The 143,548-nt window shown below is 46.9% G+C and overlaps 5 protein-coding genes across 8 annotated transcripts; 1 reads left to right on the top strand and 4 right to left on the bottom strand.

The window, feature by feature from the left end:
* Positions 1 to 28,704: 28,704 nt before the first annotated feature.
* On the top strand, positions 28,705 to 79,904 carry LOC125726389 (lutropin-choriogonadotropic hormone receptor-like). Its single transcript, XM_049002718.1, has 12 exons — positions 28,705 to 28,773; positions 58,745 to 58,948; positions 59,182 to 59,253; positions 67,777 to 67,851; positions 68,360 to 68,434; positions 69,140 to 69,214; positions 70,600 to 70,677; positions 70,898 to 70,966; positions 71,715 to 71,789; positions 75,769 to 75,957; positions 76,044 to 76,115; positions 78,734 to 79,904. The coding sequence occupies exons 2-12, from the start codon at positions 58,779 to 58,781 to the stop codon at positions 79,902 to 79,904; spliced, it is 2,121 nt and encodes a 706-aa protein (XP_048858675.1). The 5' UTR covers positions 28,705 to 28,773; positions 58,745 to 58,778.
* Positions 79,905 to 80,624: 720 nt separating this feature from the next.
* gtf2a1l (general transcription factor IIA, 1-like) lies at positions 80,625 to 89,191 on the bottom strand. Its single transcript, XM_049002745.1, has 9 exons — positions 88,940 to 89,191; positions 88,298 to 88,399; positions 87,670 to 87,793; positions 87,432 to 87,484; positions 86,194 to 86,287; positions 84,573 to 85,159; positions 83,948 to 84,196; positions 82,899 to 82,988; positions 80,625 to 81,385 (listed from the first exon to the last, which is right to left on the bottom strand). The coding sequence occupies exons 1-9, from the start codon at positions 88,961 to 88,963 to the stop codon at positions 81,278 to 81,280; spliced, it is 1,431 nt and encodes a 476-aa protein (XP_048858702.1). The 5' UTR covers positions 88,964 to 89,191; the 3' UTR covers positions 80,625 to 81,277.
* A 150-nt stretch (positions 89,192 to 89,341) lies between these two features.
* On the bottom strand, positions 89,342 to 100,488 carry LOC125726407 (stonin-1). 2 transcript variants are annotated; one of them, XM_049002743.1, is made up of 4 exons: positions 100,174 to 100,488; positions 91,539 to 93,490; positions 90,875 to 91,077; positions 89,342 to 90,590 (listed from the first exon to the last, which is right to left on the bottom strand). In XM_049002743.1, exons 2-4 carry the CDS (start codon positions 93,418 to 93,420, stop codon positions 90,525 to 90,527), a joined length of 2,151 nt encoding a protein of 716 aa, XP_048858700.1. In that variant the 5' UTR covers positions 93,421 to 93,490; positions 100,174 to 100,488; the 3' UTR covers positions 89,342 to 90,524. The 2 variants fall into 2 exon arrangements, with proteins under 2 accessions (XP_048858700.1, XP_048858701.1); XM_049002744.1 differs by having other exon boundaries at positions 91,539 to 93,487.
* A 2,811-nt stretch (positions 100,489 to 103,299) lies between these two features.
* On the bottom strand, positions 103,300 to 118,347 carry ppp1r21 (protein phosphatase 1, regulatory subunit 21). The gene is made up of 22 exons (XM_049002742.1): positions 117,824 to 118,347; positions 116,991 to 117,059; positions 116,399 to 116,545; positions 116,188 to 116,289; positions 115,619 to 115,783; positions 114,606 to 114,664; positions 114,363 to 114,457; positions 113,702 to 113,754; positions 113,000 to 113,149; positions 112,759 to 112,860; positions 112,462 to 112,550; positions 112,167 to 112,303; positions 111,185 to 111,277; positions 110,428 to 110,555; positions 109,998 to 110,150; positions 109,337 to 109,429; positions 108,990 to 109,250; positions 107,806 to 107,841; positions 107,389 to 107,505; positions 106,087 to 106,185; positions 105,879 to 106,007; positions 103,300 to 105,117 (listed from the first exon to the last, which is right to left on the bottom strand). Exons 1-22 carry the CDS (start codon positions 117,875 to 117,877, stop codon positions 105,088 to 105,090), a joined length of 2,361 nt encoding a protein of 786 aa, XP_048858699.1. The 5' UTR covers positions 117,878 to 118,347; the 3' UTR covers positions 103,300 to 105,087.
* A 2,107-nt stretch (positions 118,348 to 120,454) lies between these two features.
* Positions 120,455 to 141,338, bottom strand: foxn2a (forkhead box N2a). Of its 3 annotated transcripts, none has more exons than XM_049002747.1 (6): positions 141,261 to 141,338; positions 128,007 to 128,620; positions 125,876 to 126,000; positions 125,683 to 125,738; positions 125,111 to 125,179; positions 120,455 to 124,279 (listed from the first exon to the last, which is right to left on the bottom strand). In XM_049002747.1, the coding sequence occupies exons 2-6, from the start codon at positions 128,604 to 128,606 to the stop codon at positions 123,822 to 123,824; spliced, it is 1,308 nt and encodes a 435-aa protein (XP_048858704.1). In that variant the 5' UTR covers positions 128,607 to 128,620; positions 141,261 to 141,338; the 3' UTR covers positions 120,455 to 123,821. The 3 variants fall into 3 exon arrangements, with proteins under 3 accessions (XP_048858704.1, XP_048858703.1, XP_048858705.1); XM_049002746.1 differs by lacking the exon at positions 141,261 to 141,338 and adding an exon at positions 141,054 to 141,254; XM_049002748.1 differs by lacking the exon at positions 141,261 to 141,338 and adding an exon at positions 128,909 to 129,113.
* Between the last annotated feature and the right edge of the window lie 2,210 nt (positions 141,339 to 143,548).

The raw sequence follows: 143,548 nt of genomic DNA, 5'->3' as shown, positions 1-143,548 counted from the left end.
GACACAAAAGGGAAAAACCAGAAAACAAAGGAATCATGGGAAGTAAAAATAAAGCAGGTAGAAAAACATTAACTCAACATATGGGGAAAAGGTAGAATAGAAGGCAATCAAGACACATAGGAACCAGAAGCAAAGCAGGCTGTGAACCAGCAACTAACCCAAACAAACTCAATGATCAACTAAAGACTAAAGAATGGGCAGGCACTAATATACACAGATAATTAGGTTCAACTAGAGATCGATGGGGGCAGTTAAGCATTAGAAACAAAGAACAGTGAGGAACAGGTGTGGGCAATCAGGGACCAATGGCTCAAACACCAAGAGAAACTAGAACAACAAGGGTAACCAAGCATTATTACAAACAGGGAAGCGACAAAAGAACAAAACAAGGAACAGTACAGAAATACACCAAAACCAAAATAAACCAAGAACAAAAAAGGTGAAACGCTAAATGTGATTGAGGCCAGGTTCAAACCCACAATGACATGGCAGCCTGGATGACACAGTCACCCGCTTAGTCCATTAAGCCACACAGCAGCGAGCAAAAAGGTAGAACACAGTAGGAGCTAAGAAAAATTGAGATGGCCAATGACACCTGCTGGCCAAATGGGGAACTGACATACAGTATGGAAGGGGCAGGAAAGGGACCAACCCAAAACCATTTGTGATATGAAAAAGCAGATTTTTTTTGTGAGTTTTGTGTGATTCCATTACCTGTTTACATTCAGCCGTGACTTGCTTGTGATGTCCTGGTGTGTCAAGTGAAATGTTCCCATCGGTGAATTTGACACGGTGACCCTTCACAAATGATGCCGGCGTTTCCGTAGCCACTCAATCACACAGCGCCGGGAAGCGTCAGCAGGCATGGCGGCTCAGCGTTCTAATCGCTTTACGGCCTTCTGTTTCTGTTTTGTTACAGCACTCGTCTCATCATCTGTCAAGCGCGTCTCATTACAGGGCCCTTTCTTCACTCATCACGTGTCAAGTTCATTGCAGGCATTTTCCTTTCATTTGCAGCCAGCCTTCCTCTGTGAAGATGACACTAATAAACTGAGATATGGAGCTAATATGGTTGATCTGCCTGAAGGTGCAGGAAATGGGCTGCAAAAAAGAGGAAGTGGCATTACCTGGTCTGCTCCCATTTCCTGTTTTTCGAATGTGGGGACAAACCACCTACATCTTTAGCATATTATAATTGTGAGAGACCGTGTGTGTGTGTGTGTGTGTGTGTGTGTTTGTGTGTGACGTTTGCTTGTGTGTTCATATTAAAACAGAAGGAAAAACATAAGGAAAAGTTTTGGCGTTTGTTCTTTCCGGCACAGAATTTATTGCTATGCTTCTTATGAATTATGCGTTTCTAATTTTTCATACTCAGTCATCAATTGGATGTAGTGTCTTCAAAAAAATGAATAGGTGAATAAATAATTGAATAATGTTGTTGAGAGGAAAGGATGAAGGGCATCCCCCACAGGTCTGGCGAAAGTGAATGGCAGAGCGAATGATTAGATTTAAATGCGAGTTTTAATGCAACCAGCAGCCTCGTTATCTGTAGAAGGCCAACATGGTCTTGGCAGATGATTCTCAATCAGAGGCTCATGGAGAGAATTTGAAGGGGACTTTATAATTGGGGCAAGATTTCAATAAACTTCGGTCTGATACACTGAACAGTATCCGTTTAACCACCAACTTCCTGCTGTTTGTTTGCTTAGCGTGTAAATAAATCAGCAATTGTTAGTGATGACTATGAGGTACAGTAACAGACAGAGGAGCATATCATGGAATGAGGGTAGATCTGTTGCATGTACATATAGTGGCATTGTGTGACAACCTGTGCAAATCAAAAACTGAAAAGACTGTATCTGGTCACTTGAATTGGTTAAACCATTCATAAGAAACTTGTCAAAGAAAGCTCAAAATATGGAATTCTACCTCCTTACTACTTAAAGATCATTCTAATCACTTCTAAGTTAATTAATTTAAATCCAGTAATCTTATTCTTAATTAACAAGAAACAGACAACAGATAAGACTTGTCTGCAAATACATTTGAAATGATTATAACAATAGGGGGTCGTTTTAACACAATACAGCCGACACCCACTCTTCTTAATTTCATCCACTGAAGTTCCATTTAAAATGTCTTATGAGTTTGCTGCTCACACATTTTTAAATGGAGACCTTGTATGTGGTGAAAACAGGTACAAATTCTAAGTATTATATAAAGTCTATAGTATTTTTTCAAATATATATACAATATTGAAATTCTGGTTGCCCTGATAGCAGTGTGAACATTGCTTTACAATTAAATTAATTTGTATTCTACTAAAATTTTAATCTATAGTAAATGTGCTGCATATTTAAACCTCTAATCCATTGTGGATTCTTAAACCTGGCAACCTAGTTAAATATATTTTGTTGTTTTTGCTCTGAGAACTTGATGGCAATTCCTGGTATTTTCACCTGCTATGCAGCCAGTTTAATTAGGAAAACAGAGCCAGCGAATAACATCCTTTGGTTGTGAGCCGCCGTTGCGTAATCAGCGCTAGAGTGTCAACACTGCTTCAGCCTGTGGCGATGTCTTTGTTACCTCGCGCTTGTGCATCACCCGGAAACCAGGGAGCCCTTTCATCCAGCGCCAGGCCCTGTCGACACCTTCAGTTTGCGACGCAGTGCGTCGAATTACACAGTAAATTAACAAAGTCACAGAAAAACAAAGCAACATAAACAAAGGGTGCTTTATAGATCGGTCCCTTGATCAACATTCGCTGTACGGGATTAAACCTGCTCACCCAAGTGGCCCCTGTTCCACTGACAGCAGAGACGGTGGCAGGGGACGGGCATGCCGATACCGTGGTAACGAGGAAACGTCTAGCGTGAGGGAATGGAGACGCACACGGATGGCCGGCACACGGCAAGGGATTGGAACGCCACGTTACTGCCAAGTGTGACATGTGTCCTGTTTCTGTGGCTTTCAGCCACAGGCAGAGAGCAGGGGGGTATCCCCAAGTTTTACGGTGACTAAATGTAAGCGAAGTGCCAATGTGCCCCCCCCCCCCCCCCCCGCCCGAAAATCTGCCGCAATAAGATGCTGCGTCACTACGCTTTCAATTCGCTGCAGAGGTTGGAGTTTTTATTTTTTTTTCCCTCCCCATCTGTCTACCTGGTTATTCATGCCACCTTTTGATTTCCCCCAACCCCCCCCCCCCCCATACGTGTGCTATTTCCATCGACCCTGGTGCCACCTACCCTCAGCTAGCTAGTTTTTTTTTGTGACGAGGGGCTTTGTAAAGAGAAGGAGAGAGCGGAAGAATGAGGCTTGGCCGGGCGATCCAGCAATCAGCAAATCCTCCCTGCTGCAGCAGCTGCCTCGTCAGCGGCGTTTCCTGCGCACGTTGCATCAGAGCCATGCAAATGGGAGATAAGAGGTCCCCCGTCACCCACCCTCTTCCAAGTCCCGATCTGTTTTTGTTTGGCTCAAGCAAAGAAAAAAAAAACATGCAGGCAAAAGAACGATTTCACCAGTGACCATATGATTGTGGTGCTTCGGGAGTGTTGGGACCTCAGGCCGGGGGGGGCATGTTGGGGCAGGGGGTCCATACCTTGGCTGCGCATTAAGGCTGCTCTGTCGAATGATGTAATTCCCCTCGGGCTGCTGGGTGTTCCCTCACAGCTGGATTTAAGCAATTTTATCGAACTCATAAAGATGTGAAATTGCTGAAAGCGCCTGATCTGCCCCCACAGGTCAACAGTGGAATGACCAGGTAATAGATGAATAGCAAAGTGCAATGCGTACCAAACGCAGCACCGTGCACAGAAAAACACAGACCATTTGTCAGAGATAACTACTTTTACAAACAAACGATTTCTCTTTCTGAGAGACACACGTAATTTGCGGCTACCTAGTAATTCCCTTCACTGGGTGAATGTTGCACTGATATTTCAGTATCTTGATATCTTGATTTGTTTAGCCACAAATTCATTTTTTGTCACCGTTCTGGTTTCCAGCACTGAAATGACTGTATTATCATTGAAAATGTGGTTATATGTTTATGGTTGATAACAACATGTTTGCATGTATAAATGACGCAGCTTAAGAATCCCTCTATTTCGCATCTTATTTACAGCTTCTGACAAACACCCTAGGTCTCTCCACTCATCTTGTGGGGGAAGACGGTTTATTTACTCAAATCTTAAGTGGGAGGGAAACTACCAGGGTGTATAATCTCGTTTTCCAGTGTTGGGGAGGCTTGGGGTGATGGGAATGCGTACTGGAGGAGTTTACGTGAGCGTGTTTCTGTGTGGAAGGTACAGCAGCCAAAAGCAGCCAATGCCCCCCGACGGGGCGGTCATGCTTTTCACCTACACCTCTTACTCGGTTGGGTTAGGTAAAGCTGTCCTTCATTTCAAAGCGTCGCCCCATTAAATCGGCCACATGCTTGATGACACTCTGCAGGTTTTTCCTTCAGAAAGTGTGTCTCTTAAGTGCCTCGCTGAATGATACGCGTTGGCCTTGACTGGTCCCTGTGTGTCACGCAGAGTGCTCTCTGCTCCAGGCTTTCCTTCATTTTACTCTTTAGCCTGTTAGCTGTGCCACTTGACTCATCCCTTCCTCTGCTTCCTGTGGGGTCGTTTCCCTCGCGTCTCCCACAGAAACGCTGATATATATAAGGAAGCCGGTTCCCGCATCGTCCACGTGCTCCTCCATCCGTCGCCATCGACTCCTGTGCATTGTGTGCACGTGTACATTGCTTTAATACACCTATGAATTATTTAATTCCGGAAAATCTCGTTAGAATATGAAAACTCAGAAAATCTATAGATCAAGTGTATGTCTACAGTATGTCCCCTTGTAGCCACATTTAATAAGTGTCCTAATATTTCAATCCTGTCCGTGTACCTCTGTTGATATTTTTCTATTTCTTTGTCTGCTTGCCCATTCTATGGCATAATGTAAAGTTTCTCAGAAGCCTGTGACTCGCCCTTCAGCTGCTGGGACTCCCGTCATGTGATGTTGTTTGCATGCCAGAGTCACAGAGGCTCAGGGGATGGGATGCATGCTCCTTGGGAGCAGGTCCAGCCTTCTAGCGGAGGTCTGCTCTGTTTCCAGTGCTCTCAGGGGCTCTGAAAACCATTAGAAACCCCTTTGACCATTAGGCTCCTAGATAGCAGGGAAATGCAAAGGTCTCTCTTTGGCTGTCTTACTAATAGTTATCCCACAGGGTGAAAAATTGAGTAAAATATCTATTTATAAGAACATGGTGGATTTGGAGTGGAGTTGGAATGCATATAATTTAATAACAGCTTGGTTTTTAAACCAAGGTTGTTTTTTAAAAAACCTGTTTTCATTTTAAAGCATGGTAGCAGAGTTTCAAGTAATGTTTTATTTACTCTCTGCTCTGGCAGAAGGTCGGCCTTTTTGTGTCATATTTTAAGATTATTTTAGGTTTCGTTGTGCTTATTTGGCAAACCTTAAATAAAAAAGGACGTTTTTGTAAATACTGTACAGTTAGCAGTTGTGTCCCAATTGATTCTGGATGCTTCCTCTTCATAAATCGCGGAAAAGTCGTAGATCAAAGACGGCGGACTTGGACTGGTGGATCCCTGATTTAATGGCTAGCCAGCTGGCCGTAGCAAAGTCGGCCGATGCTCTGGAGGAGTGGGGGGGGGGGGGAGGGGTGGGTGTTTACGTGATGAACGACTCCCACCTTTCGATGAAGACGCACAGTCCCGTGCTCATCTCACTAAACTGGAAGCCTGTCGCTGTGATTAACATTCCCTAATCTTCAGACTGACCCACAGTCCTGGCAAAAAAACGGAATCAATCAGCCGCCAGGAGCAATCGCTCTCCCCAAAGAGGTACAGGAACAGCCGCACACACATCTCTCCAAATGGTTTAATAGATGGATGTAAGGGGCTGCTTTGAGCGCACACGACGAGGGTCTGCCAGATACTCACACGCTCAGAAATGCCATTCTGCTGGCACTTTGCATCGGCAGGAAAGGTCCACTTCGTAGCAGATAAGAAAAAAGATTTTCAGAAGTACAAGGGGCAGGAGTTGGGGAGGGTTACTTACGCATTAGCTGCAGGTGTGTTACTTTTACTGCTGGAGTACTTTGTCATGTGCCGGCCTCTGGGGGGGTCATTGGTGCGGGGAGGTGGGAGGCGACTGATGGAGGATTCAGAAAGTGTCCTGAAGGTTTACCGTGGGGATCCTCTACAGGACCACAGCCGGACAGTTAACATTTTTCAAGCGTAATGGCAAATTGGGTCGTGTATCTTGTGTGAGACTTTCACCAGGTGTGTGAGTCATGTGGGTCTGCGCATATGCTGGTAGGCAACGCAGAACTACCTGATTTTTGGAAAGGGCTGCATGCATGCCCTCTAGCTTCCCAGAGGAGTGTAGTAACATGGAGCACAAGGCTTAAGATGAGGGGGGGGGGGGTGCAGGTAGGACACGTTGAGCAGCTCACAGGAGGCTGCAAGGGTTAAGAATAACATCCTGCAACATTGGCGAAAACGCCGAAATGTTCAGCGGCAACTTCTGACTAACAGTGTAGGATGCGTCTACTGGAGAGGAGCATCTGCTTTTTTCACAGATCCAATAAGAAGAGGACGGTCTTCCCTCCGAACTGTCAGAACTGGTCTTCAGCACAGAGCCGTTTTAGGGAAGAGGTCAAGCCGGATGGGGCACTCACTGTCCTTGGAGCAAGCGGCGGGTGAAAGGGCCCCGATCGATTGACAGACTGCGGCCCAGAAACTGGCCTCGCGTCAGAGCTGCTCCACGAAGATGGGGCTCATGGGAAAGAGAGGGAAAAAAACAGCTGTTGGAGGTAAAAGAAGAGCCAGAGATTTATCAGGAAGATGGAGAGAGTGGAGGGAGGTTAGTTTAATGTGTAACATGGACTGATATAGAGAGGAGAGAAATTACTATTGATCGTGGGTGTTTTTAATGAAGTCCAAAGGCTCAGCTGAAACCTCTGCCGACTTCATTATTCATTTTCTCATGATGCTACAAATGTTTTCATATATTTATTTTTCCTGGAGAAATACTAGTTCGGAGGGACACAAATAGAAAACAAGGGGGCTGGTTTTAATCCGGTCAGGAGATTCTCTGGTGGCGATAAATCATGTCTGGCATGGAAACTCGGTCTAGGCCAGTGGACTACAACTCTTTCACTCGGCTGTTGAGGTTGATCAGAATATTGCAGGACCTCTGCAGTGACTCCCCCTCCACACACACAAACACCCGTTCATCAGCTGCAATGCTCTCATATTGCCTGCTAAATACTCGCTTAATTTTAGCTGCACTGTGCAATATCTGAGTATAAATCGCACCTGCTGTGCACCAACATGTTATTAAAAATTATAAAGGTATTTATTAAAAAAAAACTCTGCTGTGTGATTTTTTATCTACCCAAGAATTCTTCAGCCCTTTACAGTTTCTAAAGTTCCCGAGTCCTTTTTCAGGGGAAGGAAATCAAAGTTCAAAAAGTTGTGTAAATCGCACATTGGAAGCAGCTGACGTGAATGATTTAACACATGGTAATAACGTCCATTCTGCTTACGTGGCCGGCTCGGGCTAGCAGAAGGCTCGTAAAAAGAAGATAAATCTGGGCACAGTGATGGTTTCCTTAAAGGTTTGTCCTTAAACGATTTTGCTCCCTGTATGATAACACAATGTGCCGTGGCTTGGCAGACGTATCGCAGCATTGCGATAGTGTCAGCCATCTATATGTCCTGTGATAAGGTCGTTGAAAATGTACTCGTGAAACAATAGCTCTGAATGTCCCTTATCACCATCTCAGAAGCACCCGGAGCTTTTACTCCTGTCCCTAATGAACGTCTTTCTGTCTTATTTTTCCGGTATATTTTAGTCTTTCTTAACAGTGTCATGGCTTGACATTTTTAAAATCCAGTTTTCGAGTTTTAAACTGGAAATGGGGGAACAACAGCACCTTCAGATGCGTTCCTCTGGAGATTGCATGTGCTGATCTCACCCTCCAAACCTCTGTCAACCTCCTGAATTTAATTAAAGAGGATTTTTGAGGCCACAAATGGTTCAAATATACATTGCTCAGAGAAAGTCTTGGAATACTTGCTTTATTCAGTGAAAATATTGCAAATATATTGGTTTTATAATAAAAATCATTATTTTACTCCAAGGGAGTCTTTAGACCTATTTTAGGAGGATTTTACCCCTCCTCCCCCCAAGTAAAGACCCATTTCCATTCATCTTTAGCTGCACCCCCTTATTAATTTTTTTTACAAAAAAAAGGCTATATATTCAAGTAGCAATAAATTGAAACCCAAACTATGCTTCTAAAAGAGCTGTTCTGAGTTAAAAAGTCCATTGACAAGCAGTCTCATTGGGGGTTTTTTAATTAGTAACACCTTTGCACTAACATAAAACACCAAACATTTGTTTTTAGTATCCCTTTGGGAGCCAGTAACTATAACGGCAATAAAGCAAAATAGCAAGAACAGAACAGGATGAGTCAGTTAAAAAATGATGACACCATAGTCAAGAAAAGAAGATGGGAAATACAGCTACTCATGAAGTGGCAGCCCCCAAGGAGCAGGTCCAAGGAGCTCCCAGAGTCGAAATTGGGGGCCTAAAGACATGGCTGTGCTCCCTCCTCGGACTATGTGAGTTCAACACAACATGGGTCATCTACTGAAAAGCAAGAAAGACTCTAATGATCATGTCAAGATGAACAAAGTCATGCTGAAGGCATTCCAAGAGCTGGAGGAATCACCATGCAAAGCTCCTGCCTTTCGTCTTGATTGTTCACGAGAAGAACTAACACAAGTTCTAACACAAGATCATGGTGACCTTCAGCAACCTGTAGGCTATTCGGCGAAATTGGAGAACGTGGCACTCAGATCGGGACCATGCCTGAGAGACGTCCGGGCAGCATACATAACAGTCATCACTGTGTCCAGCCAGGTATTGGCTCGAACTCTAGTGCTGAGATGCCTACGCAGTGCCCACACTTTCCTGACATTAAACACAGCATCACAAGTCGTAATTTGGTCTTTTGCTACCTTTTGCAAAGTACCTCACATGGTTTTATAAACCTACAATAGATTCAAGGCTTTGTGCTGAATATATTATTCACAATGGCTGAATATGTTTTGTTTTCCACAGAATCAGAGGAGAGACCCCTGGTCAGGAGTCTCTACAAAGACCATAGATAAAGGGCCTGCTTCCCTCAGTGGGGTCAGAGATGGACACAGACAGACACTGAACCGGCCGTGTGACAACATTCTGTCTTAATAAACTACTTAAGCTTAAGGAACCTGCCTCATCATTCGACTCAGGAAGAAGCAGAGGTTTCACTGAAGAAATCTATCATTAATAAAAAACAACATGTCTGTGTGGAAAACACATGCAGAAATATTAAACATTGCTTATCAATGGACATTTGTTAGGCAACCAAGAAATTGGCAATATTGTCATAAAATTAAGCAAGACTTTCTGTGCCCACTGTATATTTGGAAAAAAAAATATGTAAAGATAAAAAATGAAAGTAGTAATGATATGATCTGTAATACTTAATATAAAAATGTAATGTAGTATTAGAAAATCATACTGGATCTGGACGGATACGTGCTGTGAAATTACTTAATCAGCATCAGTAAGCCAGAGATACATGAAATTTGCCCGCTGGTCCTGCCTAGATCAGAATGGAGTAAAGTTTGAGGAAGATGGTAAGTCCTGTATCCCTCAGGCCTTTTCAGTCTTCGTGTTCCCACTTACTCAAAGATGTCTTCGCAGATGACAGTAAAACAGCACTGATAAGATGGCGACTCTGCGGGTAGCACAGGTGGTACGGTGACTCTGCGGGTGGCATAGGTGATACAGTGACTCTGCGGGTAGCGTAGGTGATACGGTGACTCTGCAGGTAGCATGGGTGATACGGTGACTCTGCGGGAAGCATAGGTGGTACGGTGACTCTGCGGGTAGCATAGGTGATACGGTGACTCTGCGGGTAGCATAGGTGATACGGTGACTCTGCGGGTAGCATAGGTGGTACGGTGACTCTGCGGGTAGCATAGGTGGTACGGTGACTCTGCGGGTAGCATAGGTGGTACGGTGACTCTGCGGGTAGCATAGGTGATACGGTGACTCTGCGGGTAGCATAGGTGGTACGGTGACTCTACGGGTAGCATAGGTGGTACGGTGACTCTGCGGGTAGCATAGGTGGTACGGTGACTCTGCGGGTAGCATAGGTGGTACGGTGACTCTGCGGGTAGTATAGGTGGTACAGTGACTCTGCGGGTAGCATAGGTGGTATGGTGAATCTACTGGTAGCACAGGTGGTACAGTGACTCTGCGGGTAGCATAGGTGGTATGGTGACTCTGCGGGTAGTATAGGTGGTACAGTGACTCTGCGGGTAGTATAGGTGGTATGGTGACTCTGCAGGTAGCATAGGTGGTTTGGTGACTCTGCGGGTAGTATAGGTGGTATGGTGACTCTGCAGGTAGCATAGGTGGTATGGTGACTCTGCGGGTAGTATAGGTGGTATGGTGACTCTGCAGGTAGCATAGGTGGTATGGTGACTCTGCGGGTAGTATAGGTGGTATGGTGACTCTGCAGGTAGCATAGGTGGTATGGTTACTCAATGGGTAGCATAGGTGGTACAATGGCTCCATGGGTAGCACAGGCGGTATGGGAACTCTGTGCATGGGAAATGCATGTCCTCCTCTTTTGTCCATGTGTGTTTCCCCAGGGTTCTCCTTGTGTCAAGGTCTGCCCTACCAGGGACTAACATCCCACCCAGGCTGTCTCTGCCTTCTTTATTGTATAAACACAGAATGTGTGACCTGTGGTTTTCTTTACTGTTTAGTTAATGAACTGTACAGTTTAAATCACATTAAACCAAAAGCAACTCATTACAATTGCATATTGAACTTGATTTAATTATGGGACACTTTTAATATTTCTGTTTTTGCCTTTTAAACGAATCATTTGTGTTTACTGTTTAGAGTAATCAATGATTTCTAATGCATCAAATCAGTTATAGCAAAAGCATAACCTCTGTGATTCATATCTGACTGAGGGGAGCAGTTTAATTTGGACCTTAAACACTCATTGAGTACAAGAACTGAGCCGGGCTGATCGCACAGCCAGAGGATTTCGATCTGAATCATGGCTCTGTGTCTTATCCAACGCAGTCAGTCAAGGCTGATTAATCTGGAAGTCTATCAAACCCTCCACGTGCAGGGGGCTGCCAGCATGGAAACTGGAGACTGAGGTTTTGGGGGGGGGGGGGGTGAATTTTCTAGCCAAACGTAGTAGTCTTACAAGGAGAGGACTGAGGATGGGTATGGGCTGTAGTCGCCGGTTTTGCAGTGGAGTTGCAGTGTTTGCAGTGTTTCAGTACCCTCAACGGAGGTGCTTCAGCAAAAATATGCCACCATTTAAATCAAATCTTGGAATCAAAGCAGGGCAGCCAAATGACCCAATGACATGACTAAACCCGGCAGGAGACAAACACCGTCGATCCACCACGGAGCGCAGAGAAATGGCTTCTGTTCCTCCCCCATCGCGGAATGGCACCCGTGAGCGATGCCCAGAAGGGCAGCTGACTGTGCTTAGCCGTCAAGTGCAATGAGATATCGGCACGAGCCTGTCGTCGGTGTCTGTCATGCCGGCAGCATAGAGCTGTGCAAGCGGGCGGCGTTTAATTTAATGCGTTTGGTCAGCGGATGGGAAAATCGCCTCAAGTGAATGATTTCATTTCAGGACAGGATCAGAAGGATACAGTAAAATGGCTTATTAAGAGATTTAAAGTAACAGGAATGCGCTTGTAAGTGGCAAAATAGAATGTTTCTGTGTCAAGTTTCACTTCGGAGCGTTTTTTCACTAGTATAAGGGGGATGCTGGTTGCTGGTTTTTTATGCAGGCAGCGTGATCCCAGCAGGCCTCAGACACAGAGAAAAGCAAACCCTGTAGGGTAATTGTGTCTTTCCTCAGCTTTCAGTCTGTGCACTGACAGCAGAAATGTTTGTTTCTTTTTGCTTCCTGTGGAACAACGTAATAAATATGGTGATAAACGGGCTCCTGAAAATGACCCCTGAGCCGATCATAGGGGCCACGGTGAAAATGGGCAGAGGATTGTGCGCACGCCCCAGCACAGTGAACAGAGAGATCACACAGGCAGAAATCCAGGCTACCAGAGTCCCAAGCTGTGGACTCAACTGCCATTTATCCACCAAGCAGCAGCGACAGGGACAAGACAAGCGTAAGGACTCTTAAATGGGCAATGCAGATGTGTGCGAAGTGTCGAGTGACACATGGAGGGGAAATGGCCCAGTCAGGTTGATTGGAGATGAAATGTCAGTTGATGAAGGCTTCAGAAAAGCATATTTTTGGCACTGGGGGGTTTCTCACCGCAGGAGGCGGATCTAACAGGAGACGGAACCATGGCCTGGGGTCACCGACCCTCTTAAACGAAGGGGGAGAGTGTCTCTCAGACCACATTTCTCTCTGATCGATTCTCAAACACACCTGCCAAAGAGACTCTGCCTTTTGTGTGAAGAGGATTCAATCTCCTCTCCTCCCCTCCAAAGCTTTCCATCCCTTTTCAAATAAGCATCTTTACGTCACCGAGGAGCAGCGCCCAGGCCCGAAGGAATGGAACTGGCTCCTTTTTCTAATTATCTTTATAACCAACAGCCGTCTCTGCCTCGGTGGAGTCCTGTGCGATGAGCGAGCGGGGCCTGACCACAGCCTTTCCAAGGTCAAAGGTCAAACCTTAGTGTCTCCAATGATGTACCAGTCATATGTTTTTCAAACGGCAGCATATTTTCCATTTGAAATCTGGAGTCTGCAGAGACCTGAGCGCTTAGCTGTCAGATCATTTATTAAATAAACAGGCAACCCGAGAAACAATTTAAAATGTCCTGCACACCATAGACCACAAACCCTACAGGTAACTCCCAAATAGTCCCATTGTGCAACTAAGACCCTCGTTTAATCGGCATTCAGAAAATCTCAATGTCCCAGACTAAACGGAGCAGACCATTCCCAGCATGAATCGAGCGACCCCCCCCCCTGAAGGACAGCCTTACTGAGTAGGGGGTCACAGCACACAGGCATGTTGTACAGCTTTGTCAATATGCCCTGGAGCAGCACGCTTGCTGTGATTGTAACAGCTTCAAAGCCGTTACACACACCCTTTATTGATTTATTTTTGAATAATATAATAAAATTAACTTGTGAAATTACTGAACCAGTGATTTAGGGTGAAAATAATATCTGAACAAAAAAGGCAGGAGAATTCACATAGGCACAGGTATCGCCAATGCCTGAGGCAAACCCGCCTGATTCAGGCACGCTGGAATAAAGCGTCACAGAGCTGTCATGGCCGCTCACATTGTGGCATCTCATGTTTTTCCCACTAAATGTCCTCCGGGGACATTAAGGTAGATCCTGGGTTCAAAAATCGGACGCGGTTTTCCGAGACGTAAGTGACGGATTCTGAGGGTTTTTCTCTTTACTTTTCGCATCTCCAGCATCACCGCAAAGAGCTTGCGGTGCCCGAATCACCCCATATTTTATAAATATTATCTCATTCCATGGCATGTATTCCTCCAGTTTATCTCATTTTCATTGATTTGTTTTGTGTGTTGTGAACGTTATATAACACATTCAAAGTTTGAAGCCAGAAGTAATCTCTAAAAAAGTATTCTTCAGTTTCACTGTAAAAATAGATCTAAGGGAAGAGTTTTTTTTTTTTTTTTGCAAGCCAGAATTCACAATAAAGGACTCTCGCTTTTTCTGTGACATCACCCTATTCCTTAGAAAGTAGAGCAGAAGAAATGTGGATCTGAGGCTGATTCGGGGAGGGGGGGGTTAAACCGTGCACGCCGCAGAGTGGGCCAGACAGAGGGGCAGGGGGGGGTCATAAGAAAAGAGCAAGGGTCAGGATTTTTACTCTGCTCCTCTTGCGTGCCGCCCTCTTTGTGGCATGACGTTCAGGCTTTTCCTGTCGCCCCCGACGCCTCCAGTCCTCACTGCTCCAACACACGGACCATCAGGGAGGGTGAGCGCCAGCCATTAGCGCTGCACGATCAACACCATAATTACAGCGACAACACAATTGCATGTATTTAGCATCTGTTTCTTTGTTTATCAGTTGTCTCCCCCACCCCAACTACACCCCCCACTCCCCCCGTTAACCCCGCAGCCCAGACACCCGGATCCCGTGCAGTCGAGCCAAGCTGCTCGCACCCCGCATGTTGCCATGGAAACGCCTTCGCATAAAAATAGACCAGGATGATGAAGCGTGAGGGACACTTCATCTGGCAGTGGCAAGTCGCACTTACGGTTGTGACCAGTAGGGGACAGCGATTGGCAGAGGTGTAAAGAGTTCAATTCTGGTAACCCCCCCCCCCCCCTTCCGAAGTAGCACATCCTGCCATTTCCTATCCAATTATAATTGAATGACAGGAGGAGAACGGCAGGCATTAGTTGGAAGCGAGCCTGAGGGCTGCAACGGCATTCCGCTTGTGACGGAGGATGCTTGTCGTTCTCCTGTAATCAAGTGGAGGTGAAGCCTGCAGGGGGTCCTTAACCAGAGAGTGCCCCACGGAGCACACGCCTGCACCAGAAGAGCCTAACATGATGGAGTTGGAAGTTTATCACTGTCCTTATACTCATTTGGAATTTACTGAACATAGCTATTGTTCAGAAACATCTGCATTGTCCCATTCCACCCTCATTTTCCAACTCAGTCAGCCTTTGAATTTCCCAGATTTTGGCTTTTTTGCCTGGATGAGGCAAAATACAACATATTTATCGACGAGGACCTTAATTATCCGCCCCCTTCCCCCCTTGATCTTCTCTCTCCTCGCTTCATGCAGCTGTGAGGCTCGAGAGGGATGTCCTGGCTCACAGTTCCGCTTGCTGTGTTTTCCCCAGCAGTTTGGGAAAGAGCGCTTCGTCAATAAAGTCGATCAAGTCTGATAGAAACGCACATCATGCCGTCTTAATGATGGATCACATGACCTTGCGTGTAATCTGTCGGCAACATAAAAATGGAGCGGCCCTCATTTGTAAAGGGATCGATCGACAGCACACTGGGCTACGGGGCTCAGGGGGCAGAGGCTTTCCCCGACATCTCACGCACCCCTGGTGACGGCAGGACCGTAGCCATGTGCTGCTTCTGGTCTTTTGCTGAGGGTTGGGGGTTCGAGGCAAAGGGTGGGACAACAGGGTTTACCTAAACAGGTTTTGATCATGAGAATAATTAAAGCCAAAGAGGGTCCAGTTTAAGAGAAGCCAACTGACCCTAATTTCCCTAAAACTCAAAGGAACAGGAAAACCCAGAAGTCCCACAGAACCTTCCTTTGTGCCCCCCTCCGCAGATCTCCACATGCACTCATCTCCACCCCTCCCCTCCAGCTGACCCTAAAACACCCAAACCAGGTAATTAGCATACCCAGAGGCAGCTGGGTTGTGTTAATTGGGGTTACCTCTTGGTATGGACCGAATGATCAGTCATGTTGGAAATGCCAGAGATCACCGGAACGAGGCCCCGGTTCCATCGCCATGCTAACCCTGCGCCGCCCGGCCACTTGCACTGCCGACGGTGTCCTTCCCCTGCAGGTGTGCACCACTGCCTTTCACCACATCTCCAGAGGCTCATAAAATAGTGAAGCAGATGAGACTATGGCTGTTTGTTAGACCCGGCCAATCTCAAATCTCAGTCTCAAAGCTGGGAGATTCCAGTGAAATCAGTGCAGACTGATAGGCATCGTGGAGAGAAACGGCAGCTCACTGAAACTCCCAGCCAGTTAGAATAGAATAGAATCAGGTGATCAGCGTTGAAACACCACAGCACACAACAACAAAATGTGTCCTCTGCATTTAACCCATATGTGACATCGTGCCATAGCAGGGGGCAGCTAATTCAGCACCGGGGAGCAGTGCTTGAGGGCGGCACCTTGCTCAGGGTACCTCAGTGGTGCCTTGCTGGTCGGGGATTCTGCAATCTTTCAATTACAAGTGCGCTTCCCTAACTATTAAGCCACCACTGCTCACCAGTTTGGGGCCACATGTGCAGTTGACGGCCCTGACACTGCTGCAGCTCACCAGTGGTGTAGTCAACATGACCATCTGACCCAAAGGTAGCCAGGTTAGGCCGGAGGGAAGGCTTGTGCTAAACGGGGACCATCTGTACACATCCAGCTCCCTGTCCCTCTCTTTCCAACTCTGGGCTATTGTCCAAGGCACCACATACCCACTGGTGTCCTGGGCCACCACCGGTAAACTGTCTATTGACAGTGTTTCGACCAGGGACAAATGACAATCTCCTTTTTTAGAACAGCTAATCGCGGTTAAATGCGGTCAAATGTGGTCAACCTCCCACAGGATTGCGTCCTAGCACCCGGGAGGTTGTGGGAAAGAGGGAAAACATGTGAGGGGCGGCCGGCGTCAGATACAATGCCCAGGCTAACAGACATTTCCGAATGCGTGTGATTTACACCTCCATAATGCAATAACGCCAGAGCAGAAGCAAGCAGCGTGGCCAGAGTTGTGCGGGAGACGGGTCTGTTTCTCCATTGTACATGAAAGCTGAATGATAGAACAGTGCCCCAGATTTAAGCCTTGTTTTCTATGGGGGGGCATGTGAGTCTGGCAGACAAGACTGAAATGGAAAAACCTCATCACACTCCAGCTTTGGCTAATTGACGTATATATTCATATATATAGCGCCTTTCCCAGAGTGCTTGGGCCATGGAGTGGATGGTGCATCACTCCCCCTAAGGAATGATCATATACTCTACTTACTAGTTTTGGGATCCCAGGTCTCACTTTTTTTGGGGGGGGGGGGTGATTCTGATAGCCATACCGTCGCTGTTCAAACGTTTCCCTTGGCATTCAATAGCATTAAGTGGGAAAAAAACAAATTACTTGTTGACTTTAGCTATTTGTTCATGCAAAGGCAGCACTGTCGCCCCCCCCCCCCCACCCCCCACCCCTGAGACTCCACACTCTGAATAAATAGGCCAACAGCTTGGAATTCTGGTCTACTTTGCAATACAACACATCACCCCCCCGCTCCCCCCATCTTCCCCCATCTCTTCCTCAAGGTGCGCCCGCAGGTCGTTAGTATTATTTTGACATTTTTTTTTTCATAAAGTGATTTTCGATATTGAGGAATGTAAACAGCAGCAAGCTTCTCCGGAGGAATTCAGGTCAGCCACCTCCCTCATCCACCACTCTCAGGGAACCGTGACCTTCGTGTGACATCATGAAACGCCACGCCCCCCTGCTGGCTTGTGTAGGGGTAGGTCAAGGCCTCTACAGGGGTCCATGCGCACGTTTGATGGGGACATAGATGGCGCAACATGGATCGGCATCAGGTGCAACAAGTGCGTCGGTGGGGGGAGTCGGGGTCCATCGCCCAGGTCTCTGTCATCACAGGGATTACCCCACCCTCTTCCCATGATGCACCTGGATCTATAGCTCTCCACAGGTATTCTTGTGAAATATACATAATGTATATTGCATGTATTGTACATTGCTCAGAATGACTGATGCTAATGAATAAGCAATGGTTTGCTTAGGAGGCATGTTTGAATATTCGGGCCTTATTATTTATTAATGAGGCGAGCCCTGCTAGCCGTGCCGGCCTGCTGATTAAATGCATCCTCCATTCGGGTCCTGTCACTGGTGTATTCTTCAACACCCCCCCCCCCACATATGCACGCCCTTTTCTTCTCACTTCCAGCTACAATGAACAGCCTTTTCCTTTCTTCCTGTCTTTCTCTCTCCCTTCCTCCTTCCGTCCTTCTGCCATATAAATGCCCAAAGAGTTGAGCCAATGGAGTCCCCCCCCCTCCATGCTGATGTGCATGTCTGGAGTTTCTCTGACAGCCCACATAAAGCCCCACATGCAGGCAGCTGCTGCTGGCTCTGTAACAGGCCGCTGCTTCTAGCCACCCTGCACAATGCTAAAGCTTTTCCTTTTGGTCACCTTGAGGTGCCTCCCAGTCACCAGGATCCACATGAATGACACCCCACCGTCTCCCTATCCCTTAAACAGTGTGCGATTTATTACCTCGAACTGGCCGGGTTTGGAGTGCCGTGCAGCTATAGCAAACCGGTTCCGCGTGCCTCAGCCCGTTTGGACATTATACATCCCAGGTTTGCCAGCTCTCCAGCGGTTTGGGACTAGGCACGTCCCGGAACCACAGCCCACGAGCCTCGGCTCGACACGATGGGTCGCTCTCGCGCCATTTTGCAGAGCGACAATAACCTTGAGCACTGGATCTCCTCACCCACCCCACCCCCCCCCCCCTACTCACCCCACCCCCCCAACAGGAAAGCGGCATGAAAGCTGTTTGCCCTCTGAAAGCCTCCTCAGGGGCACACGATACGCTGCTCCAAAATTCAGGAGGGGGGGGGGGGGGGGGGGGGGGGGCGGACAAAGAGAGAGGGGAAAGCAGGCAGCCGGTTCAAAAGGATGTGAAAGTTCTGGAAGATTCTGAAAACGAAAAGAAAAGTTTTATTCCCTCAATACAGTCTCTAGTTTTTGTTTTTTTTAATTAGGAGGAAAAGGCGTTTCTAGTCTCGAGTTGTTTTTTCTGTCTAGGAAATATTTTAGGATATAATTCCTGTGGCTATTAGACATTGTCATCAGAGATGTTTTTGAAACCTGACCTCTTTCCTGTAGCAGCATCTGACATGTTCACGGAAGCCCTCGGTGACACTTTGGGGAGGGGAGTGCCACCTCCGGCTCCCGGGACAGGGGGGAGTGGCATCCTGCGAGGGTGCCGAGGTGGAAAAAGCGATCCGCTCTCCCACATTGCCGCGAAGTGCGGTTTATTTGGCCACTGTTAATTAGCGGGGTCAATCGATGCGGTAAAGAGCAGCGGCTCGTGAAAGAATTCTCGCATGTCGATATTTACGGGCCTCTGGCACTCACGGCCGAGGATCCCGCAGAACCAGCACCACGCAAATCCACGCTCTAGGGCTGCGGCGCCTCCCTGATTAAATTTCACGAGAGTTTGTAGAACGAAATAACAAATGTCTGCAACATTTTCGTCAGACGAAGGAGGAAACGGGAAAATGGTTTACCGTGCTTCGGAGGGGCTGGATGTCTTTGATGGCCGCAGTCAGGCCGTCAGAGACTTCAAAGGCACATTTTTTTACCCCGTGGAAAAAAAAAACATGACAAGTACAGAGTTAAAGGTCAGGCATTGTTTCCACAAGCAGAATTCATGAATACTACCCCAGCTCTTTGAACTGCATTTTGTGTCAGCGGCTTACACATCTCGTTGCCAGGAATCAGGCGCGGTTATGGGGTCTACGGATTGCCGCTGGCGGAGACTGACAGCCCGGCACGTCGTGGTCGACACAGAAATCCGGCCCGATCCCAGGCTCGGAAGATCCGGGGCGAATTGCGGTCAGAACATCTCCTCCTCTGTCATGACGGAATGATGTACAATAGCACAGGGTCTCTGGGTCTCTGCCGGAGTGCAGAGTGCAGCATCTTCAGTGGCACTCGGGTCACTAATGAAGGCCAAAAGCAGGCCAGCTTGCTATTAATTTTGTCGAGTTTTATTCATTGCTACGTACATGACTTTCAGCCGGAAAGTGTTTATTTAAATGGCTCCTGGCTCTTTAAAGAGGAGAGCCCTCACTTTGTACTTTGTAACTTAAACGCTCAATTTGCAGGTGTTATCCCCCACAGATGCATTGTGGGATACATCTACCTGCCGTCAGCTTCCTGAAAAAACTCCTGATTTTCGTACCTCTGACGAGTGAGTTGCGGATCACGAGACACGGGTGTAATTATAAAGGCCTCATCGTTAAGTGCGCACACATTGGATTACCGCTGTATCTGTGCCCTGTCTACCGACCTTTGTCATCCTTTAGTGCCTGGCTGCGTGTGAGTGCGTCTCCCACTGGAATCCCCTCCCTTTGCGCCGTTTCCCCATATCCAGTTTTAAAGCTCCTTTCCCGCTCCACGTGCGATTTTCCTCGCGAGCGTTCCAGCGACAGAGACACCTCTGCTAATTCAGCTGAAGGTTTAATATTTCCCCTTCCGGCATATGTCGACGCAGTGCCGAGCGGCCTCCTCGGCGAGGGGCCTGTGCCGTCAACGTCCCGGCCCCCGCCTGAGGGAATTTAGCTGCGCTTCACTCACCAAACATATGGCACCACAGTGCTGGAGGTTTCGCAAACTGTAAAAGTTTACGGGAATCTGTCGTGAAAGCCAGCTCTTTAAAAAGCGCATCGACGTGCGGGGCTCCCGTCTCTGCCGTAATCGCTCCTACGTACCATAAAATGGACGATTTGTGCTGTTTTCTTAGGAAGGGTCTAAAGGTTACGAGGCTCGTTAAAATAGCAAGAAAAGCCATTTCCAGAATACTGTTTCCCTGTGAAAAATGTATAATATATATAGCTGTAAATACAACTTCATTTACATTGCAAACTTTTGGGAAAACTGCAGTAGCTGTATTTCTAAAGACATAGTTAATATTCATTATTCTGGCCTTATTCCTATATTCACTGTTGCTGCTGCTCACTTAGGCAGAGTAAGCACAAACTTAAGTCTGTATTATCAGGCATATAACATGAAAGGCGTGCTTGCTGGGGACACAGAGCGACCTGCCCCTCTACTTCAGAGTGATGTCACACGAAGCCGGCGTTGTTATAATGTTCCACAAAAAGGCAGCGCGGTAGCTTTTTAAGATTCGAAGTGAAAGGTTAACAGTATGTGATGTTTTTCCGTCTCTATAGGCGCGTGTACAGTATAACTACTGCGGACTTCGGGGTTTGATTTGCCCCTTGGAGGATGGAGAACTCTGTCAGATGAAACCATCCAGCAAAGCGACTGGCGTTATGTGAAGCGCCGAGTTCAGAACTGAATATTCTCTGTGAAGTTAGCGGCAGGTCGTCCGGAATATCTCTCCCCATTAAATCTAACGATTGCCGCTCCTACACAGGAGACGTTTCCTCTGGAAGAAAGGAGAGAGCGCAGCTGGGAAGGAGGCCGCACCGGGCTCTGAAGGGAGGTCCTTGGAACAAGGAGCCTTGGTGCCGTCAGCCAATCAGCTTCCAGCCTGCGTGATAGCGTGCTATTCACCTGCGGGTGCGTGTCACATTACCGAGCGCGATGAGGCTCCTTTCCAACTATCGCCGCTTTTAGCGTATAGGGCTAATGGCCTGTTTTACCCAGAAACAGTGGCTTTCAGACTCTCACGCTGATGCAAGAAATCTTACGGCAAATATATATTATTCCATTACGAACCTAAAATCAGCTACATAAAAAACGTTGGGGTAGTTTGCAAACCCAAGCAAAGTATTTACCAGGTAATAAAACGGTTACATGCATGCAAATGAGTGTGCAGACCTGTCAAGATTAGAAAATCTAATGCCAGCCAGCTGATCAAAGTTGGTGACGCTGGAACGGGTACAGCACATGGCAAGATGCAAACAAATATCACACTGCGGATTTAAGCAGGGGGGGATGCATCCGGGAAAGGCGGCAGCCACCGAATGACCATGGGAGAGGGTGCAGAAACACCCTGGGGTGCAGATAGCTGGCTAGACAGTGACTGGCTGGGGGGGAGGCAGGATTCAGCAAGACCTGCAAACCCAACTCCTCCCACACGCACAGGTTTATAATTATAACTTTGTGGGGACTCCCTGTTCATTTCCAACATGATGACCTTAACCCCCACCCAGCCCTAACCTGAGCTGTAACTAACCAAACAAAATATGAGACTTTTACAATTTTTACTTTTTTGATTGCATTCATAGCATAGATCTTCGTGGGGACCTGAAAAATGATCCCCGGAACATCAAAATAACCGGTTTTTATTACATTTCATGTCCCCAGAGTGTAACACAGACATACTTTCTCTCACACACACACACACACAGAACAGCAGTAGTTTGCATATGCGTAGCTGGGCACCTTCTCTAACTGTCTAAACTGCCCCGTCAGTGTTTAGCTCGGTCCTCCTCTCTGACAGCTTCCTGATAGCAGCAGCCGCTGTCGGCCTCAATCATCGTCGCTGTTTCTGCCAGCGTGACTCCAGTTTAACTCATCAACATGTGCGTACCTTCCGTACACTTGCATATTTTACACTTTAATGCTGCTGGGTGTGTTTACTGAAGCAGTAATGTTACCAAGTACTGAATCTAAATAATCATTGCAAAATATTTTTATCGCAAAGTAAATAGGATCCCAGCTGATACATAGTCAATATCACATTCAACGTCTTGAATGGCAAAGTAATGATAATTACTTACTAAGCTGTCACATTGTGTAATAAACATGCGGATGTATTTAATTTGAGGAATAACTTCAGTTATGTAAGCACAGTATTTTTCCAGGGCATAAGTTCTATCGATATCGACCTGAAAATGACAACATACATTTGCGTTGGTGTTTCGTTATGCATATTGATCCAAAGTGTCTTAACCTCTGTCTCCCTGCAAATCGGGGGGGGGGGGGGATGTTCTCTAAAGCTACTGGCCAATACTTTCTCTGCTCTCTTTGTCCTCCAGTGACCCAGCAGTAGAAAACATGAACAGCAGCTCCTTCGGCGGATATTTAAAGCCACTTAACTTATATATAGCACATTATCCTTCTGAGTAACTTGTTTATGCCATTTTCCTGGTCCCTGGTTTTCTCACACAGATGTAAATGAAGCTAATTTTGGCTAAGGAAGGCTGCTCCTGGACAGCAGCCCGTCCACACGTGGCTGAATTAGCCTCAGTACACAGAAGAGGCCTTTCACCAGACCCCAACATGATTTGATGCTGTAGTCTGTTATTCTGATTCTCATCCGGCCGTCTTGCATGCATCTCTGATATGGGGTCATGAGCAGTGCAGAGCACAAGGCAGGGGAGACCCCAGATGCATGCTAGTCTACATGTCTTTGGACTGCAGGAGGAAGCCTGTGTGACATGGGGGGAGAACATACAAGCACTCGCAACACACACACAAACACACACAGAGCTGAAGTGGGATCTGAACCCACAACCTACTGAGCCACCTCACTGCTTGTTTTTGCTGTTCTTGCACCCTTGTTTGTTCTACGTTAAACACTCTTTGGTCCTTGCCTGCCCTCTGATGTGGCATTGGTTGCTAGCACTGAATCCGCCTCAGCATTGGCTGCCCTGAGTGTCTGTTCCCGCCCTACTTGCCCTTTTCGGTTTGTGATTGTCTCTCATCGTATCCCAGTGGTCCTCTCACGGCATTGACTTGTAGCTATGGATTCAAGTAGCGGTGTTGTATCGGGGAGTGAACACCTTTGGGTTTTTGGTCTCTTATATATGCACTCCGCTTGGAAAGACGTTCCGCGAGGCGGTGCCCATTCACTCACATTCCCGTTGCTGTTAATGTTGTTTTTTGCCAGCGAATTCCTCATTGAAGAGCAGCTAACTCACGGAGCAGGGAAAAAAGCGATAAAAAAACACAAACGCTTCCTTTGAACGCGAGCTACGTTCCGAACATCTGAGAAATCCCAAACCCAGGTTTCAATCACAGAAGGAACCGTGGATGAGGCAGGAGGAGGAGCGGCGGAGAGGATGCGATACTTCTGACTGCATTTCACTTCTCAAACGGTGTCAGTATCTCCATGAAAAATTGTTCCTGCTGATGCAATGAAACCATGTTAAAAAAAGAAAAACAACACACTTTTTAGACTGTTATTCCAGTTGTTAGAGACTCAGTTTCTTTACAGCCTGGATGGCACTGGTACAGGAGACAGGCGGCTGTGTTTCCTCGCGGTGGCTGGAGTTTTAGTGCCCGTTTTGATGTTGCCTGGTAGCTATCTTCAGGTGGGTCGCAGGGGCGTTTTGTTGAGCTGGCGCTTAGCAACGGGGCGCGCATGCTGACACTGAGAAACTGTCAGGAGAGTCAATGGTGCACTTTGAGAAGCAACGCGCTGGGTCCGCGTTGATCTTGGAGACTGCAGAGCCATTCTGAGCAGGAGTTCAGTCGCCTGATGTTTCATTTTCAGGTCTTCGAGATCACGTTGTCCATGTCATCGGAGTTTTGATACTGGACGGGTAGTTTTGTGATTTTGGTGGGTGGTTCTTGTCTTGACTGCTCTTCCCTGGGATAAACATCGCTTTTATGCCAGAAAGGGTCACACTTTGACTTGGGTGGACAAATGCCTTTTAGCTGTAATTTCTGACATTTACTTCAGCTTCCAAGTTAATTGATGGTCACAGATGATTTCAACTAAGAAACATGTAGCTAAGCTCCAAACCATCGAGCAAAACATCTATATCCATTTACATTTTTTTATAACTTTCATTTACTTTCATTTAGCAGACGCTTTTGCCCAAAGCGACATACAAGTGAGTCAAATAGCACAATACAAACATATGGCTGTTGATGTTCCAACTAAGTATATATGCAACTGAGCTGAGCTGCCGATCAATGTCCAGGTACAACTGGCAGCAGGTTTGGAGCAGGGACTACACACCAGCTTCTAACAAAGCAAGAACCTTGAAGGACTAGAAGTGCAACATAAGAATATTCAAGGTTAGTAACCAGACAAACACCGAAACGTTCCTGACGAGCGGACAGAGATTAATTGGTCAGAAAAATTTGAGCCGCTGGTTACTCAGGTAACCGACCGAATGAGTTCATGTTAATCAGAAATTACGAAGCACGCCTCAATCTTTCACCTCGGCCAGTCGCCTGGTTAAGCCTCCTGTCAGGTACATAAACGAAAATGAAGCGTGATTTTCCTGGAGTATGAGATGCATTTGTGTTGCCCCTAAATTTGAGATCCGCAAAAGAGTTAACAGGGAGTTGAGGATTTAGCAGAGGTGTCTTGGGTAATGATGGCAAGTCTGATAGTTTACATAACATGTGTGTTTCATGGGGGGAGCGACACGGGTGATTCGGAGCTGACAGCTGGCTTACACATGCTCATCCTCATCCTCAGTGATCTGTGCTCCAGCCTTTATCACAAACACCACAGGGTGGTTTAGATAACCCCTCAGGGTGGCTGCAGTAATGGGGGAGTTATTGCCCTTTTTGCTATGTGGGGGGTATTGCCTTCTTTGCTATATGGATCTACCGTATTGACACTAATAGCAGGTCAGTGCAATTCCATTTTCTGAAATGAACTTCATTTGCCTCTTGCATCAAATGGCTTCAGGGGGCCCAGATGGCCTCTCAATGACCTTCTCTCTCTCTCTCTCTCCCTCTCTCTCCCTCTATTTTTCTCGCATTTCCCGACACGCAGATTGTTACTTGCCTGTCCATCCCAATCAGTTCCACGATACACATATGATCCTTCAGGCCATGAAAAATTCCTCTGTCATCCTTAGCCATCCTTCATGAAACGGCACCAGAACCAACGGCACCTCATTTGGCCCAAAACCCAGCACCTGCTCCTCACCGCGAGACCTCCTTCGGCGAAGCCGGTGGCCAGTGTCCTCCTTATTATATAAACAGTCCATGTCCAAGGAGTCACAGAAACATGCTTCTTAGACATATACAGAAAACTAGCAGTAGAACGTGCCCACAGTATGTGTTCCCCCCTGAGGACTGGCGTTCCATCCATGGCAGCTCTTCCTGGCAGAGGTTCCGGGTTCATCATGTCACTGTACCCGATAAAATATTATAAATGCTGTCATTAGTTTCATTAGCAATTTATTGCCAGCATCAGAGACATTATTAACGTTAATATATAGGCAGCAGCCTTCCCCAGCGTCCGCATCCCCACAGGACTCTCAGCCGCAGTGTAAGGCCCGGTGAACATACATCGCCCTGACCGGGACAGGTGCTCTCTCTGAATAATGGAAAATAATGCCCCTCCCTGCAGTGGACAGCACTAGATTAATGACGGGAGGGGGAGACACGCTTGGCTTGGCGGCCTGCGTGTAATTAACACCAAACTGTCAGGTCCACCGCCACTGCCGCCCCAGACTCGCGCGCGCGCACTCCAAAGATTGGCGAATCACCGAGCCCAGGCAGCGTAATTAAAATTTAGCCTTAAACCGATCGCTTCTGACGGAGATTTAATCCAGACCCCCATGACTGAGGGGGCTCCCCGCTCCTTCTGGCCCGGAGAACTGGCTGTCGCTCTGAGGAAGATTCACGCCTCAGCTCATCACCTATTGAGCGTGCATTTCACCTACAGAATGGCTTCCAGCCTTAATTAGCCCCTCCTATTTGCCTATCTGTGTAGGTTATTGAAACCTACACCTGATGGTATGACAGGAAGGTGAGGATATGTGAATCAATCATCGGTCCTTCTGCCCCCCTCCCAGAGCGACTCCCCCTCCCCCCCCCCCCCCCCCCCACCCACATACAATGAACTGAGGCTTAGCCTTTCTCGCTAATTAGCAGACTCCACACAAAGCCGCTTCTGGTTCCTCTAACGTGTCACAGAGGACACTGTGGCACCTTATTCTGGGTAACATTTCCATCTCTGACCTGTTTGTCTCTGTAAATCTCCTATTCAAGCAGAGCCAGAAACCCGGGAGGTGACTCATTACGCCCCACCTCCACCCCCCATGCATGGACTGTACCTCCCACGCCACGTCGCATCTGTAAATCCGCTTTCCCTGTTTTCACTCCCCCTGCTGGACTGGTTCCGTTCAGCCCATAGGGTCCACCTTTTGGCGCCAGTTCTGTTGCATCATGTCATGCGAGTATTTTTGTGGTACAGCTCGGTTTGTGCGCCCTGCAGGGGAGAAGACCCTTACTGCTCCCCTCACGCACTGATAACACCAAGATCCTTTCTCCGGCTGCCTATCCTCTCTGGGTCTTGCGGTCACCAGTCGGGAGTCTTGCTTCGATCGCCGGTGCTGCATCTCATGCCGGCGGGCTGGAGGAGAGCTATCACTGCGTGCAGTGCATTGTGGGTATGTACACGCGCACTGTCTAGGTAAAGTGAGCCCATCAAAGAGAATCCTTTATTTGCCTGCAACAAATGCAGATGGATGACAGAAGGCGTTAAAACGTAGATGGCTTGCGAGGAAAACGCTGAGTAATTAAAACGGGGAGCGAGTGCTCTGTCTCGTGCAGCATGTGGCGATCCTTTGGGATCCCTACATTTTGCTGCCCTGCCTCTCTGTCCTGCAGCAGCGACTTTAAAGGGCCATGCTCACGTTTGGGAACACGGGGATGCAATCAGGGCTCCACAAACCCCAGTCACATCCCATTCACTCCTGGGTCTTACCATATTCCAGAGCTTCATTGCCATGGTAACTGAGGACAGTGATATGTCTGTGTGTTTTTTTTTTTTTTTTGCCAAAATAGCACACCTCCCACCACACACACATACACACACACACACACGCACACACCTCTCCCTGTATCCGATCAGGTTTATATAGAAAGACCTGTTGCTTTTCTGGAATGAGAGTGAGAGATCTGGTAGGGTAATTGAGATGCATGGAGCCACAGTAAAGAAGAGGGACAGGTGATGAAGTTTAACCTGGGGGCATTTACCTCTCTCGCTGTGTCTCTGGACATGTGGGTGCTTGCATGTGGGGGCTGGGATGCTGAGCTCACGAATACCACTCCAACACATGATCTGGGAGGGACCAGAGATGGGGGGGGTGGGTTTAATATCCCTCTCTCATAATTTGGGCAGGTACGCCTGAATGTCCACGCACACACCTCTGCACGTGTCTGTGTGTACGGCATGGAGATTTTCCGATGAGGCAAGAGGCATCAAAGGAAACGCGTCCAACACCTTGCGTTTCAAACAGTCTGCGAAGCAGCGCAACGAGAGCGAGATCGTGCCTCCGCGTTGTGTAATCATCCTCTCGAAAAAGTGTGCCTGGACCAGCAGAGCACGTCTGACCCCTGCTGGTCATCTAGTGCTGGTGCAGCCGCAGGAGAGGTATAGCCGTCGCTTGGGGTCCGGTGAGGTCACCTATTTATTCCGGAGCTAGTCGATGCATGTGATGGGCAATGCATGTGCCAGAGTTTGGTGCACCTTTACAACACAACGGAGCTCTCACGTCGAGGTGCTGAGGGACTGGACCGGCGACTGTGCTTCTACTTGTACTCCATCCCGCAAAATAAATAAATAAAAACCGCTGTCAGGGAAGTTGACGACGAGCGATGTTTTTTTTCCTGCTTATTTATTTATTTATTTATTTATTTATTTGTCAGGTAGAGCGGCATGGGGGAGGATCAGATTATAAATAGCAACAGGACACATTCTTTACTGTGACCCATACCTTCCCCCCCTCCCCCCCCGCACCCTCAGATCTCCAGGCCTTCCCATGCTGCCTCCGAAATAAATTAAAATACACATGTTAAAAACGATAGGTTAACAAAGGGAGCGAGCAATGAGCAGGATATAGCAGCGGCGGTACGGAGGAACAGTGGTCAGCAGCAGGCAGGAGAAGAAACGTACCTGAAAGGAGGGGCCTTAAGGGGGGGGCATCCTGAGGCTTTATTTTCAGGGGCGGAGTCAGTTTGGCTTGAAGAGATTTTGAATCCAGCTCTCGCTCCCTCCTTTTCATTCCCCTCCCACTCCAGACAAAAGCAACGTAATTTCTCTAGCCCCTCCTGTGTGACGGCAGCCAGGTAATCCAGTGCCTGGGACAGCGGGGGTGGGGGAGTGGGTAAGGATATTGTAAAAATGCAGAATGAATCAGAGAAGGCTCAGATGTGCCATCGTCACTGGATTATAACCACGCATGAGCAAAGTGTTTCTTTAAAATTAATTAACGTTCAGTTAAATGGCTATACGTGGACATGATGACAAAGACGTACATGAAGAGAGGTCCGCAGGGCAACAATGGAATTTTCTGTAAGTGTTAAGAAAACTCTACCCATGTACTGGCCGAGACTCCATTCATGCTCACGAATTGAACCTTGATTGAAAGGTTTATTATTAAGAGACTCAGACAAGGTTTTGCCAAAGGAGGAGCTGAGATCACGAAAGTCTAATAATAGGGGTTGTGAATGGAATTAATTTAGCGTCAGGTGGGTGGGGAAGAGACAAGAGAAGGAGGTATGTTTTTGAAAAGGGTTAGTAGGGGAGCGAGGCAGGTTTCGTTACTGAAAGTGACACCTCCACTGCAGGTAGCTGAGGTTTGGTCCCCCCCCGCCCACGCAAGCACGCCGATTCTGCCCCTTCCCTGTCGCACACAGGGTCGCTTAAAGAAAAACATCCACGGCTGGGGGGTGGGCTGCTGATGAATTGATAGGTATTGCTGTCATGTGAGATGGCACAGCACACTCCGCCATCCCATAATTTGGGTCACATCCGTTAGATGGCGGTGGGGGGGGGGGGGGGGGGAGCAACTCGTGACAGCTGGATGCCAAATTGCATTTCCAGCTGCTACGTGTCAGGCAGACACGCCGGAAAGCAGTGAGGTGACCGCCCCAGCGTGTTTCTACCACATGCCTCACACACCCCCCCCCCAGCCCCCCAACTCAGTGCACCTGACTAAGGAGATGACGCACTGAAACCAAGGCCTGAGGCATCCTCTAATGCACACCGCCGTCTCAGTCCTACGCACCAGCTTCCTGGTGGCTGTGCGCAAACCGAGGCTATAAGAATCGCTTCGCCCGCAGCCCCCCGGAAACGCCGCTCTCTCCGAATGAGAGTTCGGTTAGGTAGCTTGGAGGCTGCGTTTCCTCCTGTATCATTTCCTGCACTGGGTAATGTTGGATCAGCAGAGCTCGCTTTATAGAATTTATGGCATTTGTTTGGGGCTGGTTGTGTGATAAATCAAACAAATGAAAACGGACCTCATGGGGAGCAGTGGAACTGCTTCCCCCCCTCCCCACAAGAACTTCTTCATGTGGTTCTGGGGACAATAAGGGCGGGCAGAGCTTCACAGATGCCACTGGGGACAACTGGCATGTCCAATAACAGGTTATATAATCCATCCATGTCCAGCTGCAAGTGAAGGCAGCCTCCCCATTCTTTACAGATGTTTCTTTATGTTTATGCCAACAGCCCGGCCGAGCAGACCATGCCCTCGCTTGGTCCCGAGTCAGCCGCAGTAAGATGTGTGGTGAGTGGCCGGGGGTACCTCCCATCTTTTACCCTCACTCCACTCGGAGCACAGTCCTGGCACCCTTTTGTAAGGATTTGTGTCCAGAATGCCAGATGGGATTTGCAGTTTGTAGATGAGCCTCGAGTCGTGAACCTCGAAGTCGGGAACTTCACCCGGCCCACCAGAGGGGAAGGGGCATGGAAACCAGGGACAGCCTGTCCCCCAACCCACGTGGGGTGTGATCAGAGTGGGCTGGCTTAGATGGGACTGGGGGGGTTGTTACATTCCAGGTCTCGATGTCCCCACAACTTCATGGCAGAAGCAGAGCGGCAGGCTGAATCATGCTGAATCCTCACCCTAGACAGCGTGGCAGCCCGGATGTCTGCGAGCTCCAGGGGCCCAGATGGCACTGCAGTTAGTGTCATTCCCAGGATCCGGGTGGCTGCTGTCGGCGCTTTAGCTTGGAGGCAGCGCGAAAGGGCCAGAAATGGACGTGAAACATTTTCGCAAAAGAAAAAGAAAGAAAAATCACAAGAGCAGGAGAGTAACTGAGTGCTTCACAGGAAGCCTGCTTTCACAGAGCAGATCCTCCCTGCATGGGCCAAACCCGTGTGCCTACCAGGGGGGCTCCACTGCTTCCTTGAGGAATAATGACTTCCTGTAGCAGGACAGCTACTCTTTCCCATTGCAGGGGCACATTTAAACCTTTACATTTCACGTAATGGCCATTACTGGGAGAATGACCGAGATGTTAACCCGGGGGCCAGATGTCATTACTGAACAGCACAGCGACATGAGGAGCTGAACAGCTACACAGCGCAGAGATCCACAGACTGACCAAAGAGCTTTAGACCAGAAGGAATTCCAATCAGAGTGCAGTACTGTCCCGGTCAGCCGCTTTCGTCTTAGATCGCAGCGCTACGCTGGAGTGTCGTTAAAGACGTGACGTGTGACACGGGCTGTGAAACAGAGCAACGCCCCTGACCCCCGCCCACTCAGACGCCGTACGTGCGCCGCTGAATTTAGAGCTTTGGAGGAGACCAGAGGAAGTGGGGGACATCAAGCCACCAGGGCCGCCCCAGTGGTTTAATCCGTCTTATCTGAGACAGCGGTCCTCTCTCAGGGAGCCTACAATCGATGGCGTTGGACCGCTCCGGACGCCCCTAACGCCATCCCCCATCCCATCTGCCCTCTGAGCACAATCGATGCGGCAAGCCCAAGATTCCATGCAGGGGGGGGGGGGGGGGGGGGAGTGGGGCATCCAATACCCCTCATCTTCATTAATACTAAGAATTATGGGGCCACTCATTAACAGGTCTGGTGGCTGGGGTGGCCAACACATCAAGATCTCTGTCGGTCCCAACCGGTCTCCTGCACACCGAAAAGCCGAATTGTCTCTGTTAAGCACCCAGACAGATATTAGGAAATATTACAAAATGAATATGATATAATTAATGTGTTAGAGTGAGAGCAGTTATCCTATTAGCCTGCCTCTGGCTGTAATGTCTGCTCTGGTGCATTGTGGGAAATTTTCTTTTTGGTAGGAAGCTGGTGGTATTCTGCCCCATTGCTCCCTTTAAGTGCGGCTGAGCTCCCCAGTCGAGAAGGAGCCATTCTGGTTCTGCCTTGTTTCCATGCTCCAGTTCGCCCAGACCCCTCGAGGCTGTGATTCTGTAACAGAAACCGCGGTGTTGTCTGTAAATCAGAACATGAGCCTTCTTCAAAGCCCGGCCTGTCACATGGGCATCCCCCGACTTTATATCCACGTCAGTGTTTTACTCATAGCTGAAACAGGCGACTTGCTGGGCAAACAATGACTTAAATGTATCTCCTGAGGCTTGAGGTTGAATGAATGTCAGAACCTCGACAGAAAATCTCTATGGGATAGGAACTGCAGATGGATGCAGGTCTATCATGGGAACTCATGGCCAAGCACATAGATCCCATGTAAAATGGCAGCTGTGAGATAAATTTTTCAGTTATGTAGCATGATTAAGGCATTAGACCAGACTCTTGGTGTGACACGTCTTCCTTTGTCTGCCGATCGACTGCCAGCGGCTACGATGTGCTCAGTGTTCATCATCGAAGGAGAAATCAATATGCCCCACCAATTAAGCCTCCGTGTATTCACTCCCGGTAATCGTTTCATGGAAGCCAACCGTGCCAGAATCCATGTCCGATCGATCGCCCGGGGGGCAAGTCGCTATCTCCCCCCCCCGCCACCTTTTACCCAGAGCTTTCTTAACCACCCACTCTGCTATGTTTATTCTTCCTGTATATTCCCAGGCATTTACTTGATATTACCTCTGGATGATATGATAGACATATGACAATGGAATTTGCCCCCCCTGTTTGTCTGTTTTCATTATTATTCATTTTAAATGGCATGTGCATGGGCCAATTTTCTCCTGCGGAGTTTTTCTGGCGAGGGGAGAGATCTGTTTTGTTACGTACCCACAACTTTTCTGCATCATTACCAATGCATTAATTACAGTTAGGAAGCCTTGAGCTGTCGGAGGGCTGAGATGGGCAGCGAGCCAGACAGCTGCATCAGGAACTTTTCTGCATAGTACGTGTGTCTGTCTGCATGTGTGTCTGTCTGTCTGCATCTCTGTATATTTCTATGTGTGTGAATGTGTTTGTGTGTCTTTTTGTCAGTGTACAGCAATTATTATCTTTGTGAGGACACACAAAAAAAAAACCTTTTCTCGCATTTTGTAACAAAAGAAATTCTTTGATGTCCACTTCTTAATTCAGCGTTGCAGTAGTCCGGTGATATGGGAGTCAGCATGAAACCACAAACTGTGTGTGTTTGTGTGTGTGTGTGGTCCTGGTATACCAGACCAAATGTCCTCATAACATGATGAATACCCTTTTTTTTTCCTTATGGGGACCAGTTTCCTGGGGCTGGCCGGCTGTGGACGGTTACTTATGATTATGGTTAGGGTTTGGGCTGGTTTACTGAACTTTACTGGTTTACTTAGAGGTTAAGGTTATCATAGTTAGCATTAGCATTTTTCCCATAGAAATTATTGAGTGGCCCTAAAAAAGATATGTTTACCCGACATGTGTGTGCATGCATGTGTGTGCGTGCATGTTCGTGTGTGTATGCATTTGCGGGTGTGCGTGTGTGTGAGTGTGTGTGCGTGCATGTTCGTGTGTGTATGCATTTGCGGGTGTGTGTGAGTGTGTGTGTGTGCGTGCGCCTTTCTGTGCCTAATTTCCTCCACATGCCCGTTACCGCCGGGAGTAGCTATGAGCTGCTAAGTACAGCCCAGCTGCTTAAGGAGAAGCCGACTTACAGAGCTTCTCTGTTCCTGGCCGTTACCTCCAACAGCAGCAATGTGCCTCATTAATGCCCCGGGGCTGCTGAGCGCCGGCACCCGTGCAGCACCATCGCATGTGACGTCCTGCTTCAGGCCGGGGACTCAAAAGTCGTGACCATTTGCACACATACCTCCAGAAGTATCGCCCCCCTCTCTGCTTCTCTGGACCAGAACCTCCAGTCACGGGCAAGGATAATTAAGCGAATTGTATGCAAACGGCCCGGCATAATTATCTTCTCACAGTAGGAACCAACGGGAGATCCAGTAAACAGTGAGGGCTCCGCTTTGACGGTGTGGGATCAAAGTTAATGGTGTTTAATGCGCAAACGTTACTTTTCAATTTCATCCCATTATGGTATGCCTGGGGGAATCGCCAGTTTTTTCTCGCATCTATTACACAAACAAACAATTTCTTCTGAAACAAAGGCTATTTTTTTAAGATCTGCAATTCGATTTCTGTTCTTAGGCACAGGAGTTTGGGGGGCAAGGAGACATCCTCTTGTATCGACACTTCTTTGGTTTCTTTTTCATAATGGAAAGCAGAACAATGGCATCATGGGTAATCTGCTAATTTCGTGCCCCAGTTCCGGTTTGTGAATAGGCACCCTGACCCCCCTCAGCTCATTGGCTGCCTCGGGCCGCACACTCAGTGGTGCATTTAGATTCACACCCAGAGCCTGTGAGCATTATGCTCCCCAGCATCGCCATGACGACACTGCGGCGCTGCTCTGACCGCCTGGCGCGGCTCTCTGCTTCTGCTCCAGTTCCAGAGGTTATCATTTTCTCGAACCACCTTTTCACGGTACCTCCCAAGCTGCCGAGGGTCTAAGGGGAGGGAATCCTGGGGTCAGCTTGCTAGCACCCCTCCCAAGGTTCCACACCCCCACCCGGCAACCCCCAATACCCCCACCATACCACCACCGAAAAAAAGAGGACTGCTGACACTGTTGCTTTAAGAGGTTGTAACTAGGCAACCACCTCAGCTCCCCAACAAGGCGGGGGGAGGCAAGACAACCGCTAACCACAGCGGAGTTACACAGCAGCCAGAACAACTGCAGCTCATCTCACTGCCATGTGACTTGCGATGCTCCATGTTCAGTACTGGCCCCTTGAGAGCTTCATGAGCAAACCAGCTCACAGACTGGCCTTCATTCTGAACTGGGGACATGAAATCCAATAACGGCACCCGCTCATCACCCCTGCTCTGTAATCTGACCGTGTTGGTGCCCCCCGGAGCTGCCATGGCAACTAACACCATGTAATGACGTGTCCCCTGGGCCCGTGGGTGGGGTTGCCACTCATTTGCACTCACACACAAAAATATACTGTGTACATATACACTGAGACGCTAAGCACGAGAGCTGCCAGTGAATTTATTAGCCTTTACTGCTAAGTTTAACCTATAGCTGAAATAGGGTTCAATAGGGGGTGGGGACTATTTTACGAACGTCGTGACAGCAGCCTCCACTCGCTGGGGTCCAACAGCACAGAACTGCGCCTGACTTGTCAGTCAAAGTCCGTCTGCAGCGTGTCCGGGATTGGCAGAGATTAACCCCCCCCCCCCCCCCCGATGCTGTCAGAAGACAAGGTGACTCTCAGGTGATAACGGGCATGCCTGACAGGCCAATCAGGAGGCCTAACCTGTCCAATTTGGGATTAGGGGAGACGGGGATGGAGCGCTTTAAGCGTTGAGAGATTGGAGATCAGAGCACTGCTATTTCCGCTGGCTCTCCACGTTATCGCTTGAGTCAGCAGAGTTGGGGTCTGGCTGGAGAAAGGGGGGCCACGTCGTGTGGCCACCAGAGAATCATGCACTCAGAGGAAACGGGCAGCCTCACATCTCCAGGTGGGGGCCCGCAAAATGAGAGGATTGCTCTGCTAATGTTCCCTTCGTCAGCGAAGGCACTTCCTGGCCGCCATACGAGCCACGGTTGATTAAGCTTGTTTATTTTAGCACGTCGTTTAAGAGATTAATTTTTATGCTCCTCATAAGGGCAGGCCAGCACCCCTCACTGCAGGAAGCCTGGTAGGCAGCATACAGTGAGCCAGTGGGGGGGGGGGTCCACTTGACATTTAGTTTCACCATTACATTCATTATGCTCATCTTAGATCCAGTTACACAGTTGTAATTGTATCTAATTACACCTGCAATTACAGCATCAGGGTCTTCTGAAGCTGCCTGCCAGTTTAAGTGAGCACACTGACCTACCAGGTGCCACCACATGCTCTTAGATGGTGGTCATTTAGTAGGGTCATGGAGTCATAGGGGTGGTGCATACAGGAGGTGTAGTCTCCTTGAACAGCTTGCAGACGTCTAGCTGAGGATGACTTCCGCCTATGGCTGAAGCTGTCTGGTGATGCAGTGGAGAAGAAGCCAATAGCAACAGGGACATCCCCATCAGTAATGGTTGGTTAATGGAGAGTACATGGAGGATGCTCTGTAGCACAAGAGCTGTAGGGCTGAGTTCCATGGTCCTTGACCTGAACCTCTTCAGTAGAACATCTTTCAATTTGTTTGTTTTCGGGGTTCAGTAGAAAAATAGCAATGATTGACCATTTGTGCTCCACCCTCAAACGAATATTTAGTCTAGCGTTTCGGTTTATTTTAGTGGCACCATTTGCAGTAGGTGTCCTGATGTAACATGGGGGCAATTAAGTGCAATAAGGGACTTTCACAGAAAGCAGGACCTCGCTTCAGCTAGCTGCCCCTCACAGGCATAGATCCTGGGTCTTTAGGAGCCTCGCTTTCACATCTGTGTCTCCTACATGCTTTCAGGATGTCTGACGTGGCTTGGCTGCAGTGAAAAAAAAAAAAAACATCAGTCAAAGAGTTTTGGGAGGCAAGACGTCGCTCAAAGCTGCGTCACTTTAATCCTGTGCCAGTTGTTGGGCCGTCGCAGGTTTTTGGAAGAAACCGTGCAGCAAGAAAGGCGGGGAGATGGGTACAGGGCGCTTTCTGCCTTCAGGAGGGCTTCTCACGCAGTCTGCAGCTGCAGAGGTTTTCTTGCCCCGCTGAGCTGGGGATGCGAGTGACATGTACCCCCCCCCCCCACCCCTCCCCACCACGGATTTCCCTAGCAGCCCTCAGGGTGTGGGGGTGATTTACGAGCTCCTACTCCCAATCTCTGACAAGCACGAGCCCCCTCCGCCTCAGTGATAAACCGGCACCTAAATTGAATTCTTTCATTCGATATAATCGCAGGCTTGCTCCCCTCCCCCCGCCGTCAGCGGGCATCTCTCGAAACACATATATTCTCTGCGTTCGGGGGAAGCAGGACCTCATTTGCAGGTTTCCTTCAATCGATGGTCCAGCTGCCAGGGCTAAGGAAGGCACAGGTCTGAGGCATGGGGGTAATTAATATTTTACCAGCCTTGGTGCAGCGTGGCATGTAAGGGGGCTGTCCCCGTGACTGGCGGGCGAGATGTATCTCCTTATGTCTCGCTCAATTACATGCAAAGGTGAGAAGAAGCATGAGTCACGCGTGTAGGGAAAGGTAGCTGGAGGGACTACAGTGCTGAGAGTTTGTAGCGGAATAGGCTCTCAGGCGACGACCTGACCGCCCCCTTTGCTCATCTCCCTTGGCATGCGAGAGCAGCGCGATGATGGAGGAGCCCGTGGCTATCTGGCCCACATTGGCGCCCTGCATCCTGTACCCCATCATTCATCACGCACAGGGGTCAGGCAAGGTGCCCCCCCCCACCGCGCTCACCACCACCCTCCTTGTCAGTCTCTGCGTCTCACCTCACCGCTCTCCACCGCTCCCTCTTTTTCCCTCCTCTGACTTCCTTCCATCTCCTCTGCGCCCCCTCCCTATCTCCTTCCCCATTAAAACGTGCAAACAGATCTTTATAAGACGCTGCTAAACACTCACTGACTGCGTCGTTGACGCGTAATGATTTTCACACTTATTATATTGTTTCCAACCAATGGAGCATTGAAGTCAACATAAAGAGGAAGTGACTTAACAAAGGGTCAGTGGGGAGGGGCTTTTCGCATGAAAACTGAAAGTTTGGCACCCAATTATAACACGTTCATGCTTGTTGTGTTGAATACTTATTCTTTACTCTGCCCCCTCGCCCTTGTGATTCTGTCCTTATGACAGCTTTATAAGTAAAGGCATTAGGAATGAAATATTTGCCAAATATGCATTCGGTGCATGGTGTGACTGCCCTGAATTGTAACCATGAATGAGTAAAAGTCGTTAGCATGGCTGAATATCTCCTGCAATGGCCACATAACCACACGTGCTACAACTAATAATATCAGCATTTATTCTAGCTGTTATTTACAGATCTATTATAGAAAGCTGCCAACAGCCAAGAAGAGGTCCCCAGCAGTGTTCCGGAAATTTCTTTATTTGTTTCCATACTGTCAGTAGACACGTCTTTATGGTTATCACTACAGCGATATGTAATTGAGCTCGCTTATGAATGAGTTTCCTGGCTAACATGACGGCAGGGTGAGGGTGTCTGTCTGAAATCTTATTCTCCCTGATGGCGGGCGGATTTGAGAGGAGCGTGTGTGCAGAGCATGCAGAGAGCTAATCAGTTAAAAAACCAACGTATAGCGCTTACCATTCAAGGCAAATCCAGGGATCAATTAGGATTAAATGGAATTGCAGCATGCTTCAGTAACTTGAGTTATTGAGCTAATGTTGTTGTGTGGCAGTATGCTTTAAGAGTATGCTCAAAAACAATTCACTTTTCTCCAAGAGCCAATCCAAGATCAGGAAAGAATTCCCTGTTTTATTCCAATTTTTATTTCCCTCCATCATCCACCATCCATAGTTATGGGGAGCAATCAGGCTTGGGACACCCTGGATAGGATGCTGGTCTATCATAGGGTATTCAGTCACGATGAGAAAGGCAAAGGGGAGACAAGGGATGGTTCATATGTATGTATCTATGACATCATTAGTATTGTATGACATCATTTGTATTGTATGACATCATTAGTATTGTTTGGCAATGATATTTGCCACCCCGCCTATCCAAACAGAGGTGTGAGGGAGAGCCTTGTTTTTTGTAGATCTGAGCCAAGAACATGCACATGACTGGTCTTAGAGCATCTGGGCGCAGATGTGTGAGTGATGAACCGAGAAGAGTGCATCATCCCTCTTGCGGGTAATAACTTAAACAATCACAGCTATGCAATGGAGCAGTACCTTCCAGGGGGCAATTATTCGGTATGAATTCTGGGCTTCGTGTTGTCTAATCATCCGGAAAAGCAAAAATAATTCTAAACTATTGTGTTTTTTTTTAATATACGTGAAAGGTCAGTGGAGCTGTACATTTGTATAGATCTGAAAGCCGATAGCGAGTATCGTGACCCCTCTGAGTACAGATAACTTCCAGGTTATGAATGAAATCCGTTCCCTAAGCCTGTTGTTAAGTAGTAAAATAAGAATACAGTACATAATAATAATAATAATAATAATAATAAAAATAACAATTATACATTGAAAATGAAAGTACCTACATACAGCACCATACTGTATCCTGAGCTGACAAACTGCTGAAGCCACATGATGTTTTCATCAGCATCACAAAGCAGTATATGCGTTTATTACAAACCATTGTATTTAACCCAAATTTTTAACATGATGGGCTTTATGCTGGTCCATTCATAAGTACGAGTTGTCTGTAAGTCAGATGTTCCTAACCTGGAGACTGCCTGTACTCGGTTTATTGATCATAATATGAAACATATAACATCATAAATATGACAGAGGGGCAAAAATTTGCATTTAGCTTCACATCAGAAACGGTTAATCAGAACGATGGTGGCAGTGCAGGGTAATTAATGCACTGGTGAGTGAGCCCTTTCATCATTACGGAATCTACAGTCATACAGACAATGAACCCATTTGTTCTTGCTCATCTCCCAATTCGAGCAACTTGTCAGTGATATAAAGATACATTTATAGTTTAAAACGCACTTTTGTGCATTTTTAGAGGAAGCCGTGGTGTGAAGCACCTTGCTGGAAAGTGCCACAGCATCTCACTCGAGAAATCAACAGCAAAAATATATGCATTATAATTTGTATGCATGATAGGCAAGGAAAAAAAAATGAAATATTATTTTGGTGTCGATATAGAATAATGCTGGGCGTGCTGTGCTGAGCTCGGCGGCCGCGATTCATCACAGCCCTTCTGGTCTCTGGTGCATTTGGAGTGACCAGGCCATGGGAGGGGTCCTCTGTGAGGGAAGAAAATTGGTCCCACAGGCAGCAATAATGATCATTTTTCAGTGGAATGTACGTAATTAGTTTTATATCTTGTGTACCGGCAATTGTATTCTGATAACTATACACCAGAAATACTATTAAAGAATAATAGGCTCCATTCGGCAGGGTAAAAGCAAGGCTTTGGAAACAGGGCTCCTGTGACGACGTCCGTCTGTCAGTCCTGTGAAGATCTGGCTGTCCGCAATCCCACTCTGACTAATACACTGCGACATAAATACTGCGGGACTTCAGCACAACTTTCCTATTTTGCCTCCCTGTCCAATAGGGCTTTGCAAAAAAAAGCGCCATAGAAGGCGAGCGAGACGTCTCCCCACCCTCGGTTCATCTGGCCCTCGTGGACAGCAGTCTTCTTGGAGATGGAGTGTAGCATTTGCTCCTAAAGTTCGGCTGTGCCTAATAAAATCACTGTGATGGCGATGATGCTCCGAGTCAGGACCAAAGCAGCTGAATGCGAAGCTGGCCATTTGGAGAGGGTTTGTGTCTGTAACTGATGAGGAGATTTATGTTCCTTCAGTGTTCATAGTGTAACACGGTATAAATGTGAGCACAGTAGAGAAGATCTTCACAGCCAACCACACTTTAGAGGAAATGCAAATTTCCAACTATCCAGCACAAGGACAAGGGATACCCTGGAAAGCCAGCACTTCATCCCGTCCTAAGGGCAAAACTGGGGCAGCGGTTCAGCCCAGTGTATGAATTTGGACTTCAGATGGAAGCCAGAGAACCTGGGAAAGACCCATATAAAAACACCAATACAATGCAAACTCCACGTGTTGTTTCCAGAGGTGAGATTCCAACCGTCATTTTGTCAACCTCCTGCCTACCTGAGAGAATTACTACAAGTTTACAGGCCGCATAGTCCACTCAGATCACAGAATGCAGGTTTTCTTGTCATTCCGCACATAAATAAAGTGTGAGTGGGCATTCTGCTACAGGGCCCCTTATATTGTGGGATGGTTTACCAGCCTGTGCTCGGGATGCAGATTTGGTCTCGGTCTTTAAATTTCAACTGAAGGTCTATTATTCAGTTTACCTGCAACCTAACACACCGTAACTGCTGGTGCTGCTGAACACGCCATTTTTATCTACTATGCTTGTCCATTTATGTGTCAATGCACGTTATGATCATCCACGCTGTGCCTTCCCATATGTCCGGGTGGTATCCTAGGTGGGCACCATCTGAGCTGGAGTCCAGGTTCAGCCCCATGGAGGGGTGACATCACAGATGGTGCCTACGAACTGTATGATTGTGGGTGCAGCCTTCAGTGCCACCCGACACAGGCCAGCGTGGAGAACAGACTTATTGATAGACCTTGGCCACCCTACACAGGCCAACGTGGATAACGGACTCATTGATGGACTTCGTCTTGATCCTTAATCACAGCTTATTTCACTTACCTTTTAGCAAGCAAGTCCACTCTCTTCTGTTTTCATTAATGTCATTACGCCCAGGGAGGCTGGGTAGCCAGTTGACCCCCAGAGGTTCTGTTTCTCCTTACTAGACAGTTTTTGGTTCCTCTCCTCCGTTGTCATCTGTTTTTCTTTATTTAATTTCTTTCCTTCCTTTTTCCCATTCAGTATTACTCTCCCTAATGATACATCACAACAAATCCATGTAAAGCACCTTGGGACAACTATATAAAAGGCGCTATATAAAAATAAATTGAATTGAATTGAACTGAATTGAACAAGTTCGTCGTCTTAATTTTGATATGTAAAACTTGCCAGGAAGGGCTGTGACATATCCATGTTGTTCCTAATTTTTTCCCACAATGCAATTCAGGAAACACATAAAGGCATCAAATAATTGGGCAGCTTCCCAAGCCAAGAGAACATCAATATTTAATATACTCATAATAGAGATTCTTTTCCTCCTTGTTTTCTCCTTTAGTTTAAAACTCTGCTCTAACCTTCTGTGTTTTTTATAAGTGGATTTTTTGTGAAAACAGTATCTTCATTTAGTAAGGAATGGATTTATGGCCTGTGGGGTGCAGGTGAGGGAGAGGGGGCATGCCAGTAATGTAGAAATGTGACTGACGTCTTGTCTCAGGTCAATTTTCCTGCCTGTTGTCTGGCTGACAGTTAATTGCATTCTTTTCTTCCTGTTCAGCCGCATTCATTAAAGGTGAGGCATGTTTTGTGGAATCCCGCACATGGCGGCGAGGACGGCCGCTCTCGAGTGAAACAACCTTGAGTGTAACATTTCGGCAAGCGATGAATCAGTCCCAGCGATGACCCCTTCATCTCGGTGCCAGCATTACACATTGTTAAATGCTATATTATTCATTCACAACCCACCCCCTCCACTGCAGCTTTATAGAGCCGTCGGACATGTTCAGAAGCATCTGTAGAAGATGCCTTGAAAGCTACAAGAACATGTAATAATTTTAAGCACATGTGGTTATTCTCTGGTCGGTGAGATTTTACAATACTGCCTGTGCAAAGTGATATTTCTTCCTGGAAGTCAGTGATAAATGTTGGTTTAGTCTTCTGGAGTCCTGCACCTTCTTCATGGTAGCTGGCTGTGCGCCACTGTGGGATTCACTGTAATATAGTAATATTCTGCTCTGCCTGCCTCTAATTCCCTCATGGTTTAGACAGAATCAGGCAGATGTGTTTCTGAGACGTAATGTTAAGGTTAAGTAATGAAAACAAAGACAGGGGATGGGTAGGTGCACAAACATTGCCCCTTGTATGAGACACCATCACTGCTGGCAGCAGTAGTCAGTAGTATTAGGGGCTTTAGGGGAGATCTTGGGAGGTGGGGGTCCTTGTACCCTTCAGAAAGGCTGGTTGCCAGATTGAGATCTGGAAATATGAGCTGTATAAATGGACAACGGGTGGTGCTGTAGAGGCCATTCTGGATAATCACATGCCATTAGTATAACGACAGTCTATGCGACGCTGCATCCAGTCCAGAGCTGTTATCTTGGAAATAATGCTGATGAATCAGATTTGATGTCCTACCAACCCCCCCCCCCCCCAAGAAAACAAAATGAAATTAATTAAATGATTAAGTAAATACAAAATTTAAATCATATATGAACAGATACAATAGAATGTACCTCCGCAGAAAGGCAATAGGTGCCAGGCAAATGTTCTTAGACTGAGGAGGGGGAAACGAAAAGAGGGAGAATGCAACAGTGACCCTTTTGAAAACTCAATCTCCTCTCCCACAATGCTGCCTTTAAGGGACGCCAACCATCTGTCAGATGCAGTTCAAGCCCCCTGTGCCAACTCTTTCTCCCCGGCCGCGTCACTCAAACGGGGCCTTTCTTCGGAACCTCTGCGGCCCTTGGCTGAGGAAATAAGGGGGCGCGCCGTGGCCCGACCTGAGCTTCCCGAGACAATGGACACCGCTGCCTCCTCGCCGCCGCTGCGCCGCCGCCGCGCCACCGCCGCACCGCCTCCCCAGCACAAGGCGGCAGCCTCATTCCATCCCTGTGCGATAAGGATGTCACTTGTAATTATGGGGAACAGTCAGTAAAGGTTGCTGTGGCATTATTGCTTATTTTGAAACATTCAGTAGTATTAATGGACTGATTAGATTTGGTTTCCAATAATATTAGGTTTTTTTTTGAGAAGGAACGGACTTTCCCCTCTCTTAGGTATTCATGCAAGGAACGCATAAAATCCATCCATCCATGCATTTTCTGTAACTGCTTGTACTTTTCAGGGTCATAGGGATTCTGGACCCCATCCCAGAGGCTAGAGGTGCAAGGCAGTGAACAACCCAGGATGGAGCATCGACCCATCGCAGGGCACACTCACACACCAGTCACGCACACATGCACACCTATGGGCAAGTAGGTGACTCTAATTAACCTCAGCATGTTTTTGGACTGTGGGGGGGGGGGGGAACTGGAGCACGCAGAGGAAACCCCACAATAACAGAGAACATGCAAACTCCACACACATGGAGCCATGGTGGAGACTCGAACCCTGCTGCAGAGGAATGAAATAATGCTGCTAAGCTGTACTCCATGTACAGAATTTTAAATATAATTATGTATGTGGTCATTTTCTTTCTGTTCTATTTCTCTCTCTCTTTCTCTCTCTCTCTCTCTTTCTCTCTCTCTCTCTCTCTCTCTCTCTCTCTATATATATATATATATATATATATATATATATATATATACATACACACACACATATATAGCAAGAAACTAATCCCTGGTACAGACTCTGGATCCCAGGACAGTGTCTAACCTGTAATTAAAATGCCAACAAAGGGACGGTTGCATCTTTAAGTGTTGGCATTCATGGTGGCAGCACCAGGAATGAAATACATTAAAACCCACAACGGCCTGGTGTCACGCAGCCTGTGCCCATGGCTGGCTTCACCTCTATCTTCACAGGACATACACAGACTTTCCCATTTCCAACAAACTGAGGTCTGCATCCTTCGAGGTGAATCCGACTTTAACACGGTATAAAATAATATTACGCGTTTTGGCTTTGGGAAGGAAAGCTGAAGAACTGGGACTGGCAGTGATCTGAGTCTCGACAGAAAAGTGTCCAGTGCTTGTATTGCCAGAGCTCTGAATTCAAGCCAGTACACAAATGAAAGGGCAGATCATCATGAGAAATCACTCTTAACGACCATTAGTTCATTACTATTGTAATCTTACTGCAGGCAAAAAGCTGATGTACCGTCAATTAAATGCTTCTACTTCTATAAACAGCCGGCTTTTCGCTGACTGTTTCAACGGTTTAATAAATCTACGCTCATCTCGTCCCTCAAATGCAGGCCTACTTTTAATGAGAAAAATCACTGAGCTAAATGCTAATGGTAGTATACAAATTGCGTTTGCATAAACACAATGTTGTTTCTTCTTTTCGAAATTCTCCTGCTATGTAGATGCTGATGGGGACGAGTTTCGAATCCTGGCCATCGCTCTGTGCATGTTGGTTATGTATATATTACATTATATAATATGTAATATATAATGTAATATATAATATGTAATATATAATGTCCGCACAATGCAATAAACTCAATTTTATAAAAATCTGTGACTACAATCAAAAAACTAAAAATGCCAAAAATGTTGCATTTTGTTTGGTTACTTATGGTTAAGGTTAGGGGGTGGCATGGTGGTGCAGTGGTTAGCACTGTTGCCTCACACCTCTGGGACCCGGGTTCGAGTCTCCACCTGGGTTACATGTGTGTGGAGTTTGCATGTTCTCCCCATGTTGTCGTGGGGTTTCCTCCGGGTACTCCGCTTTCCCCCCACAGTCCAAAAACATGCTGAGGCTAATTGGAGTTGCTAAATTGCCCATAGGTGTGCATGTGTGAGTGAATGGTGAGTGTGCCCTGCAATGGGCTGGCCCCTTATCCAGGGTTGTTCCCTGCTTCTGGGATAGGCTCCAGACCACCACGACCCAATAGGATAAGCGGTTTGGAAAATGGATGGATGGGTTACAGCTAGAGCTGGGAAGAGGTTACGGTCGTCATGTTGGGATTAGAGTTTTACCTGTGTGTGTGTGGAATCTGCATTTCCTCCCTGTGACTCAGAGCTTGCAGATTGGCCGTTATGGAAAATGGAAGGTACCTTTATACGGGCGTCATTAATAAAAGCGCGGATACATTCGCGTTATGTCCTTCATGTTTGACTTTTCATTAAAAGCCTATCGTGGGTGCACGCCAGCTGCATTGCGGGACTATATAGTGTTAAAATAAATATACAGCGATACACAAAATTGCCGTCAGCCATCTGTTTTTTTCGGGATCGAGAATATTATAAAATAATACCTTGACTGAGCAATTTGCATATTTCCCAACAATCTGTTCTTATTTCTTCATAATATTAGTTGAGGGTAATGGTGCGTGCGAGAGACGGGAGGGGCCGTGACAAAGAATGATATAATGAAACATCCCTTCAAAAGTTCATAGCAACTTTCAGACTTGCTAGAGATATTTTTAATAAGAAAATTAAATCAATTATCAAGTTAATAAATGATGATTCTTACATAACCCACGTTGAACTTTAACATTTAGACGTCTGACAATATTGCGACCTACGACGTGAGGACCGACGTTTTGATACTTTATGAAAAACGTAAAGGTAAAGCGTCAATAACATAATCCCCGTGTATCTTCATTAGCGTTTATGTTGCGACACTTCATTAGGAGTTAAAATCAATTAATCGCTGCCGGTGTTCAAGTATGGTTTAGTTAATCGTAGACACATTAGATAATCCTACAATCGATGTTATTTAATTGGTTCGTTTTGCCAGCTAACTTTTTTTTCATTTAAATGTATATTTACGTCCAAACAGTAAATCAGCAGTTAATTGATACTGCATTAACGAAGCCCAGCAGTTATGCGCTTCTAAAGGCGCCGATGATGATCGAGAGGAGGCATCCACCGCTGTTCTTTTGTGGGTCCTTACGGCTGATTCCCAGCGGTTAACTGTTCACTGTCTGCCCTCAGAGAGATGGAAATGTGAACTTTGTATCAGTTCCCTTCCCATATACAGTACTGATTTCGGCTCAGATCACGACCATCACGTTTTCCACACCGAACGAGATGATGGGAATTGTCATGACCTGCTCTTACAATCCTCCTGTGTACCACGCCCCCTCATCAACCTCGTGTAAATTGCTGATTGTTTTCGGCTGTTCTGCGTTTCTTTCCATGAGCTTTGTGTATTTCGTCCGTGTACTAGTCCGTTTCCCCAGATTGACGTTTGTCCTGTGCTGCTCCCCGGTCTGTCAATAAACCCCGTTTTTTTGGACTCCCATCTCTCTGATCTGCTTCCCCGCTACCCGTTCGTGCACAAGACATCACAGACATCATTCCCAATGTGGTGGCTGAAAAAACCGCATTTCCTTCTCAAAGCCTCAAAATCAGCCCAGTCCTCTTTGTGGTTTTTCTCTCGATTCACATTAGTTTGGCAGAGACGTTTCTGGAAGTGACATCACTGGCTGATCATATCACCTTAAAAGTCATAAAATCACGATAGAAGTCTTCCTCGTGAATCGTGTGTGACAGTATGTACTAGATGTAGCCTACTGTAACACAAATACTTCTGAACCTGCTTAATAAACTTAACAATAATAATAAACTGTTTAATTCTGGACATGTATTCAAAGAATCAGGTGTAACAAATGGGTGTTTGTGGGCCCAGTACTCAGTAAATGCTTTTGTTTTTTTCTTAAGATTTAAGATTTATTTTTTTTAAGATGCGCACTGGGGAAGTATATGGAAAGAGCATTTGCTTTACTTGCATGGAACATAGGCGTGCTAGAAGGTACCAAAAGCTTTCAAAGCTATTTTACCTTTTAACCAAAGTAAAGAGTTGGAATGCTGGGAAATACGACAGATTAAAAGGTTTTGGCCAGTAAAACTTTCTCACGATGACTGACGTCAAGGAAATTTATTCATATTTTGATTCCGGAAAGAACACCAGGGAAGGTGACAGCCCCAAGCTCGGTGGAAAGGGTGCACCCCCTCTTTGCGAGCAGGACAAGACCGCCCTTGATGTTGTGAGTGTGCTTGACACTTGTGGTTTGGCTTGATCCAGTTGTAGTAAAAAAAATATGCTGTTGAAGATCTACTGGCCCCCTGCTCCCTATTTTCATGGATACTTTCAGGTCTGTCTCTTCTTCTCTTTGCGAAATCACTCAAGGTTGTTGCGCTAACCCAGTTAAAATAGAAAAATCCTCCATGCATTCAGTGGATGTCACGCACACAGACTGTCCTGTTGTGCAGTTATAGTAAAGCTGGCATCTTTCATCATGATTTACCGGCTGGTATTAAAGGCATCTTTCATTATTTTTCTCCTTCAAGTAAGTGGTATGTTTGTGATTATATCCTTCAAGAACACCAATCAGCCAATCCCTGAGAAGCGTGAGCATTCGTGTAGTTTGAGAATTTTCAGCGTAGCTCATGTATCAAAAAGGCTAATGAAGAACGAGTTCTTATTCCTGCCTGATATTCTTTATCTGTGGCCATATCTGTGTAATATAAGGAGTTAGTCCAGTGTCATAAGCTGAGGATGTTGCATGGTAGTGTTAATATATCTTTGCTGGTTTGAACTTCCCTGATAACTTTGATTGAGAAGGAGGTAAAAGCTAATCGCAGCCATTTAAGTGTTTAATCACAGTTGGCCGTGGCAATAGCACTGCTCAGTACTGGAAGCTGTGAACAAAGATATTGGCACCAGCTTGTGTTCCCTTGATAAATCTCCCATTAATACACTGGCTTGGCCGATACCCCCTGCACGCTAAGGGGTGCCCATGCCATATCCCCCATTAAGAGAAACAAATTATGCCTTCCTCCCTGCAAAGGTGAATTGCCTACTTTGACCATCATCTGTGATTTAATTGGCTTATTCTGGCCTGTTTTCCCACTGAGCATTGTTATTCATATTTGTGGACACAGTGAGCTCTCTGTGATCTAAATGGCTCATGGGAAAATTTTATTTACATAAAAATATTCTGCGGACATAACGAAAAATGATTGGTCTAGAGATATAATGTATCACATTGTAGAGGAGATGAATCCAAGCAACTAGAGGAAGCATGACCAACCAATCTGATGTCTTGGTCCTGCCCCATCTACAATCTGATTGGTCGTTTCTCTGAACCAGTCATTTTTCATTCTGCCCTCAGAACATTTTTTGTGTAAGTAAAACTCACGCTAGGATGCAAATAGTGGGAGATTCTTCGTCTCACCTGCATTCCTGCCAGATTGCTGAGCCTGCTTGTGATTGGATACTGTGGTGATGGGCAAAGTAAAGACAGGGTCACCACTCATAGGCTTTTCAGGGGCACTGAGGTGTTCGGGCCATGAGGTGATGTGACGTTACTGCTGACATGGATGCCTTCTGCTGCCACCAGCTACACTGTAATTGCTGTATTTCTTTGTGCATTGAGCCCAACCCATCGTGCATCGTGCAGTTTTTCACTGCACTCTCTCCCAGGTCACACACACTCCACAATCAAGTCATTTTATATGACTGAGTTTCCAAACTTGAATCTGTAGTACGGATCAACTTACATGGGTATCCGGCCAATGTAGTAAATGGGATTATAGTACTCCGATAGATCTCATTAAGAATACTGCTCTGACCTGTTCTGGGCTTTACAATGTGACTTTTCTTGGATTTAATGACACATTGTGCTTTTATATTAATGATGAATTCTGCAGGTTCTGGTGTGTGTGTGTGTGCGCGCGCGTGTGTGTGTGTGTGTGTCTGTGTGGGTATGGTCATGTATATATTATGTTGTGGTGACCAAATGTTCCCACAATGTCATAAAACCCTGTTACTTTAACCTTGTGGGGACATTTTTTTCCCTTTAAACCTTTTAAAAATCCATTAATGCAATGAAAAAACTAAGTGTATTTTGTTTGGTTACTTATGGTTAAGGTTAGGACTGGGTTGGAGTTAAGGTTGTTGGGATTAGAGTTTTTTAAAATAATGGGATGGTCCCCACAAAGATATGAATACAAACGTGTGTGTGTGTGTGTGTGCGTTGGGCTGTTTTTCTAAGGTAATTAAATCAAACTTGTGAGCTGAATTTATGACCTACATAGACAGCAATGATTTTCTAATCTGGGTATTAGTGTCTGAATCCTTAGTTCTGCTGGGTCATTCTAGCATACATGAAAGGGATCAAAGTGGGTATATTTGCTCTAACAGACCTTTTTTTCAATGGGAATTTTCCTCATTTTAATCAATTCCGTAATACTTGTCAAACGCTTACAAAATTCATGCTTGAAACGTGGCAAATGCAGCATAGAGAAATGTATGGCTGCGCTCTGAATTTAAGGCGAGGTTTCATTTCCAGTTTCAGAACATCGCTGTGTAATTAACAGTCGTCCGTGAGAGCGGTAAACAAATGCATGTCCCATTTTCCGAGCATTTATTATTCTTTAGCTCTGGATCAGAATGAATAAGTGATCAAAGACCAGATGGCAATTCACTGCAGGAATCCAAATCCGGAAATGTGCGCACATATTAGTGTAGCGCCTGACATCTGGTGGTGAAACTGGTGAATTGCATCAGCTGCAAGGAAAAAAATATTTGTACATTTGTATCGAATACATAAAAGGGTTATTCTTGAAAAGTTCAAATATCAAAAGCAATTTGGCTTACTGCCTGTACGTGCATTCCTGATCGGGAACAGAAATCGTTTAGAGCCTTCCCTGTAACCTATGTGTATCCGATGTGAATTGGGCAAATCTCGGTACTATCTCTACTGCCATCAATAATCATTCGCCTTCCATTTTCTCAAATGTTGCAAAATGCACATTTTTACAGGCACTGGTTTCTAAAACTCCTTGACATTTTAGGACAGATAAAAAGTGCCTTTTAATCCCGATTCTTTTGTTTGATTGTAATGTGCACGTACCCCAAAGGTAGGACCGTCACTTTTTAATGATGTTATTTTATTCCGCTCCACTGGTGGCAAGGGTAAGCTGTTCTTGCCCGCGCATGGTGGGAGTCTCAAGGACTCAGACATTCCTTGAGATAAGGCGTTATTGACGCCGCCCCGCTTCCTCTGCATTATCCGTAGAGCTGTGCCCCCGCCGTGAGCGCCTGCCAGCCCCTCAAGGTTTCTCCTCTCTAAAACAGGAATGTGCAGACCCATAATTCATAACGATAACCTCTGCCCATGTGTGCTCCTCTTATCTGCCTTACATTAAAACGCCGGACCTCGTTGTTTGCTGCTGCGCACTGAGTAGTTCAAGTCTGACAGCGATTAATTACAGCCAGCGAGGTTTCTAGTATCCAGAGAAAGACACGGGGCATGATGTTGGGACATCTCTCTGCTTAGATTAAATTGCTGTCCCCATCTTGCAAATCTTTCAACTTCCTTTGTTGGTGTATTGATTTATCGGCTTTGTATTTACCGTTTTATTGGGACATGCAGCTTTTCATAGCGCCCCGTCTTTGTGACAAGTTTACTTTCTTCATGTTCAATTCAGATACTGAGCAATTTCAGGCTGATTTCTGGTTGACTGATCATTCTTTGTTATTGCACTTAATTAAACCTCAGACGTCATAAGCAACAATGAAAATGCTCCTCCATAGCTTTAATACCTCAAACATCATGTCCACGATCTGACAACGGCTGAAATCTTGCGGCTGACATTTATCTGAACGAACTAAAGGCAGATATATCATGAAGAAATCGATGATAAATAACGATGGCATCCAACAGCCGAGTCAATGGGATATGGGGAATGTATTCAGGAGATGGGATGCACCACATAGCAAACGTTTCGGGAAGACAGGATGGGTCTGATGTGACATTGCACATGAATTAGTTCTCTAATCGTGCCGATTATAGGGAAAAATTGCAGTGTATGTTCAATAGTTCACTGATTATTTGGGATGAACTGTGGGTACATTTAACCGGCCTCGTCCATCTTAAAACATTCAACAAACTGAACGTGATAGAATGAATGGGAACGTGTTGTGTGAGAAAAAAAAAACTAAAACAGCTCGAGACACAGCTGGTCTTTTTCTATGTGACGGGGACTGGGCTGTTGTAGGGCGGATGGATATATGCTGATGTCCGGTGTTTTTATCTCATGGGACAAATGCATAAAATGGGACAATACTGGCATCATGGATTCCTAGGTCTCAAGTGACAGATGGTTGGCCTGCTAATCTCGTGTAAATGGTCGTATTGAGGTCTGCCTGTTATGTACAGATAATTCATTCATAAGATCATTAGCACATTTTTCCAGCTGTTAATGTTCCATTTTCATTTGAGGGTTTTGGCAGATTTATTTGGTATTGTCTCATTTTTCTGGAATGAGTAACAAATTTCGTTGTTAAGGTTCCTTAGAAGTTTCTTTATTGATCATGACCAGCTAATTCTTGTATTTCGCAAACCTTCATTCCTCATAGTATAAAATTAGACTGCTTCCGGTTTCAGTGGCACCTAATTGGTCCTTTGTGACAATGTGCTCTAAGCATCAGCGGCTAATATAATCATGGCAGATAGGAAGCCTCTCAGAGTCGGCGTGTTCAGCGAGAACCTGCTTTGTGTGCATCTGAGAGCTGTGCTTCTGAGAGCTGTGCATCTGAGAGCTGTGCTTCTGAGAGCTGTGCATCTGAGAGCTGTGCATCTGAGAGCTGTGCATCTGAGAGCGGTAGCTGAGCTGCCAAGTCTGTGTCATTTTTTTGCCATCTGTTTGTGTGGATTGTGCTTGTTTTTGTCTGTTTATTCTTGTGATGCCCCAAATAGCTGATAACATAGTCTGTGTACTTGTGTGTCCTGCTTATGTGTCTCCCGGGTGTGCATTCAGTATGTCCCGGAACCTGAGTCCACTCAAGCATCCCATACCGAGCCTGGCACCCCTCATCAGGACAGCTGGTGATGTGTTGACAGGTATGAATATTGAGGACGAAGTAGCACCAAGTCAGACTCACAGGGCGCATGAGTAGTTGAAGGTGACGGAGCTCATGGAGGATGCAAGTAGAGTGGGCAGGAGTAGGATAGTGATATTTCAATAATCATCATGGGGAAAATCTCTCTTTACTTACCCCATCTTGCTCTCCATAAGATACACGTACACAGGTGAAAACAAGCTTGGGGGTCATAGTGCAGGGTCAGCCAGCATGCCACACCCACGGATTTGGGGCTCAGGGGCCCACAGACATGTAGCTATATTGCCAAGGGTGGTGTTCAAACTGGTGACCTCACGATCACAGACACAGAGCCTTGTCCCACTGCTCCACACTCCGCCCCCAGACAGTAACAGACACTAAACCTAAAACTGGGAGACTTTCTTCCATAGCCCCATTACATTTTATCTGTCACTCCCACCCCCCACCTTGCCCAGTGCCCAGACACACCGAATAGGCTGCCAAGACACGTCCTCACTGAAATACCATCTCTGGCAAGCAAGTCAGCCCGTCCCCTTAAAACAACTAAACCTGTCTGCGATTCACTTCCCTTTATCAGGACGGTAACTGGCTCATTTCCGCGCTACACATTCGATTCCCCCCACATGCACCACTCTAATGAAGATGATTGTAAGAGCCGTAATGGTGGCTGACTGCCGCCTCTCCCTGGTAGCGCTGGTGACCCCAATGGTTTGATCAAAGCCATCGTTTGAATCTCTGGCCAGGTCTGCATTTCCTGCTGCCTGTAAACTGCATTTGAGGATAGAGGCGACGAGGCAGAGAGTCTTAACCAGGCCAAAAAACCCTCAATGAACTGTGAAATCACAATTTGTTGTGTATGTATTGGCTAACATCATAGTTAGACTGGAGAGTGACACCCGGATGCCTTAGCTTCTCCTCGTCCCCCACTCTCCTCTTCTGTCCCTCTCCTGCAGTCTTTCTCCTCGTTCCTCGCTTGGCATCAGTGCCTCCCCAGCCACTCTTTCTCTCATCCTTCGCTCGCTGACAGGCTCTTAGCATGACCGATGCCTTCTGACGGGATGCAAATTAATGACTTCCTCCTCGTGCTTCGCTTCCATCCATCCTCCCTTCTTTGAGATGAGAAATGGGCCAGTGCCATCTGATGCTCACTACCCATTGTTTATAGACTCTGGACAGTACCATTACTCTCTCTCTCTCTCTCTCTCTCTCTCTCTCACTGCTTCTTTCTCTCTCTGTCCAAAACATACTCTCCTGTTCATTCCTCTCCCTCCCTCCAACACTCAGTCCAGTTGATTTGAGCTTTACTTTAATTGTGTCTGTGTACCTGTTTTCGTCAGTGTCCAGACGGAGAGAGTACTTTGTTCAGCAGAAGACAGAAATGAACTGGAGTTTCCCCGGACCTGGAAGTAAATCCCCTGACCTTCCATTGCTGAGGCTTACTGATAAATTATACTCATATTTTATGTATGTAGTGGGAATTAAATAATTAGCTTCATCCAGTGTAAGGCAAGCTTTGCCATTGTGCATTTGTGTAGCCGTGTTTGTCAGTCTGTGTTCTTTGCGCAGTGACAATAGCAACCTCCGATTTAATTTCTTGAATTTTTTTTTACTAGCAAATGAACCGTTATCCCCAGTCCCGTGTTGATGTTACCTTTCCAAACACGAAAGCGTAATGACTTGCCAAATGCTATAATTAAATATTGAGCAGCTGGAGTCCAATTAAGAGACCTGAAAATGCAAAAAGCAATCAGTGAATCATCTTCGTGGTAAAGCAGTCTTCTCCTGGAACCCCAGCAAAGCACTGTGACCTACAAGCTCCGAGGAGACAGTTTACAGGCCTCCGATAAGGCTGACGTGGATTTTTACGTCAGCCAGCCAGCATACAAGGCAACACACTCAAATAGACCACAGCACCTTTAATTAACTTTCTGAGACGGTTCCATGCCTAGTTCCAGGTCTAACCTTTATTAAAGTCACCTTTCTGTTCAGACTCTAGAGTACAGGACCTTTTTCAAATCAAGTGTTCCTCTTTTAAGGTGCTACTGTGGTACCTTAGATGTGCATAGTTCGAAATGATAATTATGTTCTTGTTCCATGCAAAAGGGTTGGCCGTCAGGTGCAGCCCATATCAATATGGCCAGTGGCGCAGGCATTCACAGACACAGAAAAGCATTGTCGAGATTTTGTATATGTTTAATTATATCTGTATAAACTCATCTGGTGCTAGCTTGTCGGCTAGCTAGGCTGGCGTATCGTTAACTGTTTTTGCCTTTAGAAACTATTTTTAGTGGAACATTGCTAGCTGGCTAATGTCCTGACACCGATCGTTTTTCCCCCTTGTGGTACATGGAATCCGTGCATTGTAAGTTTGTTCATTATTAATTTGCAACAGTGATGGTTTATACTTTGATATTACAGAGATCTTAGAGTTTATTCGTTTTATTTAGTGTTTTAGCTCCATGACAGGGACGTTGTATAAATAGGACAAGGGTGGCAGAGCCTCAGCAGCGAAGATGAAGGGGAAATGAAGGGGAATGTGTGTATGAAGCAGAAAGGCGGCGGAAAGGAACTGTAAGTGTCACCAGTTTGGCTTTAGCTGAATCAGCCTGTAAACCAGCACAGGATTGGGATAGGCAGATGGGGGCCGGGGGTGGGGGGGGGGGGTGGTATCAAAGCGTGCTGGAAGCGGGGGCTGCGGTGCAGAGCTGACGATAAAGTCCCAGTGTTTGAGGTTAGAGCAGCAGGGTGACCGAATCCTGCACGCAGCTTGTCACAAACAGGCGGCTCCCCAACCGCCACTCAGATTAGCTACCCAGAGCTTTGCAAGACGTAGGCCTGTGTTTTCCGCTATGGTAAAAAGACAAAAAAGACTGTCCTTTGTTGTTTTATCTACCCTTGACGTTTTAAGTCTCTGTGTATTCCTCAAATATACCTTTTAAATTCCATTACTTTGAGGAAAATACAGGTACAAATTTTGCAATTGTGATAAACTAGAATCTATAAACTTGGTCATTATTAAACTTGCATGTATCTACTGCATTTCTGCAACATTAAAGCCAGAATGATCCTTTCAGTTTAACTCATCAATTTAATAATTACACGAAGGAGAATCTTTGACCCAACCTATCTGATCTGAATTTTGGGCAGGAAAATTAATCGGGGACCATTAACACAATGCGTAACGCTTTACAGTAACTGTACTCTCATAACACCTTTATAATGCATTCGTAGAACATTCATAAGCAGCTTGTAACGATGCCTTAACATCCTAACACACCTTAACAACTTCAATGTACATTCATAACAAACATTATATGATAATAGGATGTCAAGGTAGATTCAAATGCTGCATATGAATATTCTATGAATGCATGAATACGACGTAGATACATTATGAAGGTGCAGTTAATGTAAAGAGTTACCACACAACATATTAATGATTCACATACTATAATCTGATGGCCCAAATAACAGAACTTACTGAAAATCCAAATGTTGTATGTCATCAATTAGTTCTATAAAGCAAAGATCATATTTATTGTGTCATAAAACCGAAGTAAACAAACTGAATATTACCACTCTACATTTTAAAAACTTGCTTCAAAGTTGTTTGTGTCTAAGCACGTTAACAATCAAGGCTCATCTTTAAGGATTCTGCCAGCGCACTATACATTCTCCATAATGTATAATACAATTACTATAAGCGAGAATGTGTTGAGACTTCAAGGGGGACGTACTCAAAGGTTTATCTTTAAAGCTGACGCTCATGTTCCAGAGATGGAGATTTCAGTGGCCTGTACTACGAAGCGGGGTTACTGGCTTATCAGGGTAACTTTGCGAGTAACTTGATGACATGTGGTGTAACTTCGCGATTAACCCGTACTATAAAAGGTGGGTAGGTTTTAGTCGACACATGTTGCTATGGCAATTTACGCTAAGTCTCAAAACTGTTCCGAGCAGTTTTTGTTCTTGGTTAAGTCAACGTTTCCGCGTAAGCCAGCCCTATATGAGCACCACCCCTCCCACTACAATTTCTCCGAAGACAATGCCGGCGTACCTGGATGATCCATACCACATTGGCGTGCGAATCGTGAGGGGCTCTATCTGTGAATATGTATGAAATTGAATGTCATATAATCTGCATACAATGTAATAATTAATAACTGTTAGAGAGAAAGTTATTCTGAAAACCCAAGAAGTGTGCATTGTTCCCTGTTGTCCACTGATCAAAGCACACTTCACTAGGTGTGCCTGTCTTGTCTAGGTATTAACCCATTTATGTATTGTCCCATTGCACATTATGCGGATACATTCGGACATTCAAAATTTATTAAAATTCGTACGTAAAGCATTCTGGGAAACAAATGGGTGTGCAGCAGTCGCCATGAGCCCAAAATGCTGAACCACCGTGTCATTACAGTTGAAAGAACCTGTAATATTAGCTAATACAATTTGACCAAACTATGAAATGGTTTAAAGCGCAAAAATAATCGGTGTGCATTGTTGTCTGTGTCCTGGAATTCACAATTCTGTCATTAAAAACACCCCACCTTACTACTGTTAAAAATTATTAAAGCCCGAAAACTTAATATGGAATATGCGGCTAACTTAACCGTGGTTACGGGTTGCTAGTCATTTTCTCACTACACATATGCTTCTGTTTTGTCCTGTTGTAAATCATTTGTTTGTTAAACAATGGCTCACCTTCTATTAAGTGTAATATGAACAGACACCTTTTTCTTATTAGCTGTAAAACATAGAAACACACTATTACAAAGGTTAGACAAAACAAATCTTTCATAATGAGTATAAATACATATCCCTACCACTTGACATGATTTTATATTTCATCCTGACTTGTTGCCATGTACGCTTTCCAATACTATTGCATTTGAAATCTGATCAGTTAAGTTATTGGTAACATTAGGTTTCATTATGAGTAACATCACAGTAATGGAACTTTAGGTAGCATTACATTACTTACAATAACAGCAAGTAATAGGTGGCTTCTGAATTGTGTCGCATCTGTGAGCCTCGGTATTTATTAACAGTATTTCAATTATTTTCAGACAACACTTCATAGTCTAATACTCGGTTGTGAGATATTTTAGACCACGTTTTATGACCATGAAAATGTACTTATGCTTTTACTCGGTCGGCAATACGTTGCCAACAGGCCTGCCTGCTTTTGTTGGCTGCAGTGGAGTCGGACTTTCAGCTTTCAGCGTTGATTTAAATTCTTCATAACCCTGTATAATTATCATGCAGTCTTCCTACGTGAAATATGGAGATCGCGCCATGACCCAAACGGTGACTTGCGCTGCCGAACGTGCTCCATTTATGTGAACACGCACAAACTCCAATGCAGCTAACGTCGATTTAACAAATCAACTTTTTAACTGTCGTCGTAGTACTGATTAGCACCGACTGAGACAACATGAGTTTGTCAACCCAGCATTCGCAAATTAACTCCAGGTTAAATCTGATTTGGTTAAACCCCCTTCGTAGAAATCCAGCCCATGATTTAGTTTCAACCAACCAGTTGAGTACTCTGTGACTCTTTATACTCAACTGTTTGATTGAAACAAAATCTTGGGCTGGATTTCTACTCTCTGGACCTGAAATCTCCACCTCTGTCATGTTCACATTAAGTAGTTTGTGCAAAATGGGCAGGTGATTAGGCAATAATTATTATTGATAACAAAAACAACAATAATAATAAAAATAACGGTGATGGCTATGATGTGGGTTTATTGTTTGTTTAATCATCTCTTCTGTATAAATTCCCAATGACGTGGTTTCATGTCCTTCTAAAAACCAAAATAGTCATAAAGTTAGACGGTTATTATTTTTCTCAGCTTCTCGCTAACAGCCTGAAATAAAACCCATAAACATATTGTAGAGTTTCACTAACAAGATAAACGCTGTTTTTAAACAGTCTCAACCTGAACAACACACTGAGTAAGAGAAGGCTAACTGAACACCCAATGAACAGCTTCCATCAGTGGCACCAACCCCAGGTTCCTTCTGCCCCCTAGGGAGACCTCCAGGAACAACAACAAAAATAGCCACAATAATTAACTATACCGCTTCCAAAGACTAGAACACTACACTATGAAAGTCAAACATCTGAAAATGTGCAGGCATTCTGAACTGTATTAATCACCATACGAATGCTAGATGCTGGACAACATGTTCTGTGCTTGTTAAGGGATGAACATGGACGTGAACCTCTTGGTAATGAAATCCACGTCAAATTCTGTTACCATCCTAGATTATCCCAGTAATTCTGGTACTAACCTGTGCAGTATAATGGGAAAATGTAAATACACTTTTTTATTTTCAAAATAAGTTTAATAACAACATAAATTATTATGTATACGGATGAATAAAGATATGGTGAAAAGGGATTGCATCAGCGCATGTGCACTACAAAAAGTTCAGCCCATATGCACTAGAAAATAATGCCAATCTCCTGTCTAAAGCGTTATTAGTCCAACGTCTCAGTCTGTCCTGCGGGGGGTTGATCTAAAAAGTGCACGCTGATGTGATTGAAAACCCTTTTAACGATGATCCGAATTTAATTTCGGCTATGTAAACCCTTTAAGCCCTGAGGTATATGCTTGGCTGTCCAGTTTACAGTATTTGTAACAGCGTCTCCATCCCTGTCACCGCGTGTCGTGTCTAGTGACGTGGAATCGGAGATCGCAGTATTACCCAGATTGGGCGGTAGGAGCGCAAACCGTGCGCAACAAGGCACTTCCAATTGGTCTTGTCAAGCACCGTATCTAAAGTGACAGCAACTGGCAACTTTATTTATTTACCCATCCTCCACCCACCCCCAGCTGATCGAAGAGCAGGAAAGGGAAGGTTATCGGTATGGGGCTGCGAGCAGTGTGCCGATTAGTCGCCCTGGGTAGCCTTCTTCAGATATCCGCTTGCTGGACCTCTCCATGCCCGGGCATTTGCAGGTGCACCGAAGAAAGTATTCGCTGCACCAAGGAAACTCAACTCAGCTCTCGGTCCCAATCGGCGCTCCCTACCAGTCTGTAAGTACTCTGTACATGCAAAGAGATCGAACTGCTCATCATGCAAATCAAAGTCAGCTATGGACTGAAGTGAAATCACTGAAATCTATATAATCTACAACTTGTAATGACTGATTATCTGTATTTGAAAGCCACTTTTTTCCGCCAATTTATTTACATCTCTTGATAAACCACGCGATACAGGAAACGTTATTATCTTGTGAATCAATGTGTTTTCTCGTGTTTTGATGTAGAAGATTCATCCACCTACCCTTTAAAGAAGTTAAGAGCGGGTCTTTCAGAGGACTACTTAACGTGTCCAGAATGTAAGTTCATAAAACAGTTTGGAACGCTTTGACAAAGTTTGTAGGTCTTAGGTGATAATAATAATAATAATAATAATAATAATAATAATAATGTTGCTGTTTGTAAATGCTTTGTAAACATTGTAAGGGTGGACTCGTATTTTTACAGCTACAGCATGTATTAAAAATAAATTCATTTAAAAATTCATTCCTATTGATGTGGAACAGTACAAAACAAAGTAGGTCTGCCTTACATAATCAAACTGAGTGTGTTGTGTGTGTGTGTCTTAGATAGGTTAATCTACACAATGGAAATGGATGTTATATTGGTCTGCTGGTTTGATTTTGTGCATCGCCCATTGATCTTGGCTGATTTGGACTAAATAAATTAGGGTAACAAAAAGTAGATCCATTGGTTTGACAAGCTTCCTTCTGGGCAATTCTGATGCATGATGGTTAATGAGGCTTTTTTTATCACCATGTGGCAATACCAAACCCCAGAAGCATCAGTGCCTATGGTGCTTGCATTTTGTGCCACAGTTGGAAGTGAGCTTGTTTTGTAGTCCCGCCCATCGCTCACTCCCACCCTTATCAAATTCACATATCTGCAGTTTAATCATCTTTTACAGTTCGATGCTAACGGGTACAGTTGCCAGTCTGCAGAACAATAATACTTTTAGGCTACAAATTGACATCCTTTTCCACCTCTTGTAGCGTGAGTGTAATTACAGCATAACTTCTATTGCAGCGAGACACACATTCGAGTAAGCCGTACTGAACATGCCCCCTCGCTCTGGCCGTACAGGAAGATTTTCTCCGGTCAGGGTGCCCACATAGCAATAGGACATCTGACAGGTTTTTAATCTTGTGCTTCCAAAGGGAGGATCGCTCAGCTATGGAGATGTGAATGTTCATTCTCCGAGGGTAGGAGTGATCTGGCATCTTCTCAGGAATTTCAAAGCATTTTTCTTCTTTCCATTAACTTACCAATATAGTGGTAATTTCACTGTGCATCTCAGATTACTATTATAAAACCATCCACGAGACAGGTCAGCTTGTCCTCTCAGGTTGGTTTTGTGCGATGTTTGCCATCTGTAGTGTCATTTAATGAAATATTCACGTTGCCATCACTGAAAACGTACGCTCCCCTAAGCATTAGGGCTTTATTTGGTCTTTTAATTGCTTTTTCGTATTATTCCTCAGTGGTATGTTCTCTTCATTATGGGTTTCCTCCCAGTCGCGTGTTTCAGATCGTCCCCATCGGGTGTTACACTGAGGACAGTGGATTCAGATCCCAAATTCCCACACACAGCGAGTACAGATGTGTGCCTAAAGTTCTTGAGGTGCTTTTTCAAGGCATTTACTGTACACCGAGAATGGTCTTACGTAAAACAAGGCTGTGGGAAATTGGCCGTGAAAAAAAATGCATGTTTCACAACAATTGCTATAGAATAGTGCAGTTTTTCCACCAGATCATGGCTGGGATACAATGCATTCGTGGTACACTGAAGTCCAGGTTTAGCTATTTTTTTTACAAAGCAATATGTCCATTCAAGTCACTGGACAGAATTGAAATGATTGAATTTTTTTTTCATACACAGTATAAATAGCGTCTAGCAGCAGAACTGGTCTTTAATCAGCGTTGTTGCTGCTGTGTATCATCACATATAAAGTTAATTTGTGTTCTTGCTTCCATTCCGACTGACGTTGCTGGAGGACCCAGAGACCCTGAACGCTTTGCCTGGGATCTTGCGATATTTCAATCAGCAGTTATCAATTACACCAATCATATTATGTAATATGCTAATTAGGGTGCACATATTTGCATGATAACTATACCTGTTTTTTGGGAGCCTGCAGCAAACGCACCACGATGACGTTGCATAGATCAATGTATATAATCCCAATGTAAGGTTTGCCATGTGCCATGTTGAAAGAGCTACTGGACGCTCCCTCCTGTTGACTTACTCAACCCTAAGTGGGTCTGTTTACCTTCTAGCTTCACCTTTGGTCACCTTCCCTTCTACCCCTAAGCCAGAAACACATCAAATCCCCACAGTCTCCCAGCTCCTCCAGGGTTTAAGGGGGCTGAACGATGACCCAGAAAGCCCTCCGGAATCTGTGCATCCTAATTTGCATATTAACTCATATGATTGGTTCTCAAAGACATAGCTAAAATATAATGAGATGCACTGTATATAACCAGATATGTTGAGCTGAGTACAGTGACCAGTTTCACCCTTGGGAAGGCGCCCGTCCCTCCCGGACGGTACGTCCTGGAGATAGCACACCGACTGTGTCCCGCCTTCCTCTGAGTCCTGCCTGATTAATTAACATCCTTCCGCCCTCTTTGGCTCACACTGACTCCTCTTGTAAAATAATCCATTGTGCTGACTGCCTGTAATGGGGGAGACCATTGAAGCACAGAGATGAAGTTCAGCCTCTGCTTATGAATCCCGACCACTGAACATGGCGCATGAACTGTGTCCCAGGGACAAACTCCTCCCTCCCCTCCCCTTTTCAACAGCACAAATTTTGTTTACAAAGCCTTACAGGACTGAAGAAACACACAGGGGGGGGGGGGGGGGGGGGGGGAGCAGGGGGATAACACGCTAATCCTCCGTGTTCAGGGTCTCTTGGTCCTTCGGTCCCAGCTGGAACATAAGCAGAAACATGCATTGACTTTTATACCTGGTAAGAAATGCATTCAGTAAATGACTGCAATTTATTAGTAAGCTTAGCACTACACCTGAAGTAATGAAAAGAACCCGGTGCTAATTTCTAACTGGTGCAGCACTACATCATCAAGTGAAAACTTGCACTTAAAGTCCATAAATGAAAGGGACATAAAAATGTCATTATCGCACCCATTACAGAGGAATAAACAAACATCATGTTCCATTTAACTATACCATAATGTTAGCACACCACCATGCGATTTCTGGCACCCTATATTAAGATTTCAGATCTACAGTTCAATGTTTTGTTAGCCATATGCGATACCTGCTTGAAAACACATATTCATTTACCCAGTACAAAGAACAAAAGTATTCAAAGAACAGTAAAAAGATGATTTGTTGAATTTGTAGCGAGTGAAACAGCACACTTGCTTTTCCTGAATCCAACAAATGCACTTCCGTATGTAACAGGTTTCTTAAAGGCCATTTTCCCTTCCTGCTGCTTCACGTCAGTCCATTCCTGTCGTGCCGCAGCCCTCGTGTCACAGAGTAATTAGGCACAGAGTCTGTACTTCACCTTCACCGCAGGAGAGGGAAACATACACAGCTTCAGGACATTTTCCATCCATCCATCAGTCCATCCAACCATCCACCTTCTAACCACTACACTGGTCAGGGTCATAGTGGAGGAGAGGAGGAGGAGACAGAGAGAATATGCAGACCCCATACTCACAGAGGAGGAGACAGGGAGAATATGCAGACCCCATACTCACATAGGAGGAGACAGGGAGAATATGCAGACCCCATACTCACAGAGGAGGAGACAGGGAGAATATGCAGACCCCATACTCAGAGAAGAGGAGACAGGGAGAATATGCAGACCCCATACTCACATAGGAGGACACAGGGAGAATATTCAGACCCCATGCTCACATAGGAGGAGACAGGGAGAATATGCAGACCCCATACTCACATAGGAGGAGACAGGGAGAATATGCAGACCCCATACTCACATAGGAGGAGATAGGGAGAATATGCAGACCCCATACTCACAGAGGAGGAGATAGGGAGAATATGCAGACCCCATACTCACATAGGAGGAGATAGGGAGAATATGCAGACCCCATACTCACAGAGGAGGAGACAGGGAGAATATGCAGACCCCATATTCACAGAGGAGGAGACAGGGAGAATATGCATACCCCGCACACACAGGGCAGGAAACGGAGAGAATCTGAAGACCCCGCACACGCAGGGCAGGAAATGGGGCAGTGTGTGCCTGTAATCAGACGGTCACCATTTAAAACCCAGCCTCTGCGGGTCCTTGAACAAGGTTCTTAACCCCCAGCTCCCTGGGTGCCCCTCTAGGTGGCTGCCCTTCGCGGACAACTTACTCTACAACAAGCAAGTTGAGGAAGGTGTAAAAAGACAATAAAAGTATCTATCATTAATATGCAGACCCACAGACAGAGAGGTGTCAGACAGCAGTACTACTCACTGAATCACCATGCCATTGACATTGTTTTATAAACGTTTTACATGACAATTCTGATACGAATCTCATTTTCTGGTTCTGAGCCTTCAGTGGAGACGCTCTACGTTGCCTTTAATGCATTTGAGGTAAAATGTGGTCTTCGGTATAGAACGGGGAACTTACCTGTACTTGAGAGGTGGACATCATGATGCTTTCCTGAACATCAGTTCTATTAAGTTTGTTCAATTGAAATATATGTTCAGAATCATTAATAGATTCTTTCTTGTCCCCCTTGTTTTAAAATGCATTAAATGCATGTTTTAAATTGCATTTTATGTTCAGTTACAATGAATACGTATTTAAGTAATTAAAATGTTATACATTTCTTAAAGGCAGCTTGGTGGCGCAGTGGTTAATGCTACTACCTTCACCTCTGGAACCAGGTCTTCAGCCTCTGCCATGGCTCCATGTGTGTGGAGTTTGCATGTTCTCCCCATGTCATCCTGGGCTTCCTCTCGGTACTCCAGTTTCCCCCCACAGTCCAAGAACAGGCTAAGGTGAATTGGCATTACCAAATTGCCTGTAGGCATGAATGGCGTGTGAGTGTGCCCTGTGATGGGTTGGCGCCCCATTCTGGGCTGTTCCCCTGCCTTGCGCCCATAGTCTCTGAAATAGGATCCGACTCCCTTCTGACCTTAAATAGGACAAGCAGTTTCAGAAAATGGGTGGATATATTTCATGTACTTGCTCTTGTAGCTTCTAGGACACTCTCCGGACCCCCATGACCCTGAATTGGACAAGTGGGTATAAAAGATGGATGGATGGATGGATATTTCTTAAACATAGACTATACAATATGAACAAATGAACGAATCAGTGCAGTAACTGAGAATATTGTTGACTTAAAATACTTGTTGAAAAAGATCAAATCGTTGAATGACATATATCTTATACCGTTCTTCATCGTACTGGATGGCCGTCCACTTTACACCCACAAATACTGCACAAAGAGGGCTGATTGAATAGTTCAGTTGTAATGTTACAGATGGACTCTTGATTGATGTGCATGGGTTTCAGGATAATGGTACCATGTACACACATTACGCAGGATTTCATTCCGTAATCCCCGAATGAGCATCTGGCTTCTTTAAGCGGAGCCGTTTTGAACGAACGGCGTTAAAAACATCAGTTTTCGTAGTGGGAATTTGACTTAGCGTAATACGCAGTTAAACTTATTGCCTTCGGCGATTAGAATTGCTTTGACAACACTCCAGTGAGCAGCTAGTGGGAGCGGATTCAGGTTTTCATAACACCCATGTGCTTGAAGTAGATGGAACATTCAACCATCTGGAAAGCAGAACATAAACATAGCATTTTATTTCCTGTGCTGCATTCGTATTTTGATGACTCTTCTAACATTGCTTTTAAATGAACTTTCAATTGCTGTTTTTTTAGTACTAATGAAACACTTCAGTGTGGGAATTTCATTCACCCTTCCTATACTTTCCCTATAAAGGTCCGGCATGCATTCTGTCCATGACACCCAGAGTCCTTTTACTTTCCATTTCCACCCATAATTTGCGTCAACCATAGTCACCCCTGCCTAAATTCAGGCTCTTGTTCCTGACCTAGTCTCCGGTCCACACTCAGTCCATGTTTTTGCTCCCTTTCAGTTCCTGGTCAGGAGCAAAATCATGGACTGCCTGCTGGTCACTGAGGGCTTGATTGGGAAACACTGACATAAGGGGTTGGAAGATGAATAGATTCATCATGCTATTCTAACACGGTGATGTGTTAAATTTTTTTAAACACCTTTATTTAAAAACATCATTTAGGAAATTTGTTTATGGTGTAAGTACAGGGGGATTTCAGTGAAAATTGAACATTGGCTCACACTCTGTCAGGCATATTTAAATTAGGTCAGTATTATGAAGATCGGTTATATAATTTGTGTGTAAAACATTTTGCAGTAAATTTACCATATCAGGTGACACAATAGGCAGCAGTGTTGCATCACACCTCCTGGGTTGGGGGTTGAATTCTCCCGCCCCCCCACCCCCCCGCTCCCCCGCTCTGTGTGTGCCACATTCGTCTGGGTACTCCAGTTTCCTCTCAGTCCAAAGACATGCAGGTAAGTGAACTGGAGCTCACACATTGAGTGAGTGTTTGCCCTGTCCAGTGTCCCCCTGCCTTGTTCCTTATGTTGCCTGGCTTAGGGTCCAGGAAGGAACATTTTTAAAGTTTTTGCACCGTAAGTACTAAATACGATGTAAAAACCTAGCGAGTGGAGTTACTCAGCAAACCAGTGATGGGACCTGGGATGGCCGGTCTTGGGTCTACTTTGCAAATGTTACTGCGTGGCAAAGAGAGCAACAGAGGATTTCACATCCCTGTTTCAGGAAAATGACTCTTAATCACTGAACACTGGTCACAGACTCTGCACCTCCGCCTATCAAGCTGGTCTGGTACCCTAATTACTGACATTTTGTCAGTCCTACCTTTCTCATGTTCATTCCCAGTAGATTTACAGCAGATGTTCAAAGAATGAGAATTCCCTTTCAAGTTTGGAAAATTTTACAGTTTTTGTTTTTTTGCAACAGTTTGCTACAGTTTGTGTTCATAAACTAAACTTTCCATCCTCTTCTGAAGTATCAGCCAGTGATGCTCTGTTAGTAGGATTTATAACTTTCTGGTTCTTCTCCTTCTAAAACCTGTCAGGGTCTGATAGATATAGTTTAAAGTCTACATTTGAACTACTAATATCAACGCCATTGCGATGTGGAATACAATGCTACTTAGCATGTGCTAGTTTCCTGTGTTCACTTAGATTATAATCATTGTCTTAACAAATTAATTTTACAAGTGATTCTTACTTGCATATGGCCATTTCAGATCCAGTAACTACAAATCCAGACCAGCATTTTGTTTCTTCTAATCAGCTGAGCATAAAGTCATACTCACAGTACTCTGTGTACAGAGTATTCAGCTGGTTGGCAGAAACAAAATCTTGTACTGAATCTGTAGCTCCCAGATCTGAAATGCCCAACACTGGATATGGTGCTCAGTCCAATTTTACATCACTCCTTAAAGAGAGCAGACTCATTTTTTGACTAAGTATGTTCACACACCGAGGGCATTTGGCTCTGGTTGTCAGTGGCTGTGATGCTTACAGTAGATACATAAACAGTTAAGTCAAGACAGTGGTCGCAAGTACTCTGGTTCATATACAACATGCATGTGTTGGTGATAATGGAATCCAAAATTTCAGGTCCCACATTTCTAGGGTTCTCATGCCAAGGGTAAAATGCACAGTGTTGAACCTTTTAGCTGAAAGATGTTCAGGCTTTGTCACTGTATTTTATGCAGTACTGTGAGCTCATCAGAGATGACCGAATGCTCGCGGTACCTGTTCTGTGTGCAGTGTATTGCCACTTCAGAGTCCTTGGCCTAATCTTCTGAGATCAACTGTAACATTTTACATGAGAGAAAGGGGTGGGGGGGGGGGGTGGCCATTTCTGGGAAGGTATGAATCAGATTGCTCAACATCCGTCAGTTTAGCTAAAAAACATTCAGCAAAACATAGCATGAGCAGGAGGACTGTAAGTGGTGTATCTGCACTGTAAGTGGTGTATCTGTACTGTAAGTGGTGTATCTGCACTGTAAGTGGTGTATCTGTACTGTAAGTGGTGTATCTGCACTGTAAGTGGTGTATCTGCACTGTAAGTGGTGTATCTGTACTGTAAGTGGTGTATCTGCACTGTAAGTGGTGTATCTGTACTGTAAGTGGTGTATCTGCACTGTAAGTGGTGTATCTGCACTGTAAGTGGTGTATCTGTACTGTAAATCAAACAGAGCAAATATTAATAACAGAGAAGTGGCAGGAAATTGGGGGGGGGGGGGGGGGTTATGTCAAGGAGACAGCAAATTTCTTTCTTTTTTTTAGGAACCTTGTGCGAAGTTTTATTTTACTCATTCATGCATTAAAGCCACTTTTACTTTTGATTAAATGCAAATCCTCTCATGTGCCAAGAGGTCAATTATTACAGCGGGTCTTTCGACCATCCCTGTTAAGGGGTCTGTTTTAGGAGACACTTTCAAAGTAATTCATTTTACACGTGGGACAAAGTGATACAGAAATATTATAAAATTATTGTTTCATTAATTTTCAATAAATACTTTAGAGTGATTGAAGTTAAATAAGAAAGCCACTGAGGACCCTCAATCCCAGGTACTGCTGTTATAGACGTTCACAGTATCAAGCAAGTAATTAAACACGCGGCCTTGTGACCTGAATTTTGCTAATCTTAGGAAAGCTGATCAAGCCACCATTAAATTACACCACCGCTGGAGCTCACAGTAACGATGATTGATTGCTGTTTGTCCCCACGGCAGCGAAATACTGCAGAGCGTCTCCCTCAGGAGAATAAAGGGCAAAGCTTTTCTGTCACTGCACAGTCTCTCAGAAATGTAAGTACGCCCTGCATACAATCACTCACCATCTTGACATTATTCCAGGAAAGCATCACCTTGGATCTTAGCATTTTAGCACAGCTAGGTTGTATGAGAGAGAGACTTTCACTGGCCCCTTAGAAGCTATAGTCATTAGTCCATGGGTCTGTTAGCTCAGCATGTCTATTAAAATGTGACAGATTCATGCTCGTGGGTGTTTTACTTACATAAAAATGTTCTGAGGGCAGAATGAAAAATGATTGGTTCTCTCTCTGAACCAATCAGATTGAAGTCGAGGTGAGTTCAAGCAACTAGGGGAGGTAGAACCAACCAAACAAATGTCTTAGTCCTGCCTCCTCTAGTTGCTAGGATCCACCTCCTCTACAATCTGATTGGATCTCTCTCTGAAACAATAAATTTTTTTCGTTCTGCCCTCAGTACATTTTTGTATATGTAAAACTCCGAGGCAAATTCATCGAAAGCTGTTGGCTTAAGGGTCCATTCACTGTCGCTGTCTCTCTTTCAGGCTGATACAGAATGTCTACAACTTGGAGGCCATAGAAAGAGGTGCTTTCACTGACCTGCCCAAGCTAAAGTACTTGTAAGAGTTTGTCGCCGTTTTTAAATTTGGTCCATTTGTGTCCAAAGTGGAGTTACTGTAAAATTATGAAAAGGATGTGCTCCTGGTGTAGGATAGCAGACTTATTTTATACAAGCCATCTCTGCCATCTCTAATCAACCGATTATGCTCCAACATTAGATTTAAACAATTTTTGAAGTTCTAACTTCCAGTATATGTTGTTAGATGAGGAGTATGCAGGGCATAAGGATTTTGTCCAAATAATTCAATTTCAAGGGGATTTGATGTCTGTAACAGACTAGCAGGTCCTTGTTACTGTGCCTTAACCTCTAATCCCGTGGTGGACAATCTTATCCACAAACGGCTACTGCATATGCAAGTTTTCAGCACATCTCCCTGATTAGATTGCTAATTCGAGGACTGATTGGCTGAAGAGTCCTCACACCTGGGTCATTTGAGACATTAGCCTTTGCATTCAAAACATTTTCTTATTTTGAGAAGTATTTTTTAACTTTGATTACTCAGATATTTCAAATCTGACAGCATTCATCATAATCTGTTCTGTCTATAGAATAAATACGAACTGGGAAATACAATAATGCTAGCAGTGGCCTGTACAATTCCCTTTGGACACTGAGGATATCAGCTGGTGAAGAACAGCAAGGAATTAATGTGATCTTAGTGGTGAACCTGAGAACATGTCTTTCCTGTTCTCTCTTTGTCCAGGAGCATCTGTAACACACGCCTGAGGTACTTTCCTGATCTCACCACTATTGCCTCTATAGAGTCATACTTCTTTCTGTGAGTAGAAGGAACAGCCCGAAGAGATTGCCATCTCAGCTCAGAGTCACATACGCGTAGCCTGCTCCACCAGCCTTCTGTTAAACATGGTGCACGATTACTCCACAATTCATTCAAATATCTGCGTGTCTCATGAGAAATGTGAGAGAATGACCTGCTGAACGTCCTGTGTGTGAATAATGACGCGGATGAGTCAGCGCTGAGGGGAGGGCCATGTCACTGCTAAAGGCATGACCATCTATCAGCTTCGTTAACATCATTAATTATCCGAACACCTTGCATGTTCATTAGAAATGACCCAAAGGCGATTCCTGTAACTGTCCAGTACACTGACGTAATAACGGATGCTGAAGGGAGTTTCTTACAATAGTCCAACGCAAGCCTTTCCTTCCCAGGATCACTGGGTTGCTATGCCTCATGAAAGAAAACGTTGTTGCAGCAGACTGCTTGGGTCCTTTATTTCTCAAATGCAATTTCAAGCGTAAAAATACAGCCTCACTGTTTGCAGAATGCTGATTCAGCCTCTCTATAACTTAAAATACCAAGTTATTTCATGCAGAGCCAGGGATTATACAGTCATAGCCAGAGTATGGGCAGCCTCTCTATCTCTCTTAAAGCAACAGGAATAGTTCCAGAAGTCTCTGGAAGTTTCAGTTGTATATGTTTTTAGCAACATAATTTTTCAGAATTTTTTTCTTGGGGAAAAAAGAGCGCATATACACTCCTGACAGCCTTACAGTGCCATGTCACAGTAAGGCAACCTTTATAAAGCCATTATGAATGATTTATAAGCAGGTTATTAATGAAGTTGTAACACTTTGTAAATCATTACTAGACAATTATAAACAAGTTATACCACAGTTTTCATCTTATTAATGAGAAATTTTTAAGTGGCAAAGAGTTCATTCAAATCATATGTACAGCTGATAGCTTAAGATCTTAGGTGGAAAGGAAAACTATGTCCACACTCACATTAGGAGAGCAAGTGAGATTTTACTGCCCTGCCAGCCATTAGGCCCAATTTCAATTGGTTACTTCATTGGCCCTCATTGGTTGGAAGCGAACTGTGATTGGCACTCACATCTCAAGGCCTCCTTCCTCAGATAGCATGCTAGCTCTTCGCCACAGAAATTTCCGGCCAACATCTAACTACGCAAGATGCTGTGACTCACGGGTCATAAGCTGACCGCCTCTCAGAAGCTCTCTTGGACCTGCATTAACAGAATCATAAGCAAACATCGTTCCTTTTCCCAAAAATAAGCCTATTATAGGAAACCAATATCCACTCAATTCAAACGGAGTTTGAAACCTGAAAACACCATTTCTTAAACGGGCCGAAACAATGGGGCTCCATTAATAATCTTGTTGCAATCTTGTGTCTGCAGGGAGCTGGCAGATAACATGGAGATCGACACGGTTCCTTCCAACGCCTTCCTGGGCATGACTGATAAGTACACGCACATGTGAGTGAGGGGCAGGAGAGTAACACACGCCTACCTGCTCTTCCACATCCTTCCGAGACTAGCACAATGTTTACAATTAATAAATGCATTAGCTAACTCCGCAGAAAGTCACGGCAAACAGGCTAATGGAGATGCAAGATTACCCGAATGGAAATCCGGTGCTCAAGGTAGCTCATTAACCGCTCTCCTCCTTTCCCCTACTGTGTTTTTCAAACTCCAGGAACCTTTTCCGAAATGGGTTTAAAGACATACAGAATCACGCCTTCAATGGAACCAAGCTGGATAAACTGTAGGTACCCTGACAGATTTTCATCGCATCTGCTTAGGGCTGGAAAGTGACTTTTCATTCCGGCCCCTTTTTGCTGCGGCTCTGCCTCTTCTTATGTCCCCTCTCCACCATTACTGTTGCATCCAAGGCAACCATTGTTATTCGCAGAGGCACGTTATTGGGGGCAGCAGGTTGTGTAATCAAAGAAACCCAGTGTACCAGCAAATAAACGCCTCCGAGACAAAACAAGTGATTGGAGGGATTTGTTGTTTATCATTTGTACCTTACTGCCAGTGCATCTCTGATCTGAAAGTCCAAACAGACAAACCCCATTGTTAGTGTGCATCACGCTGGCGTCCAGGTTGAGTAAAGCCAACTGCACTAAGCAGAAACTAACACAGGCACTTCAATTTGGCTGAGGAAATGGGTCAAACCTTTACAGGAGAATCGATGAAGAATTCTGCCCCAACTGCCCCTCTAAATGTCAGAAAGACTCGAGCAGTGATTCTTAACCTGGTCCTCGGGACCCCCGGGGGGGGGCCATGTTCTTGGACCCTCCCATCTCCCTAAGGACCCGGCTGAGATAAACTGGATTAAAATGTCAGCTAAAATCAAGTTAGACTTACAGGTAGTGGTTTTTTTATCATTACTCTGTGACATTTTTGTAACATGAGCAATATTTCTTAGCCAGAGTTAATCAAGGCAGCCTTCATTGAATGCTGAGCTTGTCTGTATTTATGTTGTGTCTCCTGGTTGGTTTCTGTGTTAGAGTTCTAAAGGACAACAGCCATCTCAGGAAAATACACGACGCCGCCCTGGAGGGAGCAGTTGGGCCGAGTTTGCTGTAAGTGGGGTTAGGGCAGGATCCCATTACAAATCGCCTCCGTCATTGTATTCCCCACAATTCCGCCACATCTGCAGCCTGGTTCCCAGCTTTTAAACATTCAATGTAATGCAAAGAACTGTAAAAATAATATTACCACTGAGAGAATTAGTACATAAACTCTGTAGAGTAATATAGACGTTTTTTTTGAAAGCAGAATTGAACCGAACACTATTTAATGGACAGCAAATCATCATCTGAAATGATGAAATGATTGTTTACCAATATTAGTTGAATTATAATTTGGCAAAAAAAACCTCTACAAAAAGTGAGAAGATTCAAGGTATACAATATTCATGTAGCCCATAGAGGGGGCTGCAGTCTGCTGCCACCTTACCTGTAACCACCCCACTCTAATAACCTTGAGATAAGCTCCATGTCACGTGACCAGATAAGCAGTTACTGAAAATGTAGGGAGCAAAGTAAAATAAGCTTGTTGGTGAATCGTGGTTGGCGGAAGTAAATGCTTTTTTATGGCGCTGTGCACCATTATTTAAGCAATCTGCCACAATGAAAGATGTATTCATTTTGTTCATTTCAGAAAATGTATTGTAGATACGCTATCCCACCTCTGTATATGGGCTATCCCACTTCTGTATATGGACAATCCCACTTCTGTATATGGGCAATCGCACCGCTGTATATGGGCTATCCCACCTCTGTAGATGGACTTTCCCACCTCTGTATATGGGCTATCCCACCTCTGTAGATGGGCTATCCCACTTCTGTATATGGACAATCCCACTTCTGTATATGGGCAATCGCACCTCTGTATATGGGCTTATCCCACCTCTGTAGATGGACTTTCCCACCTCTGTATTTGGGCTATCCCACCTCTGTATATGGGCTATCCCACCTCTGTAGATGGACTTTCCCACATCTGTATATGGGCTATCCCACCTCTGTAGATGGGCTATCCCACCTCTGTATATGGGCTATCCCACTTCTGTATATGGACAATCCCACTTCTGTATATGGGCAATCGCACCTCTGTATATGGGCTATTCCACCTCTGTAGATGGACTTTCCCACCTCTGAATTTGGGCTATCCCACCTCTGTATATGGGCTATCCCACCTCTGTAGACGGACTTTCCCACCTCTGTATTTGGGCTATCCCACCTCTGTAGACGGACTTTCCCACCTCTGTAGACGGACTTTCCCACCTCTGTATATGGGCTATCCCACCTCTGTGTCTCCTGTAAATTGACAGTAGCAATGATGTGAAATCACTCCCCCGGGTCCACAAGTTTTACCGCCGCCACCCCCAACCCCCGGCCCACAACTTTTACAATCACCACCCCCTCTGGTTGACCCCCACCATTCACCCCGCCCCCATGATCCACCTCCATGAAATCAATACACCTAAGGTGGGATGTTTGGTATTGAATGAACATATTGACTTTAGTATTAGCCAAGAAAAAAGCTAGTTTATATTTAAGAAATATTTTATGCAGTATAGCTCAAATTCCAATTGGATAATATACCTCTGGAGAGAGCAGACCTTTTGTCTGCATATTTCTGTTATTTTCTTAAAATTTAATAAAATATAATAAATATTATAGAAACTCACTCATTACCTACATTGCCTTTTCCCTAGACAACCAGTTTTACTTAATACCGAGTTATACTCAGATCAATATCTACCATGTTGCTGCTGTATATAAAATGTATTTTGCTCAGAAAACAAGGAAACTACTGTCTGTAAACAAACTCTACAAAAGGAACAGGACAGTATTATGGATAGATAATCCTAAGCCCTGACTTTTTGTCCTTGTTGCTTGATATAGACCTAATTCTTTCCGTGAAAAAAAGCCATGATTTCCTTGTATTACACAAGACGTACAGTAAGAACATGCTACAGTACGCTACCACAAATAAATTACACTTGTCAAGTCAGTCGCAGAAATCTGTCATGCAGTCAGAAATCTCAGATACGTGGTTGTGCATGTATTGTTGATGTTGGCAGAACTGCAAATTAAGTCACCACAGCGAAAAATTACACTGTACTATGTTTAAAAAAAAACATCTTTGTAACTTTGATCAGGTGTTTTATATTATTAGACTGTTGAATGGCATAATTAACGGCAAACGTTTTATAGTTATAAAGGTCGTGGCGTAGTCTCTGCATTGTACAAATAATCGATTAGCTAATGGTCATTTAATAATGTACGTAATGATGTTGGAAAGATGTCAGCCTTTAATAGGAATCAGTGGGCGGTGTGGGGGTGGGGAGTTACAGAATCTCAACCTACTTACGGGTCGATCCGTAGAATTAGACGGGAATCAGGGAGGAGGGTCACCAGCTTTGCCAGCAGCGATCCGCTGCTGGAGCGAAAAACAGCTGCTCTACGTTAGCTTGTGATTTAGAAGCTCCGGGCAGATCAGTCAGGCTTACAGCTGGAGTGAATAGCACTAAGATGGGACAGAAGAAAGCTGTTCATGACACACAGCCAATTATTGTGTATTAGGGAGACTTATACGACCCTGTAGTAAAGTTCCTGTATTGGAAGCCAAGTAGAGAAGTAAGCAGAGGTGGTTTCCAAGGTAAAAATCTATTAACCGGGTTAAAGTAGAGCATTCGAAGATATTACAGAGTCGGCATCCTGACTCCTCCGAAACCTGGACAACACTGGCCATTTGGAGAAGACTGTAGTTGATATTTTATTTTTAGTTTACAGATCGATTCGAAAGTATGAATTGTATAATTGTTTTATATATCTCAACCCTGGATAACAGGTCCCGTTCAGCTTATTAACTCGATATATTAAAAATCAGCACATAACAGAATTTTCTTTCAACAATCATTAAAAATAATTGGGTAGAATGAAAACATGTCTGATCTCCAGTAACAGACAGCAGGAGTTTGCTCTGCCCCTCTTTATGATGTTTTTTTCGTGAAATATCCCGTGATGTACGTGTGAATTCCTTGGGTGGTAGTGAGCAGATCTAGTTGACTTTGCAAGATTTTTAGTATTACAAGCCTGAATATGCATTCATAAATTATTGCCTTTTCTAATCTTTTCTGTAAATTAAATCTCCAGGGGCCTATATCCTGAAGCAAGATTTGTTGGTTATCTAGATAACTTGTAGGATTTAAGGAACCCCAGTTTAAATGGACTTTATATTTATTCACTTACATGTAGTCCAGACTACCTTTAATCTGATACAGGCCCCAGGACTTAATGAAAAACCAAAATTCAAGCTGCACAGTCAAATTTCCTTATATGTTGTAATTAGTCAATAGATCTCTTGCAAAATATTGTGATAAGTCACATCACACCCTAATCTTTAATTAATAACCACCAAGACTCATCTCGTGCCTCATCTCTCACAAGCAGGTCGTCGGCTCTCTCTCTCCCGCCATTGGAGTTTTGATGCACAAAAAGGAATTAAAACCTCACCATAGCTTTTGAAACATCAAAGTAGTCCTTTTTGCTGAAAAAAGCCTTAGTGGTCAGTATCATATGTACACACTGTAGAGACTGAATATAATCTGATTTGTTTTAATAAGGATTAACCCCCAGCTCCAAAGGTATCTAATTACACCCTCTGGTCGATCCATTACAAGTTAATGAAGTCTATCAAAGACTTTTTCAGTTTCATAACCTCTAATTAAAAACATCTTTTCCAGACTATATCCCAATTCAATGTTTTAGATGTTAAATACACCCCATAAAGCACAGGAAGAGACTTTGAATGGATGAATCTTCTTGTCCAAAATCAATACAAGCATGGAGTTTCCTGTATTTAGAAGTGACAGTAACTTTACAGAACAGTACATTAGGCAAGATGCAGCGTGAATGATGTTAAACTGCCTTGACGTTTATGGTTTATGGTAGGATTAAACCATCTCTTTCATGAAATAAAAGCAAGCGACGACAGGGATTTTTAAACACAGTTAAACCATATCAATGGCCCCATCGCATGCTTGCCCCTCAGGGACGTGTCCTCCACACCTCTCCGCATGCTCCCAGCCTATGGTTTGCTGGAGGTGAGGGTGCTGGCTGCCCGCTCGACCCCCGCCTTGAAGACCCTACCGCCCCTGGAGAGCCTGGCCAATTTGCAGGAGGCCCAGCTCACATACCCCAGCCATTGCTGTGCCTTCCACACCTGGAAACGACATCACAGGTACCACAGGGGTGTCCGAGGAGTACTGGCTGTCGCTCACATGACGTCTCTCTGCTCTCCAATATCTCTCAACCCCTTTTTTGTAGAGACAACGCTTTCCTGCGGGAGTTTGGGAAGCTGGCCATCCCGTTTAGCAGCGACAGCCTGCAGGGAGTCATGTAAGACTTTGTCTTCCTCACAGTGTCATGTTTTCAAGCTTTAGGAGAAGCCTGCAAGGGAGACCTCAGTGGAGCTCGGAAGGCTTCCCCGCGCAGCACGGCACTGCACAACACTCTGCCCTAACCCTAACCCCAACACTCTGCCCTAACCCTAACCCCAACACTCTGCCCTAACCCTAACCCCAACACTCTGCCCTAACCCTAACCTCAACACTCTGCCCTAACCCTAACCTCAACACTCTGCCCTAACCCTAACTCCAATACTCTGCCCTCACCCCAGCACTCTGCCCTAACCCTAACCCCAACACTCTGCCATAACCCTAACCCCAACACTCTGCCCTAACCCTAACCTCAACACTCTGCCCTAACCCTAACTCCAATACTCTGCCCTCACCCCAGCACTCTGCCCTAACCCTAACCTCAACACTCTGCCCTAACCCTAACTTCAATACTCTGCCCTCACCCCAGCACTCTGCCCTAACCCTAACCCCAACACTCTGCCCTAACCCTAACCCCAACACTCTGCCCTAACCCTAACTTCAACACTCTGCCCTAACCCTAACTCCAATACTCTGCCCTCACCCCAGCACTCTGCCCTAACCCTAACCCCAACACTCTACCCTAACCCTAACGCCAACACTCTGCCCTAACCCTAACCTCAAGACTCTGCCCTAACCCTAACCCCAACACTCTGCCCTAACCCTAACCTCAACACTCTGCCCTAACCCTAAACTCAACACTCTGCCCTAACCCTAACTCCAATACTCTGCCCTCACCCCAGCACTCTGCCCTAACCCTAACCCCAACACTCTACCCTAACCCTAACGCCAACACTCTGCCCTAACCCTAACCTCAAGACTCTGCCCTAACCCTAACCCCAACACTCTGCCAGGGATTGCCCAGCCTTCACCCTGCCCAACACACGTCACGGCAGTCAGCTTTTCATTATAAAACTCTGCCAGTTGAGGCAAGAACCTGTATTCAAGGACACTTCCAAACTGTACCCAATGCTTTAACAACATTATGTATAAGTATTAATTTTTGCAGCTACTTGTCTGAGTGTACAGTCGTGGCCAAAAGTTTTCAGAATGACACAAGTATTGGTTTTCACAATGTTTGCTGCTTCAGTGTTTGCAGATCTTTTGTCAGATGTTTCTATGATATACTGAAGTATAATTACAAGTATCACAAGTGTCAAAGGCTTTTATTGACAATTACATTAAGTTTATGCAAAGAGTCATTATTTGACCCCTACAGTTCGCCCTGGCTGCTGTGAATCAACTTCAGGCCAAATCGCAGCTGATTGCTGCCCATTCTGGCAAAATCAATGCTTGGGAGTTTGTCAGAATTTGTGGATTTTTGTTTGTCCACCCGCCTCTTGAGGACTGACCACAAGTTCTCCATGGGATTAAGGTCCAGGGAGTTTCCTGGCCATGAACCCAAAATATCAATGTTTTGTTCCCTGAGCCACTTAGTTATCACTTTCGCCTTATGGCACGGTGCTCCATCATGCTGGAAAAGGCCTTGTTTGTCACCAAGCTGTTCTTAGATGATTGGGAGAAGTTGCTTTCAGAGGATGTTTTGGTTCCATTCTTTATTCATGGCTGTGTTCTTAGGTAAAATTGTGAGTGAGTCCACTCCCTTGGCTGAGAAGCAGCCCCACACATGAATGGTCTCAGGATGCTTTACTGTTGTCGTGACACAGGACTGGTGGTAGCACTCTTTTCTTCTCTGGACAATCTTTTTTCTGGATACCTCAAACAATTGGAAAGGGGATTCATCAGAGAAAATGACTTTACCCCAGTCCTCAGCAGTCCAATCCCTGTACCTTTTGCAGAATATCAGACTGTCCCTCATGTTTTTCTAGGAGAGACGTGGCTTCTTTGCTGCCCTTCTTGACATCAAGCCATCTTCCAACAGTCCTGCCTGCTACCACTCCTAAGCAAGCTCTGCACTGGTGCTGCCCTGATCCTGCAGCTGAATCACCTTTAGGAGATGGTCCTGGCACTTTCTGGACTTTCTTGGGTGCCCTGAAGCCTTCTTCACAACAACTGAACCTATTTCCTTGAAGTTCTTGATGACGATAAATGGTTGATTTAGGTGCAATCTTACTAGCAGCAACATCCTTGCCTGTGAAGCCCTTTTTTGTGCAAAGCAATGATGGCTGCACATGTTTCCTGGCATAAGATTCAGAAGAACAATGATTTCAAGCACCACCCTCCTTTTAAAGCATCCATCCTGCTATTCTAACTCAGTCAGCATGACAGAGTGATCTCCACCCTTGTCCTCCTCAGCACTCTCACCTGTGTTACCAAGAGAATCACTGAAATGTCAGCAGGTTCTTTTGTAGCAGGGCTGAAATGCAGCGGAAATGAGTTTTCTGGGATTAAGTTCATTTTCATGGCAATGAGGGACCTTGCAATTAATTGCAATTCATCTGATCACTCTTCCTAACATTCCGGAGTTTATGCAAATTGCCATCATAAAAACTGAGGGAGCAGACTTTGAGAAAATTACTATTTGTGTCATTCACTAAACTTTTGGCCACGGCTGTATTAGCAAGAGGACTTCATCTGAACTATTGTGCAATTTTCCAATTTTCTTTCCAACTTCTGTAGCTACCCCTCTGACAGCATTCCGGTATTCATGGAGGGCGACAGCAATCTTGACACTGACCCCGACGATGTGGAGTTTCAGTATTCAGACCTGGTGCTAGGCATTGGTACCACCATGAAGTGCACCCCAGAGCCAGACGCCTTCAACCCCTGCGAGGACCTCCTAGGCTTTGCCTTTCTGCGTACGGCCACATGGGGCATCACCGTGCTGGCGATCATGGGGAACCTGACAGTGCTGGGGGTCCTACTGGCCAGCCACCGCAAGCTCACCGTCTCCCGCTTCCTCATGTGCAACCTGGCCTTCGCAGACCTCTGCATGGGCATCTACCTTCTGCTCATCGCCACAGCTGACCACCGATCCCAGCGCGAGTACTACAATCACGCCACCCAGTGGCAGACGGGGGCAGGTTGTGGCGTGGCCGGCTTTCTCACAGTATTCGCCAGTGAGCTGTCCATCTACACGCTGACCACGATCACCTTAGAGCGCTGGCACACCATCAACTACGCCATGCAGCTGGAGCGGAGGCTGAGGCTACGGCATGTGGTGGCCACAATGGCGGGCGGTTGGGCTTTCTCTCTGCTGGCCGCGCTGCTCCCGCTGCTCGGTGTCAGCAGCTACACCAAGGTCAGCATCTGCCTGCCCATGGACATCGAGACAACGGCCGCCCAGGGCTACGTGGTTACGGTGCTGCTCCTCAACGTGGCCGCCTTCCTGGTGGTCTGCACCTGCTACAGTCGCATCTACCTGATGGTCCGGCGGCCACGACGACCTGCCTGCCATGCCGACGCCAAGATCGCCAAGCGCATGGCTGTGCTGGTCTTCACCGACTTCCTCTGCATGGCGCCCATCTCCTTCTTCGCCATCTCCGCAGCCCTACGCACTCCGCTCATCACTGTGTCGCACGCCAAAGTCCTCCTTGTGCTCTTCTACCCCCTCAACTCACTCTGCAACCCCTTCCTCTACACCATTTTCACCAGGGCCTTCCGGCGGGACGTCCGCCTGCTGGTTGCTCGCTGGGGCCGCTGTCACACCTGGACTGATGGCTCCAGGACTCAGAGCCACTGTCCACACAGGGGCCCCAAGGCGGCGGCCCCACAGAAACCTGGCTCAGCGCCATTCTATGTCGATCACATCAAGATGCACGGCTGGTTCCTCAAGCGAGGCCCCAAGTGACAGCCGAAGGATCTAGACTGAGACTGGCATTTCCATGGTGCTCACTTCTTTAATGTACATTCTGTCCAATATTTTTATAATAAAAAATGCAGAAAAATACCACAATCCTTACAAGCAAAGTATTATTGATGCAAGTTTACCCTTCAATCTTCTCATCTACTGTATCTTCACTACTTTGACCATTATCTCTCTCTTTTTCCTTTCCTCCATTTTTCCTTCCCCCACTATTCCATTCATGTCAGGATCCTGATTGTTCCAAGATGGCGGGCAGCCAGAATTGTGCTCCCTTCACATAATGAGTTTGTGGCTCAGTGTTCCTTCGGTGATGGCTCAATTGGGACGTCTCGGTGAACACGTGTGGTGGGCACCCCGGTGGAGGAGGGGAGGGCAGCCGACGCTTTCGCGGCGGGCGGCTGCCTTTTGGCAATTACCAGAGAGCACAGGGAGCCCTTGACCCAGCACTGTGCCACTGAGCTCCAGCCCTCGAAGACAGTGAGAATTGAAACTGGAGAGTCAGGCGCGTAGATTCACACTGGCGTCATGGAGCGTCAATTGGCACTCCATGTAGGGCAGACATGCGCTCTAGGAGACACCCCCCATCCTGACAGGCTGAGTGCACTCTCCATATCATTGACTTGGATTGGATTTCTGGCATTCGATTCAACCCCCATCCCCACCCCCCCACAGGTGCTAACAGCAGAATTAGCCTCCCACAGTCTACCATTAACAGGTAAAGGGGATGGATCCTGTCTGTACGAGCAGCATCTCACAGTCACAAGACGCACGGTATAGGAGCACATGTACATACATGAACAGCCATTTCCAAAGATACAATGGCGATGATGAAGGTGCAATATTTACCAGGCAAAAGCTTTCAGTCAGGCATCAGGAAAAATGTCCCCATTTTCAAACATTTCAGAGCTTAATTTAGAACAAAACAGTAGGAAGCAAGCTGTGTTTGTCAATGTTATTTTTTGCGCAAAAACCATTGGAACAGGCACTTGAAAATGCTGACAGCCAATCCTGAAACAATCCTATACAGCGTAGTTTCAGATCTAAGCCACCCTGTCAGCCATCACCGCACATATTTTGTGCAAGAGCTCAAAATGATCACAAACAGAAATCTGGCAGCCTGATGCCAAAGAATTTACCTACATTTTCAAACTTTACAGAGAACAGAAATTTCACTGCAAAACTAAAGTATACATCCACCTTATATCCAAAAGCGGATAGTCCTTTTCTTAGTTTACCACCTTTAATGGTATAATTCCTACACATTTCACTCTCTAACCATTAAATATTTTCACACTGCATCCGAGGCATTGCCTCTCTTTCTTCAAACGCAGCTCAGCCTTCATTTTTTGTCTCCATCTTCACCACTCAGCCTCTCCTACCGCTTTGGAGAAAACGTAGTCTTTTCCCCCAAAACACATCACCCCGTCCTTCAGGTAGAACTTCCACCTGTTCTTGCTGCGATGAATCTGAAAAAAGAGGCAGAGTTTGGTTTCCATGGAGACCTTCACATGCAGAGCCTGGGCCGCACATGCTCACAAGCGTCTTCCAGGTAATTTCATTGGTGCGTGTACGTCTGCTCCTCTGGTGGCCATAAAGAAAACCATCTACACACATAAAAATTAGCTTCCAAATCTCTGGGGCAATACACTTTGAATTATTAAAAGATGTATAACTGAGGATGGAAAATGACCTAAAATGACTGACTATCACTCCCTGCTACTTACTAAATCACCTAAAACACCCTTGTGCAAATTAATTGAAACAAGCTGTCACACAATATGCATGCAGTGGCCTGGGCCCTGCTAGTTTGCACAGCCAACAGGGCAGAGAGCATGACGAGTGGATGGACAGAGGAGGCCCCGAGCCCGCAGATTGGCAGGCCTGCTCGGGTGAGGTTAGGGCTGCTCGGGTGGGGTTAGGGCTGGGTGGTATGACTGAGTGGATGGACAGAGGAGGCCCCGAGCCCACAGATTGGCAGGCCTGCTTGGGTAGGGTTAGGGCTGGGTGGTATGACTGAGTGGATGGACAGAGGAGGCCCTAAGCCCACAGATTGGCAGGCCTGCTCAGGTGGGGTTAGGGCTGGGTGGCATGACTGAGTGGATGGACAGAGGAGGCCCTGAGCCCACAGATTGGCAGGCCTGCTCAGGTGGGGTTAGGGCTGGGTGGCATGACTGAGTGGATGGACAGAGGAGGCCCTGAGCCCACAGATTGGCAGGCCTGCTCAGGTGGGGTTAGGGCTGGGTGGTATGACTGAGTGGATGGACAGAGGAGGCCCTGAGCCCACAGATTGGCAGGCCTGCTCAGGTGGGGTTAGGGCTGGGTGGTATGACTGAGTGGATGGACAGAGGAGGCCCTGAGCCCACAGATTGGCAGGCCTGCTCAGGTGGGGTTAGGGCTGGGTGGTATGACTGAGTGGATGGACAGAGGAGGCCCCGAGCCCACAGATTGGCAGGCCTGCTCGCGTGGTATGACTGAGCTTCAGCCATCCATGTAGGTTTCAAGTGAATGCCTTGGGGTTCAGATGCCTCCCTGTGTCGTCGTGAGGTTTCCCCCGGGTTCTCTGGTTTCCCTGCAGTCCAAAAACATGCTGAGGTAGGCATGAATGGTGTGAATGTGTGCCCTGCAATGGCCTGGTGGCCCATCCTGGGTTATTCCCACACAATTTTTATGGATTCACCCGATCTTAAATCCGGAGCCAAGGCTGTGATGTCCATCTTAACTGCAATCATTCTGTCTGCATATAGACGCGACAACTCTTCAATTCATTTGCACATGGGTGTAATTGATATGAAGTGTTGCTTCTGAAACCCTTCCGTAAGGATTGCCAGACAGTCTGCAAACATACCCTAGCAAGAGCATGAGATCCAAAGTAATTCACTGCTCGTCACACCCTTGAATATTTGCACCAGGCATGCCAGCAGAGGACCATCTGAATCTTACAATGCAAAACATCACACTCTCAGAAGCGGCGCCCCCTACCTTATCATACTGACACACAACAACATTGTCGGTGTCAAAGAGATCCGGAACATCCTGCTCGCTCACGTCGTCGCCCGAGTTAAGGGGGTCCTGCGTCAATGAGAGTATTGTAAGGAAAACAAACATGTCTCCCCTGAGGACAACACAAACCCCGCTGCACAGGAAGAAATGCAGGAAACAGGGAAGTCAACTCAACGCAACACAGCCCAGCATGAAGGCTCACTAATAAACTTTAAAGATTACTAAAAGGTTAACAGTCAAAACACATTCATGCAATAGAAACTTGGGTCTTAAAAAGCATAGAATTAAAATGAATTTTTTTAAAAACTCCTTTCAAGAGACACTAAAAAGGTCACTATCCAAGTAAAGACAAGTCTGACAGAAGTAGGAGTTAATCTTCTGTAAATAAACTGGCAGTGACCCACAGTAAAGATAGAATACTGGTGGTTGTTTCACTATTGACGAAGTGAAATTTTAAGTTAACCCTCAAAGGAAGAGGACCACGCCTACACCAGGCCCCCCTGGCCACCCTCCATCTGAGGGCCCAGCCTGATAATGCCCAGCTTCGTGAGACCATCAAAGCACTTCAAAGGCACTCAAGATGGCCTTCAAACTTCAAACGGCTTGCTAGAATGTTTCATAAAGTCACGGTAGTGCGTTCGTGCTGGTATACAGGTTTAACGTCGTTAGGACAACGAACACAAGACGTCTGTGTGAGACAGGGAGAGAGGACTTTGGGTACATTAAAAACGATACAACAGCCCCATCTTCAGCAGCACCACGGCAGACAGGCCATCACGAGTCACAGGCTCGCCGCCCTGCAGTTCCACACCGGTACAGCCACAGATTCTGTCTTTCATCATGGCATTCCTAAATACCGTTAGGTACATTTTATGGATGCCTTGCATAGGACAAAGGCTGAAAATGAAGGATATGACCTGCTTCTAACTGATGGGATACAGAAGTGGGGCTGTGAGAAATCACTGATCATCTGGGGGGTGTGTGGAGTCATGGAGTTCCTTCACGCCCCCCCCCCCCCCAGTGCTCACCTCCTCCACTTCCTCCACAGCATCATCCAAAGCGTCGCTGTCGCTGCTGGAGCCGTTGTCCTCGCTGCTGCCCTCGGCCTCTTGCAGGGCCTTGAGCGCCTCTGCGTTGATCATGCCCAGAAACTCGTCTTCGTCGGCCCCTGCCCCCCCCTCCACCTCCTCCTCCGAGGTGCTGTCACAAGCCCCGTCCAGTTGCGGCAGGGCCTCCAGGTCGTTGTAGTTGAAGTCCCTCATTAAGTCCATCTCCAGCTAATAGGGGGAAATGGAAAAATATCCTCTTAAAGTTAATATTCTGCACATGCTTCAGACAGAGAGGTACAAAAGGGTTATGGAGCCACATAGGGGGACGTCAGACCTGGTGCTTATGAATGCATACATTATGTGCTTCAACAACCTTCACAAGGACAGCGGAAGGTGAGGCTCTTCTCGGATGAAAAGGCAGGGCAGCAGCCGATCTTACCAGCCGGTTCTAACTAGGACAAACTGTCTACATCATTCACCAGAACATCATACTGGTACCAGTACAGGTATTAACAACCTAACTTAGCTAGCAATGTCACATTCAGGGTAGCTGATGGAGAATGTGTGTGTGTGTGTGTGTGTGGGGGGGGGGGGGTGGAGTTACCTTGGCAGGCTCCACAAGCTGAGCTTTTGCCTCCCCAGCATTTACAGGCAAGGAGCCCCCCCCATCTTGGCCCACTTCATCCTGTCCAGCTCCCAGCTGCCCTTCACATGCCTGCCCCGAGGACAGCTGGGCAGCGAAGGGTGACGGCAGGCTCATGTCAAGAGGCTGGGGGCTGAACTCGATTCCATCCAGCGTGAACTCATCTTCCCCAGGGCTGTCTGGAGTGACTGGGGCAGGGGGAGGCAGCAGTGTGGGCTGGGGCACAGCAGGCAGAGTCAGCTGGGACTGGAGGGCACCCGGAGGGTGCAGCACACCACCCTGGCCAAGGAAGAGGTGTGGTTGGTGGGGGAGGGGCTGTGGCTCGGACGGGTGGAGGAGGGTCGTGCTGGGGGCAGCAGGGGCATAAGTGTCAGCTGTCAGCGGAGGGATCGACTGCAGGACAGCAGTGGGGGCGACATTGGCCACGGCGCCCTGCGGGGCCACCGGCTCCCTCTGCTCCAGGACGTGTTGGATGGGCTGCGGGAGGATGCGGTTGCTGGCTGGGGCCTGAGTCACCATCACCGGAACGTTGACTTTGTACAGGTGGCCTGGCGTCAGACAGTCAGTCTGTCATGTTAGTGGGGATTTCATGCAACAAAAACTCTTCTCTAACAGGTTTCTCCAAATATTTCTCCCAAATGTTAAATCGGTCAGTGATTTAGAATGCACAACAGCGCCCCCTACTGTGAGGTTTGAAGCCAGATTTATCATCATCATTATCAAAAGCCAAATCAACCAATTCTAATCCATTACACAATCAAAGGAAAACTAGAGCCTCCCAGGCAGCAAGGCCTGTTAATCAAAAACAAGAAGCCAAGTATTTTTTCCTGAATATAAAACAACACTGTGGGTTTAATTCTATAACAAATAATGTGAAATCTTGACAGTACGCTTATTTTCAGTCTTTCCTGCATGCAGATGCCTGAATCTCACTTGGAGATCAGTGGCATCTCTTGTTCTCTGAAGAGCTCGTAATTAATTACACAAGACTCTCCGAAACCATGCAACGTATTGGAAGATTTAAAACTAATATGTTTTTTTTCCCCTTTTCTTTTACTGATTGCTTAGCCAGGGCAAGTTGTAGATCTTTAAAGTAAAGCAGTAAAGCTTGTCGGATTTAGAGCACAGCACAATCATGGCAAATAACAGACTGCAATGGCAAGACTCTAGTATGATCTGGTCTAAAATAATCACAGAGTAGGATTAAGCTGATTGCAAGAGACAGCCTAAAAACAGAAGGAAGAAAATGTTTTAAATGCAGTTTTGAGCAGATTCTATTTAGTTGCTGATTGTTTCAGAAGTCTTTTAATTACCATCCACTGGTGCTGAAGTGTGATGCTCCAGGGGGAAGGCGAAAAAAAAGCATAATCACAAGGGTCTGACGATTACTGGCAATTTGAGACAAATTGAGTGGCCAGACTTTCACCCCAAAGTAGCATCCAGAGAGAGGGTGTGAAATAATGAGCTTGATGCACACTGCCTGCTCTCAAGGTAATATCGTGACGGGAAAGCGACAGGCACCAACCAGCCACTCGTCTCGGATGCGAGGTGTCCGTCTGCATCTCACCGCACATCCCCTCACCTGACGAGGTCTGCAGAGTGACTCCAGCTGGGATCTGGACGGGGTAGCTCACTCCAGGAGGGAGAGAAAATGTGGCGAGTGCACCAGAACCATTCTGACAGAGTGAGAAGAATGGGTACTTCAGACGTACAGTTTACCGCCTCCTGCTGGCCTATTCTGCGCTAGCGCAGTTAGGTCACGCTGTACTGAACAGGTGGCAAAATACACAAGGATTCGATTATTTCAGATATAACCAGGAAAAAAAAAAAAAAAACTCACCCCCAATTAACTAGAGTCATGATGACATGGAACCTAAAGTATGATATTAACAATAACAGCGCATTACTGGTAAAGGGTGGATTTATGCTTGCAAGGTAATGAAAGAACGACTAAGAGGATGGAGAGCATTATGACCAAGCCGCATGTGAAAAAAGAAAATGAAAATCTACTGTTTACATCTTATAGAACAAAGGGAATACAGTCCAGAGTTTGTTACTTATCACTCCTTGAAAGTTATAGGTATTACCATGAAAAATTAAACTAAATTTTGGGAAGCCAAACCCTTGATGCCATTCTTAAAATTAGTTTCTTTGTTCCCATCCATGTTAAAATTGCTCCGTGCCTCAGGCAGTGAACACGTGTCACTATGACCCGGCGTGTCCCCCATCAAAACAGACCCTGGCAGACTATTTCAGACACTAAGCGAGGGATAATTCTCTGCCTCCTCACTCTGCATCAGACATACGCATTTAGTAAGAAAATAAAATTTACATGGGTGCCTAAAAATAAACACACCCAAATAAATGTCAGAACCATACGGCATATAACAAAAAGGGATTTTATCATCTTTTATCATCTCAGGCATCCTTGCCATACATACACACACACACACACACACACACACACACATATACACACACACACATAAACGATAAGCCGTCTAATACAACTAGCTGGAATAGGAAAATAGCTTCATTAAAGTCGTGTAAAAAGCTCTGAGGTTGTTGACACTCCATCCTTCTCCATTTTTGACACAGCGCGGTCTGGAAGCAAAGTGCGTGTTCCGAGACGCTCCCTGGCAATAAGGCTAACAACTCGAATTTCAAATAAGTTATAGCCTTCAGCGTCAGAGGCATCTGCTCCGTCTCCAAGGAGGCGCTAGCTGGTAACGTGCCACATGCTGCAACGGAGGAGTCTGAAAACCATATTTCACCTTCCGCTTTCCTAGCCTAGCTTAACCAGTCCCGAGAATTACTTACTGCTTTGGTGGCGAAATTCTGAAGAGTCTGCCCAGCAGGAATGACGATCGAGGCTAGAGAATACAGACAGGACTACGTCAACTGCGTCTTTGCAGGAATTTACAATAAGTAACCCAATCTACGTAATACCAAGGCTGGGAATTTCTTGTAATAGGCAAGTCTCACGAAGGACATGTTGAGACTACAATCGATACAGGGATGTAGTAAATTATCTGGAGATGACAGACACGTGGCTGACCTGTGGGTTTATGGAGGCTTTGAGAATAATTTGCAGGAAGCTGTAGCACAAAGTTGTTTGGGTTGATGGCACCTTTCATAAAACCTTCCACTGCTTTTGACTGCATGACCTTAGACTCCCAGAGCTACACAAAAGAAACAAATCACAGGGCAGAATGGCGGATCTGCTGGTCTCTCGGCTCCACCTGTTTTTTCCAGACATCTGACAGGTTTTATTATAATAAACTGTATAAGAACGGGTGGCACAAATAAGAATACATCATTTTACGCTGTCAGTCAGCCACCAACTTAAGCCACATCTCATCGGTTGCTGCCTGGGTTCTCAGGCGGTGATTGACAGAGCATAATCCTGCCTTCATTTCTAACATACATACATATTGCATGACCCTGTAAATTAATTCAACTAGGCCAGTGTTACCCAATCCGGTCCACGGTAGGAAGTTGGGAGGAAGCAAAAACGTGTACCGTCTGCCAGGGAACTCAGAGGGAGCAAAAACATGGACCCCCTGTGGGTCCCCGAGCATCGGATTGGGAAACGCTGAACTAGATATAACAGCGAGATACCCTTAAGCTTGGTGTATTGCGTCCTTTTAATCTTCTCCTCGATAAATGGCACAGAGGGGTCTCACCTGCCTGAGGTCCTCAAGAACCCGATCCTCGATCCCTTCGTCCTGAAACAGCTCCCTGACGCTCTCTATCACATCGTCAATGACTGACATGTACAGTTTGGACTGGAAGAGGGCGCGTTGCAAAAAGATGGGGAGGGGAAACAACGTCGTGCTTTATTGTGGTTCATAACACTATACAATCACGCTGTCCAAACACGTTTCCATGCGCGTTAGTTAGGCGCTCTTATTACACAAAGATGTACGCACCGATGCGCTTATCACAAATGTAAGCTGATAAATTGTGACTCTGTGGTACATTGATATTACCGTGCAAAAAGCGAAATTCATCAGACCATAAGCTCAACATAATTAATAACCAAAATAATGCAATAAACTGGCAGCCTTTAAAATGTTTTACGGACTGTGTCTAAGCCTCCTAGGAACCCCTCTTTACGGCAAATACACATGAGTTACCTAGAAAACTCGCTAATTGGCAAGCGGGAACCGAACTGATTGATAATAATAGCTTTTTAATCTAAATGCTCATTTGGGTTTTGTAACCTAACAGTTGCTGATAAATATCGGCTACCATACATCACCGGGTTTATTAGTAAAGCGGGTTACAAATGTCACCAGATTTAGCCGCTTTATGTAGGTACTTACAACTGTGTTGGAGTTTGACAGCATTGTAATTACTACGAACCGTCACTATTTCTTTAAAACCTTACATCTGTCACGAAATCAGTTATCTTACATGTTGTCTATACTCTCAGAGTAAAACGCCTCTAAGACACAAAGTGACTTAATGGGCTTAATTTATATGACGAGCGCCAGCTTTGTCTATTTTCAGGATAATCAGAGTATATGTCTAAATGACGAGGCTTAGTTTATTGTATTGTTCCTTTAACCTGACGCTTCGGAATAATTTAAATGCCATTGCAATGATGGTGTTATTTTTGGAAGTAGGGTGAAATATATTCATCCATTAATTTATTGTATCGTTTCATTCATATGAAGCAGCTACATGTTGTCTTCTCGACTTTGTACGTTAGTAACTCCAATACGTTTTATAGTAAATCGGTATTTTGTTTTATTGCAGTATTGCGGCTACAGGACAAAACAAAACCCCACTTTTCAGCTTCTGTCATGCTCCTTCCGCTGCGTTGTACCACGGCTTTCTCTATCCCATATTAACGGCGGAGCTGGTTGTTTGTCGTGCATGCCAAAGTTAATACACCCGTGACTCGGTGAATGCAGAGTAGATGTTAGAGGACATGCGCCTTCGTCGTGTCCTTGTAAGAGCTTTGTTAACTATGCGTTGTGTAGAAAGAAGGACCAGAATCCCGTCGCAGTTACTACTACAAGTCAAGTTAGGTTCACTCATCTACAACAGTTAGATGACTGAATCTAAGGCATCAAGCACGTACGATTGACTTTTTAACTTGAGGGAACTGCACCCACAATTGTTTTTAAATTGTTACATATTTCCGGTTCTTTCTGCTTCACCATTTAGTGATGCAGCTCATAGATACTTTCTTTAAACATTCCTAAATCATTTGTATATATATATTTTTTTACTTGAGTTTTGAAACGAACTCAAGAAACAGCAGTATTCTCACCAAAGACTTAAATCCACATCCTCATAACCCGAATGCAGTGCTCTGGCCACTGCATTACATACTCTAAAACTGCAATCAGGACATTAAGCTTAACTAGTACCAATACAATATAAGAGTGCAATTTATTGCAGTTTTGGAGGAAGCCTGGCTGTGTGCAGTATTCCTGGGAAGAAACGAAATGCTGCTGTGAGTATATCTATCATTTTGCTAAAAAGGGGACATTTTCTCTATCTTACAAAAGGGCAACTCCTCTGTTTTGCCCCCAGCAAGCAGGAGAAATTGCAGTAAGGTTATTTAAATGTCATGTGCTCTTGATTCCCAGTTTTATCGGATCACACAACTCAGAGGAATATCCCGTCAGTGTAGTTTAACTAAATTGTTATAAAAACAACAAAAAAATGTGTATATTGGAATGTAAATGTGACACGAGTTAAATAGCACACAGTATACTGAAAGTACACAAGAACATCAGTTCGGAAATTCATATCGGCTCTTCCAAATACATTCTCTTCTGACAAATTCTTCTTTTTTGTCTTTGTTTGGTGCAAAGAATATTCAGCAAGGTGTCCAGGGTGCATTTCTTAAGGAGGGGAAAGGGTTCTTTTATTTTGTCGGGACGCTGAGGAAGATCACTGTATCGTGCAGTCAGATTGCCTCTGAGATTCTGTCTCTATCCACTTCTTTTCAATCTCCACCTGAAAGGCAGACAAGAGAATTTAGAAATCCACAGTTGCGTAGCTGTCAGAGGGTCCGTCTGAGCCTGAGCGCTCGGTTGTGTACTCGTTTACGGATGACAAGGTATAGTTGGGAAAACTGCGCTGTGTCATTCGATCCGGGTATGCAGCATAACAATGTAATTTAGAACGAGAGTGGGTGTAGCTGATCTTTTGCTTCTATTGCTCTCCTATTTTATTTGCCCGGTTATGGGGTTTGAACGTACAGCTGCATGTAGATGACATCCCCGAAACCCCACTTTTACCTGACAGTGGTAATACGCCTTCGTCCCTATGTGCTTCTGCGGCTGGATGTCACTCTCCGTGCCAAGCGACTTCACCCTTGTGCGGGACACCAAGGTGTCTGCCAGCTCGAACTCCACGGTGACAAACGGGTACCAGTCATTTGGGATCTCCTGATCCGAACCCAGCTCAAGCTTGCAGGAGAAGGAATGTGGCTGGTCCATCGCTGGGGTGTGTAGAACATAGTTATGTTGTAAACAAGCCAAATTCACTTACAACAACAAACCCTACAGTTGACTTTCTTGCTCACCAGAACACTGGTGAGACAGCGATCACCCTTACGACAGCAAACTGACAGGATGTATGTGATGTTAATTCTAGGTAGGGAAAGTACTGATTCAGTAGAAAAGTTCATAATGGTCCAAATCCCAGGAGGACCTTGACAGGACCCTTAAGAGACGTAGCCTGTAGGACCCTTAAAAGTTGAGATTGAAATTAGCTGTGAATAAAATCATTAGCGAAGTAGTTCCATATGGTTTTAAAAGGATGGTTCGGTCCTGCGACTATGTGCTAGCCTTCCAGTCTGGGCTATAATATTACTCGACTTTGGGTGTGGCAGTTGAGAAGCATCTCACATGCAGGTAGAAAGTGGACAGGTATTTGCTGTGGTTACCGAGGTGCACTTACCAGTGTTCTTCGCGGGTAGCCTGTCGATTCTCCACACGATGGCACGGTACACATTCTCGTACTTGACGGTCCCCACGGACACCTGCATGACAGGTTGGGTGTCTGCAGCATTGATGGATCCCAGGCAAGCGTTGCGGTTCATTCGGGCCTTTAGGTACTTCTGCCTCAGTAGGGCAACCGTGCGCGACACCTTCACCCAATCTTCCGGCACTGGGACCCGAAGAAGAATATTCTCACAAGGCAGCGACAAGTCGAGGTTGCTCTCGGATGAGGAGATGAAGGAGGGCGTCATGGTGAGGAAGGCCTGGAGCTCCACATAGGCGCCTTGCACAGTGACCACGGCCTTGACAGAGAAGGGTGGTTCTCCAGAACCAATAGACACGGTCTTATATCGCATCAGCTCCACGCTGCAGGCATCCGGTGGTGAGAACTTCACCAGCCGGGACTTCTGGAACTCCGCTTTGTTGACACAGGCATGGAAGTAGCAGTCTGTGATCTCCATCCACAAGCCTTCCTCCTCACCCTCCTTCTCTGAGCCGTACTCAGGGTTCCTGTGAAGCAGTTGTTGGTCATTTAGCGCCATGAAACATTCTCCAGCCCCATTCAGGAAGGCGAGGCAGTAAATGTGGCTGACAGCCGACCGCTCCAGCAGGTTCCCGTCCTTGTCCAGCCTAACCCAGAGGTGGTCGACGATCCTCAGCGACATCTCCTGCTCCTCGTAGTGCCGACGAGTCTGGGCAAGCGCGGGCAACTTCATCAGCTCCTCCTCCACAGACGCCACCAGGTCCTCCATATCCCCGTGCTCGGTGGTGCCAAACTTCAGCAGCTGCTCCGCCTCTGCCTCATGCGTCACTTCCGGCCGGGGGTGGTAGCGCCGGCGCTCAGTGTAGCATATGTGTTCCAGCTTCACTGTGTAGATCTTACGTGGCTCATGGTAGCCCTCCAGCTTGGGGAGGGATAACTGGCAGTGGGAGTGTAGCTGGAGCTCCTTGAAGGGCTTCTCTAGACCTTTTTCATAGTACATTTGCAGCACCCCCCCAGGCAGCAGCTGTAGGTAAATCGGCCCCCACTGCCGGGAGGACATGCGGTTTTTCCGCTCAGGAATACGGAGCATCATGGGCCAGCCATGTCTCTGCTGGCTGCGGAACAGTCCCTGCGGGACAAAGCTGGGATTTCCCTCTACCTCCTCAGCTCTTAGTCTCTCCATATGTTCTCCCTCATCTCCCTCTCTGCCTGCTTCCTTACCATCCTCACCCTCGGCACGTAACCGCTCGAGCTTTTGGCAGATGTAGGAGTAGGAGTTCTGGATGTGGTCCGGCGGCGGCCCGTAACCATCCTTGGTCCTGATAAAGAAGCGGGGTAGGCTGGACCCCGAGTCTGAGTCTGAGGAGGAGCCCCCAGACTCGGCATTCCCCTCGCTCCAGAATGGACTGAAGTGGTCCCGGTCATCCCGGGATGCCAGAAATGGGTTCCACCCCTCGGACGAGTTCCCTGTGGACTGAGGCGTGTGCTGCTCTGGGGCTGGCGAGGGCAGAGTGGCTGTGGACGCATTGGAGAAGCTTGGGGCAGCACTCTGATCTCCTGGGGGGGCACATTGGAAGAAGGAAAAGCTGGTGGGCATCTCCCTTACGGGCGTGCACAAGGGGGTGTTGCTGGGCACGCAGGAGCCGCCGTCGTAGCTAAAGTGCATTTGTGGTGAGTCCAGTGGACTGGGAGAACCCCAGGAGGAGCCGCTCAGAGAAGGCAGAATCAGTCTGAGCCCATTGGGCCTGGGAACTGACCCCAAGCTGGCAGTGGGAGACTGAAGGGGCTTCTGGGAAGGAGAGCGTGCCGCCTCCTCATCCTCAAAGGTCACCCAGTTTGGATGGTTGGTGGAACACATGGTTGTGGGATGCCAGCACCAAAGACACAGGACGGGAGCCCGGCTGCATACGCCACACAGGACAGCACTGCTGTTGACAAACAAAAGAAAAGAGATCTCAGTGAATTTGTACATTTTTATTGGAATTATGGATTTATTCATAGCCTAGGAAAGATAACTTACAGAAACAGTGGCAAAATATCAGGCTAACAGTATTACATTTGCAAATGTAACATGTACAACTGAAAGGAAAATTCTATAGGACTGACTTCAATGATACTTGATACTCAGCACATTACAAACAGTGCTTTATGGTCCCTTCCTGATTCATGATTTCCTATCGCCATCTAGTGGTAAGTACTGGAACTGCAAATTCCATAATAGCAACGCTTACATTTTCCCTTACTTACAAAAACACAGTTTAAAATCCTAAATTAAATAATTTTGTGAAAATAAGTAATACAGACAAGGACTTTGGCCTGTTGTGATGTTGAGCACACATACACAGGCTTAGTCATGCAGGCCAACAACAGCCTCTAAGATAACAGTGTTTATGGATCTGTTAAATTAGCCAACTGTGTTAAATTTCATAAAGGACTGTCTTATCAAACACAGAAGGGGAAGAAAACCTGAGTCCAGCAGTTTAAATATCGGTCACTGTACACAGTGATAATTAACACTTTCCTGTGGATTTTCATTTCATTGCTGGAATGCAGACAATGTGTGAGATCAGATCAATAGCAGCATCTCTGTACTTTCTAATCACATTATGTGCTGGAACAGGCAGCTTCACCCAGACCAGCCTCACACAACCTGCTCAGTTTTCCACTTTCACAGTCACACCCTAGACCGAAAGATGACAGCAAGGGTCCACTTTGGTGACTTGGGTCAGGGCAGAGAATACGATGCGGAGAGGGGATCAAATTCAGACCCAGATTTGGTTCTTGATCCCTTGTAAACATAGAGACCTCGATCTTTCTGCTTCCCATGTTCCCCCAGGGTAGGGCTGCTTGATTATGGCAAAAATCATAATCACATTTTTTTTTTATTGGATTGATGATTATTTAACTTACATCAAATTGGAGTGCATGTGTGAGTGAATGGTGTGTGTGTGTGTGTGTGTGTGTGTGTGTGTGTGTGTGTGTGTGTGTGTGTGTGTGTGTGTGTGTGTATCTGTGTGTGTGAGTGCCCTGTGTATAAAAGTAACTTCCCCATACTAGATTAATCCCTGCTTTGTACCTGTAACTTCCAGGATAGGCTCTAGACCCCGCGTGACCCTGAATATGATAAGTGGTTTTGGAAAATGGATAGATGGATGGATGGATGGATGGATGGATTATTTAACATGATTACTCACAGACTTTGGAAATATATGCATTTATTGAACTTTAAAAAAAATCTTATCTTTTTAACAGTAGATTTCCACCCATCTCTTTTCTGAAGCCACTTGTCCTATCCAGAGTTGCACAGGTTCCAGAGCTTATCCCAGAGGCTACAGGCGCAAAGCAGGGAATTACCCAGAGGAAATCCCATAATGACACAGGGAGAACATGCAAACTTCACACACATGGAGCCACCACAGAGACTCAAACCCTGGTCCCAGAGGTGTGAGGCACCAGTGCTAAGCACTGCACCACCATGACGCCCCTGAAGCCATGAATCCTAAATATAATTCAACTGCGAAACAATTTAAAAGGGCCTGAAAGGGATGATCTGGATGTATAACAAGAAAAAAAATGGGAGCATCAATGCAAAACAAAATCAGCCATAATAATTGTTTTCTCTCGATTACAGTAAAACCTTGGATTGTGAGAAACTTGGTCTCCAAGTGTTTTGCAAGACGAAAAAATTTTTTATAAATTCTAACGTGATAAATGAGCGAGGTCTTGCAATACCACTATTATGTATACGGATTTTCTGCCGAGCGTCACGATATCACGTCTCTCTCGCTGTGGGATTGTGGGTAATCGTCTCCGATACTCGGTCGCAGTTGGCGTCCCTCACTCATTCAGTCAAAATTTAGTAGAAAAGCACCACTTGAATAAGGGCGTAGCAGTGCGAGCGATGAATCTGTTTAACGACAATGCAATGTCCACTTTTCCACAAAATCGAAAAGGAGGCAAAAGCGGCTGTCATTGGATTGGTTCCTTGTTAAAGTCGCACAAAAAGAAAGATTCTAGTGAGCCAACAGATAGCCGTGATTCCGTTAGTTATAGTGAAAGTCGTCCAACAAAATAACCCTCTTTTCCTCTCTTGTCTCTCTCATACCATCCACGATTCTTTTAAAAGTGCAGGTTAATTTGTTTTATGTATTTTTAATTTATGTTTTGTATTAATCATTTTTATATGAATATGTTTGGGTTGTGGAACGAATTATCTGAGTTTCCATTATTTCTAATGGGAAAATTCGCTTTGATATATGAGGGTTTTGGATTACAAGCACGTTTCCGGAACGAATTATGCTCGCAAACCAAAGTATCACTGTATTTTGTTTTGATAATCGTTGGAAGCCAAAATTGTAATTGAAATTGAAATTCAATTAACTGCTCAACCCTAGGGGGAGTGCCAGGCCACAGAAGTAACACAAGAGCTTCAGAACTGGGAGCTATGGTGAGCGATACCAGAGAACCAGGAAGCACAAGAATCCTGGCACTACGGGACCCTGTGCTGACTCTGCTGGCTTCAGGAAGTGCAGGGTCACATCCACGTGACAGGGCAGGTCACCACCAGGTTCATCGCCTGCATGAAGAACACTGTCAGCATTTCCCAGACACTCCTGAAATTTTCCCCCAATAAAATTACATCTGGGCAGGCGAGTGGGAAGCTTAAATTATTTAAAGGTACAGTGCGGTCCTTTAGGAGTTCCATCACATTTTTGCATGTATTTGTAGCAGTCTCTCTCCCCCTGAGTACTTGCAGTGGAAACATCTGGAAGAACACAAAACCTCACTTTGTGGGAGCCCTCATAAAATTAAAGTGGGGGTGACTCATTCTTTGCAGTGTTTCGGAGCCACATTCCATATATTAACCACTAGCACTGAAGGAGGGGAGAACATCTGGAGGCAATGAGCGTAGGGTATAAATAGCAGCCTAAATCAGCTGATTGCTGCCGAGTAATGCCTGTCATTTTTAAAATAACGAGGCTCATCCTGTTAAAAGCCTGCATGTCAGTGTAGCAAATGGTACCGTTTATCCTTGGCAGAGATTTTCACTGTAATTTAACTTAAACCGCTCAGAATCTATTTATAACAGGGGACGAATGTGGCAAAACACAGACATGTGTAAACAGTACGCCTTTTCGATAGAGTGTTCTGCTCATAGATGCTCAGAATAACAGAAACACAGGACAATTTCAGAGAGACAGGTACGCCAGGACAGTAACGGAGCGGGAATCCCGTGTTTAAGCGTAATTGACGGTTACAAATGGAAGATGATCAGTCATCTGGAAAACTCTGGCAGTGAAATCAGTGAAAAAAGAAAGCAACTCCGTAACCAATTAGAATTAAAAAAGAGACACGGTTGCCTTCCATGTTGTGAAAAAGCCAGTCTCTCCAGGGGCGTACGTTCCTGCCAGCGGAGCAATGAGCTGTAAGCAGCCCAGAGCAGCGACGCTGAGTTAAATACAGAGTCTGAGCCAGGGGTCAGCCAGGCCTGTCTGCTTGGCTCCCAGGCTGTAATCATCATTTCTTCTCGGCCCTGATAAGTCCCCCCCCCTAAACACCGCCCCAATCCCACCAGCCGCAAGGTTTGGGAAGACCGTTCCCGATTTAAAGCCACAGCCAGATAAGATTCCCAGCATCTGCCACTAGGGGGCTCGACGCTCAGGAATAAATAATCAGGACCTTGGAGGAGAGAGACTGGTGGCCTCGAGGCTGGAAACCACAAAGCTGCGAGCTGCAAAGACGATAATCTAGATGATAGATGAGTCTTGTTTTCCATCCATCGACTCGCCACAGTTTCCACTGAGGCAAAAATATTCTAATTCACAAAGCACCGTGATTGCTTTTAGCGGGAAATGGAAGTCTCACAATCTAGTAATGGGTGTCAACTCGAAGTCTGTCAAATTTGTTCAGTTTAAAAAAGCAAAACAAAAACTTAAACACCAATCCACTACGACAGACATTCATGTCTCGGAGCTACGTCCCGATGCCTCCTGCCTCTCGCAGATCCAGATCTGGGGAGGGGCAGCAAGCCTGGACGGTGGGGGGCCTCACCAGAGGCATGACATACTGAGCATTCCTTCAGTGGATCCCAAATGCATGCAAGAAACACTGGACTTCCTTTCCACACAGTGAATCACAGTCTGGGTCCAAACAAACACACAGACAAAATTAATGAAACGTGAACAGCTGCCATGAAACGACCAGTGTGCCCTTTAACGGACTGTCTAAGTCGCTCTTTACCAGACTCAAAACCCTCTCAGCCAAATTGATTCTCTTAAAATTAGTTTTAACGTGTCATAATGAATGTTATTAGTAAGCAATGTCTGTGGCTTGCCTTTCAGCAGCAAGTACACAACAAGTATATTTACATAAATAGAATTATTTTTTTTTTAGTCAGGCTATTTTATGGTATTGACACTTACTACTATCGCAACAGAAGAGGGATAAAGTGAAATCCACAACACAAACCGCTTTTCATACCAGTGACACCAGCAAAAACAGAACTACTACACTATTAAACTACAGACACAGTGTCACTCAAACTGAACTGGTATGGCTCCAGTTCTGACCCACTGATTATTCCAAAGTGCTGCTGCTGAGCGTTGTAGGAAGGAAAAAGAACATTCCAGAACATGCCAGAGGAATAAAATCGCCCACTGAGCCTTTAAAAATGACAGCGCTCTTAGCTACTCAAACATTGTTGTTATTTTTTGCAGTGAAATCCCAAAACTCGTCATATGCTTGAAAATTCCTACATTCCATATGCATGAAGTTGTGTACGCAAGGTCAACATTTAACATCTGTTATTCTTGTAGCATAAAAATGTGCGTCGGCCTTTATTAAGAGCCAAAACTCTAAAAAGATACAAGGGCTTTGGCTGAATTTTTAAATCTGTGCTACAGTATATTGAATTTTTATAATGAATATATTCAATATACTCATCCTTTACAGTCACAGCCAGGACAGTACCATTGTGCTATTCATCCCTTCTCCTGATAAGAGAACCAGTTCAGAAGTGAGTTGGCAAGCTGCTATACCATGGTTAGGTTACCTGCTGCAGCCCAAAAAAGCAGGTATATCACATGTAGACTCTGAACGACCATTAACCAGCCGTTTTTTCCTTATGTGCCTATTAAAGTTATTCGGGATGAATGCTTTATTCGATGATTAAATAAACAAACAACCACCTCAGGCTCTTGGCATTTCCAAACCACGACCTGCTCGTTAATTACAGTGCAGTGTGCTTCACCAAATGATATGACTAGGACTTCCAGTAGTCAATAATTGAGAGATATCCGAAATCTACCGGACTGCGCCAATGCAGAGTTTGGGTTGCCAGGCCGCCCCTGGCACTGTGCTCCCACAGGACGCAAACCGACACCACAAAGGGGGGGCAACACGCATTAGCGATTTGCACGGCCGTTCGGGCGCCCGGCTGTTTGCATTGTGGTCGCTTGTCGGGATCTCTGCTCGCTGACATATTTCCACAGGCGGCGACTGCAGAGATCTCAGCGCTGGATTTCTTTGACATAAAGTTGCATTAGCGTTATTGAGGATTGCTGAGCTCAGTCGTGTAGTCCTACGTTTTCAAATTCCTGTAGTTGACATCAAGATCATTTGCCAGTTGGATGCATACCTAGTGTTTGTCAGTCCACTCTGACAGACCGATGTCAAGAATCAAAAATAATTATATTTTCAGTTAATGCCACGGTTTCTGCAGTCTCAGGTGGCATTAACATTGTATAAAATAAATGTGTCGTACGGCCTATGCAAATCAGTTTTCTGTAATTGGAAGGGGGGAAACTATTTTAAAACTACTTTTAACCAGTCTAACTGCGAAACAATGACAATGGGCTCCAAATTTAGATTAATCAGACCCCTACAGATTTTCCACAGGGCGACAGCCCTCACTTATTCTGTATAAAATAACTCCACCCAGACTTTACAAACACACATAGTGGCACTTGTGTTATGCAAATAACTTTCGCAAGAAGCAATAAAACCCATTCCTACACGCATTCAACGAGCGGCGTTTATAGTCTTGTATAAATGATGTAATCCCAAGGAAAAACATTTCAATAAAATTCATCAAAAATTCATGCGCATTTAAACGGCAGACTGCGCGAACAGAGCGGAACAGCGCATCGACCGGCCGGGGAGACACTGCGGTTCCGAGTCGTTCAAGCGTAGGATGACTGTCACCGAATTGATGCACCGGTGATGACCGGGTCTCCCCTCAGCATCGGGGCGATGCAGCAGGATAGTGTTGCTGGGGAAGGGGGGGGTTACCGAGACATAATTTCGTCCCCTTTCACCAAACTGAAACCATGCTGAAAACTGTAATCCCTTGGCAGATTCCGTGGAGGAATTAAAGGTCACAAATCCAGTGTTTCAATCTCAGTTTTTGTATAGGTTTAAAGTGAACGACACACACAACTTTTCAAGTCCAGTTAACCAAATGTGTTCGAACAAACGTGGTGAACATATTCAAAAGAAACAAAGTATCTCGACAATTAGCTAAATACTTGATAGCGTGGAAAGTACAGTATCTTATATTTGCATAACGTGGTTGCAGTTTACCAAAACAAACAAACAGTACATCCAAACTTACCCCTGAAGCGCGATGGCTATGAAGTTTAACTAGAGCGAGTTTGTAAACAAGCAACTAGTTTTTTTCCCCACCAAAAATAAATATATATTCAATTTGTTGTTTAAGCCTGGATCCCAGCCAACATCAGCTCATTGTCGGCGCAGATTTTCCTTCGTTTTCTCAATCCTGAATCAGTAGGAATCCAGACAAAATGGCAGAACTCGGAGAGTCTTACGGATCCCTCTCCTCTTCTTTTTTTTCTCCCTCCCTCGCTCTCTCTCTCTCTCCCTCTCTCTCCGATGAGCGCATCTAACGGGAAGGACCGCACTCTGCAGGCTTAGGAGGCTGCGTTGTCTGCGTGGGCTGCGCCGTCTGCGCAGGCGACAGTTCGCAGCGGAGGGAGAGCAAAGTCCCGCAAACGTGCTTTTCCGCAGCCGAAATCTGATGGTGACGACGCAGCCCGGCGTTTCCTGCGGGGATCTACAGTCTGCGTGTGACAGCCAGCCCGGCATGGGGAGAGGAGCCAGGGCAGAATTTGTGGCGAAATACGACACTCCATTACTTTGGGGTTTTAAAAAATACATTCAGTTTTAACAGGTTACAGCTTCATAATAATTTAGATATCTTGAGGATTTACTCACTCATGTACTCACTGCCAGAATTTGAAACAGTCCCCAAAACCGAGACGAACAACAACGAGCCACTTGTACTAAGCTTGGGACAAAACATCCGCTTTTTAAATGTAAATGTATTTGCCCCATGTTGACATCTGTACTAACGATCCAAATCGTGAACATTAATTAGTCTAATTACGCGATCAAAGATTTAAAATTTAAACACAACGACACCCATGACTTTGTAGCCCAAACAAAAGCGTCAATCACAGCTAATTTATTTTAATGTTTAAATATTTATAACAATTGGCTCAAGGGGAAACAGTGTCGTGCTGCTTTTACGTTTTGACTGTACTAATTGTTTATCCTGAATAATTTGTTTCGGTTTCGCGCACACATGAGCCGTCTGTAGCAGACAGAGGTGTGAAAGCCAGGGGCTGGACATGGTGTGGGATGCTGAACGTTAAAGGGTGCAGGCTTGGTGTCATGTTGTCTTGTTTGTTCTCTGTTTGTTATGGACAGGGATTTCCTGCTAACATGTTGTACCTTCGGTGTTCATCAATGCTGTGTAAACAGCCGAACGCGGCACCAGCATTGCAGCGTTATTTTCCTGCCAAGGCTCAGGGATATAAAAGCCTGCAGTTTGTCATAAACATTATCCGATCCCCAACTACCTTTCCACTTCCCGTTACAGCAGAAGCTCGCAGAATGAAGCGCCAGTTATGCCATTTTAGGGAACGTTTATTTCTGTTTATAGCAGAAGATTTTTTTGCTTCCTAGGTCAGTACTAATGATGCATTAAAGTAGACATAAACAAGAACTTGAAAACGACAAACTGTATTTAGAAGCGGCGAATTGGCGAAGAGTATCGAGCCCGTTGTCATTGTTTTAAAACTGCTGTGCAGGAAGAGGTGTCGACAAACTTTTATTATAGCTCAGTATAATGACAATAAAGCTCTCTTATCGCTTTCGAAATCTTGGTTCTTAACTTCGTACTTCCCAAAAACCAATTACTTTAAAATAAACTGGATTTTCTATTATGTTTATTTTATAGGATCAATCTGAATTACGTTCGCCGAAACTTCTTGTCGCGCTAACAGCTGGGAACGGCCCGCTGTCTTTATCCTTCTCCCTTTGTTCACATGTTCTGCCAGTGACTCATGGAGAAATTAGAGCCTGCGAAAGGGATGCACCCAAAGCCGGTCTTCTCACTGAATGTCTCCCTCCACCCCCACACCTTTTATTCAAAGTTAAGGCGGTAATTACAGAGGACTAGTGAAGGAGAGAAACTATCAATTATGTGCAATGAAATGTGCCCAGAGAGGCGCGTGGGGGGCCGTGAGAGCATATTGCATAGCTGCCCTGGAGGCAGGAAGACAGACAGTGAAAGCTGATCAGAGATCTAAGGGTGCTGCTTACTGTCATGGTTTGTGTAGGGTGGGGGTGGGTGGGAATGCCATCACACAGTGTTCTCAGGAGACAACTTACCCACGAAGCGTGCTGGGGGGGCACAGGAACGCCCAACACCTGTTACTGTCGGCAACTCTTAGGTATCGGCACTACAGAATCCCCCCCCCCCCATATAAAGCCTCTCCTCAGGATCCCATCAACAGATGAGAACATCTCCACCATCCGCACGTGAATAAGCTGTCAGACAGCTGTGCTCATCCTCTGCTCGTCCTACTGGAAAACCACAGATTGACTCCTGCTGGGACTGGCTCGCTCGTGATGCGTAGCGTCTTTTTTCATGTCTTAGGATTCCCAACACAGTCTGGGACTCAAAGAAGTTGTGCTGAAGCTCTTTAATTCTTCACGAGCAGGAAGATGTGATGGATCTCAGGACTGGGCAGGAAGCGATGACCAGGAGAGTCTGGGTGGCCTGAGTTTCCCTGCTTTGCTCCATCTCCAAATGGGACCCCCCCCCCCCCCCCCCCCCATCACCCATGTCTCATTTCATTTGTCAGTTCAAGTACAGCCTCAGCACATCTGGGGGTCCTTGAGCAACAGCCTTAACCCCCAGCTTCCTGGGCTCTGCTATGGATGGGTTCAAGAGCAAGTTGGGGGTGGAAAGGATCCAAATAACAGGGATCAATAAAAATATCAATTATTACTTATTATTATACAACCTTTATGCGCTTCTGGACAGAACAAACTCAGTTTGAATCATGAGAGAAGGGCATAGCTGATACTTGGGCAAAAACAAGCCAAGTGACTTGGAGCAAGAATGCTGGATTGGTATTGGTTAAGAGGTAGGAAAAAAGCCCACCAATGCTGTGGACTTCAGCCAGGAGGCAGCAGGAGCAGGCAGGGAAACGGTCTACAGTCCCTTACTACACTGCCTCATTGAGATGCCATATTATCCAGATAGTAAAATTATTTAATGCCATTTTGGTTATTACAAAAAAATTCTGAAGAACTTTGCTCTAGGGTACATCAGTGGTCTGCACCGCCTTCCCGTTCATGTTCTGTGATGGCAGTGGCACCAACTGGTATGACAGTGGGGCTGGGAAGGGTCTGGGTAAATCATACAACCTTCTGATGCACAGACTTTATTGGCCCATCGGCACTGGAAGGTGAACAAATTGGAGAGGCATCCCATTGGCTTAAAACAGTATTTTCACAAGGACCAATCACAGATACACAATTACAAAAAAAGAAAAGAAAAAAAACACTACCCTACCCTACCTACACCCTCTTACTGAAACTTAAAACTTGAAAATGGAAACATCCGAGTGTTTGAATGATAAATATTTTCATGAAAGATCAATGAACTAAAAGTTCAACATCAAAAAAGCCTCTCAAAAACACGACGTCCAGCCCTTCACCTTTTCACTCCAGTAACTTCCATATTGATTGTGTTTAAAGACTGCGGACACAAACCAAGACCTTTTCAAAGACAGACCCAATCATTTATGCCATGAAGGGGGAAAAGACAGAGCAGATACAAACATCCCCAACAGGTGGTATATTATCTAAACACATTCCTTTGGAAGTCCAGTAATTTGATAAGCATAACATACCAAGACAGTCAGTAACATAAGTTTTGAACTCTGATTATATATTTTTTTAAAAGTGTTTAATAAATGCATCTGTCTCAGCAAAAGCACAAGTCATAAGAGCAGTAATACTGAACACTAAACGAAGACCGAGTACACAAACCTGTCAAGGAGCTTAACAGCGCCGCCCTTCTGGTGGGGGGTCTGAAATGCCCACCCAAGGCTTTACAGAACGGTTACATTAGTGGTTATTTTCAGACTACATCACCGACCATGAACACCCCTAAAACAGAGAACAGCACTGTCACAGACGTAATTACAGAGAACAGGCTTCGCAATATCAAATAAGATATCACAGTTTGTAAACACAAAGAGAGGTCATCTACAAAGTAGGGTGCTCACTGGGAGGAATCCGACTGCATTTGAGTAAGTTTTTAAAAATCCATCTTCACTCCTACGTCATTGTTTCATTTTGTTTGTCTGATAAAACTACCATGAAAGACAAACAAAAACTCATTTTGTTAATGCGTTTTGATAAAAATACTCCCCCCCCCCCCTCCCAATTCTTCTCTGGCTTTCTTCAGCACCTGCATTCTCAGCCTGGCCATCGCAGACTGGTGGGGTCAGACGGGATGTCCTGTCATGGAAGGTAGTGCACCGAGGCAGAGGGTGTGGTGACATCCTGCAGCAGCCCCTGAGGGGGGGTCCAGGCCCTGTGGCTGGGAAATGGTCCCTTTTTTCTCAGAAGGTTTAAAAATCCAAAGAGAAGTTCATTTGTTTGCAGACATAGGAAATGTTTTCCAGGCTCCTCTGCGTGTTAATAGTGCCTCGGTCTGTCAAACTGTCACTCACACACACACACACACACACACACACACACACACACACACACACACACACACACACACACACACACACACACACACACGCACACGCACACGCACACGCACACGCACACGCACACGCACACACACACACACGCACACACACACACACACGCACACCTTCCTGCCAGGCGTTAAAGATCCAGACCAAGTCAACACTCCAGCCCGCAATGTCTCCAGCTCATATTCCCATTTACTGGTGGCAAACCCCCCCTAGAACTCCTACAGGAAGCACTTCGCAAACAGTGCACAGAGATAGAAAATCAGTTTCTTCTGGCAGACAGCCCAGCGACTCCCTCCATGGATGCCGCCGCTGTGCAACAGTGAGAGTCAAAGGTCATTTGCCCCACAGCATTCAGAGCACAGTTTCAGAAAGGCGCTGGATGGTCCCAAAGTTCAGTGCGCATCCCGTCCCGCCCAGTGGGGGTGTACAAAGATGCATTATCGTCCCTTGTTCTTTTTGGAGTTTCCCTGGGGGGAAGGAAGTAGAACAGCCTTATTATTTACTTCTCAACAGTGAAGGTCATGCAGGAACCTCAAAGGATCACAGCTGCACTTCTGAGTAAGTGTGTGTTTCTGTGTCTGCCTGTCTGTCGAGGGGGTTGGTTCTGGCTCAGCTGGACCTGTATTTTGATTAAATATCACTGGCTTCACTGACATCTGTAAATCATGGGTCCCACACAGCTGTGTTTAAACACCATCGCAGGTCCCCGCCTGGGCAGCCTCAAATTGGGTTTCGGCTCATAAGTGGCACCCAGAGATTGCGGGGGGGGGGGGGGGAGGGCAAGGCAGAACCCAGAACAGAAGCTGGTCTAAAAGGGAATAACAGGGGACTCATCGGCCATATTACACATCTGCCAGACACAGTAAGACCCTCACACACGTGCAGACACACGTGATGCGCCCTATTTTACAGGCCCTCCTGGATCCTCCCCAATAACTTTCCAAGTCTGAGTCAGGTGTTTTCCCTATACAGCAGCCCCCCTCCCCCGCCACCCCCAGACATGCTATGCAGCTTAGGACTGCTGCTGGTCAGTTGCAGACCTCCCACACAAACACCCCACTGCAACCACAATTTTAAAAAATGACACTGCGTCCCCATTATACATGGTCTGGCCCTTTAAAAGAGCTTGTTGATCTTGTGATATGAAACCTAATGTATCCCAACCGGCACATGAAGGACTCCTGGACTTCATATGCAAACCATCGACTGGCACTAGGGGGCGCCCTACCTTGCCTCCCAGCTTGAGCGTGTCTATCTCCTCCCGCTGCCTGCTCAGTGTCTCGTTCATACTGCACAGGTGGTCACTCATCATGCTCAGCTGGTCCTCATAGCTCCGCTTTGTGGTGGTCAGTTCATCCTGAATGGGGAGAGGGAGGTGTTCGTCAGAGTGTGACAGGCACGATCTCTTATAATCCCCAGTGGTGTAAGGGTTGTACCTGCAGACGGGACGTGTTCTGACCAGCCTGCTTGAGGTCCTCAGTCAGGCTCTCCCGAGACTTCTCTGCCAGGGTAAGCCGCTTGGCCAGGGCACGGCACTGTGGGGGTGGGCAACAGCTGAGAGCTTTACTTCATGGACAGGGAAGCTGCATACTGGGAACCAATCCCAAACCCAACAGTAACACAAGCACTGAAATCTGTTAGCTTATGAAGTTTTCTTCCACAGTAAACCATCCAGGAGGGAGTGACAAATATATATATATATATATAAATATATATAAATATAAATAAAAGGGCGGGTCAGCAACATGTGACCAAATTGAGTCACAATCAGGCACCCTGTCACTCCCATGATGCATTGCCACAAACATGTGACTAATGGAACTAACAATCTATGCTGCGTGCTAATTTCACTTGAGAACATGCCTGAATAGGAGTGATGACGAGGTCAAACTTCTGCACATAAATCGGATGTATCAACACCCCCCCCCCCCCCCCCCCCCGCCCAGTGATGTGAATGAAAGGCGTTGGAAGAAAACAGAAAAGGGAGGGCTGGGGATGGACTAAGAGCCCAAAGGGTGGGGGCCAGAGAATTCAGCTATGTATTCTGACACGATGGACACCTCCCCATCTATGAGGGATTAACGGGAAGTGTGTGTGTGTGTGTGTGTGTTTGCATAGATCACATTTGAGGACCAATTTGTCCCCAAAGTGTAGTAAAACCTGAAATTTCTAAAAATCTGTGAATGCAATTAAAAAAATAAAAAAATACCAAAAGTCTTGTATTTGGGTTGGTTACTTATGGTTAAGGTTAGGAATGGGTAGAGAGGTTAAGGGTGTTGTGATGGGGATTAGGGTTTTTCCTATAGAAATAAATGGACGGTCCCTATGTAGAGAGGTACACCAACTTGTGTGTGTGTGTGTGTGTGTGTGTGCGTGCGTGCAAGTATACACACATGCAAAAAAAAAAAAAAAAAATCCACATTCTCTATGAGTGGTGAAACGATCAAGTGATTTGGGAGTCGGAAGGAAGGAATTCACAACGGAGGGGAAAAGGAGAAGTGTAGAGCCTACAGATTATTAATACATATAGGAAGTGCAGGCAGCAAAGGAAATCAGACATCAGTGTAAATTTAGGCTTATTTATGGTGTGTGAGCCTACTGTGAGCAGGCGAGTGTGCTTCATGTTCATGGAAACTATGACTGTCAGAAGGGCGCGTTTGGGGTTCCCCCTGCCGGTTTCCGTGTTTGGCCGCACACGTGTGTGTGTGTGTGTGTGTGCGCCCATGCACCGCTCTCACCTCCGCGTTAAAGTGGACCGCCTTGCTGTCGGACACCTGCAGCTGCGTGGTGAGCTCCCCAATCCGGCCCATGTAGTGGCTTTTTATCAGCTGCTCCCTCGACTGCTCATCTCCCACCTGCAGAGGGGGATTGTGGGTAAGGGCTGCCAAGGCACACCACTCAGATTTATGCCCCATTTGCCTGGTGTCCAGTGATCCCGGGGGGGGGGGGGGGGGGAGGGGGAAATATACTACCACTGCAGAGCCTTGGAGACTGGAGCGGAAAGCTATAAGCCGTCAGCGCAGCAAAGAAATGCCCTTTGCAGTAGGAATGGAGGCAGGTCGACAGGGGTGTGAGGAATGGCCCACAAGGCAGGACAGACCACTTCTCACTGAAGTACACTGTGCAGAAAGGGGTACGGAGGGGGGGCAACTTACATCTTCGCTGCTGGGGGTCGTGGTCAGCATGCCAATCTGTTTTTGGAGAAAGAAGGCAGATGGAAGTTACCAAACACCAAATGGTGATTTGGGAGGGGGAGGTTGAGATAATTGCACGTGAAGTCCATAAACTGTGATTACGGGTTAACTAATTAACTGAGAAGATAATAACCCGAGCAACTTCAATAGCAAGTGTTTGTACTAATTAAGTGCTTCAGCATGTACCTTAATGACATCCAAGCTCATTAAAGACAACCCCCCCCCCCACCAAAGGCTATGGATCCCCCTGCATGGTATGGCAGCTGTGCAGCTCTTAAACAGCACAGAGTATCACTGGTTGTGATCTGCCTGACATCCAGGACAAGTAGGTGCCTTAAAGCTACATCTTTCGCTTAAGCTACTCAATAGCTAATCAGGCTGCTAGCAAGAACACTATGTTCATGGAGGCCAGACATTCCTACCAACTGGAGTATCGGCACATGGACAGACACACCGTAACAGTGTCCGCCCTCAGGCAGCGAGGCTACTCAATAGCTAATCAGGCTGCTAGCATGCACACAGCATATTTCTATTTTTTTCCTTACTCTGTTTGATTTTATTATGTATTTAAATATACATTTTATATATTAACATATTTTTAAATACGTTTTATTTGTGCTTAATCATACTTAGTCCACCGCAGGGAAACTCATTTCTTGACTGTATCTATCACTGTCTGCCATACTTTTGTGCATCTGACAAACTTTGATTTAAGAAATGCATTGGAATGCTTTGTTTAACAGACATATCAATATAAATCTTCACTCAATGATTCCGTGCCTGTGGTATTTATACTAGTGGCCAAAACGGCGGAAGGCCTAACATTTTTGGCATTAGGCTTTAAAAATGACTACATGAAGACTAGTGGTATTGTTTATAAACAAAGGATATTACAAATATCATACATGGGCTATTAAATAAGTAAGAGGTAAATGGAATAATATTCCACAATATGTAAAAACAAAGCGTTTCCACAATTTTGGCCACTAGCATACGGTACTGGGGAGTCAAGAATTAATGTAGCATCTGTCTGTATAAGGCAGCCTTGTGTTACTGCAATCATTCCCTGGCAGATGCAGTGTGTCCAGCTTTGACTTCTGCTCAGTGAGATAACAGATGTACAGTGTGGATACGGGTTTGCGAACCAGGCTTGTGGACTGCGAGAACTCCTTCCCGGCGCCCCTCTCCTCCAGCTCTGCCTCCTCTTGGCTGGCCGGGGTACCGTCTCCCTCGCCGGGGAGGCTTTCAGGGGCGGGTGCAGTGCCCAGGGCAGCAGAGAGCTGGGCCTCCAGCTGGGAGATGCGCTGGTTCTCCTTCTCCAGCCGTACCCGGCCCAACTGGGCCTCCAAAAGCCAGTGCTCCTTCTCCTGCTCCAGACGTGCTATCTTCTCCTGGCTCTGCTGGACCTGGGGGGGGGGGAGTGACATGGTTAAGGAGAGATTTCACCCTAGAAGGCGTACCCAACGTGAAACCTGGGGGTGCGGCAGAGTACCTGCTGGCTGAGGCCCTCCCGGCTCTCGGTGGAGCTGGTCAGGATGCGCCGATTGGACAGGGCCTCCTGGTATGGCACAGACTCGGGGCGGGGCTGCGGTGGGCAGGTCAACGCGGGTGAGGCAGGCAAGCACACAGACAGGAGGGGGTTAAATATCACACCCTCCTCATCCGTTAAGATACAACGGTGTCCTTTATACACTTAATAGCAATTAATAAAAAGGCGTGTTTCCCAACCAGTTCAAACTGGCCGTGCTCAGACAGGTAATCAGATTCTGTCGAGTTTCGACAGGGTCACTGAGCATGGCCCGTAACACGCCAGCGGTTTCCATGTGACAATGAGCGATTATCATCTTTGCTGTTAAACCATGGACAGTGAATTTATTCAAACTACTGCACTTTTTCTGGTTGTGTCAAATGCTAAATAGGAACAATGAAATCAGGCCACCAGGCAAAGAATCATCTTATGTTCTTAGGGCTACAGGCCTGCCACACTATCACCTGAAAAAAACTGACCTTTGAATAGTACAAACTGGACTCATTAAGCAGTTTGATTTGCCAGCAAGTCACTCTCAGACTGCATCCATTAACTGAAACCTGGCATTGCATATCCCCAGTGTCGGACAGATCCGGTCGGGCACAACACGGACGCCTACACCGACCTTCTTGAGGACCCGCATGAAGGCCGCCGCCTGCTTCTTGTTCCTCAGCATGCTCTCAGCGTGCAGGGGGTTGAGGGTGTCTGTCCCGCCCCTAGGCCCGTAACCAGCCGATGACACGAAAAAATCCAGGTTGTTGCTGAAGAAGGTGGCTATCTGTATGCAGGGGACATGGAGACCGTCGAGTGAGGAGAGGGAAGGAAAAAAATAAAAAATAAATTCACACCACCAAAGTGACGAGGTTATATCATGTGAGCTAATAGATATGTTTAAGTCTTAAAATACTGATGGGACAATAAGACGAGTTCCAAGGATCACTGGCCATTTCTTAGCTGATAAATGCTAGTTATTCACATTTACAGGTCCCTCCCACTCACTGTTTTTCTCATTAACCAGCTGGCCTTATTTGACAGCCCTATCCACACAGTACTACCTTTCCAGTGCAGTTGGTGAGGCAGCAAAGGGAAGAAATCAGGCACTCATTGGTGGTGCGAAGCTTCTCTGTCGCCGTGGGCAACTCCAGCTCCAGTGTGGCTTTCTGGGTGTAGTGTTTTGACATCTCTGGGAGGGGGGGGGGAGGTTTGCACAGCACATCCATGTAAACTTTACAGTCATAAATCAAACTGCTTCATCAACAATTTCTATGAAAGGTTTCGGCTCGATTCACTTGTGCTTGATTGCAACGCTTTTTACAAATCAAAAACACATCAGACCAAAAGAAAGTTAAAACAGGAAAACTACTGAAAACAATATTATCTGGAATTTTGCAGCTGGAATTCTGCACCGTTCACCAAACACCCTAAAGCCCCCAAAATGCTCAGGCTGCAGCTCAGTACCCCCCTTGCCTCTGGCTCAAAGAGCCCTGGATTTGCCAGACAAGCCAAGAACAAAAAGTCCACAGACACTGCGGCCATTAGACAGGCCAGGCCAGGGGCAGGCAGTGAAGCGCCACAAGCCGGGGTCATGATGGACCCCAAGGGGAACAGGGAGACTTCAGGCAGGAGCCCAAGGGGCCCCTGGGCCTTCTGGCTACTTACTAGTTGAACCCAGCAATGATTCCACAAACAAACCTGAGGTGCTCAGCTATTATGGGACGCAAGAAAAAACTATATGATGGCCATCACAACCGAACGAAAGCAGGCATGCCGGATCTACATCCTGATGGGCAAACTGTACCTGCCCTCCCTTACCTTTCACAGCATCCTGCAGGCCATGCAGACAAGCTGCTAGCTGAGTGAAGACTGCAGTGGAGCTGCTCTGTGGCAGGGCGACCGGACGGGCGCCTGTGGGAAGAGCGGTGAAACTCAGAGCTCCCCCTAGTGTCTGCATTTTACGCTACGCCGCAAACCACACATGAGCAGAGAGATGCATTTCCCCATAGACAAATAACTGTACAGATTGCCAAGCACAGTGCAGAAAGCTGCTCGGGAATAAACACTCCAGTTTAGTGAAATATTCAGAAATAAACCTGCACCGACTGGTTTTTGATGATCGGCACACAGCAGAGGGAATCAGAACCCAATTAGCTGACGAAATGATACAAGAGACAATAAGGACACAACAATAGTATGAGTACGGTTTCAAGTATTTTAGCCAACTGGTATCCTGGACCAGAGCCCAGAGGCTTATAAACACAAGAAAGCAATCTTCCTAGTCTCCTATTGCCCTCTGGCATCCCAGGATTCTCTATTATCTAGCCTTTCTTCTACTCTCTCCCCCCTCCGGCCACGAAACTCCTCCTAAACGCAAAAGGAGAAGCGAAAATATTAACTCGCTCTGCTCCGACAGCTGCCATCTTCATCATGGAGAAACCAGAGCTGGCTAGTTTTAGGCAAAAAGAGTGACCCGCCCGTTTCCGGAGGAATTAAACGATCACCAGTTATGACAGACTACTTCGATTATGCCGCTGTGCTCTGGTCTATTCTGTGTGTCTGTGAAACTGAGCACACAAACCACAACACGGACTCAAGGAAAGACGCGTATTATTATAAGGACACTCAGGCAGGACTCCAAGCTTTCTGGCTTAAGTGCTAATCATCACTGAAATCAAGAGAAGCAGGAGAGTCTTCAAAATTTGTCCCAGCCTGACTCACACAGCACTGCCTCTAGTGGAAGCTCACAATAGTGCATCCGCTGAGCAGACACCAGCCTCCCGCCTCTGGTTTCACTCACTGGGTAAGCCCAGCAGGCTGATGTAGGTCTGCAGCTTCTCAAACACGGCCGTCACCCTCTTCATATCCCCCTTGAGCTCCTCATTCTTGGCCTTGAGGGAGGGCGTGCAGAGAGGCACCTCGCATTCTTCTTCCAGACTATGGGAGGCCGGACACAGCAAAAAGAACGGTCAGAACTGATGTGAGTGTCTGACACCCACCACAGCTGTAGAACGACACCACATACCCAGGATAGGGAAGCAGGAACAAACCAAACAATGGAGGGGAAAAGACGAGACAAAAAAAAACCAACAGACCTTTTCAGCTGGTATGGTAGTATCTTCTGGAGGAAGCAGGTGTAGGAGGCAAAGTGGCGGGAGAAATCCTGAAGCTTCACCGCCGTCTCCTTCAGACGAAGGCAACAAAACAGGGGGGAGTGGCAATAAATGCTGTCCCACCAGTACCCATAAATTGCTGACCGCTAACAGTGACAGACTAGCTGCTAATTAAATTAAAGGCCAAACCGCCATGCTGCCACATTAGCGTACCACTAACGATCGCTAATATGTACGGGAATCCGGGATACACGCAGTCGGGCCGCCGGCAGGCCTCACCAGCGTGGTGACCGTGTCCTCGGTGATGCTCTGGTGCAGTTGCTGCAGGCCCTCCTCTAGGGGGCGCACATGTGCTGCATTCTCGTGCAGGTACTGCGCGAACTGCGAGAGGGCGGAGATGCGCAGATGTCACGAGAGAGAATGCGGACAGAAAAACAAACGAGGAACCGATTTCAGAAGAATGACAAAGCAGCGGGTACAGCGGGCGCAGGGTGGGGGTGGGGCGTCCCCGGGCTCCTACCCTCTGGTTGAGTGGGGACACGGGCTCGATGGAGGAGTCCAGCGGGTAGATGTGCACCCTCTGTTCCGTGTAGCTGTGGAAGTTCAGCAGCGCCGCTACCAGGTCCTGGATGAAGGCGAGAGCCTGGGCGGCCACATCACGTGCCTTCAGCTGACAGAGGAGGCAGGGCCTGGTTAGGTTAGGGGCGGGGCCAGGCCACACAGGGGCGGAGTCTGACCTTAGAATAGGGTCTCTGAGACTAAAACATGAGAGCCGTTAGTTTATGGGGACAATAAATAACATCATGGAATATCATCATCCATCCATCCATCCATCCAACTGCACATCCTGGTGCAAGACCAGGAGAGGACCAGTAGTGTAACCCCAGCTGAGGTACACCGCGAAGGGGATGCCAGTCCAACGCTGGATGCACAATGATGCTGACTAAAATAACCATATCCCTACCCAGCCCTGACCTTAGCACATAAGTAACTTAAAAAAAGAAAAGACTTTCGACATGTTTAGTATCCAGTTTTTAGCAGGCAGACAACAAGCAATACAGAGACACTTATCAGCCTGCATGGCTTTGGGCTGCAGGAAGAGAAATCGACGTGTGCGGCTACAGTGCCATCCCATAATAACAATTATGAGGGGGTATTTAAAAAAGGTGGAGGGGGGGGATTAAGAAGACATTTGGGAGAGAGTATGGAGATGGCTTCTCACCTGGTGTCTCCGGTTGTGTGGAGGGACGTTCAAGGAATTGTAGTCATTTAATTCTGGGGGGGTGGGGGAGGGGGAACCACAGCGTTACCAGCATTCATCTCCCATGGTTACACATTTCTTAATAATATATTAAAAAAACAAAAAGTCAAACATTTCTCAACAACTCTGACTTTCAGTCATGAATCAACCAGCTCATCCACAGGGGCTCTGAAGGCCAGAGAGGTCTTTGGGGGGGGGGGGGTTTCACTTCGCTAAACTCTGAGGACTCGGTGGGCGGCAGACTTCCCCTTTCTGAGCCGGGCAGTGGGGATGTGCACAGCCCACACAGCCTCCCTGAAGAGAGACTCCCGGCACTCGCCACTGCATCGAGAGTCACCCTTTAATCCTCCCTTAACCAATAGAGTCTCACATGGCCTGGGGCTTTGAAAGGGAACATTCTAGACCCCTGACAAAAAAGAAGTCACCTATCCACCATGAAAAATTACAGTGTAAATAAAAACTTGAAAAGAGGCCAGCAGAATATGCAGAAACTCTTGGGCAATGGTGCCTGATTTGCACTTGTGCATTTGTGGAACATTAACCACATAGTTGGTTTTTAATTTATGTCACTTGTGTCATGGGACCTCGAGCAGAGAGCTGCTGCGCTGCTTGTCTCACTCACTGGTGTCATTGAAAGGGACCTTCTCCTGGATCACACTGCTGCTCTGCTCCAGCTGCCTGCTGAGCTCCGTCTGGTACTTCTTCAGCTGCTGTTGGCTGCAGACGAGAGGCAGACACACCCAGCCAGAGTCAACCGACCAATCGGTGAACCCAAAGCAAAACCAGCACCAATCGCTACATCGACTGCTCAAAATCCTGATTGTGACTGACAGGATGCCGATGAGGTCACTAGACGGCTGCTCACCACTCGTCCGTTCGCAGGCGGCACTCCTTCGCCTCTCTCTCCAGTGTCTGCCCCTTCACCTGCAGGCAGGGGATCCAAACCAATTCACCGAAAGCATCATTACCGCCCCACCATCTGCCTCATCGCAGCGGCTCCTCCCAGGTAAATTCTTCTTCAGCCTCTTTCCATAAATCTCCCCCCACAGTGTCTAGCTGCCGCTCTTCAGTGCCATAAACCTCTAACACCCTTGCACCCCCCCCAGCACAGAAATCCCTAATTATAACACCTAGCTTGCTTTAGTAAAACCATAAACCGCGAACCTAATCACTCTGGCGGTTACTGTAAAACGCGGTGACCAATCAGAGGCTGTTCACTGCAGAACATTCGGCCAATAACTGAAGGAGCACCGGTTTGCACAGTGGGCGTCAGGTGACCTTACAGGTGGAAAGCCATGTATTTTCAATTCTAAGGTTTTACGTTTCGGGATAATCCTCGGCATTGTGTTAATACACACCTGAACGCTCCAGACCAGCAAACTGCCAAAATTTCCGCTTTTAATTGAGCTGGTCACACTTGCTGATGATCAATTAATCAAGTGCATTTGATCAGCAGCACCTGGCTGCTACTTACCCTCTTAATTCCTACAGAAGCAGTAAGGGTTTAGTCAGAGGTGGACATTTCAGATCCAGAAAGTAAATATCTAAACCAATCAACCAGTTGAGTATAAAGAGTTACAGTCACAGAGTACTCAACTGGTTGACTGAAACAAAATCTCGGTCTGGATTTTTACTTTCTGGACCTGAAATGTCTGCCTCAGGGTGTACTTAATTTTTCCACACTACCTCTGCATCATGGTGTAACATGTCATGTGTTGCTGTTTATATGAGGTTATATTTACATAATTTAAAGACCTGTTCAGGACCAGATAATTTTTTTAATTATGTAATAAAGCACAGAACTGAGAGAGGGTGCACTTTCTTTTTCGCATGACTAAGTATGACTTGTTGGGCCTCCATGCGGTTACATCTTCTGACCTCCAGCCGAGTTTTGTCCCTCTGCAGCTTCTCGATGGTTTCTGTGTACTTCTGGTTGAGCCCGTCCACCACGGTCTGGTGCTGCCCCGATTCCCGCTCCAGCTCCTCCAGCCGGACCCGAAACTCCGCCTCCTGTCGACGGTGCTGCTCGTCTGCTTCGAAGAACTGGGGGGGGGGGGGTGAGGAGGGGAGTAAATCTTCTTGCCTCTGTGGACTTTCAGTTACAGTTTAAACCCAGTATTTCCCAACCCGGTCCTCAGAGACCCACAAACGGTCCATGTTTTTGCTCCCTCCTGGCAAAAACGTGGATGTCTAAGTCCCCAAAGACCATATTTGGAAACACTTGTTTAACCAGACAAAGGTGCAGATCAAACAGGAGAACCTTGCACTGAGACAGACTGCAACTCAAGGTCAATGGGGGCCTGCAGCCCATCCCAGGAAGCACAGGACAAGGCAGGCAGTAGCACAGAGGGGTGCGAGTCCACTGAAAAGCATGCAATCATCCAACACTTGTACAGCATGTATCCCTCATCTTCAGGCTGGAGAGTGACTGTGCCGCTGGCCCTCACCTGGATGTGCAGCCTCTCGTTCTCCTGTATCTTGTTCTTCAGGTCCTCATTAAACACACTCTGGGCCTGCAGGCCCTGCTGAGAGGGCGAGTCGCCTTTGGTCTGTGCGGACAGGTGTGGGATGAAAAAGCCGTGGATCATTCCTCAGACTCCCTCATCCGGCATGCCCTTAAGGTCTGCCCCCGCCCCCCCACACCCCTGGCCCTCATACCCGGCTCTTCTTGCCCTTAGCCTCGCTGGTAGCCAGTTCTCCCTGCAGAAGCTCCACACGCTTGGCCAGCTGCTGGTTTCGGAAGCTCAGGCTGTCCATCTCCTGCTCCAACTTGCGCAGACTCTGGTCCTTCTGTTTCAGCTGCTCCTGGAGGCGGGAAGGGCAGATGCTGGTGAGGAGTCTGGTCATCCTGGGCCGAGGCTTCCTGCATCATTCTCCTCCCAGCTTTCAATCACGTGATTGTGATAATTATTTAAACATCAAGGCCAATTTTTCCTTAGAAGCTTTAGCAATTCATTCTATGCAATTAAAATCAACTAATGTCTGGCATTAAAATCCATCAAGATAAGGAACTGCAGATGACATTGCACGGAACAAACGTGCCCACTGGGCGGGACTTCCTGTCTGCAGTGGTGCAGTCACAATTTCTGGATGCGCAGATCTGGAAACATCCATACTGACATAATTGGATTTACCAGTGCCTTCATTCGAGGCAGCAAAGACATTAATGGAAGTTCAGAGTGGATGTTTTTCAGAACAGCTGAATTTCCCTAGAGGCAGAACAACCAGAGTGAAGGTGATGGGTCGGTACCTTAAGAGAGGCTGATGATGCTTGCTCATCCACAACCGCCTTCTTCAGGACCTGGTTCTGCGCCCGGAGCTGCAGGAAAAAAAAAAGTTAATGCGCGCGCACACACATGCAGAAACTTTATGACTGCTATTCCTCAGCTTTCTGGCACAGCAGGTGTGACTGCTGCTTGTTGACCAGAACCACTGTCTCATGACATGGGGGTGGCGGGGTCGGGGTGGGGGGATACTCAAAGGTTTTGCGCACTTAAGCATTACGTGACAACTCACATTCTTATTAACTCACTCGACCCGCCCCACCCAACAGCGAGTAATGCAGATTCATAAACGAGTGAACATTAATCTCGGAAGCAGGGCTGCAGACTCTGGACTTGTGTTATAGACCTCAAATGCCTGCCCGTTGTCGTAGCCATAAACTACAAGATATTTCACCTTATAGAGACTACACGCAAACCACATAAACAACCAAGATCTGGCTCAGTCGGAGCTCAAAGAGGCAGTTTTTAGGATGACTCAAATCTAAACCGCCAAACCCTACTGCTTTTCAACAGTTTACAAAACGCAACAGCAACAAATAGGAATGCAATACATAGGCAAAAAACACTTAATGATATGGCTTAAACCAGAAGACTTCGCCTACATAACTTTACATGTTTTGCAAAAAGTTCACTTCATGCACTGAACATGCACTGTCAATACCTGATTTTATATGGCTATTTTTTTGTTTAACCTACGACCAAAAAAAAAAGTAGCTTTACTCTAAAATTTCCATCTGTTGAATCCAGCAGTACCGGCAGAGGACACCATCCCGTTTAACAGCCCCCAGCATCTCCTTACCTTTGAATATTCCTGGGCCAGCTTGCTGTATTTCGCTTGCAAGTCGGAAGCCATGGTTCCTCTGTCAGCAGAAACACCCTGGCTAAAGGCGCCCGAACCCGTATGAGGATGAATCTGTCCCAAGCGACTATCTAACCAGCTACTACCCACCCTGGTACCGCTGTCAGGCGCGATCACTGCAGCCGACGTCCCCGATGCATTTTGCTAATTACGCGGACATCCTGATCCTAAAACGGCGGCCTGCGATCTGAATGGAAATAAGCAGCGTCGAAGCCAGCAGGGGAGGATAACACACCAGCCGAGTCACCGGTGTGCAAAAATTATACGGTCACCCGCAAACAGTTTCAGTCAACAGCCGCGAAACGGTGCCTAACGAGACCGCGCCGAAGAACAGCGCATGTGGACACGGAGGGGAAAGGCGCCCGGCGGCGTAGCGGACCAAATTGGGGTTAAGAGAATACCGGGCCGATGCGGCATCCTGCCCGGATCCAGGCGCTTCCGGTTAGTCGCTGCGAAGCCCATCAAAACAACCAGCGCGGGGACGAGACTTCAAACGTCATTCCATAGTGAAACACTAATGTTATGTCGCCCTCCAGTGTTCGGATGAGTAAAGTACATATAATCCATCCATCCATCTTTCAGCCGCTTATCCCTAAATCAGCATCGGTCTCTCGTAGTTAAAGCCATGCTGGTAAACCTATTCTATCTATAAAGAATGTAAAATGTTTATTGAACAGAGATCAGTGAATTTGAAGGGCGAATGCTGTATCTTCTGATTGAGGTGAGAGAGTGTTTGTCCCCTAAAAAAATGTACTTTCAAAGTTAAACTCTTTGATACAAGTCAGTTAAAATAATATGGAATCACTTGCATTAAACATATATTTATCAACCAGCTATATTGTCACAATGAAATGTAGGAATAAGAAAGTTCCAGGGGTAAATATGAATTTTAAATAGGATACTGGGTTCATTAAGCACCAGTCTAAAAGCCCCGTCCAGCACCAGTCAATCATATATCCTCTGAGCTCATTGTAATTTCACACATCAGCCTGTCTAGTACTCTAATTATATCTATGCTCCCTGACTGATTGTTCCTATGAATTAAGTCATAAAAAGGAAATGCAGTATATTGTTACAGTCATGATTTCTCCTGCTAGCAGACACACACGCTCTGTGCCACACATATCAGCACACACACACACATTATATATTCTCTTACAAACACAAACTGTCTCCCCTTCCCATGTTCACAGACACACACACACACATACACACAGACAAACTCAAACCACCTCACTGCCAGGGGCCCTTGCGCCGTCTGGTCGCTTAGCAACTGTTGGCTTGGTGCTGTTGCCAGGGCGGCGGGAGCTTGGGGGGAAGGGGTGTTCTGGTTTCCAGCAGCACTGAGGCGTTCGCCAGGGAGAATGGGGGCCCGGCTGTCTGACAAGGCAGATGAGACGCCAGGGGATTCGACTGAACAATCGAGGTCAGGAGAACGGATTCGGGGCGTTACCAAGCAACCTCTGTCCGGGTGTCGCTTTGTGTTGGAGTCGTCCTCTTGATTAATTTACAAACAAGGAGGCAGCAGAGGCATGTTAAGGGGGGCTCTGGGGAGGGGGGGGGGACGACACTCAGAAGAGCCCAAGTCAGACAAAGCAGGAGAGAGTCCCGGGGCACGCTGCTCCCCAAGTCCCACGCCTCCCTCTAAAAGGGCCTTCTGCTGGCTCTCTGCCTTTAAAACACAGCACATTAATAAAACATCCCCTTTCAGCTCTTATTGTGCATCAAGAAGGAGAGTAGCTTCCTTTGCAGGGTTTAAGGGCAGCGGAAACTGACGCCTGCTTGTACAGTCGCTCTGCCCTGCAAATTCTGACCCCTTTTTGAAGCCGGACAAATAGTGTAGGAGGGTGCTGTCTCAGGCAGCTCTGGGTCTGACTAACATATCACTCCACGCAGGGATGCCAGATGTCTGACCTGGGTATCAGACCCGCTAAAGGCCATTTGCAGGAGAGCAGAGCTGTTTCTGGACTTGCTGGCTGGCTTGAGGCTCACCCTCAGCAGGCAAGAAATAAGATAAAAATAGCAGGAACAGATTTAGAGCAAACCCCTATAGGTGAACGGCGTCTAAATCGGAGGAGAGCAGGGGCTGCAAATCCAACCGCAATGCCATTAATCTGTACCTATAAGATTCCATCTAATCAGTTTGCCTACATGAAAATGTAAAATAAGCAATTACTACGCCTTTAAAAAAGGAAAGCGTGTTCTCTCCCTTTTGCATATTAAACACAGAGACAAGTAAATCACATAATGTGGCGATGGGGGAGGCGACTCCCATCATGTGACCATCCAGAGCCAGTAATTCTTGCCACTGAAGAAAAGCTTCAAAAGGCAGTTTGCAGTTTTCAACATTCTGGCCTCCACACAGCAGGTGGCAATGTTGCTCAACAACAAACAAAAGGTTCCTTTCCAGGCGTCCTCAGACTTCCATTTTAAATATTGCATTACTCTCCCCGTGTTACATCAAAGGAACAAAATAACCGTAATCAACCCACAGCACGTACAATCTCCAACACACTAATGTCCCCTTTAAAAGTTCAGCAGCATAAAACAACAGTCTTTTACACAACCATGGTAAAACAAGAATTTTTTTATTCGGTAATACCATATATAATGCAATTGCATATCTTTGGCGAAAATAAACTTTATAAACATTTTATTAACAGAGGTTAGCGTACAAAAACCAAAGGTTTGTCTGTCTAACAGACATGGCAGACAACTGACACAAACTGATACTGGACTGGCAGCTTTAGTTAGTTAAACATGACAAAAATTGCCATAATAATAATAATAATAATAATAATAATAATAATTTTGAAACAATCATCATTATCTAGTAAGAGTTCTCAAAAAAAAAAAAAAAAAAAACTTAACTAAACTAGCCTGAACATATGACCAGGTGAAGACAGTCAAAGACACAGTCGATGACATGAGTCTCACACTCGAGAGCTTCCTTCGCTGTGGGCTCGCCGGTGATTATTCCCACCTACCCGCTGACACACGCACATGCACCGCGCACGGGAACCTGCTGCCGGCACCATCTTAATAACGGCGCGTTCCAGCTTCCCTACCAGCACTGACAGAGCCGCTACATCTCCGCCCTTAACAGGTAGCGCCATCGGGAATTTCCGGCAGTAAATTTTGCCCACAATCGGCATAACCAGGAGGGCTAAAAAAGGGCAGCATCCGACCACTACCCCCCCTCCGCACTGTAAACCTGTGTTCTCGTGTACATCAGTGTGCTTACATCCCAGCGGCCGTCATTAGCAGCTCGTGTTTGACGCTCTGCTTGTCGCATCTCCTAGCTGTGTCTGCGACGGCCGTCACGTGAAGGGCAGTTATGGTTTATGTAAATATCACGTGGTATGGCAACTCAATAACTAATACATTCCAGGCAGTACCACATTTTAACAGGGAGGATCCCCCAGACATCTGTCTGTCAGTGGAAGAACAGTGATTCCTGCTTATGTTCCCCTTCCCCTGTCTGTTAATTAATAAATGTATCCCTATCTGTTAGACAGACCCTAGGAGTTTGGCAATCATGATAAGGAAAAGAAGAAAGACAAAGACCTGATGCAGATGAAGCACAATGAATATCAGGCAAAAATAATGGAGAACAGCATGAACGTTTCGAGCACATGCTCATCCAACATGAAGGCGGCAGTTTATGGCAGTGAAAAGGCGGCGAGGTCAAAAGGTCAAAACTCAATGTCAGCTGACCGGACAAGGCCAGCGCACCTAATCGGTGACAACCACCCCCACCCCCACATCAGCGCAAAGCACCCCCTCCCCAAGAATAGCAGTGGATATGATGAGCCTATGGGGTGGGGTCACACCTTCGGAGCAGAGGCAGTGAAGTTCTGCAAAACAGCAGGACCTGGTGGAGACATTTAATTTTGTCTCCTAATTGTGAAGTTCAAGTCATTATTGGGAATGAGGGTGAAAAAAAATCTCATCTCAGGGGGTCCGGATGTACGACCAGCCACTAATTGGTAGCGCCCCCTGCTGGACAGTAACTCCGCACTCCTTACTAGGCAGCTACTGGCCGTCACTACGGCAAACCACTCCGGTATCTCAAGCCCTCCCCCGAACAAGCAGGAGTCTGCCTCACCCGCTAAATACTGTGGCTGGCAGCCTATGGCACACAGAAAACCCAGAACCCCCCCCCCAAAAAAAAATAAAAAAATAGCTGGCTGCTCCAAAAAAGTGAAAATGTGCAAGAAGGGCGGGGCAGAAAGCGCACCGGGGGAGAGAGTCGGCCGGGGGGCCGGGGCCGGATTCCGGGGGCTGTTTCTGCTCTGCCCGCCATTGGCTCTCCAGCTCCACCCTCACCCTCAACCCCCACCCTCATTTCCTGTCAATCATGGGAAAAACTCCAAGGGGCCGGTGACACAGTGGATGCCCCCTATGGTCAGATCCCCCAGCCCCCCATACATGTTTGGATTGGACTGAGCCTTTGTTGTTGATTTTGTTCCCTTTTTGCTTGTTTAAAGTTTTTCCTGTTTTGACATTTGAATATAATGAGCAGAAGCCCAGGAGCTGGAAAGCCAAACAGCACACAGGGTGCTTTGAGATGGGGGGAGAATTTGACTGGGAGAAGCACAGATGACCTGCCACTCCCATAGTGTCATTTCCCTATGTGAACAACAGAAGCAGAGCAGGGAGGGGGGCGTGTCCATCTGCATATCTGTATCAGCCAATGACAGCCACAGCCCTCGGTGACATGAATCTCCACCAGTACACAGAACGCCCTTGCAGCTTACAAAGTGTAATGGCACTGCTATATCAACTTTTGGAAGTGCCTTCCTCTTCCTCTCCAGCGGTTTCCTGTTTCACGTGTTATCTAGAGCAACGAGAATTAAATACAAGTCCCAGCAGTAAACCACCTGACCAGGACAGGATCCCTACACTCGCACGGCCAATGTACGTCCCCCGCCTAGTGCCTCGGGTCAGGACGGCAGGCCGGCCCGTTCGGCTGCAAATATCAGCTTCTATTTTTGCAGGTGACACTAGGGAGGCTGAAGACATAATCAATATTGTGACACCAACCACGGCACAAGGAGGAAGAGGGAGCAGGGGGTGTTCACATGGCAGGGGCGCAGGGCACTTTGTCAAAAAGGCCAAATCCTGGGCTGCAGGGTTTGGGGCGGCCATTTGGAGACCCCCCCTCCTTCCAACATTACAATTCAAAATCCCAGACACTTATCCAATGGCAGGATCCCGATGCCTCAGAATTCAAGATGACCTTCCAAACCAAGAAACAAAAGCTGACAAATGTAGGCATTAAAGAAAAACAAAAATACAACAATTAAAGGATTTGGAATAATTATTGCATTTCTCTTTGTGTGGTAACTCTAGACCAATGTCCTCGATTCAGAAGATACCGGCGGCAACCTCTTCCCCTTTTTCAAAGTGATTTTCCTTGTTTCTGTTTTGTCGTTTTATATCTGAATGGCAGAAGAATCCAGACTAGGCTAGGGTCAGGTTGTCGGTTATATACATGCACTCATTCTCCTAAATACCTTCACCTGGAAGCATGCAATGGTTCGAGTCTTCGAACACCTTTGGGGGCCAATTCTCCTACAAAAACAAGAAAAGACGGAATTGCTCCAGTTGGCATGACGGTTCAGAGTTGGCGGTTTATCTTTCAACTAGGTGTCTCTTCTTGGTCCTCCTCCCCCTCCCCCCGGTAAAAGTCTTAATATGGCTTCATAATCCGCAGTGGATGGTAATATTGCCGTGCGTATTTGTGTTGTGGGGGGGGGCAGGGGGTGGGGGCTGAGGGAGGGAGTATTCCCACATATTTTTTTTTTTTCCATTTTCATTTTTTTCTTACAAAATCTGAGAATAAAGAAAACGATGATTCACCGAACTGAAGAGAGAGGGAGGAGCGGGACACAGCGGGGTCAGGGTTCAAAGGTTACAGGGGGGTCAGGGCGCCTCATTTCCTGTTGAGTTTTTTACTCTTGGCACTGTGTTTGGAACCCTCCATGCAGGTTCGGATCCCAGCCAGGTGCAGCAGCGACCCTGCCGCCTCCTTCAGCTCCTCGTCCACCTCAGCTCTGACATCACGCCGCAGCTTCTTCCCGGGGGGGCCCCTGGTGGCGGCGGAGCGCCGCGGACCTGGCAGCTTGGCGCGGCTGGGCCAGCCACGGGCGCCCCCGGCATCGTCCGGCGGGTCGGAGTCCTCGTCGCTGTGGAAGCCCTCGCTCCCGGCCCGGCGTGTCTGGAGGGGGGCCTCGCCACCCCCACCCTCATCCACAGAAGACAGTGAGGAGGAGCTTGAGCGGGAGGGGCAGCGCGGCAGGGGAACACTGCTGTAGTTGTGGTCCTGCTTCGGGTCGCTGCTGACCAGCACAGAGTCAGGCCGGGACAGGTCCATCGGACTGTCAGGGTCGCCTGAGAGAGCGAGCGAGAGAGAGAGAGGGTTCAGGCTAAGCGTCCCCACCGTCACACCAATGCGGGACTAACTAGCTTATGAAAATAACAACAATTAGGATTAATTATGATGCATAACGAGTGCAATTAATGGCAGCAACAACATCGGCAAAATTGATCTGCAGGCGCTAGTCCTGAGTGCCTAATTTGATTGGGATAATAGGGAGGCTGTTAGGGGTGGGGGGGGGATAGACAGATAACAGTGGGGCCGTTTGGGACTGGGGGGGTTCTGACTCACAACACTGAGGGGGACCGGAAGCCCTGCCAGAACAAGAGCGAGATCCCCGACAAACTGCCCTCGGGGGGCTGTGGTGGCATAAGTTTCAATGCAACAAACGAGGCCGCCTCAGGTCCAGTGGCGGCATCTCCGTGGAGCACCATGGCAGCTGCCACCTACATCGCTGCGTATCCGCATGCATGGAAATGGCCTGAGCGAGAATGCGACGTTGTCATGGATGTCGTCATGGTTACGGGCCGGTCAGATGATATGCAAATGAAGGCCGGCCCATGGGTATAATGCTATCCTCAAATTCCTTTGTGAGAGATGTTAAGTTAATTAGTGTACCTGGTTTTAAAGGACCCTGGCCAATCAGGGCAGCGGAGGGAGAAACAGGGGCGGGGCCACAGACACCCCTCCCAATAACAAATGACTGGCAGTAAAAACCGCACTAATCCATACTTTCGGAGTGTTGGGGGGGTTGGGGGCTGGGTATAGTTAAAGTAGTACAGTATAAAATGGAAGAGAGGCAGAGGGCAGGGTGGGGGGCTTCTGGGGGGGGGGGCGTTTCTTACATGGGTCGGCGCGCTGCCCGGGAGTAGAGTTTAACAGCATCATGGCTGTAGCGGCGTCAATGTCAGACTCTGCAAAAGGAGAGAACATGCACACAGGAATCAGTTTGATGCGGCCAGCCTCCTTCGAGGGACAGGAAGTAGGACGGGGTGGGGTGGGGGGGCGGGAAGGGCAGGGGTCGCGCACCCCATTCCCATCCTGCACTCAGAGTCAGGGGACCTGAATTATTCATCCCCAATGAGACGGGGGCCAGAGCTTCCTGCCCAGTTACCGCGGTGGCAAAATCTCCGTAGTCAAGGTTACGGAAGACAGCCAAGCCAGAGAAACACGCACACAGACACACACACAGACCGAACGGCCTCACACCTCCCCACCTCTCAGGAGGAGCTCTGAAGTACAGATGGTGGTGGAAGATGGAGCTATGAGTGATACCGGAGCATAAACAGCCAACAGGGGGCCGAGACACCGCCCTGTATCCAGCCGAGTGTGCAGCACGGGTCTCTGTAAAGGCTGCGGATGCAGAGCCGCCCTCCATGGGAGGAGGGGGCATGGGAGCTGGGAAAGAGGCACTCACCTTTCAGAGAGCTGCTCTGGTCCGGTAGGACGAGGTGACGTGGGGGGGAGGAGGCGCTGCGGGGGGCAGAGGGGGGCAAATGAATGAGAAATGGTACAACAATCACCACCTACTGCCAGTACAGCCAAAGCCACAAGAGCAGAGCTTGAGGTTCGAAAGCCGTCCCCCGGGCAGGGGGGGTAAGGACACCCACCTGGGTGGCGAGGCCGGCGGCGTGCAGAAGGCGTGCGCGGCAGGGAAGTGCTGCTTCTTCAGGGCCTGGATCAGGTTGGGTCGGTACTCCGGGTCCACGCACCACAGAGAGCCCTTTCCATTGGCCTGGAGCAGAGACACATGGCCTCACGTCACACGGCGCCACATCACAGCAGCGCTTCCTGCCACATACCGAACACACTAACCCTGAATGCCGACGCCGTCGGGTCAAGAGCCATCAACCAGGGAAAAAAAAAACGCAAATCTCACAAGCTACAGAGCAACTGAAAGTCTTTTGTTGAGCAAAGGGAAACACCAGGAAATATCCCGAAGGAGTCACTGGTGAGTTTTGGGTATTACCAATGAAATATACCCAGAAGTACAATCATTGTCTAGGGGTGGGGGCTGACATCCAGAAGGGTCCCAGGCAGCTCCGCTTTCTCCATGACAGAGACGGTCTGTAAGTAGGTCGGTATAAATAAACTGCATCCGGGAGACGGACCATGAAACATGGGCTCGGACCACTGCTGTGACCGGGGTCTTGCTGCCATATCGTAGCGGGTCACGCCCCACAATGCAAAGGGGCATGATGCAGTGTGGTTTAAGCACATAGACACCAGTACATGTGCTTGCATGTGTGGTCACTGGCATCCGTGTGTCACTTTGCATGTGCATGCAGTTTTTATATTAAGTGACTATGCATGTGTTTGTGCGCGTCTGTACACAGGAAGTAGATATAAGTGTGTGTGTCTGTTCTGCTATCTCTCCATTTCACTCTCTGTTCCAGCACAGTCTAGCAGGAGCAATATAACCTTGACTCAAATTACCAGTCCGCTCATAAACAGGAAGGAGGAAACATCGCCATGGCAACAGAAACCAGACAGTGTCATTTGAAACCAGCGCTGGGCTCTCAGCAGACTCGCAGGCAGCAACCACCAGGCCGCTGGCTCCACCCGGGGTGTGAACGCAGCGTCCGGCGGCATGCTTTATTTGCCCATCCTTCAAGTGAAGGCCATGCGGGGGGTTCTGTAGCTCAAAGAGATGTCGTCTCAGTGGGGGGCGATTAGAGCCCCCCATGAGACCCGGTACGATACCAATGTGGCCGAACCGGGCCCCTCACCACTCGTCAACAGCCGAAGAATTAGTCGGTTTTGCCCTCAGTGTAACAAAAAATGTGTAGCTCCGCCATTCAAACAGATCAATATGGTCAGAGGATAAATTATTCATTAATTATGCTCATAACTCGCCCATAAGCCTGAGCAGACGAGTGGCCTTTGAGAGAACTCAAAAAGTTGAGAGAAGATGAACGAACAATGACCTCCTCCTCCTCGGGCCCAGTCAGCACTGCTGGGATTCAGGCTGAACCATCTCCACAGCCCAACCGTGATGTGAGGAGGAACTGTGATGGGAAGTCGAGCTCTCTCCCTGCTGTGCCTTGTTTCGGGAGATACCGCACGATGTCTCAGGGCTAGCTCCTAGAGGAGGCTCATGACCGTGACCAAGTTCCTCCGCGATCACGGGGAACACGGGGTTCCCGGTAAAACCGGAGAAACCAACCAGCGGGACTCAGGTGACCGATCGGATCTCAGGCTCGCCACTGCAGCAAGCGGACGTTCTCAGCACATGCAGAAGTTTAACACGATGCAGCATCATTCCAAGGACAGAACGATCCACCCAAAGCAGACTGACCACAACTACAGTAAGGATCTGACCAGCTTCTAGCAGATGAGGTTCTGTGTTCACAGCACCATCATAACTATTTACCATTCTTTTATGGGAAAAATCCAAAGCCCCAAAACTGGGTTACAAGGTCCCTTTCAACTTTGCGAAATTAGAAACTGCTTGAACGATGCTTGATGATATCATGATGTCAGAGAAATCGACTTGGAAATGTAACCGATAATGTATTCTCTTTCCAGTGGGGCTCTCAGGAGCTTCAGACCAACCGTGGAAGGTCCTAACTAAATCAGGAATGAGAGATCTTTTCTCTCATAAGGATTCTCCACCTTGCCTAGACTGTAAACAAAGAGCTGCGATGTACACATGTGGCTTAAATATGCTGCCGGTATAAATTAGCAGCAATACAGTGCCTCTGGCCCACAGTCTGTGTGTCTGCATTGGGAGGCCCTTACCTTGCCTAAGCTCCTCTCCACTTTGCGGAAGCACTTGTTGAGAGACAGGTTGTGGCGCACTGAATTCTTCCAGCCAGTAGGGGCACTGGAGAAGTAAGGGAAGTGCTCTAGGATCCAGCCATAGATATCCTTAACGGGGAGCGACTTACTGGGCGACTGCTCTATCGCCATGTAAATGAGCAGCGAGAAGGATAGAGGAGGCTTGGATTTGAGCGAGTCCTTTTCTCCGGCCCGGCCTGCAAGGAGCGAGGAAGATGACGGGGATGTCGAGGAGGAGGAGGACATGGAAGAGAGGGCGTGTGGCAGGCCGTCGCCCTCGATGTCGAAGAGGGGGCTGCCGCTGGGTTGTGCCTCCGACCCCCCCAGGGTGAAGTTCTGCAGCAGGTTCTCGTGCAGCCAGTTGAGGTTGGTCAGTTCCTCATCCTCGGCCCCCCCCTCGACTCCGCCCACACGGTCCAAGCTGGTGGCCAGGGGGCTGGCGGCACTCTCTGCCTCAGGCAGGGTCCCCGCCCCACAGGTGCCCCGCAGCCCCGCCCGCTCCTCTCGTGTGCCGGGGGTTTCTGCTTTCTTATCTGGTGACATCCCGATTATCGGACCCATTAAACCAGGGGAATCTGTGGGCAGAGCGAGACAGAAACAAAGAGCTTTAAAACATGCCCTAGATGTGTCCCCCCCCCCCCCAACACGTCAGACCATCCTCAATCCTCGTCTGTTTCCAACCTAGCAGCCCGACACATACATAACCACGGCCAGACGTGAGGTTTATGTCACTCATTAGTTCCCATTTACATATTATCACCCATGCAGCCAGTCTGACCACAGAAACAGAAACTTAACACTGACGCTACGAGATCTACTCCACGGGGGGAATTATGAGCCACTCCAGAGGAAGACGGACCCACCCCTAGCTCTCGAAGATCCCCATCGCCCACTCTCCAAGAGCCTGGAGGACCTCTTCTCGTGGAGGGGGCCATGGAGAAGAGGTGCTTTGGCTTCCTTCCCCGGGAGCTCACCCCACGTAGGGGGACAAGAGGGCGAGCAAGCGGGACACACACTGCTGAGGGGCCTATGATCAACCTGCTCTACAGGCACACACACAGGACCCCCCCCCCCCCTCCCCCGGACATGTGAAGGTCAATAAGTCTTTGAGGTTTCGAGGTGACGATGCTGTTCAGCCAGCGGCAGGCAGGATGCTCTGCATAAATACAGGAATTGGCCTCAACTGACCGGGAAACGCGCAAATAGGAATCAGCTCAGGATCCCTTCAGCGGTTTGAGAATCACAGCACTGAGCTTAACCCCCCCACCCACGTGCTAAAGCATCTCAGAGGCATCGTGAGAATCCCAAAAAACGGACACTGAGGACGCACTCCGCTGTTTTGGGGAAATCCAGAACTCAGCACAAAGAAAGATTTTAACGTCTGCCGCTGCAGTTTCACTGCACTGGTAAAATAACGTAAATGCTGCGATTCATTTGGTGTGTTCCGCTGAATTTGTAGGATTTTCCCTCCATGCAGAATCACGAGGCGGCTGCCTCCATCGAATGTCTGCAATTGAGACATTATGCTGCCATATCAGCATTACCGATATGGTGTCGCTGTATCAGAATCAGCACAGTGTACCGGAAAAGGTGCTACCAAAACTGCCAAAGAGGAAGGAAAGTGCTGGAATTCTCCTTAAAAACAGAGCATCTGTTTTTCTCCCGTGTGTCTGCTGGCCCTGATGTTTTGTGGCTTATCAAACATCCGAACGTAGAACAGAATATATTTTTGCATCCAAGCACATCCCGTTTCATAAAAAGGTTCCTAAATTAACGTTACATCTCATCACTGCGTTGTTTTTAGCTTCGCAGATATGGCAGCGATTACTTTACTAAGCGAGTTTGCGATGAGGAGAATCGAGAAAGCAGGGGAAAGAGTACAGACTTCATCTGACAGGCAGTAATAATAAAGGAATAACTCATGTTACAGATGAGATGCGGTACATTTATCAGATCTGTAAGTAGTGTACAGCCATGAAATGAACCAATCCTGAACAGGATCAGAGTGCAATAGACGAGTCAAGGTGAGTGGATTGACTTGCCAAGCCATTGGGAGTGTATTAATGCAAAGTCGACATTTAAGTGATTTTAATGTCACTTTCCATTCATCTTTATTCAAATTTTCTCAAAAACGGAGCAAGCGGATGCGATCGCATGAAGAGGTTATATAAAACGAAAAACAGGAGGCTGAAACGTTCTGCCTCTGGTTGTGAACTGTGTAGATAAACAGTGGCTTTAATGCGGACAATCAACTATGCTGTTAGGGCAACATTTTTCTTGATGTGTATATTTATGTTCAACTACACTGCAAGAGGGCCGCTATTACTGTAAATGAAAATAATGGCTTATGCTATATTTGATTTGATGTTCATTAAATTTGTAAATTAGCACATTGCATTTTTGTTGTATTTCATTTAACATTGAAAGTGGCACTTTATTCTTTATATAAATGTGATAATTGTCATTTTCTTCCATTATTAGAAATCCTAAACAATGCTGCTTGTACAAAACGTTTGCTGAGCCAGCTGAAGGCGTGGTACACATGCCTGTACGCGAGTGTACATGATCAGCATGGAACCACCTCCGTCTCATTCTAAGCCAGGAAAAACCCTGATTTCTGCAAACATTAATGGCTGGGACCAGCCAAAGAGTCCCAGAGTTCTGCAGAATCCGAGGCGGCTTGCAGGCCAGCATGCGGTTATCCGCCTGCCCCAGTCCCGCCACTGTTCACCAGCCCGCCGTTCTGGTACAGACACTCAGCAGACCTCCCAGAATTTGCTGTAACAGTTTTTCCTGAATGCTTCCAGAAGGAAGGGACTTTAATAAGGGTCTGGAGACAGCGCGAGTCTGCATTCCTACGCGGACGTCGACTTGGACAGACACTCCGTTTGCATGTCTGTGACACTGCGAGGTGCTGTACTGTGATGAGATACAGGCTTGGTGCAGTTGCGAGTACGGCCAGACCAGATTAACTCACTGCCCCTGTGTCACTAGGGCAAACGGGCTGTCACATCTGCATTATTAAAATAAAATAATAATTTAAAAAAAACATACAAAAAATTTCCAAAAGGGAGAAATCTGTCTACCAACAATGCCCCTGACCACCTCCCAGTGACCCCCACCCTCCAGGCGAGTTGCCCAGGAAGGCAGTGGCACACATTATGTGGGCACAGGGACGGTGGGGGGGGGGGGGGGGGGATGCTGTACCCTAAGCCACCGTAACCCATGCAGGCAGAGGAAGCCGTCTGGGCTGGGGTTAGGAAGGGGGTCGCTGAAAAGTCATGCAAAGAGGAACTGGTCCAGGACCACTTCAGCACCCACCTCCCCCAAGCGAGGTGAAAATCATCACTTGGGGGGGGGGGGGGGGGGGGGCAGGGGGGGTGTCCAGCCTTGCCATTCAAGGGTCCAACAGCAGTAACTATGCTATCTGATCACTGCTGACTCACCAAAACTCCCACTATTGACACCACTGCCAATACGACGAACTCCACAACAAACCCTCAGGGCTTGTGTCTGTGTGTGTACCTAACTCCCCATAATACCCTTCATGGGTTTTTATCTCAAGAGTGCAAACAGAGTGATTGTCTTGCCCTTCCCAACGCCCGACACCCCCGCCCCCACCGGCTCCTTTGCTCTGGTGGCGGGTGGCCCAGATTTAAAAAAAAAAAAAAAAAAGACTTGTTAATCCCAATTAGCAACACAATGCTCACCTCAGCTCAACGTCGGCGCCCTGCGCCTCTTAGATCACAGAGACTGATGTGGGGGTGTGGGGGGGAGGTCGAGGAGAGCTCTCAGCCCCTTCAAAAAAAAAAAAAAAGCCACTCACCAGCTCCATCTATTTGAATATCTATAGCGGGAATTTGAGGTGGGGGGGGGGGCACCAAAAGTCCATCTCGCTTGTGAAAGTGCTCTCACGCATCATTATCGTCATTAGGCCCCTCATTTTCCACAACATCAAAGAGGGAGCCGGTCAGGGGGGTGGGGGGTGGCGGTCCCTGCTCCTAACGGACCACTTAGACAATAAGGGAGGGGGGACCCACAGGGAGCGCTGATCGCTACACCGGTGTCGCAACACCCCTGCGGAGTACGAGACCCTGTCTCTGTGCCCACCCCCCCAAGAACAGAGATCAATACACATGGCAACTGCAGTACAGGCCAACAGCACAGTGTTTAAAAAGCATCAGGTAACATTACCCCCACCACAAGAGGTGGGGGGAGGGGGGTGGAATGTGGAGAAAGAGTAAGACACATTAGCCCCTGCCTCGGGAGTCAAGCAGCCCCATCGGATCGGCGATCCTGGCCACGAGATTCCTGCAGAGACGCCGAGATGAACCGCCACAGGCAGAGGATCCCGGCTGCGTGCTGACACCCGCCGCCCCCCCCACCACCTCCTCCTCCACACCCTGAAACCAATCAAACAGGTCCGTCCACAGGCCTGACACACCTGCTCTAAGCACACAGGTGTGTCTCATACCCTGGCTTCACGGCACAAAGACGCGTCTCCAGGCGACGCCTCCCGAGCCGTTATGAAACGGCCAGCCCTGCCGCTCTAGCTCAACCGGGAGACTACCCACGATGCACGGCGGCACAGGGGACGGCCCTGAGCGGCGCATTGTCGTCGTGACCTGCAGGGTGGGGAAGCGGCAGAGAGCTGGCCACTGAGGCCATCGCCAGTTCGCTTTCTGCGACCCCACCTTACCTGAGCAGGTGAGCACGGCGCCGCGAGAATCCCGTCTACGTACTGTCAACCGCGGCGGCCATTTTGCTGCCTGGGCATAGTTCCAATGACAAAACCAAATAAAGCGAGCTTCCAACCCGCCACCCCGCACAGCACCATAACTTATTTTTGTCATTTTTGTTTATTTATAGCAGTTTTAAAACGCCTGTGCGTTTCATTTCATTTGTCGATGCTATTTTTTTTAACCCTCTCTCTCACACCTCCAAACACAGGCCAGGGGGGTAGAGGCCTTGCCGATTGGATCGGGGGTGACACACAATACACCAAGGGCATGTTTGGGGAGGAAGGTGGGCAGCTTCTTTCTGACTCGGATGGTTAACGAACCGTCCCTCCCCCACCCCCAAGGAGCTGCAGTCTCCACAGGCTGTCGGCTATAATTGCCCAGAGGTGAACACAACGGTTTTAAGGAATTCTGCAAGAGAACGTGAAAAGAAAGACAGTGAAAAATGAGAGAGAGAGAGAGAGAGAGAGAGAGAGAGAAACAGTGGGAGGTGGGGGGGCACAGACACACAGTGTGTTACCTGAAAGTCTCAGACCACCCCACCCATAACTGAAAGCTAATCCAGCAGCAGCACTAATGACAGGCCAACCACAGCAGGCCAACTAGCTCAATTCCGCAAAAGCAGCTGAGAGCTGCCTTCATCTGGGGAGGGGGTTGTGGGGGGGATGTGGCATGGCTGAACACACCTCAAAGGAGACAGACAACCAGCCAATCAAAGGGCGGCGGGACCCGAACATAGGGTGACAGTAAGGTCAAGCTCCAGCACCGCAAAACAAACAAGAGATAACCATAAATAAAAGGGCATCTTTAGAACAGGACGGAATAGAATAGAATAGTGATACTTTAGTAACCCCCATGGGGAAATTCTCTTCTTTGTCTACCCTATTTTGCTTTCCATGAAACACACACACACACACACACACACACACACACACACACACACACACACACACACACACACACACACACACACACACACACAAGTACAGGTGAGAGCAAGCCTGGGGGATCGCAGCACAGTGTCAGCATGCTGTGCCCCTGGAGCCAGGGATTAAGGGCCTTGCTTGTGGGTCCACGCACATGTGATTATTCCGCCAAAGCCGGGACTCGAACCAGCATCCTTCCGATCAGAGGCACATGGATTCTGGAGGCTGGCAGCACAGCACCCAGGATGACAGGACCTCACACTCACATGCTGGGCAAACAGGACAAACCCAGACAGACGTCTGGTCTCCCCCTACAAAGGAGGGCTTGTTTTGTCATTTTGTCCACTCACACCCCCCCCCGACTGATGCGAGGTTTCGTAGCAGCAATGTTTATTAAACAGAGAAATGATTTTAAATGAAATAATCTTTAGGTCTCTGAAGGAAATGCTTTTTTTTTTTTTGATGGAAGCCTGTCAAGTAAAGCAGTCTAGTGACGAGCGTCTTAGCCACATGTGACTTTGCACTGCCTCCTTGGTGCAACACAGTCTGACATCTCTCACTGAATGAAAAGCAAAGGTCTGCACTGGCTATCTTCTGCAGAATAACAGGCTCATTTAAGCAGCTTATCCACCCCCTGCCCCCATGTTGTTTTATCTGGTCAGGTGGCCACGTGCCGCTCTCTAAAACCTGAATGGCGGATATTCCATTGCAATGCGACTGACGTCCTGAGATTTCATAAAACAAAGCCCACAAACAGGCAGCAGGCTCCACCTCCCTCCTCTGATGTAATGAGTTCCTGGCTCAGGTGAGGAACCACCACCGCTACTGCACTCCATTGGTGGAGGAGCAGGAGCTGGACAGAGCCGGGAACACACGAGCTGCGAGGATTCTCCACGGAGGACCAACAGCAGAGGGAGCTCAGGTGCCCCCCTGATGTTACGCTATAACTGAGCCTGACCACCAGAGCGGCAAAAGCGAGCAGAAACATTAGGGACCATGATGCTGGTGCAGCAAATGGGGGTGAGATAGGAATGCGGAGAGCTCGGCCCGAAAACCCAACTCGGATAGGTGGAGGCGAGCAGGCCGCAAACGGCGGCACCGCGAATCAAATACGGGGAGGAGGCTTGAGGCTCAGGCAGCTAACAGCCAGATGACACACTGGGAATTGAGTATATACAGAGAAACTCACATAAACAAACACACAGACACCCAGTGCGACAACCAGCCAGGCCTAAAAAAAACTCTCACTTCCCTCCCCAAGTTTCATTTCACAAATGTGACTGATCTGTACGGCGCTCAGATGCACGGCGGACATCCTGGAAACTGCCTGGAAGAATGGTAACCCGGTTCAGTGGCAGGAATTCACCTCAATCGCTACCCGCCATAAGGTGCGACCGGCAGCAGAACGACCTGTGGGACGCCGATAGCGACGGCGCTGCTCACGTACGTAGAAGACGGGCTCGAGGAAACGGGTATATGCATAAAAAAAATTCCCCTGAACAAGACGGATGCTTCACGCACAGATAAATGTCAATTTGCAAACAAGATTAAAAAAAAAAAAACACACACACCACACAAAAGAGAAATCAATAGCTCGAGTTCAGCGCTCACGTCAAGAATATCTGACAAGATGGAACATTTTCTGTTTGTAAGCAAAGTTCATTTGAAATAATTAACCTGTGCTGATCAGATAGGATCCATCAAAACCAGCCAAAACCCTTTTCCTGAGCCAAACCCATTTTTTTGGTGTGTTAACCTCGTTTTCTTTACTAATGTAGCGAAATTAAATAACACGCACACAGACAGCACAGCATCGAGGGTCCAATACACCGCAGTGAGCCTGAACGGGACATGGATGTTTGCTTAAAATGCACCCGGGCAAACGACAGGGCGAAAATGCTACGTGAGAAACGAGTGGCGTGTCCCGGGTGACCCGGCGGGGGGTGGCCCGCTTGCATCGCCACGCCGCATGCATTTCCCAGATGCCGTTTTTAGGAGAAACAAGGAAACTGCATTCCCGGCGCTCTTTTGCAACACAGCGTTACGTGCACAGATGCATTTAATGATGCAACAAACTCAAAGGGTTTTGCAAAATCAGCCTTGGGTGACCCTATGGCCAGCCCTCCGGCGCATGCGTCGTGGTTCTGCACCTTACTATCACAAAGCGGTTCTACCCATCGGAACAGAACCTACGAAAAAGCAACCACAGTGGATCCAGCTCTTTATGACATGGTAGGTCAGAGTACAGCCCGACCCGGCCCGAGCGCACGCCACCGCCATGAGGCCTCGAGCTTACATGGCCGTCACCCTGTCATCGCAATTAAACAGACCCTGTTTGTTCAGGCCAGGAGGACCCGGCACAAAGGCTCATTGTTACCCGTGACAGAAGGCACAGGCTAGGCCCGCTCACTTGCTCAAACAGGGCAGTGGTACCATTCACGTCACTTTCGGGACTGTGGGTGGAGGGGTGCCCCGAAACTGCACAGACCTTAAAGGGCCAGAGAAGAAAAGCAGCTGGCCGCAGAGCATGACGCTGACCACATTTGGTGTACCTATCACCACAAGGGCCATGACACACAGACACCACAAACAGCGGCCCCACGCACACACTCCAGCAGTGTGAATATGGGGGGAGGGGGGCTGGACTGGGAGGGACAGTGTTTTGACAGAGGTAAGGGGGTCGCTCCCCTGCCTGCGAGAGGAGCATGCATTTGCAACCCAAATTCGGGTCGGCCGCCTATATTTGATTACCACGCTCTGATGTCACGTAACCAAGACAACTAAGGCATTATGGTCTCCTGGGGACAGCCCGCCTCCTGGTCTATTGCTCCGGGCAAGAAGGGGGGGGGGGTGAGATGCTCGCAGGAGATGAAAAACGGGTGCAGCTGGAGTCACCGTCACTGCACAAAGGGCGGATGATTATGACGGGCGAGACCCGGGGGCCACGGAAGGGATCCGGGGCCGGGGGAGTGAACCGTTAGTGGCGGGAGGAGCCAAACACGTGCCGAGGCGCGCATCCTAACGCAGCCCCGCCTGTCACACCCCACCGGGACACAAGAGATGAAAAGATAACATTCACATTGCAGAAACCCGTGCTAGAGGGACTGAGAGCCCAAGATGCCTGTGTGTGTGTGTGTGTGTGTGTGTAGCCACACACAATTTTTAATACAAAAAAAAAAAAAAAACATGCGGGTTAATTTTGCATCTTGTGGCAGTTACAACAGGTTCCAAAAACCACACGGGTCCAACAGACTCCCACGGCCTGTCGATCAGCTCCAGACAGGCAGTGATGGCCTGTGTGGGGAGGGGCTGTTCCTCCAGTCAGCACCCCCCCCCATCCCTGATGGAACCTGGTGTCTCCTTCGTCAGTTCCTGATAAGTAGGTCTGTGCAAGGCATGCATTATGGAAAAAAAAAAACAATAATAAAAAAAAAACACAATTATGTAAGTGCAAGGCAGATGAGAGCACAATCTGTGGCTGAGAGGCCACTTCAGCCGTGACAGTGGGGGTCCCATCCCCAGTGATACCCACAAGCCGGACAGCCGGCATCTGTCCTGCCAAGAGGACAGGGTCTCCATCTCACGCCTTCAAACGGCACACAATCATAGATCAGTCGCCAGGGTTTCTCTAAATTACACCGGGTACGATACTTCTTTAAATTCTCCACCTTTTGTTTCCCTGGTAACATTCTCTACACCTGCTTATCCAGACATCAGCAAACGGCAGACTCACAGTGTCCTGACCTCACAGAGATGCTATCCGTGAAGGTCACGAGAAGGGCTGAGGGTACCACACGGTGCCCACCGAGAGAGGAATGCGTCAGCACTCCATGGTTCAAAACAGATGCCCCCCACCCCTGTCACATCCCAGAATGCCTGGGGGTGTCCCGCCATGGCCCATGAAAGCTGTACATCCTCGAGGTCCCCCCCTGGGAGGTGCCTCACACCCGGCACGTTACCAAGGTAATTCCAGTGCCGTCAAATGAGCAGACGGCCCCCCCCAGCGAAACGCGTCCCAGTGTTCCGCCACTATGCTGCTGTGGAGATCCGAGGGCACTTGCAGCCACATCATGGTACCGCGGCGAAAACGTGTCCCAAAAGTGCGGAAGGTTCACCATAGCTTTCCTCAGCTGGCAGTAACCCTACAGGATGCCACCATCACCCCCCCCCCAACCCCTCCCCACCGATGAAGAGCAAAAGGCGAACAGTCCTGGCTCGGCCTCTCAAAAGCCTCGTGACTCCCATCGCCCTACAGGACATTCCTCCCTTCACACGCTGCTCACTCCGTCCCCATTCACTTCTTTCCAGTGCTCCCAATATCACCAGTACACCAAAAAAAGAAAAGAAGATTTTTCCCATCCAGTCAGGTAGCAAGGCCAGAACAGCCAGGATGTTTCAGAAAGCAGCATACAGTGTAATTAGGTTCTTCTGTGGATGAGCTAATTAACACAGTAGTGCCAAGGAGCCTAAGAAGAGGGCACTCTCCGTTGCCCCACGCGACCCTGGGCTGGCGTGCGTCGTCGCCTTAGCGACCCGCTGCCGACCATCTTGTTGCTATTGGCAGAATTACAAGTGCATAATTCATTTGGCTAAATCTTACCATGGGGCAGATTTATCTCCAGGACATATTATTATATATATATATTTTTTTTTTTTGGGGGGGGGGGGGGGGGACAATAGAAACATCTTCCCTCCTACAGCCGAACACATATGTGCACATATATAAACAATGTGAGAGACAAACACGCTTCCCTCTCCCTCACACAACATGGCACGTGTGAACAGCAATCAGCCAGATGGTTCCCAATCTCACCTCTACTGTCTGCATGCACTCAGCATGCCTGTAGACTGTTTTGCCATCAGGTATATTTAAAAATGTTTTTTTTTTTTTACTCCTTTTATAAACGTTCAGCCTCTATTGAACGTTATTCTGTGGCACAGTTGTCAGCAAACATCTGCTAAATGGAACAGGGTAACCCCACCCCCCCCCCCAGCCACCCCATCTCCTCATGACAAGCAAACTACCACAAGGCAGCCAAAGGAAGGGGCACGAAAAGCAGAAGCGACTTTTTCTTGACAATCCTGTTTCTTTTAGCCGTGTCCCTGTTCGGCATGCTTTTACACCACAAACAAACACAGAGAACAGGAACGAAACGGCCCAACGACTATTGCAAGCAGATTGTATCTTTACTAACTGCGTATTCCGCCTAGTTAAATTCTTTGGCAAGTCATGTGCCGTTTGCAGGACCCCTTGAGCTCCGGTGCCTTAGGCGGCCAGGAAGGGAAATAGGTGCATGGTGGGTACTGAGGATGCATTCGGATCTGGGACGCGCGATAATCTATTACATCATACGAACAGCGTGCCGCGGCTCAACGTGCTCAACGCCAACCTTTGAGCTGAATAGGCGATCAAAAGATCAGGCGCTGGGAATAATACGCGAAACCGAGAGAAGATGAATAAACGATGTAAAAGCACACTGTAATAACATTTCCAGATACAATGACTTTGATTCTCTGTATCTGTGGTTGCTCGATTTCGGCGCACAAACCCGTCTCGCAACTTTGTTTTATTTTAGGAGCGGAGCCCGTTGGCCTCGTCCACGCAGCATAGTCATTGGTCTTGTCTCTTCAGGTTAGTAGGGTGTATGAGGTATAGAGCCACTTTCTCTGCCCACAGAATAAGGCGAAAGGACGGCAGTTAAGAGAGGAATACAGATCGTGCAGTGTCGTAAAAGTAACTGCACTTCCCCCACTATGAATTTATTCTGACACTAACGCGGCGACTAAAGTCACATGACGGTGAAAAGTGCAGTATTACAATAAAACACAGAGCAAGGTCTACGTTTCGATGAATAGCACTGCAGCCGAGGGAGGCTGTGCGAGTTTGCCCAAGTGACGGCTGTCCAAATGCTCGTGCCAGTTCATTGTTCAGCAAAACTGCGCGTTCCCAAATGAAAGGAACCGTGCGATGCTTTAGATCGCACTTTACCCCATTCAAAACTACCCCTCCGACATCTAACAGGCTGTATCTTACATCTACTTATAATTAGAAATTAATTGGACTTCAGGTGCATAAATATCACTACGTATAGTGACGCTCCGACAAGACGAGTACACGCAGGTACTAAAGCGAACGCGCCAGACCTGAAACACGCCTGACCGGTTAACCGAAAACACCTAGAGGTGCCCGGCCATCCCCAGCCCCCCCTCGGAGCCTTTCGCTTGCTCAGCTCTCCGGTGCCCGACCACGTGTCTGTGTCACTCAGCGCACTAATCTAGATACTGAATCGCCGGAAATGATGCGCGATCGCGGCTCCATAACCACATTTATTCAATAATAACCGTTTATTCCACTTGCCCTACTGAAAAATCTAATGTGTTTTTTTTCTTTTAAAAAAGACAAGGTTGGACACAGAGTGATTTAAGCGAAGGCAAAGCGAGTGAAGCAGAAATTCTCCCCTCCGTCACCGTATTACAAAGTTGCCCTACATTCTCGACACAACAGAAAGGAAACTGGGATTGCATTCAGTATACCCTAACAAGAAAAGACAAATAACGTCAAATTCGTTGGAGAAATGTTTCAAGTCACTTAAACTGTGTCGAAACGGGTAAAAAGACAATGGGGGGGAGTTTGCCCTACTCAAAAATGTTTTCGAAATACACTCACATTCCCTTACATACGAAATCAAATTGTGATATAGCCAAATGGTAAACATGCCGTTTTGTTAACGAAACAATGATTCAGAACAAACGTCCGAGGTACACTGGAAGCGAAGCAGAATACACAGGAAGCAAGCTTACGTTACATTATGGCGAATTGCCGCTGTACATGTATACCCAGAGCAGAGAGGCAGATACGGCTCCCACACTGCGTGTCAAATGTTAAAAAGAGGCACCGGACCCCTCGGCAAACGCCGCTGCATTAATGTGCGCGGAGCTAAACTTCGCGATCATCCGCAACTTTAACAAAACGTCGCCTGCCTCACTCGCTTCGGACCAAAACGCTATGTGGTTAGCCGGGGATACAGGCGAAAATATACAGCGTTTTCCCGTCGCTTCAAAGCACAGCCCTCAACGTGGGGGTCTAACGGGGGAACAGGAAACCAGCGACGGTCTCCTTCATGTTCAAAATGTGACCTACGGTGCCACACATATTATAGCCAAGCAGACAGATAATATGGGAAATACACGTTCAGTGTATCACGTTACGAGTCACATCTAGTTTTCAATTCGTAATCGTTCGCTCTTTTCAATAACAAAAAGCCACAGAGTAAAACGATATGTAATGCAAAACTATGGCTGGGTAATCGCAAATAGTGAAGCACACACAAGCATGTACTTACAGTCATGCACGATGTTCCTATTAAGCAATATGGCTGAGACTGTGTGTACAGAATGCTCATATAGATGCCTGTCTCTCTCGCACTGTCAGAGATCAGCAGCTGCTTCCTCCATCCACGCAGCGCAGAGATCACGCCGCACGGTAACGCTACCAAACCCCCGGCCGTTGTCAAGGCAACAGGCGCCTTTCCACCAATCAGACCTCGTACCCTTCGATATCCCCCTGGCAACTGCCGCAGCGCAGTAGCAGTTTTAGCAGGCAGTCCTCTGCACGCCATTCCGGCTCGATTATGCGTTGTTTCCGAAAGAGTTGTCCGATCTTTAGTTTATAAAGCACAATGGCGGCTCTGATAAACCTTACGGTGCTGTAGAAACCATGGCGAGTCTAGGCATTTCAGTATCTTATATCTTCCTAGTACGTATTTAATTATGAGTGTGATTAACACTTTCTGGCGTGAACAGTTTTATGGGGAAGCACGACAGCTTCGTACATACAGGGACAACTTACAATATTCTCAACGTGACCCGCTTTGCAGGTAGGGAATAACTTTAGAGGCCGCACATGGCACAGTGTCAACCAATCCGAATTTCGGGATCGGACAGCTTGTGCGTCATTTTGGCGGGGGGAGTCCTGCCGGCGGTTATAATGCCAGTGCGAGTTGTGCACACCGCGACGGAAAGCTGTTTATCAGAAGTACGCAGACAGCGGCCTTGGTTCGCTGATTCACATGACCCATCGTCACTGCGACTTTGTGTTTTTTTTTTGTGTGTGCGCTGGGCTCATTTCAAAGATTAGGGCTGTTCTGCATATAGTTGGTGACTTTATTAATAGCCAGATCACCATTTACTAAAAGTGCCTGATAGGTGCTGAAATCCAGCAGAGACTACTGGTATATAGTTAAGGGTTTTCAAGCCGATGCAAGCTGCCCTGCTATTAATCCCTTGAGGATTTGGTGGCCCAGAAGAAATAATAAAAAAAAATACATGCATCTCTGTCTTTCTGTCAAACATCTGACAGACAGTGTTGACAGAGAGCTTATCAGCCCAAAGCGTATGTGTGTTCACACCAAACTGCTACTCTCTCAGCATGGTGATACCTGGCCACCTTGCTGTGATGCCATCATCTCTCCCTGGAGCATTCTGCTTTCATGCCCTCGTTCCAGGACTGGGGATAACATCTCCCGCCCCCTTCCCCGCCTGAATCCCACTCCCCCCCCCCCCCCCCCCCCCCCCGCTGTCCCTCAAGTTAGCACCAGCTGTTTCACACTCTGTCCTCTTCTTCTTCTGCATGACCCAAATTCACGCTGCCCTTTATAACTGTTCTACATCACTGAATCCATGAAAGGCACCCTCTTCCCCACCCGGAAGGGGGTACCATTACATATTAGGCCGTGTTCCTGCCTCCAGTGCTGCTCTGTGAGATGAGTTGACTTTCCATGCTGTTTTGAATGTTATTTACATCAGTCTCCGGGCACCGTAATCAGAGTGGACGTAGTGTCTGGTGTCTTTTGTTAAAACAGCTCTGGCTTAGATGAGCAAGATTTTCCATGAATGAGAATATTCAGATTGAGGCTGGGCCGTACACATGACACTGTCAAGGAGGCGCCAGTTAAAACTGCTGGCTATAAATGATTATAGTTTTGTGGGTAAACAGCGCTACTCTCAAACAAAGTTTGTCCTACTCTTGTTAGATAAGGAGAAGATTTAACAATGTCCCTTAGTGTCTTTGTTTTACTTCTTGGGCTAATTAGGGAGATGAGTCTCAAAGGCTGAAGGTCAGCCTGGTCTCTGCTTTTGATGGATTTTTAACTCACTTGGTATATCAGTATTTTCTAGCCCATTTTCGACATGATGAGATTTTTACAGCAAATACAGCAGAAATCATTCTGTCTTGGATTTCAGGAGATTTGTCCAGGATTAGAATTGGATACGTAGGCTCATGGATCCTGGCTCGGTGAGGGCCAAGGTCACACCAACCAAGTGCCAGACCCCTCCTCTCTTTACTGTCCGCGCGTCCATTGCTGTACCAGTTATCTCAATGTGATTTGACACAACTCTCTAGTCACTCCTGGTCACATGACCTGTCTGCTGCTTAGGAGGGCCTGGATGAAACCCAGGCGTTTGTGGATTTAAAATGTGCGCACATGGATCACTAGGAAATGATTCTTACATCCATATGAAACCATTCACTGAGCTGCTTCAAGAAATGCAGCAGTCATGTGTCCTCAGTGTGGGGTGCAGATTCTCATACCCTAGGTATCATATTCCTCAATTTATAGCTTGCATCGATGGTTCCTAGAGCCCATACTGGTAATTTGGCTCCATGACGGTCATCCAGGATTGACAAGCTCCTTCCTAACTTTTTTCCAAGCTATTCATATATGCTGGAGGACATCTGTTGAGTTAGCAGAGCGTGAGAAACAGCAGGCCCTGAACGCCCAAGCTCATTGGAGGTTCCGTCTTTGTTGGGCACTTCTATTGGCTTGTGTCTTCCTGT

The sequence above is a fragment of the Brienomyrus brachyistius genome, unplaced genomic scaffold (assembly GCF_023856365.1).
Source record: "Brienomyrus brachyistius isolate T26 unplaced genomic scaffold, BBRACH_0.4 scaffold71, whole genome shotgun sequence".
Lineage (NCBI taxonomy): Eukaryota > Metazoa > Chordata > Actinopteri > Osteoglossiformes > Mormyridae > Brienomyrus > Brienomyrus brachyistius.
Note: the sequence above shows the minus strand (reverse complement) of the source record. Positions and strands in the feature narration are given on the sequence as shown.

Coding starts and splice junctions, on each gene's coding strand:
- ppp1r21 (XM_049002742.1), bottom strand. CDS start 117,877: ATGGCTTCCGACTTGCAAGCGAAATACAGCAAGCTGGCCCAGGAATAT. Junction 114,665..115,618: donor GGGACAAAACTCGGCTGGAG/GTCAGAAGATGT, acceptor CCCTGCCTGCAG/GTGAAGGGGCAGACACTGGA. Junction 105,118..105,878: donor CGCTCAAGCTGGGAGGCAAG/GTAGGGCGCCCC, acceptor CCTTCCCCCCAG/GGAAACTCCAAAAAGAACAA.
- LOC125726407 (XM_049002743.1), bottom strand. CDS start 93,420: ATGTGTTCCACCAACCATCCAAACTGGGTGACCTTTGAGGATGAGGAG. Junction 91,078..91,538: donor GCTACCCGCGAAGAACACTG/GTAAGTGCACCT, acceptor TACACACCCCAG/CGATGGACCAGCCACATTCC. Junction 90,591..90,874: donor AGGCGTATTACCACTGTCAG/GTAAAAGTGGGG, acceptor TCTGCCTTTCAG/GTGGAGATTGAAAAGAAGTG.
- LOC125726389 (XM_049002718.1), top strand. CDS start 58,779: ATGGGGCTGCGAGCAGTGTGCCGATTAGTCGCCCTGGGTAGCCTTCTT. Junction 71,790..75,768: donor GCAGTTGGGCCGAGTTTGCT/GTAAGTGGGGTT, acceptor CTTGCCCCTCAG/GGACGTGTCCTCCACACCTC. Junction 76,116..78,733: donor GACAGCCTGCAGGGAGTCAT/GTAAGACTTTGT, acceptor CAACTTCTGTAG/CTACCCCTCTGACAGCATTC.
- gtf2a1l (XM_049002745.1), bottom strand. CDS start 88,963: ATGCTGTCAAACTCCAACACAGTT. Junction 87,485..87,669: donor AAGCCTCCATAAACCCACAG/GTCAGCCACGTG, acceptor TGTATTCTCTAG/CCTCGATCGTCATTCCTGCT. Junction 85,160..86,193: donor CACTCTGCAGACCTCGTCAG/GTGAGGGGATGT, acceptor GTCTGACGCCAG/GCCACCTGTACAAAGTCAAC.
- foxn2a (XM_049002747.1), bottom strand. CDS start 128,606: ATGGGTCCGATAATCGGGATGTCACCAGATAAGAAAGCAGAAACCCCC. Junction 126,001..128,006: donor TGGAGAGGAGCTTAGGCAAG/GTAAGGGCCTCC, acceptor TCTCTGCTCCAG/GCCAATGGAAAGGGCTCTCT. Junction 124,280..125,110: donor CGGGCAGCGCGCCGACCCAT/GTAAGAAACGCC, acceptor TCGCTCTCTCAG/GCGACCCTGACAGTCCGATG.